Here is a 115,675-nt window from a genome sequence, read left to right as displayed (position 1 = left end):
TAATCTATAGAGAATGAAATGATAAAATATACAGACCACAAATTCCAAATTGGCTATACTCAAACTCTTTAACATCATCCTCAGTTCTGGCATCTTCCTCAATATTTGGAACCAAGGACTGATCACCCCAAACCACAAAAGTGGAAAAAAATTTGACCCCAATAACTACTGTGGGATATGCGTCCTCTGCATTATCATTAACCGCAGACTCGTACATTTCCTCAGCGAAAACAATGTACTGAGCAAATGTCAAATTGGCTTTTTACCAAATTACCGTACAACAGACCACGTATTCACCCTGCACACCTTAATTGACAAACAAACAAACCAAAACAAAAGCTTGTTGAAATGCTTTGTTGATTTCAAAAAAGCTTTTGACTCAATTTGGCACAAGGGCCTGCTATACAAATTGATGGAAAGTGGTGTTGAGAGAAAAACAAACAACATTATAAAATCCATGTACACAAACAACAAGTGTGCTGTTAAAAAGGGCAAAAAACACATACATTTCTTTCCACGGGGCCGGGGGGTGAGAAAGGGATGCAGCTTAAGCCCCACCCTATCAACTAATTGGCGAGGGCACTAGAACAGACTGCAGCACCCGGCCTCACCTTACTAGAATCTGAAATCAAATGTCTGTTTGCTGATGATATGGTGCTGCTGTCCCCAACCAAGGAGGGCCTACAACAGCACCTACATCTTCTGCACAGATTCTGTCAGACCTGAATCCTGACACTAAATCTCAGTAAGACATAAATAATGGTGTTCCAAAAAAGGTCCAGTTCCCAGGACCATGAATACAAATTTAATCTAGACACTTGCCCTAGAGCACACAAGAAACTATACATACCTTGGCCATAACATCAGCGCCACAGGTAACTTCCACAAAGCTGTGAACGATCTGAGAGAAAAGGTAAGAAGGGCCTTCTATATCATCAAAAGGAACATACAATTCGACATACCAATTAGGATCTGGTTAAAAATACTTGAATCAGTTACAGAACCCATTGCGGTTGTGAGGTCTGTTGTCTGCTCACCAACCAAGAATTCACCAAATGGGACAAACACCAAACTGAGACTCTGCATACAGTATTCTGCAAAAAATCCTCTGCGTACAACGTAAAACACCAAATAATACAGAATTAGGCCGACACCCGCTAATGATCAAAATCCAGAAAATAGCTGTTAAATTCTACAACCACCTAAAAGGAAGCAATTCCCAAACCTTCCATAACAAAGCCATCACCTACAGTGAAATAAACCTGGAGAAGAGCCCCCTAAGCAAGCTAGTCCTAGGGCTCTGTCCACAAACACAAACAGACCCTACAGAGCCTCAGGACAACAACACAATTAGACCCAATCAAATCATGAGAAAACAAAAAGATAATTACTTGACACATTGGAAAGAATTTACAGAAAAAAGACCAAACTAGAATACTATTTGGCCCTAAACAGAGAGTACACAATGGGAGAGGAAATCTTTGACTATGTAGAGACTCAGTGAGCATAGCCTTGCTATTGGGAAAGGCATCCGAAGGCAGACCTGGCTCTCAAGAGAAGAAAAGGCTATGTGCACACTTCCCACAAAATGAGATGGAAACTGAGCTGCACTTCCTAACCTTCTACCATTTTTATATTAGAGACACATATTTCCCTCAGATTACACAGTCCCAGAAAGAATTAGAAAACAAATCAAACTTTGATAAATTCCCTTATCTATTGGGTGAAATACCACGGTGTGTAATCACAGCAGCAAGATTTGTGACCTGTTGCCTCAAGAAAAAGGCAACCAGTGAAGAACAAACACCATTGTAAATTAAACTTATGTTTATATTTATTTATTATGCATTTTGTACTTTAACTATTTGCACATCATTACAACACTGTATATTTTCATAATATGACATTTGAAATGTCTTTATTCTTTTGGAACTTTTGTAAGTGTAATGTTTACAGTTATTTTTTTTAAATTGAAATTGAATTGATTTGCAACCAAATTTGCTACCATGTCTAAGAGACATAAACTATCAGGAAGCGAATATAAAAAACAAATGAGAAAAGAGGCATAATCTCTAAGCCAAAGAGATTCGCGGAGGAAATTTCTCAGCATACAGTAAGGACCATCAACCGGTGTGGAGAACAACAAGTCTCCGAGAACAGGCCATTCAATTGCAGAGACTGACGATCCCCCGTTCGCCGGTTCTAGCAGCGAAGAGGGTAAACCGGAGGAGTCCAGCCATCTACTTCCAACGATGATGACAGCTCTGGGGGCACAATAACAGGTGGCCGCACCAGGCCTAGCCACACTTCCAAACAATGCTAGCGGACCCGGAGACGCTACTATCTGGGACCCGGACTCAGATTCGTTGCTCCACGTCCTCGATAACAGTTGTGCTGCTGCTAAATCCAAATCCCAGAAAAAAATATAAAAGATCCCGGTGAGTGACCATAAGATATGAATGGATCTTTCCGGGATATGTTAGTGCCGGTTGGGCCATATCAACATAAGGAGGGGAATTTCCCAAGAGATGAGGTGGCCAACTACAATAGAAGCATGGCGAACAGAGAGAGGGTGGAGAGACCATAGCTCATCTATTCCAAGCAAAACGATGCAGCCTTCTGTTTTTGCTGCAAACTTTTTTCACACACGTGCAAACCTGCGCTGGTCAGGGATGGAACCAGGGACTGGAATAATCTGTGCCACCCCCTCAGCTCGCATGAGAAGTTGAGAAGCATGATAGTTTCCAGAGGTGGAAGGAGCTGGAGATCGGGCTGGTGTCCAAGCAAACTCAGATGCTTTGATTTCAGGACCATGGACAGCTACCGATTGCCCTAATACTCGTAATGGCCACCCAGAACATTGCTCCGTGTAGGGCCACCGACAGGCTGAACGAGCCAAATAATAGGAACTTCCGAAGTTCCCATAGGGCGGCGCGCAATTGGACCAGCGTCGTTCGGGTTTGGCCGAGGTAGGCCGTCATTGTAAATAGGACTTTGCTCTTAACTGACTTGCCTAGTTAAATAAAGGTTAAATTACAAAATGTATAATAATAATAATTACGTTTGTGGAAAACCTGGGTATCTTTGAAGGAATCATGAAGGAGCATGTAAGGAGAGTGTACTCCAAAGAAACACATGAGCACTGCCTCTGTAAAATAATCCAGAACAAAATCATTGCAATGCTGGCAGCAGACTGATATCCAGCAGACAGCATGCAGTGAGCTAAAAGCAGCCAAATATGTTTCTATAATTTTGGACTGCACACCAGACGAGCAAAACAGAGCAGAGGACCATGGTGGTGCGTTTTGTTTCAACTGAGAATGATGGGCCAGTGAGCAGGAGAGAGCACTTCATGGAATTTAGTGAACTGCTTGACGCAAGAGGGGCGGGCATCACCGAGTTGCTCATCTCAAAACTACAGGAACATGGCATTGCCAACGTGAGAGGGCAGGGGTATGACAACTGGGAGAATATGAGGGCAAAACTAGAGTTTTATACATGGGGTGGCCAAGGTTACTTCAGGCAGTCCATAAACCATGACAGAAAAATAGTGTTTAACCCTAACCTGGCATCTAAGGAGTATGAATGAATCCTATGATTGCTGATTAGAGGTAGAAGTGATAATTCACTTAACCTGGAGTTCTTCAATGTGGCAGATAGTGTGGTCCAAAAGGGTTACTTCACTAGAATTCTTTAACATACTATGAATAGTCAGTGTCTCTACCTCGGAACTGCAGCTCAATTTCTTTCTCTCTCTCTCACACACACACTGTACTGTGCTCACATACTGAAGAGACTTAGGTCACTCTGTTTTCATGAACATATAATCTGGGTCTATAAGTGTTGAACATCCAAAGTATTTTCAGAAAATACATCTCAAGCACCAAGGAGATAATATAGCATTTTTGTGTTGCATAAATTGCATAGTTTATTTACAAAAAAGTACATTTACAAAAAAACACACTGCAATTTGACATACCAGGTATCAAGCAGAAATGTGCTTCAAAAATATAATTAATTTTGGTGCCCATCAATATAGTATCAAATTATTCTCATATATATCATGTTAACTAATAGCAAAGAAACATTTTGGAATTGGCCAAATCAAGACCAAATTAAAACTGTGACATGATACCCTTTGGATTTATAATTTTAGAATGTCAGTGTACTAGCTAGTACACAGTGCAGGTTTTAATCATGATCAGAGGGACCGCCTTAGTGACAAATTATCCTAGGTAGATTTAAAACTGCATAAGTCTGCGGTTATGGTGACAACTGGCAAAATGTTTCACAAACTCATCCATGTTGAGGGAGTGTGCCCTCTTTGACTCAACACTGAGAATGCTGAGGTGACTTAACCCCTCATCAACCATAAGTACAGTAGTAAGTACAGTTTTCCTCCACTTTCTTTTTCCGGTCCTCATCTCTGACATCCAACATTGAGTTGCTGTCAATAGTCCATGTATGCTGATTCCAAGCATACATAGCATTGATATGATGCTCTGCCTTTGAATGGAACTTAAACCCAGAATCTTTAAACAGCACCTTTTTCCAGTTACAAAAACCTGACTGATGTGAAGGCAGATTCAGGTAGATTGGGCAGAGAAACATGCCTACAGGCAAAACAATAAGTCAAATGTTGACTTACAGAATATTCAAGCCATGGATTGTCCTTATACCAGGAGTTGTTGAAAGCCCTTTTCCTGGTACCATGCTGAGTTCTGGAAAATGTTTTAAAACACAGCTGTACAGGACCCTTGACTCTGGATCTTGAAATGTCTGACATACACGTTAAATAATATGTCACATCTCTATGGAAATGTATAATTAAAGGTCCCCAAAGCACACACGTCCCTGGGTCGCTCCTCTTTTCAATTCGCTGCAGGTAGCGACTGGAACGAGCTGCACTCAAACAACACATCTCTTCATTTCAAACACTAAATCATGGACACTCTTACTGACAGTTGTGGCTGCTTTGTGTGATGTATTGTTGTCTCTACCTTCTTGCCTTTGTGCTGTTGTCTGTGTCCAATAATGTTTGTACCATGTTTTGTGAGGCACCATGTTGTGCTGCTGTCATGTTGTGTTGCTACCATGTTGTTGTCATGTACTGTTGCTAACATGCTGTATTGTCATATGTTGCTGCCATACTGTGTTGTTGTCTTAGGTCTCTCTTTATGTAGTGTTGTGTTGTCTCTGTTGTAGCGATGTGTGTTTTGTCCAATATTTTTATTTTTAATGCAGGAGGCCTTTTGCCTTTTGGTAGGCTGTCATTGTAAATAAGAATAATTTGTTCTGAACTGACTTGCCTAGTTAAATAAAGGTTTTTTAAAAAGAAGGGGGAAAAGGTGTCTGTCTGGGTGGAAAGGTACATTTCGAAAGTGCCATGCTTAGATTCATAAAGATGTCTAGGATGTAATTATTTGCAAACAGTGTTGCAAACAAGACACTCTAGTTTGACATTGGAGAAATATGGTAAGAATGCTAATTTCTCTGTCCATTCTTACCTGAAACTTCTATTTTCATTATCCATCTGTCTTTTGAGACTGTTTCAGCCTGACATTTTCATTTGATTGCAAGCTGTTTTCCCCAATCAACACACACAGAAATATAAAAAATAATTTAATAGAAACATTGGTGATTTTATCAATATAATCAGATTGAAAATATTAGGCTATGTTATTAATATTGAACTGATTATATAGCCTACTAACCAGATGTGTTGAAAATTGTCCCAAGGCCAAAACTATTGCCAACCCTTGCTGTACATAGTTTAGCATTAGCAGGGATAGGAAGAGGCAGCAGTTTTTTGTCTTGCGTAGGGTGGAAGAACTTCCAGGACCAGGCCTAACTAGTGGGAAAGGTGTTTACCATTCTTGAGCTCCGACTTCTCCTACATGGTGACCTCTGACTTCATCTACGAACAAAATGACCTTGATAACAGCATTTTCGGCAATTAAATGCAATTACAAAACTTAATTTTAAAAATGTAGTCTATTCATATGGTTTTTGAACACTATAATTGGTGTACAGGCCTGATAGCTGCACTTTTAGTTGATGGTTTACACAGCTTGTTGTCCATTAGTCGATTAGGCGTTTCTCAACAAGTTCATATCACGTGAATGCATCCAACTGGTATTTATGACTGGTAAACTCCCACCTCCCACTTGGAGCTCAGGGATGAAAGACAAGTTTCCCACTAGTAATTACCAGTTGGAGGGCCGTTCAAATAGATATTTCCCAGTCATGTGGTAAACGTAGAGAATGAGATATATGTATTTTTTATACATGTCCCTTTACAGAATCTGTGAGTGCACAGGCAGCGCCATTAAGGCATCTCCATTTTGAAGTAGTACATTTTTTGCCCTTCTACTACTTCTATGAGTTGGCAAACAACCTGAATGGGAGCATACTGCCATCTAGAGTGTGTTGTTTGAACAGGTATAAAGCCAAGGATGGCAAATGACAGCCATCTACAGTTATGGAATGTTTGCTCGCGAGTATAATTCATTGGCTGATCCCTTCTGATTACCCGGCTGGAATCATGTGATCCTGCCTTCACCCATAGGAAGTCCCACCCAGTTGATTACTTTAAAATGGTGAAGCCCTCAATGGCAATGCCCATGGACATTAAAGAAGAAGAAAGGTGATGTCCATGTCAAAACAGGTTTTATCCATCTAGAACAGAGTTTCACAACTGGCAGCCCATGGGTGATTTTATTCCCCCCCATAAAGAATTCCCACGCACAATAAGAAAGATAACCAGTGATTTCAGAAAGTATTCAGACCTCTTGACTTTTCCACATTTTGTTATGTTACAGCCTTATTCTAAAATGTATTTCAAAAAATAATAATCCTCATCAATCTACACACAATACCCCATCTCTGTACTTTGCTCCGTTCACCTATCCCTCGATCCTGTCTAGTCGCCCAGTCCTTGTTGCTGAAAAAAATGCTGCCATCAACATGCTTCACCGTAGGGATGGTGCCAGGATTCCTCCAAACATGACGCTTGGCATTCAGGCCAAAGAGTTCAATCTTGGTTTCATCAGACCAGAGAATCTTGTTTGTCATGGTCTGAGAGTGCTTTAGGTGCCTTTTGGTGAGGAGTGGCTTCCGTCTGGCCATTCTACCATAAAGGCATGATTGGTGGAGTGCTGCAGAGCTGGTTGTCCTCCTGGAAGGTTCTCCCATCTCCACAGACGAACTGTGGAGCTCTGTCAAAGTGGCCATAGGGTTCTTGCTCACCTTCCTGACCAAAGCCCTTCTCCCCCGATTGCTCAGTTTGCCAGCTCTAGAAAGATCCTTGGTGGTTACAAACTTCTTCCATTTAAGAATGATGGCGCAATTAACTTGCCAATTTATGCATTGATATAATCTGGATACGTTTTATGTATTTATTTCAAAATATAAAGCAAACAATAGATATCCTTATTGCCTTTTTCTTTAACAAAGGGTATGTTGTACCCTCACTCAATTCGAGCCCTGTTTTTAGTCAAACACACCAAGCCCTTCCCAGACACGGAGGTATTTAATCAGTGCATGTGACCGTACTGGAGTATTTGGCTATACTGAAATCTATGGATAGGATAATTGTGTCTGTCAAACAGGTAGGCTTACCACTTACCAAGATGAAGAAATATGCTCCAATTATATATGTTTATGTCCATAAAAAAAATGTTGGTGCACACGTGCACATATAGGAGGTCCCTTACCAGGCAGAAAGCTATTTTACTTTAACCCCTGCATGGGAGAGTTACACTGTTGCTATCACTATGCAACCTACTACCTATAGTAGGAAAACGAGTTTCTTATTAATAATATCACACCTGTTATCACACATGGCACGACCACATAATTGTTACAATTATAATAAAAATAACACTTTTATATAACATATTTAACATATATTTTAATGTTCATGTACACTGTAAAACAGAGTAAGATCATTTGAGCTTTGGAAACAAGTGCTCTCATAAATGCATGGTGGGCCTCGTTTTGCTGGAGCAGTGTAAATGAAGCTTTATGCTAATTATCCTACCTTAACGATTTTCGTTAATTTACATATCGAATTTATTTATTTCGTCAACACCTAGAGTGGCATCTTTTCCTTGCTGTGGTGCTGCATTGCAGTCAGAGATGTTTTCTCTCGGGTAGCTGTCCATGGTCCTGAAATCAAATCATTTGAGTTTGCTTGGACCCCAGCCTGATCTCCAGCTCATTCAATCTCTGGAAACGATTTAGGGGGTCATGCGACTTCTCATGCGAGCTGAAGAGGTGGCACAGATTCTTCCAGTCCCTGATTCCATCCCTGTCCTCGTAGACTTGTAATTCCCCACATCGGCTGATGGAAATTGCTGCACGCTGAATTTCTTTGGTTTAGAGATTGTGCCTCTTTTGTTGTAGTTTTAAAAAATGTTATATTCGCTTTCTGATAGTTTTTTTCCCTCTTAGACATGGTAGCAAATTGTTTCAAATCTCTAAAGATTACTTATAGCTAAAATGATATTCACTAGTAGTAGCTAGCTGACGTTAACAGGCTAGGTTAGGCTACTGCCTTAATCACTAATCATCTTCCTCACACACAAAAATAAAAGAAAAACACAATCATTTAACTGGCAGATTCACTTTTATGAATGTTTCACAAATTGGATAATCCCATATAAACACACAACTTCGAGAGAAGCGGAAATTGGGTGGGGGCGGGAACTGCATCAACGTTATGAGCTGGTGGCTGGAATCCCGCGGGCGGTGTAGTAGTCGATCAAGGGCACCGAAGGGCGGCCGCCCCAAATTCAAGTGTCGCCACTAATCTAGCCTAATGGGAGGGCCGGGCTTGCAGGATGCACCTGAGCTCAATTTCGAGTCTCATAGCAAAGGGTCTGAATACTTATGTAAACAAGGTATTTCTGTTTGTTTTTAAAAATAAATTTGAAAACATTTTTAAAAACCTGTTTTCGCTTTGTCTTTATTGTGTGTAGATTGATGAGAAATAAAAACATATTTGAATACATTTTAGAATAAGGCTGTAACTTAACAAAATGTGGAAAAAGGGAAGAGGTCTGAATACTTTCCGAATGCACTGTATGTGATCGTATACAAACGTAAGCAAGGTTTGAAATGATTATGAATTAGTCTAATGTTATATCTGTTTGAGCTACTTGTTGTCAATTTTCAGTCTACAAATTATTTGTAATTATGTTCCGGGCCCTGACCATCCGCTCAAGAAAAAACCGTCCCACGGCTGAATCTAGTTGATGATCCCTGATCTAGAGTCCTCTGAAGCAATGGTCGTAAATGTCCACTTAATTACGAATGCAGCATTTACGGGACTTCTCAATGTATATATATGTTTTATCATGCAACACGTGCGATATAACTTATAACTTATAGCGATATAACTTGTGTCTAAATTAAATTAACCGACATGGATGGAAAAATTCAATATATACACACGCACGTGTTGCATGATATAACTTGTCTAAATTAATTTAACCTAGATGGATGGAAAAATTCGAGCCAGCCAGGAGTCGAACCTAGAATCTTCTGATCCGTAGTCAGACGCGTTATCCATTGCGCCACTGGCCCACAGCCATCCGGTATAACCCACGCCTATTTAAAGGGATATTTGACGTTATCACGTTAACCCCATTCATTCCATAGTTAGCAGCTTCTAGTTCCAACAATGCCGTAATATCTACCAAATTCACAACAACTACCTTATACACTCCAAATTAACAATAGTTTATTTCTTGAGAAGGTCGCCTGTCGAGCTCGCAAAACTTTGATGAGATGGAGACTGCTTCACTTGCTTTGGCAACGTTAACATATGTTTCCCATGCCAACAAAGCCCCTTGAATTGAAATTGAATTGACTGCGGATGGCTAGGTAGCTAGCTAGCTAGCTGACGTTAGTGCAACAGGTGGGCAGGTGTTGAACGGTTTCCTGCATCACCTCTTCCTATGAAGGGTTTGATCGAACTTCGTAGCTAGCAAGCGAGAAAACATTTTCCTATATCTTCTGCTAACGTTACCTTCCCTGCCACGGTCGGATAAATTATCCAGCTAACACAACATGGGAATATGCATATTTCACTAATATAACTAGCTACTCGTTGTATATTCGGGTTGCTAAATTTAGCTCTTAGTAAGTCGTCTGTTGCTTTTCACGAGAAAAAAAATGACATGCAGCACGTGCTGGGCGTTCCAAACATACACAGGGAGCCAATCACGGGCATGCAAACAATAACGACAGGAAAATATTTGCTGGTGGGAATTTCGTTGGTGACTCAAAATAACAACAAAAAGCATTGAGCTAAAGCTAGCTAGCTATCACACCAAACAAATGTGTGTAAGTTACTGTACATGGATCGTTCAAGACGATCCAGCTAACGCGGCGTGACTTAACGTTTTGACCCTCAACCTCTCTCTGCCACCAGTAGCAGCTATATTCATTTAGTAGCAAGTGACTCGAAACTTAGTATCAGCCTTATATAATAAAATAAAGACCAGTATACGGTTGGTTCAATCAATATCCGACCTTAAACAGTAAGACGGATAATCATTTCACTACATTAATTCATTTTTCTTAGTCGAGTATGGCCACCACTACACCTGCACCGCTGGGTGAGATCGAAGCTGGCAGTGTTAAGTGACACAAACACAGATAGGCAGGCACAACACTTCTGCCATTCCCTGCCTTGTATGGTATGGCTTTGTATACTGAACAAAAATAAGCACAGCATTTAACGATTTTACTGAGTTTTATATAAGGAAATCAGTCAATTGAAATAAATTCATTAGGCCTTAATCTATGGATTTCACATGACTGGGCAAGATCACAGCCATGGGTAGGCCTGGGAGGGCATAGGTCCACTCAGTGGGGAGCCAGGCCCAGGCAATCAGAATGAGTTTTCCCCCACAAAGGCTCTCAACTGACTCTACAGTGCTACTCCTACATCACCTGTGTGTAGGTATAGCCTCATGTTGACGTAATCTATGCAGCCATTGTCTGCCAACAGGTGGCATCGTTTGTTCCTAAACCTTCAACCTATGACACTATGGACAGATTAACTAAGTGTTTGCACTGTTTTTTCAGCAAATGCTTAGTAGATCTGGCCATAGGGCCTCTAGCGAAAACAACTTTTCTTGTTGACACTGTCCTCTCGTTAAGAGACCCTTTCATGTTGTTGTGACCTTTGACATGTGTTTTCCTGCAGTGTTGAGTTGGCTGGAGGAGGTGCAGATGACAAGAAGAAGATAAAGGAGGGGAGAGGCCACCACTACAGTGTCTGTACGGAGTTTCTGTTACACACATTTTATTTACAGTTACAAAGTAATGCCCACCCACTTCAACTGATATGTTGAGCCTTGGTCTAACTAAAACCACGTGTACTGTTCTCCCATTCTCAAGGCAAAACTCCTGTGTGAGACCAAGGCCATTCCCAACCTGATCTACAGTATAGAGCAGTATGAGAAATACCTCATCAACCTCTCCAAGAAATCAAAGTTATGTATGGGAGTGCTTTGGGATGGGAGATTGTCTCAAATTGAATGTAAGTGTCTACTTGTAACCAAACATAAAGCAAGATGAGGACACACAATAGAAGATAGAGCCTTGTGGGACATTTCAGTAAAAGAACATCTCCCAAACTAAACATACACTGCATTATTGTAACTACAAGATAAAACGGGTGTCTGTGTGTTGCGTAGGTGAATCTTATTCAGTACATGAAGCTGAGAGATTTCCACATCAACTGGAGGCAGTGCTGCAGGAACAGGACAAGTCAGCAGGTGAGCATCAACCATAACACTGACACACATGACAGCTATCCAAAACATTGGTTTAGTCTCCTATTCACTCAGCTCCATCATGACCTGTCACACCAAATTTACTTATGCTTTATTAGTCCTGCCCATACGCCCGCATTCCTCACATCGTCCTGTTCAATAGCACACATCACATATATAAGTTATAACTCCATGGATCCATTTTTCTTTTGGTTCTCCTATTTTTCCCCAGACCCAATGGTCTGAGCTAAAGTATCAGTGTCTGACACCACATATCCAATTGCGTGTAGAAGAGGATAAGTGCTGCTTTGGATCTTTTCCTTCTTTAGACCACAGCCTCTCAGGAGCCAGAGCAGAGCCAGGAGCCCAAGAGGAAGCAGTGATGGAAAACAATACATATTTTTCCCTCTAAACCGCTCAATAGACTCCTCTCTCAACCAGTCTGGAGCTGCCCCCATTCATTCGGATGATCCACTGAAATGGGTTGTGTTCATTTGGGCTAACTGTAGCAAAATAATTGCAGCCCAAAACAAATTAGCCCTTAAAAAATATACAAAAATAAAATGGGACAACTCTAGATAGTACAACTCCGCTGCTGACTGTTTTCTTCTGTTTGGTGCCTTATGAACGTGACCCTGCAGTTCCCATTGACGTCATTGGTTTGCCTGGGTTGGGGCAGCCCTGGAGGACCTTTATCCCATGATGCCTCTGTCTGCATGAGCTACACAGAGGACTGGTCTGTTCACCCTGTTATCTCCCTTTCCCCAGAGAGCCTTTGGTGATGTCTATGATTTGGTATATGTCCAGAGCCTCACCTGTGGAGATTCAATGTGTGGTTATTCTAGGTACATGCTGTACAGAGAAAGATACAAGAGGTTGAAGATGTTTTCTATTATCGGATCAGTTGTTTAAAGCTTTCACTTAGCATACTGAGAGCATGCAAACATTTCTGCTTATTCATTTACTGTGAAAATGTAACTATTTAAAACATGTTGTTTCTAAATTATATAATGTTTCTAAAATAATTTTTATAAAAAAAGGTCTATAAATAAGGTTGCAACACATGCACACTACAATCTGAAGACATTCTGGGGCTGTATGTATGAAGCACAGGTTTTAAGAGCAGCAGTTTAAAGAATGATGTACAGTGATGATATACTCACCCTGTGGGAGGCCGTATTTGCGCTCCAGCCCTGTGGGGTTGGAGGGAGTCACACAGTCCATGGTCACCTCCTTCCTCAGACAGCGGTCAATGTCCACGGCACTGAAGAAGGCCACTGACTGGGGCAGGTCCTGCATACCCAGTGCATGGGTAAACATACACCTGTAAAGTATGAAGGAACACAATATCTCAAGTCTGTTCAATAAGCTGTTTATGTAAAACAAGTAACACAGGCTATGAATAACAATTACATAATACTTTCAATTTTCATACATTTTTGTATATTATCCTGAAAGAATAAAAGTATTATGCAAGGGGAGATGTGGCAAGTCATCAGCAGGAGTGTATGAGTCAGGGCAGTACTTCTGACCTTGTGAGAAGGTTGGTGATCTGCAGGGCCAGTGCTGCCCGGTAGCGGTCTTCGCTGCGGACCAGGTAGCGTACCTCATCGTGGATGCTGACGCAGAAGCGTCCATCGATGTCGTGCTCCTCCATCAGCCAGCGCATGGCCACCAGCATCAGGTGGAGGTAGTCCACCGCCGAGCTCTGCACCACCCAGTTCACCCTGCTGGTGATGAACTGACACACACACGTTAAATCTCTTAATTTAAAATATGCGTTTGATTCTGTTCCTATGATTGTGTGTTTCTCCTGACCTCGTCCTTGACAGCCTGAGGCTCCAGGGCTCTGCTAATCCTGCAGCCCAGGACAGGGGTGGCTGGCTGGGCTGAGAGGGCGATGCTCTCCAGCTTGTTGAACATCTCTGACTCCGTACCACCAGCCCACAGACGCTGGCCCGCCACCTCCCACTTCCTCCTCCGAGAACTGCACGGCCAATCAGGAGAGAATGATATAGAAAGTAAGTGTGTCCCTAGCCAGATCTACAGTATCTGGGGGTGAGGGGGCCGGGGGTAGTGAAGAACTTCAGTTCATACAAGGCTGACATTAGTGCTAGGTTCAAAAGTATCTCTAACCACTATTTGCAGGACTGAAGGAACCTGATAGGTGTAAACAATGCCTCCACATGGCGATGACTCCACATAGCCTTCCAATGGGCTTAGGAGCACACGCACCCACACTGCTGCCTCACCTCTGGGAGGCCAGTCTTGTGATCCGGCGGAGATCCTGCGGGGAGATGCTCCCGTCTTCGTCCCTCTCCACCTCCACATCCAGCTCCTTCAGCAGCCACTCACCCTCCTCAGACAGACGGTACCTAGCATCAAACACAGCTCAGTGTGGCTCATCCTTTCTGTAATTTAATCCTCCAAACATCCAAGGAGTCCCTTGTTGTGCTTAGAATTACTATCTACTGCTCTGTGCACATATATATACATTTAAAGTGCTTAGATCCAAGCTTAAACCTCCAAAAGAGCAAGGATAGGCGAGTTTGATTTTCACAGTACAGCTCCAAACTCCCATCATGTTAGCCATACTGTACCCCTCAGCGAGGTGCTACACATTGGTAGTAGATGAGGGGAGTCCTCCCTTTTCACAATCTGAAGCGCTTTGATCACTAGATCTACATCTGAAATGGCATATTCTGTTGTCTATACAGCAAATAGGGTGTCATCACTACTTAAATCCAATCCATCACTATCCTTCCTGTACCTGCGTAGGCCCTTGGTGAGGGCATACATCTGCCGGGCCTTGCTGGCGGCCTCTGGCTGGCTGAGGCGGTGGTTGAACTGCATGAGCAGACGCTCGGCGAAAGGCTGCCCAGCGCCGTAGATGCGTCCGTAGTTGAAGACCTTGGCATGTTCGCGGCTGATGCCCACCGTGTCAGCCGTGCGGCTGTGCAAGTCAGTGCCCTGGCTCTTCTTGCCCTGCAGGGTCATCCAGCCGAACGCTGTGCAGCCTGGACACAGTAACAGATACATGATTAACAAGCCACGTTAATGACTGAATGGATTCCTCAAGTCCATAGATATGGGGCCCTGTTTAAAAACATGCTATATGTTGTAAAAAAAATATGAACAGACACTGAAATATTCTGACTGGGAATGAGTTCATTAGATTTCCATCTTTAATGGACATTGTCAGAACCTCAAATTTCTGACCATTCACATAGCAAACTGAATACAGCATCAATCAGAGTATCAGCGCTAGGGGTGAAGCCTCACCATGCATGCCACCGAAGTGGGCCTCTCCCAGAACGGCAGCGATCCAGAGCTCCTGGGAGTCCACGTCCGCCCCCACCAGGTGGTACCCAGGGGGCACCTGTACCATGGCCTTCAGCTCACTGCCCACTCGATCCCGCTGCACAGACCACATAAAACCTCTATATATGTGGCTCCCTTAAAAAAGCTGTGTTGCCCAATACACTCCCGCTATAGTTCTCTTTCTATTCTTACCCGAGCGTTGCTGGCAGTCAGCCACGTTGGCTCCACAGCCCTGCGGGTGACGGTTCCCGCGGTGATGACCTGGGGCAAGATGGCGCCGTACTGCCCCTCCTCATCATACTCTTCATGCCTGCTGACACTGCGAGGGAGCTCCCCTTTCCTCAGCCACACCACCTTCTGAGAGCTGTCAGGACACATCAGACATTATAACACAACTGTAATTTAACCCTCTAGGAATTGTCATTTCTTATTTCTCATTGTGTCTGGCCATGATGATTAGCAATGTAACTGCAGTACGTCTTCAGCTATTCTTTTCCAGAAATTCATTTAATTCCTATTTATTAAGTAATTCTTACATGTAACTGTCCACATGAAGTGGAGCCTGGGTGCCTACCTGATGCGTTTCTGGGCATTCCTCCAGAAAGAGATCATCTTGTTTATCTCCAGAGCCCGGGTGGCGTTGGTGGCCCCCCGCCCCGCTCTCAGGGTGCCGTCTTCCATCTTGGACAGGAAGTCCTTGGAGAAGGGGCTGCCCACGTTGTTGTCATTTCCATCCTGTAGCCAAAACAGTCTCTTAAGCATTTATGGGTGTGTTCAGGTGCACAAATTCTAGGATCATTCTATTAAATACTTGATACAGACAATATACCCATGCAAGATTAAGTGAACAATTTGAGTTAGGATTCGCCCCTATGAGAGGATTAGCATTTTGTTTTTTTGTAACACAAATTAGGTCAGCATCGCATAGATCAGTTGATGTACCTTGTGTGGGAGTTTGAAAAACCAGCAGCCCGGAAAGTTGACATCGTTGTAAGGTCCGTTTCCATGGTGATAGGGACAGTGACTCTCACCTGGTAGAGAATTAATATCCTGCATTTCCTGGTTACATAACATAGAACATGTCACCCAACGCATTCAAATCCTAAAGATCATTAAGGTAATAGGTGAAATGTGTAGGAGGGGACCATAGAGATGTATAGAGGGCACACTTGCCACAAGAATCAATGTCAAAGAGAGGTGTGCCCTCGTTCCATCTCTATGGAGGGGACAGTTCACCTTATTGCTCTTCCTCATCACCCTGCCACCGTTCTCCTCCTCTGACACACTTTCCAAGCGACCCAACTCTTCCACCTACAGGATAACACAAGATCGACACCCACCTGTTATACTTTGACAGGAGAGGATATTTGCTATTTGCACTGAATTCCTAGTTGATATGAAGATTCTCTGTGAGTAATTCTTTATTATTTATTATCATGTAATTTATATATTCCAGCTATTAAAATTATAATCAGCAGTTGAACGAACCCCCCTCCCCACGCTTTGGTAAAAAGCTGAAGGATGGGCCTGAAGAAATGTAACCACTCTCAAATTCATAGACAGAGCTATGGGTTCAAGGACTGACCATCCATGATATGAACTTTACAGTTGTATCATGTTGAGGCTATACAGTGTTTGTTTACATGTAAAACAAGTGTATATTTTGGGTTCTGATGGGGTATGACAGTTGAACTAAGCTCATGGCGCATTTATTTTATTTAACCTTTATTTAACTAGGCAAGTCAGTTAAGAACAAATTCTTATTTTACAATGACTGCCTACCACGGCCTAACCCGGACGGCGCTGTGCCAATTGTGCACCGCCCCTATGGGACTCCCGATCACGGCCGGTTGTGATCAGCCCGGGATCGAACCAGGGTCTGTAGTGATGCCTCTAGCACTGAGATGCAGTGCCTTAGACCACTGCGCCACTCGTTATATTCTTTATGAATCAATGGGTACATATAATTAAGTGCAAAATAGATGTAGCAACTGAGGATTTTAGCTTTAACGCTAATTCAGGTGTCATGAAGACAGACCCATCTTGTGTGTGTGTGTGTGTCAAGGTCTTACCGTCTGCCACAGTGTGCTGTCGGTTAGCATGAGGTCATCAGAGAGGCCGTTGTCCAGACACCTAGGCTGCTCTTTACCTTTCTGCTCACAGTATTCTCTGTACACACTTTCTATGGCCCTGTGAGTCACAACAACACACAGAGGTAATTATACACACACTACTTCTGGTGGATGCACTTAGAGTACACCCAGTGATGTGGTAACAAAAATAAATAATTACATTTGCTTGACTCATCCCTGTGCCTCCTTTGTCTTTGGTCTCGGTTTCCCCTGGTGCCCCTGACTGAGCTGTGTGTTGTGCTGTGACCTACCTGTGGGGACACACAGGCCCCATGGCGTCCTCCTCCCCCCCATGGGGTTCCATCAGGTTGTCCCTGCGGCCAGGCACCAGGTAGCCCCAGCCGTGCTGCTCCGTGTAGTGCAGGGGGAAGCCGTCCCACGTCAGCCCCATCAGCTTGGGAGTCACCCGCATAGCCAGACTGATCAGGCTGGCTCCCGGCGACCAGCTCTCCTCCTCCTCCGACATCTTCACACACAACTTACGATACCACCTGGTAAGGTAGGGAGGAATAGACTGGCTGTTTCTCAATGGGATTTCCTCGATTTCTCGCCTCCCTTTTCACTGTATAGGAGAAGGTCCTTCCCCTCCTACCTTCTTCTCCAGTGCATTTTGAGGCAAGGAGAGAGCATGCGAGGAATCAAGGAAAGATTGAGAAAGAGCTCAAATGAGAATTGACATTAGACATTAGTGAGTGTTGCCTGATGTATTTCACAGCCACAGTTATCTGTACCAGGGTGTTAGTGTTTTATATTAGTTAACAGTTAGCTACATGGAGCTCCACATGGGGCCCAGTACAGCCCAGCTCACCCAGGATGTCCAGGCAGGTGCTGTCTCCTCTTAGGCAGCCTGCTGACCATCTTCTTCAGCCTCTCCAGAGCCTCCCTACTTGGGCACGTTCCTGCTATCTCCTCCTCAGTGGGGGGACCTGGGTCTGACAGCACAACACTGCTAAGTCACCCGCTAGTTTTAATCCAAGTCAACACAGCAGCAGAGTCAATCATTTTACAGCTCCACAAGACACCTTTACCCCAATGGGATCCAATATAAGCACAAAACAACTTAGCAAGACAGAATAGTCCTGCAGTACTGGTATTGGTCCTGGAACCATAGACCAGTCTTAACTAGTTTTATGAAAGGCCCTTGGTCTATCTCTGTTCCAGGCACATATGTACTAAGAGTCAGAGTAGGAGTGCTTATATTGTGTCAGTTTTGCATTTATATCATAAGATTGTATGGACAGGGAATCTGATCCTAGATCAGCACTCCTTTTTAAATATGGGCCCTGGTATATAGTGTGAGCTCCTACCCTGATCCCAGTCTCTCAATGGTGTGCTGGGTGCTGGCTCAGCCTCAGCCTTTGAGCGTTTTCTCTTGCTGACGGTCACCTTCTTCTGCTTGAACTCCTGGACGTCCCATTCCACATCCCAAAGCCAGGCGTCCTCCTTATACCTTACAAAGAAACAGTCCGTTATTTTAAGGCCGCAGCCACAATCAGACGGATGAACGCATAAAAATCGCATGATGTACATCATTGTTAGCTTTTCTTCATCAAATGTATTACTCATCTCTTTTTTTCCCCAAACAAGTTTGGACAAGTTGCATACGAAAAAGACGGATCGTTTGAAAAGGCATTAGCTCCATCCGAAATTCTCAGACACAAAATCCCAATATGACCATAGTCTTAAACACATGCATATACAGTACGTATGCACACACCATAGAGTATTTACAATGTTATTATGTAAGCCTCATTGCTTCATAAAACAAGTACTGCATGCATTACGGTCCCTCACCTGTCATCCTGTAGCAGTTGACAAGCGTCATCCGCAAGACTCATCAGACTCTTCTTCATCTCTCTCTGCAACTCCTCAAACGTGTCTTGAGAGTCTTCCAGGTACCTCCCCCAGTTCTGATTGACAGGTAGGTAGCACCCGCCCATCTCCAGCATCCCTGCAAATGTTACTGGATGAGGGCACCTGTGTACAGACAAAGGAGGGACAGTGATTGGTTGAGAGACTACTGTCCAATGATTGGCAGGTGGTGAGGGAGATGGGTTAGCTTGGTCCTAGATCTGTTTGTGTTATCTTGCCAACTCCAATAAACATATCTGGGATCAAGCTAGAGATGCCCCTAAAAGTCAAACATATTGTGGCTTTGCCTCTAGGGCATTATTATATTATTATTATTAAATTAAGTTTTAAAATTAATTAAGCAAATGTGGTTGTCTGACCTCTCCATGAAGAGGGGCAGCTGCTCACAGAACACCTGATGAGTGGCCTGGACGTCCAGAGCGCAGTACTGCATCAGCTCCTGCAGGGGGCAGCAAAGAAATGACTCCGTTATGACTCAAGTACAGTGGGTGAATAATGATTTGGTTTGGGCATATACAGTACCAGTCAAAGGTTTGGACACATACTCGTTTAAAAATATATATTGTCTACATTGTAGAATAATAGTGAAGACATCAAAACTATGACATAACACGTGGAATCATGTAGTAACCAAAAAAAGTGCTAAATCAAAATATATTTTAGATTCTTCAAAGCAGCCACCCTTTGCCTTGACAGCTTTGCACACTCTTGGCATTCTCTCAAACAGCTTCATGATGTAGTCACCTGGAATACATTTCAATTAACAGGTGTGACTTGGTAAAAGTTAATTTCTTCTTAAATGCGTTTGAGCCAATCAGTTGTGTTGTGACAAGTGTGGGTGGTATACAGAAGATAGCCCTATTTGGTAAAAAAACAAGTCCATATTATGGCAAGAACAGCTCAAATAAGCAAAGAGAAATGACAGTCCATCATATAAAATATATTTAGATTTGTTTTAACACTTGTTTGGTTACTGCATGATTCCATGTGTTATTTCATAGTTTTGATGTCTTCACTATTACTCTACAATGTATAAAATAGTAAAAATAAAGAAAAACCCTTGAATGAGTAGGTGTGTCCAAACTTTTGACTGATACTGTATGTTCATTGAAAGCCTCTTATTTCCATCCTGACAACTACTTTGAGAGGAAGGGCAATCTAATCTACGATTGATATATCAATTATTTTACTTTTAAATGAATGAGCCATTTATTCTTGAAGAATATAACTCATGAATGCCTCGTGAGGTTAGTTCAACTGTCCAACCCAAAATCTAATCTTGTTTTACTCCGTTTGTAAACAATGTAATTGTAAACAAACACTGTATAGCTTCACAAAATAGTTTAAACTATAATTTTGATCTCATGGATGGTCAGTCCTTGCATCCATAGCGGCATCTAGCTGTTTTCCTAAAAAGGTGGCGGGGAGGCTGCATGTTGTTGTTTAAACTGCAGATTTCCCCTTTTAAGAAAAGCAAATCAATGAGGTTTGTAAACAACCAATCATTATTGTACACGAGAGGTTGGACCTCCATTGACCTCTGACCTGGAAGTTGTTCCTGACGTCAGCCATGCTGCCCTTCACAAAGATCTCTCTGGCCTCCTTCTGCAGTGGCTCCCCTCCCACATACAGAGCATGCACATCAGCCAGGTTGTTGATGCTGCTGATATTCACCCAGTCCCATGAGCCGATCTATACATACAACAACAAAACCAATTTATTAACCAATTAACTCCTTTTAAAACTTTGGATACCTGAAGGAAAGAGCCAATCCAGGAAAGGAAGGGCTGAGGAACGAGATTGTTGACCTGCGGATAGGCAACAACAACATTTCTACAGAACAATCGCAAATCAACAGTTTTCTGTGTCCCATAATCATTGACTAGAAGACAGAGAGCACTGACCATGGGCCCTTCCTTCCGCCCAGGTCGGCCCACTTTCTTCATATGCGCTTTGACCTCCAGGAGGCCACGCCTCTTGCCGTGCTTGTTGGCCATCCACAGCGTGCGCTGGAACCCAGTCAGACCAGAGATGGCCATGTGGAGACTCATGGTGTCCAGGAAACGAGCCTTGGACCCCTGTGGGAAAAGAACACACATAGGCTGTGTCTCAATCCAAAGGCAGCTGCCTACCTGCTTCCAATGCAAGCATCCATGTGAATTGGGAAACAGCCATAATAATAACAGAAAGCATGAGCCACTCCAAAGACCCTAATGCCTGAGTCACACTGTTGGGACAACCCCGAGCTGTTCTGGGCTAGCCTGAGGATAATAAAATATCATAGCCAGCACAGCACGGTGCCATTCGGTCCTATAGTGTGAATCCGGCATAAATTACTGTCAATCACACTAAATAGGGATGAATTATGCCTCAAAACGTGTCCCCGTAACCCTGTGAACTCTAACCTTCAGCAGGTACTGCTCCTTGATGTAAGACCGGTCAAAGCTGACATTGTGACCCACAATCAGTCTCTCCCTCCACTGGCCCCCTGGAGGGCGGCTGGAGTTGGTCGGGGTCTCCATGGGGATGAGGTCAGCAGGGGTCAGCTGGCTGGACCAGGAGTATCTCTCCTCTATCAGACGCTTGCTGCACCACGAGTACCTGGCAGGAAACAGAAAGACAGAATATTCAATGAAACTGCAATTCTGACCTGGCCTAAAATAAATAGTCCTTGATAAATAACTGTAATCATTCCAACACATTATACACCATCAACCGGTCACTAGAAAAGCCTTTCAATATTTCTATATTTACAGATCATTTTACATGAAAAATAAATAGGTACAAATACTAAGAAGAGAAACTGTCTGGTACTGAAATAAAGTTGTCAGTTCCTCCAGCTAATTGTAACAACTCCTCTCTCCCACAGTAGGGTCTTGGTCCTCTCTATTAGTCTCACCAGGCAGTAGGGGATACAGCCACAGCCAGCGTGGGACAGTGTCCCTCTGCCATGCACACCTCCACGTCAAACACCAGGCCTGCCTCGTCTGGGAAGTCAACCCGTCTGGCCTCCCCACCCGGCCCGTAGCGCATCCAGCCCACCTCCCACACCCAGTCCTGGGGCATGGGTGGCAGCGGGGCCTGCTGGAGCTTACTGGCAGCCTCCAGGTAGGGAAGGCTCTGCTTTTGGGCCAGCAGGCGGAAGTGGTCGTTTATGTTCTCCCCGTACATGTGGGGCAGCTGGAGCTCCACACCAGGCAGCAGGGAGGCTTCTTTTCCCCACAGCTGGTGCCTCTGTAGGTGCCTGATGCTCCGCTCCACCTTCTCATCCTCGTACTCCTGCTCTGCGCCGCGGAATATCTGTTCATGGAGGTTTTGGGACAGCATCTGGATATTGAGGGGGTTCAGGCGGGTCTCTGGGGGGAGGGAGCCCTGGAGGGAGTGGGGCTGCTGGGTGGAGTAGGAGGTACAACATAGTCTCCTCCGTAGGACAGAGGAGAGAGGCCCCCGGAAGGGACGAAGATGCAGAAGATGTTGCATTTTCTAACTAGTCCTTACAGTCACTTGTTCCTCCCCTTGGACTTGGTCAGGAACACAATGAAAAACTGAATGGAGAGAAAGCCAAGATGCAACTTTGTGACCATGCAACCATCCCATCAAAGCCATAAAATAATGAATACAAATCAAATGTAATAGCTATTTAGATCATCAACACGATCCCCTAGCACTCAATTCCTCACACCAAAAGCATGATTGCTTCGTAGGCCTACTTGAGAAACCTGCTGATATCTTCAAGCGACAATGCAGAGAATGGTCAGAATGCTGTGTTGACAACAGAATAAAATAGTGATTATTTACCAATCTCGCTGTGAGTCCTACCGCTTTGCAATTCACCGCTGGCCAATGTGACATAAACAATGTGTTTCCCGGTCGCCACTAGTTACCACAGTCACAAAGTCTTACTTAAGGTTAAACCCCGCCCATTTATACAATGTATGTTATTCAAATCTGATTTTAAACCTAACCTTAATCCAAACCACGTTGTTAACCTTATGCCTGACCATAACCTTAAATCAAGACAAAAAAAATTATGTTTGCGATACAGACAACTATGACTTTGTGGCTGTGGTAACTAGTGACAACCGGATTTCCCCGGCATGGAGGTTGAAACATTGTAGCAGACCAGCTATCTAGTGACATCCAGTGGTAGGGATGACCTCCCGTACGGAAGTGTAAGATAAGGTGAACCTTTTACAAAGTATCTGGCCAGTGTTTGATGAAAATATACTTTCCGTCACAACGGTCACTGGTTAAAATGTTCATTTAGTATAATATCATATTTTCATCAGATGATTGTAGGCCTCGTGGCCTAATGGATAAGGCGTCTGACTTCGAATCAGAAGATTGCAGGTTCGAGTCCTGCCGGGGTCAACCTTTTTAATCATGAACAATAACGAATGAAGGGACAATGACGTGAAGATTCCATCCTTGCTTGGTCAATCAGTGACCACATTTATATGCACACCAATATCCCGTTTTTATTCGGGATACTCAACTATTCTGTTTTTAAATTGTCGCATATGAACATCATATCCCGTTCACAATAACCCGAAAAAAACTCCCGATTATAAGCAGTGGTGTAAAGTACTTAGATAAAAATACTTTGAAGTACTACTTAAGACCTTAAAATGGATATGAACCACTATCCGGAATACTGTGCCCATGCAAACGTGGTCAATGTGATTATCATCGATACAATCATACATCAGATATCTGGTATTTTATGTGAATTAAGGATTATGGTCCTCTCTTACTTTTTCCTGAATAGAAAAATGCATCTCAAACTCTGTGCCGTGTGTCTTTTGGGTGTTTGGACTGCTAACCGAATTTTTAAACCCAGAAGCGCAACATCGCGAGGCTTCAGGGAATGCTTGCGAAACAGACCAAAGGCCGGGGTTTGGGGTTTGAGAAGTCCGTGAGAGAGGTTAAAAAGAGGGTAAATGGACTAGGGTGTGTCTTTTATGAGTTTGAACCGTAGCCCAAAATCTCAGAACTAATTAACCAACGATGTGTATAAACCCTGGATTGCTGCTTCAGTGTATTGTCCCGTGAGATGCTTTAAAGCCACCGGTCGGTCTTATTGGCATTCTCCAGAAGAAGCAATCCTCCATAGGAATGAAGGGAATTCTACAGTATTCCAATAAAAATTGGACAAAATGACATGTATTAAAAAAAAAGGTATGTTTAGCACACATAATATAATGTACACGTATGCATTAAGGTGTATGTAATAGAATAAACGTGGCAAAAACAAATGTTGACTATAATACATTTCTATAGCGTCCAATTTTTTTTACAATGGTGGGGGAGTGCCTAGATTTAGGTTGGGCTGCTTCAAAACAGCGCCCCCTGTCAGCCATCTAGTATATATAAAAATCATTGTAATTAACACAACTGAGCTTTCTTTGCTCAAATTAGATAGGGCTACATTTATTTTCTTTAGATAGGCCTACATCATAATTGGCTCATAATCTTTGTGAAATGTCCAATAAAAACAATGATCATAATCTTTGTGAAATGTCCAATAAAAAACAATGAGTAAAAATCTTGCCACTGTGGTGCAGAGGGAGTGGGATGGAAGGTATGGTCACCAGCAAGAACTTGACCCCTGCCCTATGTGCTTTGTTACAGGTTATATTAAGTGCTTGTTTTCAGTGAATCTTTCAATTTAGGTCACTTAAGGTTTATTCTGTTCAAACCTGTTAAAAACTTGTCAACTGGTAGCTTATTCTGGGATAATAAATGAGAACAATTATTTATTGTATTCTGTATTCCTGTGACAATACAGTATTAGATAGATTGTTCTTATTTCAGTTTAAGCATACGTTTGGGGTTTGTGTAGGTCTAGTGTCATGTGTGTAATAGATTATGTGAAGAACGGGAGTTTGCTGTGTGTATGTTGATATAGTAGCATTGAAATGAATGTCATTATCATATGGAGATTTAAACTGTTTTGTAGGCTCATTGATGTTGTGTCTTTTCAATTATATGTTTTTATTATTCATGGGAGGTTATCGTCTCATAGAGGAGAACAATGTAAAACAATATTGCACATCAAGCATAGCCTAAATAGTGAGATTATATTTTTGAAGGAGTCTATTTTGAAGGAAGTTTCTTAGCCTTTATCGCCTAGAAACTTGTCCTGAAATAATTGTTGAACTCCATGTGTGCACACATTCCTGGCACACACACACACACACACACACACACACACACACACACACACACACACACACACACACACACACACACACACACACACACACACACACACACACACACACACACACACACACACACACACACACACACACACACACACACACACAATGGTGCACTCTACAGATCGAGTTTCTGTTTACTTTATTTTGTTATATTGACAACTTTTGAACTCGGACCTGAAAATGAATATTACCTTAAGAACAAAATGGGTACTACACATTTGAAATTCTGTAAAACCTATAACTATTCCATGGAGTCCCAGGTGTACATCAGTTGGCTATAAAGTTAACCATGAAAGATAGCTTCCAGCTTTATTGTGAGATAGACCGTAATCTCCCATTTGCAAGGAAATGCATATCCAATCTCAAATGGGAAAATAAAGTCTGAGTTAAATTTCCATCAATTCAAGTAGCCTAATGCCTTAAAATGTCAGGGAATCGTGGCTGAATGAGGACATGGATAACATTCAGCTGGATATATGCTGCACCGGCTAGATAGAACAGCACAGTCCGGTAAAACGAGGGGGGACGGTCTGTGTATATTTGTTAAAAACAGCTGGTGCACGAAATCTAAGGAAGTCTCTAGATTTTGTTCACCTGAAGTAGAGTATCTCATGATAAGCTGTAGACCACACTATTTGCCAAGAGAGTTTTCATCTATATTTTTTGTGGATGTTTATTTACCACGACAGACGGATGCTGGCACTAAGGCCGCACTCAGTCAGCTGTATAAGGAAATAAGCAAACAGGAAAAAGCCCACTTGAGGTGGCACTCCTAGTGGCCGGGGACTTTAATGCACGAAAACTGAAATCAGTCTTACCTAATTTCTATCAGCATGTTAAATGTGCAGCCAGAGGGAGAAAAAAAACTCTAGACCACCTTTACACCACACACAGAGACGCATACAAAACTCTCCCTCTACCTCCATTTGGCAAAACTGACCACAATTCCATCCTCCTGATTCCTGTTTAAAAGCAGAAACTAAAGCAAGAAGCACAAGTGACTCTGGTCAGATGACGCAGATGCTAAGCTACAGGACTGTTTTGCTAGCACAGACAGGAATATGTTCCTCCAATGGCATTGAGGAGTACACCACATCAGTCACTGGCTTCATCAATAAGTGTATCGATGACGTTGTCCCCACAGAGACTGTATGTACACACCCCAACCAGAAACCATGGATTACGTGCAACATCCGCACTGAGCTAAAGGGTAGAGCTGCCACCTTCAAGGAGCAGGACTCTAACCCAGATGCTTATAAGAAGTCCTGCTATGCCCTCAGACGAACCAAACAGGCAAACTATTACAGACTACAAAGGGAAGCACAGCCGCGAGCTGCCCAGTGACACAAGCCTACCAGAGGAGTTAAATCACTTCTATGCTCGCTTCGAGGCAAGCAACAATGAAGCATGTATGAGAGCATCAGCTGTTCTGGACTGTGTGATCCCGCTCTCCGTAGCCGACGTGAGTAAGACCTTTAAATAGGTCAACATTCACAAGGCTGCTGGGCCAGACGGATTACCAGGACAGGTGCTCCGGGCATGTGCTGACCAACTGGCAGGTGTCTTCGCTGACATTTTCAACATGTCCCTGATTGAGTCTGTAATACCAACATGTTTCAAGCAGACCGCCATAGTCCCAGTGCCCAAGAACACTAAGGTAACCTGCCTAAATGACTACAGACCCGTAGCACTCACATCCGTAGCCATGAAGTGCTTTGAAAGGCTGGTCATGGCTCACACTAACAGCATTATCCCAGAAACCCTAGACCCACTCCAATTTGCATACCGCTCAAACAGATCCACAGATGATGCAATCTCTGTTGCACTTTACACTGCACTTTCCCACCTGGACAAAAGGACAAAAGCGTTTCCCACTTGGACAAAAACATGCAACACCATAGTACCCTTAAAGCTAATCACTAAGCTAACTGCAACTGGATCCTGGACTTCCTGACAGGCCGCCCCCAGGTGGTAAGGATAGGTAACAACACATCTGCCACGCTGATCCTCAACACTGGAGCCCCTCAGGGGTGCGTGCTCAGTCCCGTCCTGTACTCCCTGTTCACCCACGACTGCATGGCCAGGCACGACTCCAACACCATCGTTAAGTTTGCAGATGATCCAACAGTGGTAGGCCTGATCACTGACAACGACGAGACAGCCTATAGGGAGGAGGTCAGAGACCTGGCTGGGTGGTGCCAGAATAACAACCTCTCCCTCAACGTAATCAAGACAAAGGAGATGATTGTGGACTACAGGAAAATGAGGACTGAGCACGCCCCAATTCTCATCAACGGGGCTGTAGTGGAGCAGGTTGAGAGCTTCAAGTTCCTTGGTGTCCACAACACCAACAAACTAGAGTGGTCCAAACACACCAAGACAGTCGTGAAGAGGGCACGACAAAGCCTATGCCACCTCAGGTAACTTAAAAGATTTGTCATGGGTCCTCAGATCCTCAAAAGGTTCTACAGCTGCAACATTAAGAGCGTCCTGGTTGCAACACTGCCTGGTACGGCAGCTGCTCAGACTCCGACCGCAAGGCACTACAGAGGGTAGTGCATACGGCCCAGTACATCACTGAGGCTAAGCTGCCTGCCATCCAGGACCTCTATACCAGGCGGTGTCAAAGGAAGGCCCTAAAAATTGTCAAAGACTCCAGCCACCCCAGTCATAGACTGTTCTCTCTGCTACCGCATGGCAAGCGGTACCGGAGCGCCAAGTCTAGGACCAAAAGGCTTGTCAACCGCTTTACCCCCAAGCCATAAGACTCCTGAACAGCTAATCAAATGGCTACCCTATGCATTGTGTCCAGCCCCCCCCCCCCCCCCCCAACCCCTCTTTGAGGCAGCTGCTACTCTCTGTTTGTCATCCATGCATAGTCACTTTAACTAACCCTATATGTACATATTACCTCAAATAGCCCGACTAACCGGTGCACCTGCACATTGACTCTGTACCAGTACCACCTGTATATAGCCTCCTTACTGTTATTTTTTTACCGTTTTTTACATTTCTTTTTTTGCTTATCTATTGTTTACCTAAAACCTATTTTTTACTTAATAACTGCACCATTGGTTAAGGGCTTGTAAGTAAGCATTTCACTGTAAGGTCTACACCTGTTGTATTCGGAGCACGTGACAAATCACATTTGATTTGATTTGATTTGATTTGAAACAAATACAGACTCCCATGTAGGAATTGAGTTTCAGTCATTATTCAGACAAGTAGTTATATTTAATTTTATTAGGCTACTATGACATGATTCAAGAACCTACGTGTACGTTGCCATAATTAATGTGGCTGGATAAAGAGTCGCCTTTTACGCACCAATTAGGCCAATGCGTAAATTAGTAAAGGCTATCAAGTGAAACGTATACATTCCTCTCTAGTTTTGTTTCTGCGTAATAGCCTACATTTAACGAGTAAACATGAGCCATATTAGCCTACGTTAGTTGTATGCGGGCATAACTGGACATCACCAAATATAACTCATAGTTTGCATATGCATATGAAGAATAAGAATAACGCGTCAAAAACTGGCACATTTGGATTCCAAACTGTGTAGCAATTTGCACTGATTTGACAATGGAGATACTCAATGGTTGTTAATAAGACATTTACAGAACGACTCCCAACCCCATGCACCTTACCAACACATGCGCACATACAAAAACCTTCGTTTTCATCGGGTTCTGTGATTGGACATACAACAACCTGCCACTGGAATGGCGTCACGGTGTGCAAAAATTGTCACCAGAGGATGCGCGCACGAAGTGAGTAGGCTAGAGCTCGGAGGACTAGGGAAGGAGACGGACTAGGGGGAGAAGACGGTGCGTATTAATGCAATGATAGGTCGGACAGATGAGGAGCGAGAGCGCGAGTTAACTAGACATAGCATACGCACGTGGAGGTAAAGATAGAACTGAAGACTGAAAAATGGGGATTCAAAAAATATAGTTCTTAATCTAGGACTTAAACACAAGTAAGCTATAGCGGCATCACTGCAAACAGACAGGGTATCTTAGATAAGGATGGATTGCACCTTTCAAGGAATCTGTTCTCTCGTCATGTCCATGGTCTGCCTGCTGCCTTGGATGTGTCTGGTTTGCTGGTGGTCACCTTTTACTTACAATTATCGGATTTTTGTTGTGCATTGGTTATAAATAGGCGTGCGCTTCTGGCATCGGGTACATTATAATATATTGGGGACATATGTTATTTATTTACATCGAATAGAAAAGTAGCCGACATTCTTGTCGGAAGTGTTATAACAATGTACTGTGCAATTTTTAGTAGACTAATAGATTAGAATACTGTGATTTTCCTATCCAGGCTATAGCCTTGCTTTTGATGTGAATATAGCCCTTGATTCAAAACTAGGTCATTGGCAAGAACTCTCAATAAAAGTGACCAGGCCTAGGGGCACACAAAGGCAACTCGACAATCATATTACTAGCGTTTGAATTATGGTCTATTATATAGCATAGTCCTTCTTTTCTATCTTGTATGTTTGTAAACGGGTCGGTGGTTTGTAAATCGGAACGTGCTTGAACTGAAGACAGCATGAGGGCCGAGTCCTACACGATATATTCGCCATATCATGCGTTATAGCCGCGCTATCTCAAATTCAGTTTCACGTCCAAGTCATCCTCTAAATATGCTAAACTTCTAAACAGTGACATATAGACAAATCATTCAGTCTTTAGAAATACTTTTCACTAAGTCTAATAGTGTTGTTGTTCTTAAAATACAAAACAAACAATGGTTCGCATTGCGACTAGGAAGAACTTGTGAGCCTAGGTCTGCTTTTGATTGTCTTTATTCACATTTAGTTAGTTTGATTACAGACAAGTAACTCTTAAGTTTGGTTGTTGTTCAGTAAATTGTATATTAATGGATAGAAGGAAAATAACTGTCCAAATGCAAACAAAATCAGTAGGCCCACACAACTAATAAGTAATTTAGTAAATAAAATGTAAGCTATTCACATCTCTTTGAGTCATATTGCCAATTTTCAGTGGAAGTTTAATAGTTTATTTCTGTGTAAGCATTGTCCATTAATATTAGCCTAATGAAATGTAACAAAGCACCTGTTGGAGAGGTCCTGTTGGCGCTATCCTCTCATGCCAATTAATCAACACTCGTAACATCACATTTACTGAATTACTTACTAAGAATATAATGATCATTTTCAAGATATAACGCAGGCTACATTACTAGACTATGATTTGATACTAGACACACCAGGAAATGTTTTTTCTGTCTCTGAGATAAATTAAAAGCTTTGACAAGGAAACATCTCCAAAATCTCCACAATGCTGTGGCGATATCTTCTAAATTAACATAAAACACTTGATTAATTTAATTCAGGCGACAGATCATTTATATATAGGCCCAACATAACCAAGTCCCATGCGCACATTATACAAACTGTCTTGATCGTAGAACAATAAATTAGCCACTTTGTTCGAACGGAGTTTGTTTGGATATATTTTTCCCCCTTCAATTGAAGGCAATCACATTTTTTTACTCACATCGAGTGTAACCCTATACGTTTTCTAGCCTACCTGTTGATGAACTTCCTAATAATGATTAGAAAACGAAATATAATCGAATGATAGGCCTATGCCTATCAATGATAAGGCCAATAAGTGTCGGCCTTTTTGTTGCCATCGCCTGAAAGATGGTGCTATATATTGTAATAACAGGCCTAACTGTATAAACGCCACTCACTTATAGTTTATTCAGGTCTATCTTGTCCTTATTGGTCCTTTAAAAATGAATTTGATGACTCGCTGTCAGTGTCCTGTCCTCACGCCACATGAACATCTCCGAATAGAATATATGGACATCTCTAGAATATAATAGAATATTTTCCTTACTTATTTTCGGCTGTCATTGGTAAAAGGACATTTAATATGGTAATAACAAATTTAAATCATATCTATCATTCCTTCCTCTCTCAAGGTGTCGGATGAAGCACGTCATCACTACCGCTCACCAATCGGTCATGAGTACGAGGCAGCAAGACAAAGTAGTCTACGAAAATGCATGTAAACCGGAGGTCGGTTTCTGTCTTTGGTTATCTAGCTGTATGAGTATTAAATACCTGTCATAAAGCTAGATAACCGAAAGTAGAAATTACTTCCACATTTACGGTCAGGTAGGAAATAAGGCCTAGGGTATACCTACAACTAATTAGGCCTTCTAACAAGTTTCGCCAAGTTCCACCTCAAAGGTAAGCAACACGTCATGTGGTTAATTGTAAAAACAATAAACTTCTTTGTTGTCAGAATGCTTGCAATGTAATTTGTTAGACATTATTGTGTTTTTAATATTTATGGTTACAAATATAATCAAACAAAATCAACAATTTATTTGAAATGGCTGCCTTTTTAATTTCAGTAAACAAAATATGAGCAGAAGTAAGCTTACTTTTATCCGAACTCTGACATCGTGAACATTCCTTAATGTATGCCCGCCTCGACTGGCTTGAGGACATTTGTTCGTTTTTCTAGGCCTTTTTGGCTGTTTCCTTTGTGGTAAGGGTGTGCGCTACTCTTATGACCATGTTTGTAGCCAAATAAGGACTACAGGCCTCTCTTTACATTTAAAACTTTTCGAATAAGGTAATCTAAGTAAATACCACGTTTTTGCCTTTTTGATAATGGCTAAGGCTGCCATAAAAGCTATTACAACAAGCACATGACTCGATTATATTTGTGAATATAGGCCTATGCTTATAAGGGCCCGATGTTGGTTTGTGGCATTAGTCGCAGTCACTGACGAGGTATGAATCTGTTTCGATGTGTTTGGATTAGTTTGTGTTCTCGGGGCGATTATCCACCGAGTCTGCCTACGCGGGAGCTATCCATTCAGCCCGTTCTAGAACATGGTGCTGAATGCAAAACAACTCGCTCTCTCTGGCTGCGTATTAAGTTAAACCGCCACGTTCAACCACCACCCTGCCAGCACTTTGCCATGGCCACGATTCACACCTTCTAACTTAAATTAATCTCTTACATTTTGGCCAAAAAATATTACAGTGTGCCTATTCCTTATTCAAGCCATTAGGAAAACGAAAAATTAAAGGATGTTTGAAAGAATAGCCAAATAAGAGTGTAGGCTAAACCTGCCAGTAAAGCACTACGTGTTCTATTTGAATATGCAATACACTAGAAATGCAACTAAATGTGAATGGTATAGGTAAGCCTACTCTAAGAATACACCCATAAGTAAGAAAAGCACTTGCAGACTGCAGTTACAATTGAAGTGTCTGAGACCTTGGGCGTAATTCTACCAATACATTGTGTCCTCTCAATAACAAGGGCAGGGACATCCAGGATACAGGGCCTGCACTTCTTAACTTTCTACTTCACCTACTTTGTGTGCTTTGGCCAGAGAATTAAGCAACTGAGATTGTAAAGCCTAGAGAGCACTAAAGTGAGATGAGTTTTCATTCATCCCTTTTAACTACCTACTGCAGCAGGCTCACTGTCAGGCCGGGCTAATTGCTTTGATTCAGATAGGGAGATTGGATGTATGTCAAAGTCCTAGTTCTTTTCCCTTGCATGCCTGGAACGTGCTTTCACTCAGTGTGGTCTTTACGGTACAGTCAGGGCATTTTGAACGCCATCACAAAGTCTTGCAATAATATAGATTTCCTTTGATTTCGTTAATTGTGGTGTTGTTAGCTTGGGTGGATGATGTAATAAGGATGACTTGCAGGAGAGGCGTGCATGTGTTATCCGTACTAGCTTTAAATCCTTTTTGCATCAGTCATCATGCACAGGTAATGGGTTAAGATATTGACCAACAGCATGCTGGGTTCTGCACATGTCAGTCACACACTGTTACTGTACATCTCCAGCTGTTTCAATGTAATGCATGAGTCAGACAACTCCTCAGGCAGCCTACAAAAAAAAAGCACATCTGTGTAAGTAGAGTGTGTATAGATGTATGTCATAAAATAATTCGATTAAAGCAGAATGGGTTTCTGTAGTGCTTTCTCCACAGGTGACTTGTTCACAACTTGGTGTGATCAAGGAGCACAAAAAGGGGACAGAATCACCGCAAAAAGAGAAATAGGAGGATGAAACTATCTGGAAATTGCCAACCCCTATCCCAACACCCCACCCCCTTCACCCACCAGCCTCTAATGTCATCTGTACTGCCAACAGGGAGACAAGAGAGGGGACAAAGACTGTGCTTGATCCCCGCCGGATGGGTGCTGAAAGAGGAGAGAAAGGAGCCATCTTGGGAGACGTTGCCGCGGTACCTAAAATGGCTGGGCTGGCACACGAGGTGAGTTGCATCATGGTCCTCTGTTGGGTACCAGAGGTGGGAGTGGGAATGGGGGTGAAAAATTGTTAGGGGGTGGTGAAGAGAGAGAGGGGGGGTATTCCCTATTTCCTCCCACATCACACATGGCCTTCTACTATTAATTAAAAGAGAAGGGGTTGGGGCAAGGAGAAGGAGGCAGGGGGCTGGGTGGCAAACAAAATGAATGAGCTGGCACCGATTGGAGGATTGCAGGAAGCCTTCTCTTGGCGGCTTTTTACTCTTTACAGTAGAGGAAGGAAGGCCTATTCCTCCCTCTCAAATAGGATATGCTATTCTGAGAAGACCGTGATTATGTTATATAATATTTTAAAGGAGCAGTGCAGTCAAAAACGTGATTTCCTTAAAAAATAAAGATATTTCCACACTATGACGTTAAAATAACACTCTGAAATTGTGAAAATATGATCATGGAATTTCAGCCTGTTCAGGTGGGATGGAATTTTTGGCCCACAGCATGACATCACAATCTGATCAGATCTGACCAATAAATCAAATCAAATCAAATGTATTTATATAGCCCTTCGAACATCAGCTGATATCTCAAAGTGCTGTACAGAAACCCAGCCTAAAACCCCAAACAGCAAGCAATGCAGGTGTAGAAGCACGGTGGCCAGGAAAAACTCCCTAGAAAGGCCAATACCTAGGAAGAAACCTAGAGAGGAACCAGGCTATGTGGGGTGGCCAGTCCTCTTCTGGCTGTGCCGGGTGGAGATTATAACAGAACATGGCCAAGATGTTCAAATGTTCATAAATGACCAGCATGGTCGAATAATAATAAGGCAGAACAGTTGAAACTGGAGCAGCAGCACAGTCAGGTGGAAGTTGAAACTGGAGCAGCAGCATGGCCAGGTGGACTGGGGACAGCAAGGAGTCATCATGTCAGGTAGTCCTGGCAATAACCAGTCCAATAACCAGTCCATCTTTTATATGCATATGGCTCCTCATTCTTTGAAGGGGTAAGTGAGGTAAATTTTAAAAACTCAGTCGGGGTCTCAATGAGTTAGAATAGTAGAATATGCAAGGTGCAAATTCTAAATTTCATTGTGCATCAACAGTTTTTCTCTAGTTATATCAGTCATTGATAACCAATTAATTAGCCCATGTTAGCAAAAAATGTTTTTGATTGCTAAGTTAATTTAACTGCCAGCTATCAAAACTTGTTATCATGGTCAAATTATCAGCCGGGGGGGCTCCCTATTTATTTTGTTAATCAGTCCCACTCAGATATCATATTAAAATCAAACATTCCTCTCCACCTCATGTCAAAATAAGTAGAATTGGATGAAATGTGTTGTAAAATTGCAAAATATTCTCTACACCCCATGGCAAAATGTGTAGGATTGCATGAAATTAACTCTTAAACTTAAAACATTTCTCTTCGCTGTCAAGAGGGGGGCCACTCGTCTGTCGCCCACATGATCAGACTGAGCATTTCAATGGCAAAAGGAGGCTCAGGAAAATAAAGTAGAAGAAATAGTTTGAGTTATTTACATGAACTAAACAGACATAGTGATTTATTAGACATATAGTGATGATTAAAAAAATGATATGAAAAAGACTACGGGCAGGGACATTTTGTTCTGAAAGGCTTAGTGCGCTCGGGAAGTAGTCTAGTGTGGGTTGTGTTGATGGTTGTCTTGCTTGATGCAAATAGTTTGCAACAAGGGATTTTGAATGGGGTTTCAAATGTTTCATTGATAATCTACTACAGATACCTGCTAAATAGATTTTTCTATAAGATTCATTCTTAACCTTATTTGTTTTTTTCTCATGGCGTTTTTGTTCAGATGAAGACTAATATAGTGCTCCAAATTATACAGTACAGTTGTAGTATCTTACTACATCAAACTCACATGTACCTACTGTGTAATTAAATGATGAATGATATGGAATAATTATTCAGATATTGTGTGAGATTATCAAACAAATTTCAAGGACAATTTACAAAGTTATGCTCATACTTGGCTGTTACTTGCCATTCCCAAATGATTAATTGATTCATATTCATCTATATTCATCTTTTTTAGAATCAAGTTTATGTATGTGGGGTGTGTGTGTGTGTGCGTGCATCTGTGTGAGCATACTCTACTGCCAAATTACTACCTAATTTCTGTATACTCTACTCCCAAATATTGATGATGAGACATGTAAGGGAGCTATTATAATCACAAAAACTGTAGAAATAGCATTGCCTACATTGCGCAACTGGCTTGATTTATGATTGAAGTGCACAGACAGAGATGGTCAGACATGCAAAACACACGCACAAACACACACAAGCACACACCAAAATCAGACTTAAGTCTGGTATAAATGCCACCCTGTGCCCCTGGCGGTTCCTACATCAACCTGAAATGGGGCTAGAGAGAGAGCGAGAGAGCGAAAAGCAGAGAGGCCAAGAGAGAGAGTCTGCGTTAAGGGCCAATGTGTGCAGCTGCAGCCTGCGTTCGTGTGTTAATGAACAGAGGCCTGCGTTTTCACATTATTATTCATCCCCACTCTCTCTCCCCCTCAAAGGCTGTTCACCCCCCCCCCCCCCCCCCCCCCCCCCCCCAAAAAAAAACTATCCCCACTATTGTGAGGGCTGGTGGTGAGGTGAGGCCTGGGCCTGGAGGGCCGGGGGGCAGGGTGGGAAAGGCCCTCCAGACTAGACTATGAGCAGATGCCACAGACATTAGAATGTTTTAACCGATCAGGAGAGTCTTGTGAGCGACTGGGTTTAATGTGTGTGTGGTGTGTGTTTTAATATGTGCATTTGATATGTTGATTGGATGTGTGAGGAGTGGTGGGTGGGGTTAGGTTCACACACTAGAGTGCCACCTGACTGGGTTCATTAGTCTATTCAGTCTGCTCTGCATGACTGAGAGGGACATTGCTGTGGACTGGGAAATACTTTGACAAACGTATAGGAGATTTGACTGCCGTTATACAGTATGTACGCTAACAATGTACACAATATACACAAGCTGGCAAAGGGATATGATAGAAATATAAGTCGCATTACAGGTGAAATGTTACTCATCACTATTAGTATTTTATGTTCTGGATTGTTTTGTTGTTGCTTTAGTGGTAAAATAGATTTAAGTCTGAGTTTGTCTGAGATAAAAAAAAAGGCAGGGGGTGTTCCAGTGTTATCAGTGGATCTGACGTGTTTCCTCTCTGCCAAGCTCTCCTCCTCTACCTCATTTTTCTCTATTTATCTCTGGGGTGCATGGAGCAGGTTCCACAGAGGAACCAGGTATAGATAGAGAAAACGCACTGAGACCACTGGATGTATCAGAGGGAATCTAATGGTATAGTAGTTCATTTAGTTGAAGTAGATGAAAAGTGATGTATTGAATGACTGAGTACTTTCAGCGGACCTGCAAGGTGTGTTGAAACAGCTGACTCATCATCCATCTCCTTCATCATGCAGGTTTAATGAATGTCTAATTTATATTTACAAAGCTGGTTTCCCAGAACAGCATTATGACTAGTCCTGGACTAAAAGGAACTAGTAGAGATTCTCCATTGAGTATGATTTTCAGTCCAGGAATAGACGTAATCTAGGTCCAGGAAACAGGGCCCATAAAGTATTACCCTTCTTATTCAGATGAATGATGCGCACAGCTCTTTATATACTGTAACTGTGTTAGGCCTGTCTCTCTTATATACTGCATATGTGAAACTATGATAAAGGGGACAGAAAGAGTGAGAGAATTCACTCAGATGACACTTCATCGCTTTTCTATAAGACTGTGTTATAGCAAACAAAGAGAGGAAGAAAATATGTCTGACAGACAATCTGCTTTTGAACAGACTAAAAACAGCTATAGAACGCCACTTTGAAATGTCGACAGTTGCTCATCGAAAAGAGGTAAAAGACAGATTGGTGGAAAGGAGAGGAAAGAGAGGGGCAGGGAGAGGCTGAAGGATGCTAAGAGGGAGGAGGAGAGAGACACATGATAGTGTGTATAGTGGCCATGTTTCTTTCCCTCCGCCTCCCTGCGTGGACCAGAAGCTACTGTAAGCAGAGGAACAGCGAGGCGCAAGCTCAATCAAAAGACCTGTATGCGTTTAATTGCATGTCAGTAATGGAGAATTAGGGGGAGTTATTGAGGGTGTGTCTGTGTGTCTGTGTGTGTGGTGGGATGGGATGGGGTGGGGGGGGGGGGTCAGCTCTATGTGACAGATGCTACAGTCGTCGGCACAGTGGCCAAAGAGAGTCAGCGACCGAGGCAGATTTGTGAGGCAATCTAAATGTATTCATGGTCACTATACTAGCATTTAAAGGAGACAGGTTTTTCTTTCAAGTACTGGATGCATGCATTCAAAAGGTATTTAGACCCCCACCCAGCCTCAGTACTGTCCAGGCACATCTGTTCAGTGTTCACAGACAAACAATGTTCCCCTGTGTGTTTTCTTTAATGAGTCACTAAGCCATATTTGCATTTAGGAAAGAACACAGTTAGTTCATATAAAATACATTCTGTTCTACAGTTCCAGATCATGGGAATTTGGTATAGAAGTAAAACATAAACTTCTATCTGAACAGAAAATCGACTATAACAGAAAATACCAAAGTGATCCAAAACATGTCAAATGTGGTATAGTTTGAGAGTTGACCTATGAACTGTAGTGATTTCATTATAACACATCAGTATTGAGGTGTGTAAGGAGGAATACTTTAATTTTAAACCCCAGCTTTCAATCAAAATGGTGGCCATGTCCAATCAGTGATTGGTCAGAGAGGTCAGTGGCACTAAGACATGGTTTAAGAACAATTTGGGATCATAGTTTCCGCAAGATTACCCCTCCCGTGTATGGATACATCAGCCAAAGTTTTCCTTTAATCTCTGAACAAACGTAATTTACATATAGGGCCCTCAAACTCAACTCTGGACCTCGAAGCCAGTTCCACTACATTTTTTAATTAGAGACTGATTTAGACCTGGGACACCAAATGGGTGCAATTCATTATCAGGTAGAACCAAAAACCAGCTGGCTCCGGACCTCGTAGGGTAAGAGTTGAATGCTCCTGATATAGGGGAGCGACTGTATATGTTTTGGTGACCGCCACAGATGACTGTGTGTGTCCTGAAAAGGAAAGGAAGAAATGAGAGATATTGTAGCCTTGCATTAATTGAATCGTAGTACTGTTGTTTGAGCGTTTAGGATAAAGTATTATTTAATGTTTGGAGGTATTTCAGTGAGGGAGAGTCATACCATAAACTCATCTTGTGTGTTCCCACAGTTCCCATTCTGTACTTGAGTAATGTAGCCCACAAACAGTTAATGAAATAAGTACATCTCCCAAGTTACCTCTCTGGATTCACCTCTCGCTGTGTGGATAGTATTAATGTTTTAATGGCTCACTGTGATATATATTAAGCCTGGCTCACGTGTGTGTGTGTGTGTGTGTGTGTGTGTGTGTGTGTGTGTGTGTGTGTGTGTGTGTGTGTGTGTGTGGAGTCCAATGTGGGTCAGGCTGGCCTCATCAGGGCTCCCTAATACAACTCTGGCCGGTAGTAATCTAGCACAAAGCCTTGTCTTTAAGTATCTTATAGAGGAATACACAGGAGAAGTTTCCACATCCAGGGCTTTTCAGATTATGTCTGTCTGCCCCCAGAGTCCCGGAGCAGGGATCTTCTGTGCTCTAATGAAAGTAGAGGAGAATTAGGTGACTGAGCTTTTAATACAGTACTCATATTATAATCACACTAGGGGAAGATGGAGTTTGGAGGTGGGGTGGTGGGAGGTCTTGAGAGTGACCTGTTTCTTTCTTTGCATGTTCTTAATCTGATTGAAGATGTACAGCTACTGTATAGTACTATCTATAGTTCTGTAATGATTGTGTCGATCCCTCAGAAATACGGCAGATTTGCAAGTGAGGAACACTTACTTAGGAAGAGGAGTCTCAGTTTCAGTGTTAAGTATAGCACTGTATAGATGTGTAGCTCTCAGTCCTTGCTGATACTGCATACTGGTTCCTTCTCCATTTTGATCATTGTGCTACTGATTCTAGATTATTATCTGATTTGGATCATTATTTGACAGATCAAATATCCACGTCTGGTCAGGTGATGCAATGTGCATGCTTTTTTGTTTCAACGTATTCTTGTAGTATAGGTCAAGTTTGTCAAGCTCAAGTTCATGGCTGCCAAGCTGTCTGGTCTCTGGCCAGTGGGAGAGGTGGTCTTGGAGGTGGTGGGGTGGGGGGGTGCCCTTTGACCCCTGTGGAGGTTGCTAAGGAAGGGAAGGCAGCTGGCTCAGCAATGCACCCGTGAAAAGGCCAAGCTGTCAGAGCTGTCTAAATGGGTGGGAGTAGGCTGCACATCAGCCCCCCCCAATACACACACACACACAAACGCACACTCACAGAAGGCACAGGACCAGAGCTTTGGAATGTCAGCTCTGAGGGAAGGACTGCTTTATGTTCATCAGACACGTCCTTACCATAACTCCAGTCTACCCTCCCACCACTTCCACCCCAACTTCAGACACACAGTCTAGTCCCCCATAAGCACACAGTCTTCCCCCAAACCCCAAATACTCAGTCTACACTCCATAGCTCCAGTCTGGCCCCTCCCTCAGTCTACCCCTCTGTAGATCTGTGTAGGGTACCCCCCCACACATTTGATCCCTGTCTAGACTCAGCACCCTCACCCTATAGAAGAGAATTCATACATCCTCCACCCTGTAATCTAACTTTTCCCTCTGCCACTCACTGCATAATATTTGCCTACGTATATTTGAGGTAGTATGCTTCTGTTGTATTGTATTATATTGTTGTGTTGAATTGAGAAGTATTTGGATGGCATAAAACTCTAGTGTTACAGAACCACCTTATGGATGTGGTAATACCAGCCAGAGAGAATATTCACTTTTCAGTGTAAAATAACTGGTATGTCAGTCTATTTGTTTGAGTGTTTGTGTTTGTGAGTCTGTGTGTGTGTGTGTGTTTTTCTGTAAGTGCATGTACAGGCTTTTTGCGTATGTATTTCTACACCTCTCTCTGTTTGTATGCGAGTGTGTTCCCCTTCAGGGGAGGGGTCTGGCGAATAAAAGGGCCTCTATTTGCATATGCTGCATGCTGTCTGACGAGAGGGAGCAGTCAAAAAATATATCAGAGGTGGACAAAGAGAGCAAGGACAAACCCTGCATTGTGGGGTTGGAGACAGAAAGGGACTGTTTGAATGGGGGAGTGGGTGAACATTGACAGAGAAAGAGTCTGGGCCGGCTCCCTGAAGTGATTAAAGCCTACAGAGCTCCATGTATACAGAGTTAAAATGGAGAGGAACAACATGCAGTACAGTGCATGCAGGGCCTATTTGCAGAAAGGGGGGGAAATACTGTTTGCGTTTCAGTGCATTTCAGTTTGCATTTCAGATTTGAATAAATGTCTGGAAGTGTCTAAAAGGAATAAAAGATAAAGATAAATTATGTTTATGTAGCGTAAATAAGGAGGTTGCTATCATGTTGACCAAGGATCTGGTTTTGTTATGGGTTGTGTAAGTGTTTTGGGTAGGCAGTAAAATGCATTTAAAATACAATCCCGTAGGTTGTCTTTCTTCTTAATTAAGCATCTGAGCTTGCTATTAGCTTGCCAATATGGAATCTATTCCAGATATTGTTGTTCATAATGCTGTTTGTTTGTCAGATATGTGTGGGCTGCAGTTCTATTAAATGGGTTACAGTAGGCTGCAGTACTGTTAAATGGGTGAGAGTGGGCTGCAGTTCTGTTAAATGGGTGAGAGTGGGCTGCAGTACTGTTAAATGGGTGAGATTGGGCTGCAATTCTGTTAAATGGGTGAAAGTGGGCTGCAGTACTGTTAAATGGGTGAGAGTGGGCTGCAGTACTGTTAAATGGGTGAGAGTGGGCTGCAGTACTGTTAAATGGGTGAGAGTGGGCTGCAGTTCTGTTAAATGGGTTAGAATGTCCTGCAGTTCTGTTAAATGGGTGAGAGTGGGCTGCAGTACTGTTAAATGGGTGAGAGTGGGCTGCAGTTATGTTAAATGGGTGAGAGTGGGCTGCAGTTATGTTAAATGGGTGAGAGTGGGCTGCAGTTATGTTAAATGGGTGAGAGTGGGCTGCAGTACTGTTAAATTGGTGGGTTCAATGTCTGGTTTTGGAGGACAAGGTAGTCTGAAGAAGTGAGTGGAATCAAAAAAAGTTTTTGTTTTGGGTCTCTTTGTACTATTCTCCTTTTTTGTGAAAAATGTGTGCATTATATACACTACATGACCAAAAGTAAAAAATAAAAAAACTCATTCTAAACTTGTGGCCATTTATATGGAGCTGGTCCCCCCTTTTCTGCTATAAGAGCCTCCAGTCTTCTGGGAAGGCTTTCCACTAGATGTTGGAACATTGCTGCAGGGACTTGCTTTCACTTACCCACAAAAGCATTCATGAGCATGAATGATTTTGGGCAATTAGGCCTGGCTCACAGTCGGCATTCCAATTCAACCCAAAGGTGTTAAATGGAGTTGAGGTCAGGGCTCTGTGCAGGCCAGTCAAGTTCTTCTACACCGATCTTGACAAATCATTTCTGTATGGACCTCGCTTTCTGCACGGGGGCATTGTCATGCTGAAACAGGATAGGGCCATCTCCAAACTGTTCCACAAAGTTGAAGCACAGAATAGTCTAGAATGTCATTGTATGCTCTAGTATTAAGATTTCCCTTCACTGGAACTAAGGAGCCTAGCTGAACCATAAAAAACAGCCCCACACCATTATTCCTCCTCCACCAAACTTTACAGTTGGCACTATGCATTCGGGCAGATAGCGTTCTCCTGGCTACCACCAAACCCAGAGTCGTTCCTCGGACTGCCAGATGGTGAAGCGTGATTCATCACTCGAGAGAATGCGTTTCCACTGCCCCAGGGTCCAATGGTGGCACGCTTTACACCACCCCAGCTGCCGCTTGGCATTGCGCATGGTGATCTTAGGTTTGTGTGCGGCTGCTCAGCCTTGGAAACCCATTTCATGAAGCTCCCGACGAACAGTTATTGTACTGACTTTGCATCCAGAGGCAGTTTGGAACTCGGTAATGAGTGTTGCAACCAAGGACAAATTATTTTTACGCACTTCTTGCTTCAGCACTCGGCAGTCTCGTTGAGTGAGTTGTGTGGCCTACCACTTCACGGCTGAGCCTTTGTTGCTCCTAGACGTTTCCACTTCACAATAACAGCACTTACAGTTGACCGGGGCAGCTCTAGCAGGGCAGAAATTTGACAAACTGACTTGTTGGAAAGGTGGCATCTTATGACAGTGCCATGTTGAAAGTCACTGAGCTCTTCAGTAAGGCCATTCTACTGCCAATGTTTCTCTATGGGGATTGCATGGCTGTGTGCTCGATTTTATCCACCTGTCAGCAACTGGTGTAGCTTAAATAGCCAAATCATCTAATTTGAAGGGGTGTCCAAATACTTTTTTATACACAGTACCCGTCAAAAGTTTGGACACATCTACTCATTCAAGGGTTATTCTTTTTTTAAACTATTTTCTACATTGTAGAATAATAGTGCAGACATAACAACACGCAGTCAGTCAGGAAAGCTAAGGCCAGCTTCTTCAGGCAGAAGTTTGCATCCTGTAGCTCCAACTCCAAAAAGTTCTGGGACACTGTGAAGTCCATGGAGAACAAGAGCACCTCCTCCCAGCTGCCCACTGCACTGAGGCTAGGTAACACGGTCACCACTGATAAATCCATGATTATCGAAAACTTCAATAAGCATTTCTCAACGGCTGGCCATGCCTTCCGCCTGGCTACTTCAACCTCGGCCAACAGCTCCGCCCCCCCCGCAGCTCCTCACCCAAGCCTCTCCAGGTTCTCCTTTACCCAAATCCAGATAGCAGATGTTCTGAAAGAGCTGCAAAACCTGGACCCGTACAAATCAGCTGGGCTTGACAATCTGGACCCTCTATTTCTGAAACTATCTGCCACCATTGTCGCAACCCCTATTACCAGCCTGTTCAACCTCTCTTTCATATCGTCTGAGATCCCCAAGGATTGGAAAGCTGCCGCAGTCATCCCCCTCTTCAAAGGGGGAGACACCCTGGACCCAAACTGTTACAGACCTATATCCATCCTGCCCTGCCTATCTAAGGTCTTCGAAAGCCAAGTCAACAAACAGGTCACTGACCATCTCGAATCCCACCGTACCTTCTCCGCTGTGCAATCTGGTTTCCGAGCCGGTCATGGGTGCACCTCAGCCACACTCAAGGTACTAAACAATATCATAACCGCCATCGATAAAAGACAGTACTGTGCAGCCGTCTTCATCGACCTTGCCAAGGCTTTCGACTCTGTCAATCACCATATTCTTATCGGCAGACTCAGGAGCCTCGGTTTTTCGGATGACTGCCTAGCCTGGTTCACCAATTACTTTGCAGACAGAGTTCAGTGTGTCAAATCGGAGGGCATGCTGTCCGGTCCTCTGGCAGTCTCTATGGGGGTGCCACAGGGTTCAATTCTCGGGCCGACTCTTTTCTCTGTGTATATCAATGATGTTGCTCTTGCTGCGGGCGATTCCCTGATCCACCTCTACGCAGACGACACCATTCTATATACTTTCGGCCCGTCTTTGGACACTGTGCTATCTAACCTCCAAACAAGCTTCAATGCCATACAACACTCCTTCCGTGGCCTCCAACTGCTCTTAAACGCTAGTAAAACCAAATGCAAGCTTTTCAACCGGTCGCTGCCTGCACCCGCATGCCCGACTAGCATCACCACCCTGGATGGTTTCGACCTAGAATATGTGGACGTCTATAAGTACCTAGGTGTCTGGCTAGACTGCAAACTCTCCTTCCAGACTCATATCAAACATCTCCAATCGAAAAATCAAATCAAGAGTCGGCTTTCTATTCCGCAACAAAGCCTCCTTCACTCACGCCGCCAAGCTTACCCTAGTAAAACTGACTATCCTACCGATCCTCGACTTCGGCGATGTCATCTACAAAATGGCTTCCAACACTCTACTCAGCAAACTGGATGCAGTCTATCACAGTGCCATCCGTTTTGTCACTAAAGCACCTTATACCACCCACCACTGCGACTTGTATGCTCTAGTCGGCTGGCCCTCGCTACATATTCGTCGCCAGACCCACTGGCTCCAGGTCATCTACAAGTCCATGCTAGGTAAAGCTCCGCCTTATCTCAGCTCACTGGTCACGATGGCAACACCCATCCGTAGCACGCGCTCCAGCAGGTGTATCTCACTGATCATCCCTAAAGCCAACACCTCATTTGGCCGCCTTTCGTTCCAGTACTCTGCTGCCTGTGACTGGAACGAATTGCAAAAATCGCTGAAGTTGGAGACTCTTATCTCCCTCACCAACTTCAAACATCAGCTATCTGAGCAGCTAACCGATCGCTGCAGCTGTACATAGTCTATTGGTAAATAGCCCACCCTTTTTCACCTACCTCATCCCCATACTGTTTTTATTTATTTACTTTTCTGCTCTTTTGCACACCAATATCTCTACCTGTACATGACCATCTGATCATTCATCACTCCAGTGCTAATCTGCAAAATTTTAATTATTTGCCTACCTCCTCATGCCTTTTGCACACATTGTATATAGACTCCCCCTTTGTTTTCTACTGTGTTATTGACTTGTTAATTGTTTACTCCATGTGTAACTCTTTGTTGTCTGCTCACACTGCTATGCTTTATCTTGGCCAGGTCGCAGTTGCAAATGAGAACTTGTTCTCAACTAGCCTACCTGGTTAAATAAAGGTGAAATAAAATTTTAAAAAATGAAATAACACATATGGAATCATGTAGCAACCAAAAATGTTAAAGTGTTAAATGAAAATATATTTTAGATTTTAGATTCTTCAAAGTAGCCACCCTGTCCTTGATGACAGCTTTGCACACTCTTGGCATTCTCTCAACCAGCTTCATGAGGAATGCTTTTCCAACAGTCTTGAAGGGGTTCCCACATATACTGAGCACTTGTTGGCTGCTTTTCCTTCACTCATCCCAAACCATCTCAATTGGGTTGAGGTCAGGTGATTGTGGAGGCCAGGTCATCTGATGCAGCACTCCATCACTCTCTTTCTTGGTCCAATAGCCCTTACATCTTGGCCATGTTCTGTTATAATTTCCACCCGGCACAGCCAGAAGAGGACTGGCCACCCCACATATGCTCTCTTTAATTCTCTCTTTCTTTCTCTCTCTCGGAGGACCTGAGCCCTAGGACCATGCCCCAGACTACCTGACATGATGACTCCTTGCTGTCTCCAGTCCACCTGACCGTGCTGCTGCTCCAGTTTCAACTGTTCTGCCTTAATTATTATTCGACCATGCTGGTCATTTATGAACATTTGAACATCTTGGCCATGTTCTGTTTTAATCTCCACCCGGCACAGCCAGAAGAGGACTGGCCACCCCACATAGCCTGGTTCCTCTCTAGGTTTCTTCCTAGGTTTTGGCCTTTCTAGGGAGTTTTTCCTAGCCACCGTGCTTCTACACCTGCATTGCTTGCTGTTTGGGGTTTTAGGCTGGGTTTCTGTACAGCACTTTGCGATATCAGCTGATGTACGAAGGGCTATATAAATACATTTGATTTGATTTGATTTGATTTACACAGCCCGGTGGTGTGTTTTGGGTAATTGTCCTGTTGAAAAACAAATGATAGTCCCGCTAAGCCCAAACCAGATGGGATGGCGTATCGCTGCAGAATGCTGTGGTAGCTGGTTAAGTGTACCTTGAATTCTAAATAAATCACTGACAGTGTCACCAGCAAAGCACCCCACACCATCACACCTCCTCCTCCTCCTCCTCTTCCATGATTCACGGTGGGAACCACACATGCGGAGATCCATTTACCTACTTTGTGCCAAATTTGGACTCATCAGACTAAAGGACAGATTTCCACCGGTCTTATGTCCATTGCTCGTGTTTCTTGGCCCAAGCAAGTCTCTTCTTATTGGTGTCCTTTAGTAGGGGTTTCTTTGCAGCAATTTAACCATGAAGGCCTGATTCACGCAGTCTCCTCTGAACTGTTGATGTTGAGATGTGTCTGTTACTTGAACTCGGTGAAGCATTTATTTGGGCTGCAATCTAAGGTGCATTTAACTCTGCAGCAGAGGTATTTCTGGGTCATCCTTTCCTGTTCCTCATGAGAGCCAGTTTAATCATAGTGCTTGATGGTTTTTGCGACTGCACTTGATGAAACTTTCAAAGTTCTTGAAATGTTCTTAAAGTAATGATGGACTGATGGACTGTTGTTTCTCTTAGGCAGAGCAACCAAACGGTGGCAGGGTAGCCTAGTGGTTAGAGTGTTGGACTAGTAAGACTAGTAACCGAAAGGTTGCACGTTCAAATCCCCGAGCTGACAAGGTACAAATCTGTTGTTCTGCCCCTGAACAAGGCAGTTAACTGTTCCTGTTCCTAGGCCATCATTGAAAATAACAATTTGTTCTTAACTGACTTGCTTAGTTAAATAAAGATAAAATGAGCTTATTTGAGCTGTTCTTGCTATAATATGGACTTGATCTTTTACCAAATAGGGCTATTTTCTATATACCACCCCTACCTTGTAACAACACAACTGATTGGCTCAAACACATTAAGAAGGAAAGGAATTCCACAAGGTAACTTTTAACAAGGCGCACCTGCTAATTGAAATGTATTCCAGGTGACTACATCATGAAGCTGGTTGAGAGAATCCTAAAAGTGTGCAATGCTGTCATTAAGGCAAAGGATGGCTACTTTGAAGAATCTCAAATATAAAACATTTTTTGATTAGATTGACACTTTTTTGGTTACTACATGATTCCATATGTGTTATTTCATAGTTTTGATGTCTTCACTATTATTCTACAATGTAGAAAAATAGTAAAAATAGAGAAAAATCCTTGAATGAGTAGGTTTGTTCAAACTTTTGACTTTTACTGTATAGTGTATGTGCGTGTTCTTAATAATTATTTCTGTCATATTCTCAGGTCTGGATATGGAGTCGTCAGGATTCTGCATACCCTATTGGGGATCCTGGTATGGACCAAACAACCATTAGACAGTTAAAACCATCTCTGTCACTGTCATAGTCAGTTTATACATCTGGCATGAGGAGCTACAGTAGCCCACACTGTTCACAGAACCAGAGGACCACAACAAGCTAGAGGGAAGACTATGGAAGATTATGCAAGAGGATGCTTAAAATATACTTTGGCAAAAATCACAAGAGACTAGAAAATACTGTAGAAATCTGATATTTTTTCATGGAATACATTCACACATTCACTCTTCCTTGAATTTGTTGTTCTTTCACTGATTCAATTAAATAATATTAATGAAAAACATAAACACACTTATGTTCTCAAGTCACAAGTGACATTCAAACTGCTGTGTGTGTGTGTGTGTGTGTGTGTGTGTGTGTGTGTGTGTGTGTGTGTGTGTGTGTGTGTGTGTGTGTGTGTGTGTGTGTGTGTGTGTGTGTGTGTGTGTGTGTGTGTGTGTGCGTGCGTGCGTGCGCGTGCATGTGTGGCATTGCTCTTTACAAACCCTGAAGAAAGTGATTCCACATTGTTGTCAATTAAATGATGTACAATGATCATTTGTGTCTTGCTTCATGTTCATCAATTTTTTAAGGGATAGTAAATGTGGAGAACCAAAAGAACACTTTGGGTGGGGAGTGGGCCTAAGGACACCTGCCTCAAACTAGAATGAGAAAAGTAGCACAGGGGTATGGGTGATTAAAACCATTTTAATATAGGCTACCATGCTGAGAGAAACCCACCTCTTTGGAGCTGGCCATAGTGCAAAGCAAACTATTTATCATTTAATCCTCTTGTATCAGTACCTTGGACAGCACCATGGGTTGGGATACAGCTCCCACTTTTTCATATAACAAACTAATTTATGCAGGTGGGAGTGAGAAACAATGGTGGCCTCAGGAACATAAAATGTACGTCAATTAGTAAATATAATACAATCGAATATTCCCATATTTAACGCAGTTATTTCTGAAGTAGGTTAAATCTGAAGTTAGACTTGTTTTGATGGAGTTGTTTAAACTATTAGAGGCTATTCCTAATTCCAGACTTGACAGACTTGATTAGTGACTCCATTTTCTGACACCAAATCAGGTTTAGGATTATACAGTGTAGGTCTGATTTGATGGAACGAACATTGACTCCAATATCTCACCCTTGACCTCAATCAGTGTCCATCCTGATGACCAAAGTCAACAACAGATGGACAGAAGTAAGATCAAGAAGGGATTATTCAGTCTTTGTGTAGTTATAATCAAAACATGTTTGATGTGACAGACAAAAAGTAGTAAATATAACTAAATTAATGCTTATCATTGGTATTGATGCTAACACTTACAAAGTTGTCAAGGAAATTGTTTAATTCATGCTGGAAAACAGTCCTGTTTTGGTGGAGTGAAAAGACTGACACAATGAAATGTAATAGAATTACAGAACAGTAATACACTGTTATAAACTATTATTATTATTTATATTTTGCATTAACAAAAAATAAAATGTTTAAAATTGATAAATCATATGGTGTTTTCTTGCAACCCCAAAGACAGAATGTACACAATTGTGCAAGTAGTCTTACAAATTGTGCGTTGGCTGTGATATTTCACATGCATTTTACATTAAAATATTTCCTGAAATATAAGGCAGCAAGCTCTCTTCATCATGAATATTGTGGTTTATATTGTAGATCGCAAGTGGACGACAGTTGTCACCTTTGACTGGACAACAAAGGAAAACACTGAAGTAAAATGCTGTAGAAATTATTATAATTTCATTTGATTTTTATTGATTTATTGTAATGCAGGCCTACTATCCACCACCTTTGTTATTATTGAGTCTGTTAAATTAGCAGCTTGAGGTAGTAGAAGCATCCTCTTTGATGAGACCAAAGTGGGTCCGAGGCACATGGACCTGTTGGTAATGGCATTAAGGCGGTTGGAGTTTAGGGTCAAGAGGTCATGCTCTGGACAGTCGCCCAAAGGACAATCATGTGATACCAAGGTCAGGGGTCACAGCCAGAGGTCAAGTGCCAGTAATTAAGTGTCTATTTCTGGCTATTCCCCAGTGACCTCTTGGCTGAGATGGACAGGCAGAGGCTTGGGGAGGTCCTTGATGACCAGGCTTTAACAAACACTATATGGTGATTAACTAACTAAATTAACTAGTGGTTACAGCCTATTCACCACAATCAGGAGACTATTGGAGGGAACAATAATGGGTTGTTTTACAGGGTGGTTTTACTGGGATATTTACCACACAGTATTTCAGGCAGATTTCAGGCAAAATATGTAGTAATCTGTAGTAATACTGTAGTAACTACAAAAGAAGATTTCTGATTGCTTTTTGGCGACTGCACAATGTCATAATTACATTGTGTTCATATACAAAAAGCCAACTTTTTCCATATTTTTTAAGACCAAGATAAATGCAGTGTCAGAATATACTGCAACACATTTGCAAAATCATGTTCTTTTGTGAAAAGGAAATAAGTTTCTATTTTTTATATGGCAAGTAGTAAACAAAAAAATGGAAACACAACCAGAAGAGTCAGCCAGTAGGCTATTGCAGTTGTAGGCTAGTTTGAGGAGTGAAAGATAGAGGGAAACTCACTAACAAGTTGCTAGACATTCCAATTCAGCAGTCAGTGGGCGCTGGAGTAAGTTTCACAGTGAGCAGATAGGAATAGGAATAGTTTACGTCTTTCTAGCCAGTGAGCATTAAGTCTGTGTATATGAACTGTTAGCATGAGAATAGGGATGGGTCCTGTGAACTTCTCTGACCCATTGACCTCTCTCCTGGGATGTGAATAGTATCACTCAAGAGCTGCCCGCTCGCTATGTCAGACCTGAACCATGCCTAAAATTCTAATCAGGCTGATTTAATGTATCCTACAACCCCCTTCTAGACACCCCCACCCCCCATTTATTCAGACCGGGGGTACGGCAGTTTGTTTAAGGCATGCCTCCCCCCCCCCCCCAATCCGGGTACCCCTCATCCAATTTATGGGCCCCTGGACTTGGAAGTTGGAGGAGTCTGAGGAGCTGGTATAAGACAACAGGGGTCCCTTTCTCTTCCTAAAGAATTTGGGCCTCCACATAATCAATTGGTTCCCCAACCACTGAGCGGTTTATAGCTAATCCGAATTAGAATGGTAAAAGGATCAGACTGGTGTCACTCTGATCATAATCACACATCTCACATTCAATACTGAAGTGCAACTGAACTGAAACAGCTATTCAAAGATAGGTGTGAATTAGAATAAGGATAACATGCTGCAGAAAACCTGATGCAGAAAGCTGGTCTGAGAGGATAATATGTGTACCAGAGAGAGAGCTTCAGTGAAGTGTTCTCAGCAATGCAGTCTATCAGATGCAGGAATAATTGAGAGAAGGCTGGAAAGAGTGACACCTTCAGGCATGGAGAAGAAACATTTAATTGTGTAAAATCCACAGTCTCTGATGAATGTCAAGAATATAGCTCAAATGGTCTACCTTTCAAGGCAGAGAATTTGTATCTTGACCTATTTTATTACATCGTTTGAGAAAAGAGACGTCATTGAATCTTCCTTCCTTCACAATTTGTTCCTCATACCTTTAATTAAGGTACACCTCATTGTTTGCAATAAGTTTGAATTAAATATTGACACACAAATATTACTTAACCAGCAAAACCTTTATTGTAGCCTAGGCCTATCGGGAGAAAGAGGAGATTATTGGCAATACCATTGCATGTGTCAGTTTGACTCATTTAGCCTATGGATTCGAAGTGCTGAGAGGACAGCGCCACATGTTTCCAATGAATCTCTATAGTTTGCAATCGAGAACCAGACACAAAAAAGTGAATTTCCTATTTCGTCTCTATTTATGCACATTTTATGTTGTTCCAGTTTATGTATTTATATTTATTAAATAATTGCAAAACTGTTTTATTTAGGGCCTATGCGTTTTCATCAGTTTATAAATGAGAGATTGTGACACAACAACCAATTAAATAATCGAATAACTTGCATTAAGTGAAAGGTGCACGTAATCAATGGGTAAAACTGTGTCAAACATGGATCTCATTGCATTAGATTGTGTAAATGCTCCTGTGCCTGTGGCACTGCCATATTAACGTAGTAGGCTCAAGCTTACTCTCTGAATACTTACTGAACTGTCAGTAATATAGTTAATGGTATACCTGGGTAGTCTGATGTAGGCCTGCCGGAGGGGCGTCCTTAAGCGATGTCTGGCTCTCTTCCCAGAGCATAAGTGGGGCTCAAAACGAGGTGTGAATATAATGTATAGGCCTACAACATGGTTATACATCATTGTCTTAATCAATCATATTATTTCATACCTTACATTAGACCTGTAAAAGTGGTGTATAAAATGTAGCCCTATAATATGATTAGCCCATTGTCCTCATACGTTTTGCCATTTTTGGAATATAAATGATGTATATTACATTCTCACATTTGATTTAAAAAATACATGATATTATTCCAATTGAATTTCGCACTGTTAAACACGTTGATCCAAACAGGTTCAAAAATAGAGTTTCTCAAAACGATGTGCAACAAAATGGCAGACCAAATAAAAATTTGTTTCCATTTCATTTCTTGATTGAATCCTCACATAAGCAATTATAGGGCTAATTGTCATCAAACTTGTAATATGTCAACGAAAAGTCTTGAAAATGATTCATCTGCAAGTGAAAGTGAGTGTTCTGCTTCTTGGTCTCTTACACAATTGAGGAACTAAAACTTGGAGTGGGCTACATATATTTAACGATCATATAATTTATGTTAAATGTGCGATCATATTTCTGACTTTTTAATTCTGGCTAGTAACATAGCTCTCTTTTTGACTTATTATTTCTGGCTAGTAACATAGCTCTCTTTTTGACTTATTATTTCTGGCTAGTAACATAGCCTTGGCCTACATAATGTGTGAAATGTAAATGCTATAAAACGAGAACGAGAGGGAAAGAAGACAATAGAGAGATTCTGTTAACGTTTTCGTTAAATTGCCTCGAGTATAGTCTATACCAGAACATGTGTTCATCACGAATTTTGATATTATTTATATCTTCATATTGTAAATTGTAAAATTCATAATAAATAACTTTCACATTCTAACACATATATTAATTTGCCAAGCAATTTTCTAAAACTTAAATCTTATATTTTACCTTTTTTTAAACTAGGCGATGTTCAGGGGCAGAACGACTAAATCCTTAACTTGTCAGCTTGGGGATTTGATCTTTCAACCTTTCGGTTACCACTTGGCTACTTGCCGCCCCAAATACGCCTTAAATATGTCGAACTGGATTTAAAAAAATCTCGAACCCTTGATTACAGGGAAATCTAAAATGATTGTAGTCTTTATTAATTGAATCGTGTGAAATTGACAGAGAAAATAATGGAGAGAAGTGCTTGCTTTTTTTAACTGATCTCCCTTTTACTGTCACTCCCTGACACCCACGTCTATAATGCATATTATACCGTATATCTGTATATTACATTTCATTATATTTTTGTTAAGGTATAGGCTGTGTAATGCATCTGAAATATCCAGGAGTCATGGGAATCAAATATTATACTTACACATGTTACAGATCCTGTGAGGAAAAATGGAATAAAGACTTCTTTCTCGTTGCATTTTACAACCAGAGGGAAACGTAGGCAACATCAACATGGCCAAAGTGTGATCTGACTAAGAACTGCAGGCTGTTATACGATCCTCAGAGACTCCTCTCTGACAGCAGCATCTAGTAGAATATATAAGACCAGAATCCTATCTGCAGAGTCAGGGAACCACGCAACACATCATATGTACAGCAAAACACTTGTTACAACACGGCATAATACATTACTTTCAGAAACTATTCATGCACAATGACTTATTCCAAATTTTATTGTGTTACCACCTGAATTCAAAATTGATTCAATATGTTTTTTCTCACCCATCTACACACTGTACACCATAATGACAAAGTGAACACAAGTTTTTATACATGTAGGAAAATGTATTGAAAATGTCAAACTGAAATATCTAATTCACACTCCTTTGCTATCACACTCCAAATTGAGCTCAGGTGCATCAAATTGTCTTTGATCATCCTTGAGATGTCACGACAACTAGATTGGAGTCCAGCTATGGCCAATTGTTCAGATATGATTTAGAAAGAAATACACCCCTATCTATATAAGGTCCCACAGTTGACAGTACATGTCAGAGCAAAACTATACCATGAAGTCTAAGGAACTATCTGTAGCTCTCCAAAATTGTGATGAGGCATATACAATGCATTTGGAAAGCATTCAGACCCCTTCAGTTTTTATAGATAGCCTTATTCTAAAATGGATGAAGAAGAAAAAATCTCATAAATCTACACAACATAAACCATAATGACAAAGTGAAAACAGGCTTTTAATAATCTTTGCTAATATATTACAAATAAAAAACTAAAATTCATTATTTACTTAAGTATTCAGACCCTTTGCTATGAGACTCAAAATTGAGCTCAGGTGCATCCTGTTTCCATTGACCACCATTGAGATGTTTCTAAAACTTGATTGGAGTCCACTTGTGGTCAATTCAATTGATTAGACACACATCTGTCTACATAAGATCCCACAGCTGACAGTGCAAAAAAACAAGCCATGAGGTCGAAGGAATTGTCCATAGTCAGGATTGTGTCAAGGCACAGATCTGGGGAACCAAAACATCTCTGCAGTATTGAAGGTCCCCAAGAACACAGTGGCCTCTATCATTCTTAAATGGAAGATGTTTGGAACCACCAAGACTCTTCCTAGAGCTGGCCGCCCGGCCAAACTGCACAATCGGGGGGGAAGAACCTTGATCAGGGAAGTGACCAACCCGATGGTCACTTTGACAGAGCTCCAGAGTTCCTCTGTGGAGATGGCAGAACCTTCCAGAAGGACAATCATCTATGCAGCACTCGACCATTCAGGCCTTTATGGTAGAGTGGCCAGATGGAAGCCACTCCTCAGTAAAAGGACCATGACAGCCCGCTTGGAGTTTGCCAAAAGGCACCGTAAAAGACTGTCAGACAATGAGAAGCAAGATTTTCTGGTCTGATGAAACCAATATTGAACTCTTTGGCCTGAATGCCAAGTGTCATGTCTTGAAGAAACCAGGCACCGCTCATTACCTGGCCAATACCATCCCTATGGTGAAGCATGGTGGTGGCAGCATCATGCTGTGGGGATGTTTTTCAGCAGCAGAGACTGGGAGACTAGTCAGGATTGAGGGATAGATGAACGGAGCAGAGAGATCCTTGATGAAAACCTGCTCTCACAATGTCCTTGAGTGACCCAGCCAGAGCCTGGAGTTGAACCTGATCGAACATCTCTGGAGAGATCTGAAAATAGCTGTGCAGTGACAGCCCCCATCCAACCTGACAGCGCTTGAGAGGATCTGCAGAGAAGAATGGGAGAAACTTCCCAAATACAGGTGTGCCAAGCTTGTAGAGTCATACCCAAGCAGACTCAAGGTTGTAATCGCTGCCAAAGGTGGTTCAACAAAGTACTGTGTAAAGGGTCTGAATACTTATATAAATGTGATATTTCAGTAACAAACATTTCTAAAAACCAGTTTTTGTTTTGTCATTATGGGGTATTGTGTGTAGATTGATGACAATATATATATCTTTTTAATCAATTTTAGAATAAAGCTGTAACCTAACAAAATGTTGAAAACGTGAAGGGGTCTGAATACTTTCTGAATGCACGGTATCTGGCGAAGGGTCTAAAACCATTTCTAGAGTGTGGAACGTTTCTAAGAGCACAGTGGTCTCCATCATTGGGAAATGGAAAAGTATGAACTATCCAGACTCTGCATAGAGCTGGTCATCTGACCAAACTGAGCATCTGGGCAAGAAGGACCTTGGTCAGGGAGGTGACCAAGAACCCATTGACCACTCTTGAGAGAGCTACAGAGTTTCTTGGCTGAAATGGTAGAACTTGCCAGAAGGACAACAATCTCTATAGCACTTCACCAATCTGGGCTTTATGGGAGAGTGGTCAGACAGAGGCCACTTATGAGAAAAAGGCACATGACAGTACGCTTGGAGTTTGTAAAAAGGCTCTTGAAAGACTCTGAGAGCATAAAGCATAAGATTCTGTGGTCTGATGAAACAAAAAATGTAACTCTTTGTCCTGAATGTAAAACACTCGGTCTGGAGAAAACCAGGCACAGATCATCACCCATCTAACATCCTCCCTACCGTGAAGCATGGCGGTGGCAGCATCATGCTATGGGGATGCTTTTTGGCGGCAGGGGCTTGGAGACTGGTAAGGATAGAGGGAACAATGAATGGAGCCAAATACAGGCAAATCCTTGATGAGAACCTGCTTCAGAGTGCAAACAACCTTAGACTGGGTGAAGATTTATGTTCCAACAGGACAATGACCCCAAGCATACAGCCAAAGTAATGCTGGAATCGCTTCAGAACAAGAATTTGAAAGTCCTCGAGTGGCCCAGCCAAAGCCAAGACTTGACTCCCATTGAAGACCTGTGGAAAGACTTGAAGATTGCTGTTCACCGCCGCTATCCATTTAACTTAACAGATCTTGAGAAAATCTGCAAGGAAGAATGGGAGAAAATCCACAAATTCAGATGTACAACGCTGATAAAGACATACCCAGGACGACTCAAAGCTGTAATATCCGCCAAAGGTGCTTCTACAAAGTATTGACTCAGGGGTTTGAATACGTATGTAAATGAGATATTTCTGTATTTAATTTTCAATACATTTGCAAATATTTCAAAAACATGTTTTCACTTTGTCATTATGGGCTATTTCGTGGAGATAGGTGAATATATTATTTTAAACCATTTTGAATTCAAGCTGTAACACAACAAACGTGGAATAAGTCAAGCGGTATGAATACTTTATGAAGCCACTGTGTATACCAACATCCTAAATGAATCAACACAATATCATACACCTCCAGAAATGACACAACAACACAGCATCATCAGAGATTTTCTTCTAATGATGCTACGGGCTCTGACGTCATATATATGAATGTAAAAGAAAACTGTTTTATGCCATTCAGAGTCAGCATACAGGTGTGTGAAAATAAGTGTGGACAGCAAAGTACATAATGTTTCAATGGTTTAATCCTGAACGTGACAAGGCCTCCACTGCAGCAGTATGGAGGGAGTGTTTAGAGCACCGGTTCTGGGCGGGCACTATTTGGTAAGAACTCTTTGGCGGGCACCATTTGACAGGCACCATTGTGAATAGGCTTTTGTGGGTGGAGGACGTGGCATCTTTACGTGTGTGTGTGAGCGTGTGATTGTGTGTGTGGGAGAGATCTTGAATAACTTAATCTTACAAGCATGTTGACTGGAGGTGAAAAGAAAAAGTGCTGGTTTTGCTCTCAATATCTCTCTCATAGTAGTACAGTATTTTGGTCTCTTTTATTCAGGGTATACGATCTAGGGGCAGAATGTTAATCTTGATGTCCTGTGGTGGAGGAGAGGAATGTAGACTACACACAGCCTCTCTCCTTCTCACAGCAAGAGACAAACCAATAGCCTGTTACTGCTTGTAGGCTATGTGCTGATGATGTTGAATGAGAAAGGTGCAATTTCATTCCCTACTGTAGGAAACAATCCAACCAGTTTGAGTAACTCATTAGGGGTGTATTCAGAAAAGTGAAACGTTCCAAACATTGCGTAGAAATGTGCTAACATGACCCCTCCTATTCTACATGGCATACAATCAGGTTTGTTCTACACTATACATTTCTATCTGAACGTTTTGTAGCGTTGAACCCCTGATCAGAGCCCAGGATTCATTAGAGCTAGGAATCATCATCATTCAATAGTCAGCGAATAAGAGGTTGTTGTCTGTGTTTGCACCTGGCTTGAAATGTGTTTGGATCAGTGGTGTATCTCCCAATGTTATCTTAGTCTTAATGGAAGGGTTTCTCTTATTTTCTTATTCTTCCAGAGAAAAAGAGAGAGAGAGAGAGAGAGAGAGAGAGAGAGAGAGAGAGAGAGAGAGAGAGAGAGAAAGAAAGGGCCATGTATTGGCAGTCGCACTTATATGCATGCACATGCTTACAGTCAAGGGGAGAGAGAGCTATCTGCTACATGCTATGTGGATGGACTAGCTGCTCAGTGCAGAGAGGATGAAGCCCATCCTCTCTGTTATAGATCAGTTATAACAAAGAGGCAGGGACGAGCGTGTGGATTGGTTGAAACCAGTTTGAATCAACACAGTCAAAAGGTAAAGTTTGAGCTGTGAGCTGTGGGTACAGAAACAAAACAATGTTACCAAGAACAGTGGCTGAAACTGTGTATGTTTAATAGTAAAACCAATACTGATATTGAATAGCAAATTGTCTATCATATTGTACAGGTCTGAGGTCCCTTTAACAACAACAACATTGACAACTTAGCAATTAAAGCAATATGTCCTTTCATATGTTTAAACATAAGTGAATGCACATCTTCCTTTTAAAAGCCATTGGCCATATGATACGGATTGTTCATACGCTTTATAGTTATCAAATAAATAGTCAGGTCCATATACCACAACTTTCCCTATAAATCGTAGACTTTGAATCAAAATATAATCTCACAGAGGGTAGGAAGGCAAGGGGCCATTAACACAGTTCTAATTTGTCTTCACGGTCTACACATTTAGAATATCTAGAGTCATCCACTATGTTTGTCACAGACCCTTCTAAAAGGACCCAAAAGGTCTTTGGATCCATGTCTATAGGAATGCACCAGCAACATTCCAACAGGCTGACTCTCAATTTGATTACCATTATTCTCCATTCACATCAGTGGTCCATCAGGCATGGTCCATCAGCCGTGTCTGATGTGTGGCTGCTAGGCTAAACTTTAACCCCAGCCTGTCTGGAGGGCCACTGTGACAGGGGGTCAAGGGTAAAGGGGGAAGGGGGCTTATGGAACGCATTTGGGGGGGCTGTCTGGGAGAGAAGGGTCCAGACTGTCCCAGATGTCTGGTTGAGAGTACAGGGGAGGCTGTGTATCCTGCACCCCCTTTAGATCCTCACCCCACCCCACCGCTCTGTCTGTTTCCCTTAACCCCCTGGGCCTTAATGAACAGGTGGACTGCTGAGGGATTGTCTGGGGACTGGCGGGGTGCTGGTTCCCAGACAGGGGTGTGTAAAGTGGGTACACAGACAGACACAAAGAGGTCCTAACGTACACAAACACACAGAATCATTGCATAAACACATGATATACTGTATTATATGCATATAAAACACATAAAATCAGAATCCACACTATATCCCCACCATTAAAACAGGGCCTTCAGAAAGTATTCACACCCTTGACTTTCTCCACATTTTGTTGTGTTACAGCCTGAATTTAAAATGGATTACATTGAGATTTTGTGTCACTGTCTACAAGCAATAACCCATAAAGTCAGAGTGGAGTTATAGTTGTAGATACTTTCACAAACTAACAAGAAATGAAAAGCTAAAATGTCTTGAGTCAATAATGATTCAATCCCTTTGTTATGGCAAGTCTAAATAAGTTCAGGAGTAAAAATGCGTAACAAATCGTATAATAAATTGCATGGACTCATTCCGCGGTCAATAATAGTGGTTAACATGATTTTTGAATAACTACTCCATCTCTGTACCCCACACATACAATTGTCTGTAAGGTCCCTCAATTGAATAGGGAATTTCAAGCACAGATTAAACTACAAAGACCAGGTAGGATGCCTGGCAGGAGTTTTCGATGCCTGGCAAAGAAGGGCACCGATAGGGAAATGTTTACATAAAAAAAGTAGACACTGAATATCCCTTTGAGCATGGTGAAGTTATTAATTACACTTTGGATGGTGTATAAATACACCTAGTCACTACAAAGATACAGGCGTCCTTCCTAACTCAGTTGCTGGAGAGGAAGGAAACTGCTCAGGGATGTCACCCTGAGGCCAATGGTAATTGTAAAATAGTTACAGAGTTTGATGATTATGATATGAGAAAACTGAGAATGAATCAACAACATTGTAGTTACTCCACAACACAAATCTAAATGACAGAGTGAAAAGAAGGAAGTCTGTAAAGAATAAAAATGTTCCAAAACATGCATCCTGTTTGTGACAAGGCACTTAAAGGTGCAATTATGTAGAAATCGCTCTGCCATTTCGTGGTTGCTAAAATTCTAATAGATTGCCTAATTTCAGTTTATGTGACAAAACAAGCAAGTATAGTGTAGAGAATCATTGTACCATCTAAACCGCTGTGAAATATATTTTCATTATAACCAAAATATTGTATTTTCAGCTGTTTCAAACTGGTGTACAAAACCGAAAGTAAAAGAAGCTAAATTAATCTAAAGAACGGGAAGCAAAGAAATAAACCACATAGAACAGATCTACCGCTTCTTAGTTTTTCTTTCAATGAGAATGTCACCCAAAAAGTTACATATTTCAGCTTTAAGTAATACTGCTAAAAATGTTGCAAAGAAATGAACTTTTTGTTCTAAATATAATGTTTGGGGCAAATCCAACACAACACATCACTGAGTATCACTCTTCATATTTTCAAGCATGGTGGTGTCTGCATCATGTTATGTTATGCCAGGTGCATGGTGTTTCCTCTGACACATTGGTGTGGCTGGCTTCAGGGTTGGATGCGCGCTGTGTTAAGAAGCAGTGCGGCTTGGTTGGGTTGTGTATCGTAGGACGCATGACTTTCAACCTTCGTCTCTCCCGAGCCCGTATGGGAGTTGTAGCGATGAGACAAGATAGTAGCTACTAAAACAATTGGATACCATGAAATTGGGGAGAAAAAGGGGTACAAATTCACACAAAAAAAGAAAGAAATTGACAGAGCTTGAAGAGTAATCCAGGTGTGCAAAGCTCTTAGAGACTTACCATAAAAGACTCACAGCTGTATTCGCCGCCAAAGGTGCTTCTACAAAGTTTCGACTCAGTGGTGTGAATATTTATGTAAAATAGATGTTTCTGTATTTTGTTTTCAATAAATGTGTAAACATTTCTAAAAACATGTTTTCACTTTGTTATTATGGGGCATTGTTAGTAGATAGGTGAGATGATTTAAATGCCATTTAATCCATTTTGAAACCAGGCTTTAACACAACAAAATGGGGAATAAGTCAATACGTATGAATACCTTCTGAAGGCGCTGTGCTTCACTTTGCTGAGTGAAGAACTTTGCACACCATGTTGAAAGACATTCATAGTTAACACAACACATATCAGCAATCATTTACAGGCTGTTTACAAATTGCAACAGAAGCTATATTTTATACAGACTAAGAAAAGAAAACATCTGTTCAGGTAGGTTTGGAAGGAGACAGCCGTTTATACATCCGTCTGAGGGCCCTGGAAAACTAGTGTTGACTAGGGGGGTCAAAGAGCTGTGATGGATGTCCTGGTGGGGCCCAGGCAGGCATGCAGACAGCAGACATGTAGTGGCCCTTGACTTACTGAGTAGATGGACAGTACTGCCCCCTTCAGACCATAGTGAACAGGGCTGTTTGCTAAATATGCTAGAAAACCCCATCTTATGGACTTACAAAAAGTGCTTTCAGAGCTCCATCAATGCTACCTAATGCTAGCACATACAAATGCACTTCACAAACACGTGCAGGCAGGGTTGTCCATTAATTATAATCCACATAATAATTCACATTTCCTTTTGCTGCATACACAGGACCTAGGAAGGACAGACCTCCCTTGAGGTCGGCACTAGAGCATGTAGCCACCTGTCAATCACCAGATCCCTCCTGTCTTAAGAGAGATGTTTCGACTTCGCCCGTCCCTCCCCACACATTCTGCTTCCCCTGGCAGCCGTTGTCAGGCGACCACGGGGCATTTTCCCCTCACAACGGGGCCTCGCCATTGAACCCTGGGGTCCTTAGCAACTACAATTAGAAGGTGCCAAAAAGACCTATTTCTGTGGCTGAAAGGGCCTGTTCTTCTGCGCTGCATCTGGGATTCATACGCCAGGACCTGAATGGACGAACCTGTTCCTTTTAAACGGCAGTGTAATGGAGCGTATAAAGGGGCCGGCTACCAGTGGATAGGATAGATAAGATCATGGCTAATCTGCTGTTCCACTCCACTGTGGTTCGATAGGCACACTTAACCTGCCTCTGTGGCCAGTTAGTGTCCTTGGGCGGCCAGTGGTCAGTGGGCTGTGACAGGCTGTGTTTTGAGAAAACTATAGAGAGGCTGGGTATAATATGAGGAGAAGAGGTGGAGTTTATGAACACTTTTATGGACTTCTGAATGGTTTCACTGGATGTTTTTACAAGTGTCTTCATGAGAGACTGAACATAAGGCCCTGAATGCCTCCCTACACATTGAGGGTCTGAGACAGACAACTCTTTGGCAATCATAAAGTTAACTCTCTGGAGCTGACATTTAAATAAACCAATAAATAAAATCGGATCAAGAGTCTGATGGATAAAAAGGGAACTATAACTGCCATATTGTTTGTTTATCATCCAATTGAGAGATCGTCACCAACTGTGGTGGGTGGAGTTCATTGTCTAGATTGGCTTTAGCTCCCTGATCAAAAATCTAAATGAATGCTTTTTTATCCACAATATATAAAATAATCACGCAATAAATATTTTGTATTTATTAGGGTCCCCAGGAGCTACTCTTCCTGGGGTCCAAACAGGGTTAAAACAAGCACATCATAACAAAACACATCAGCTTAATAAAACAATACATCATACAAGACATTAGATTATTACTCTCTTTTTATACCCCTTTTCCTCCCCATTTTTCGTGGTATCCAATTGGTAGTTACAGTTTTGTCTCATCGCTGCAACTCCCTATGGACTTGGGAGAGGCAAAGGTCGAGAGCCATGCGTCCTCCGAAACACGACCCTGCCAAGCTACACTGCTTCTTGATACACTACTCGCTTAACCCGGCCGGCCACAAGTCGTCGCTAGAGCAGGATGAGACAAGGAAATCCCGGCCCGGCCAAACCCTCCCCTAACCCGGACGACGCGAGGCCAATTGTGCGCCGCCTCATTAGTCCCCTGGTCACAGCCGGCTGTGACATAGCCTGGGATCGAACCCGGGGAAGTAGCGATGCCTCAGACTGCTCCGCCACTCGGGAGGCAAATTTATTACTGTCTTATTACAAACTTAAAATATCAATTCCACAATACCACAATACCACAACATTACAATGTGTGTGTGTGTGTCTGTGTGTGTCTGTGTGTGTGTGTGTGTGTAGAGTATGTGTTATAGTGCATGCGTGTGTCTGTGTTTGTGTGTGTCTCTTCATCATTCAGCATTGTTCCGTGCCCTTCCCTGTACGCTTGCTGAAAGTCAGTTGTTAATTTGTTTGCTGTGAAATAGCATTGTATCTGGTCAAACAACATTTTTCTAAAATGTTTATAAATGCTCATAAAGTTTTATGGGCTTACTTCTAAGTGGTCTAATGTGTGTATTTTAAGGCTACTCACAGTTATGTTTTCAAGTACAGACTACAAACAGACTATAACTTTGTACCAACATTTTAGTAGAGATGATACAGTTCTTTATCATTAATGAGCGTCTGTGGCCCTTTGTGAGTGTGTGCTTTGTCTCTACTCCTTTCTTAACTCTCGTCCACAGCACACTTGCCCACCCTCTCAGTCAGCACACCTGTCAATCAACAGTCCTGATTGACCCTAGAAGGCAGGCCGTCAGGCATCAGCTCTGAAAAGGAGGAGCCTCTCTGTCCCTCCCTGCTCCCTCCTTCATGCCTTCTTCTCTCCCTCCCTCTCCCTTTCTGTCTTTCAATTACTTTTTCTTGTTCTCTCTCTCTCTATCTTTCTCCTTCACTCATTTTCCCCACCACCTCACCTCTTTCAGTCTCATCCATTACCAAGGTCAGTGTCTCTGTAAAAATGGTAGTATACTTGGCTCTCCTTCACCTTCCCCTTGCTTCTCTCTACTCAACTATGTTCCCCCTTCCCTCCTCAACTTGGTTCCCTGTTCCCTCTTCAACTCTTTGCCCCCAGGGTCATGTCCCTCTCAGCACTAACTTCTCTGACCCCTTGGGAAAGGACTAGGACCATAAAATGGGCCCCTGAATTAGTTTTAATGGGGTCTCTTATCCGCCCTTTAAGTGGTTGATTGATAAACGCGCTGAGTTTGGGATGGTGGGGGGGGGGGGGTCAGGGAAAATGTGTGTAGGGTTGTGTGTGTGAATGCGTGCGCGTACAGATGTAGGATCTTAATTTGAGCCAGTGTTTTACAGCAGGAAGATAATGTGAATGTGAATTATTATGTGGATTATAATTAATGGACATTATTTGTAGGGGTTGATACATTCTTTGTTCGGGAAAATGTGTGATGTGTGTGTGTGTGTGTGTGTGTGTGTGTGTGTGTGTGTGTGTGTGTGTGTGTGTGTGTGTGTGTGTGTGTGTGTGTGTGTGTGTGTGTGTGTGTGTGTGTGTGTGTGTGTGTGTGTGTGTGTGTGTGTGTGTGTGGAGGGGGCTGGGTGCAGTTGGTGTCTGAATAGGGGAGAGGCGCTCCCTTCCTTCCCAGCATCTCTTTTAATTGGAGCTTTTGTGGCACCATTACCTCCTTTACTTCAACACGTTACTGATGACAAAAGAAAACACCTCTAAGCCTGCCTTTGTAAGAGAGAGGAGAAGGATACCTCGCTGCTACTGATGTGGGAATCATCCACACTCATGAGCTACTCTCTAATACGGGGCAACAAAATATCACTGCAGAGGGAACTGTAAATGCATAGTGGCAGATCATATTGATGCATACAGTAGTAGTAGGCTAAATTAAAGAAAGAGTGGATGATTCTGTTTTTTGTAAGAAGGTAAAACACCATGCACAACAGAGCTCTTCTGTTAGAAGATACCCTTTTTCATTCAGGAAACCTCATTATCCCTCAGCTCAATTCAGAGGCTCTAAAGCAAGATCCTCTAGCAATAAAGGCCATAATCGTCTCACCTACTCTTTCTCTACTCAATGGGACATATTGTTTTTACAGATCCATGCTGAGTTAAGTGGGATTTAGATGAAAATCTCAATCCTGAAACCTCTGGTAAGTCATTCATGCGGCTCTACCTGTGGAGCCCTGGGTGTGACCTTGCACTAGGTCAAACCTTTGACCCTGGGGCATGTTTAGGCTGATGCTGCGGGCTGGGCTCTGATGTGTTCCTGTCCCTATGGTCATTCTAGTCTCCCAGGAGACTATATGGACATGATCTCTCCCTCCTGTGCATGCATGCGTGTGTGATCGCTCCTGTGGTCACTCTGGTGTAACAGGAGAGCATGGGAAATGACTTCATGACCCCTGTGTGATCTCTCTGCAGAGAGGACTATGGAGGGTCTGGGTCAGAGTGATGGTGCGTTACCAAACATTGGTTGTGTGAGGTGGCTGGAAATTGACACTAGGGTCAGAGCCCTCTAATTAGAGCTAAATGATGAGGACAAACCAGGACATCCTGGGATGTTGCATTTAGGTAGTGATTTTCAGATGTGCAATAAATTGTGATATATTGGGGCGTATTGTGCAATAATTACATGAATACATATATCGGATGAGGTGAAGTCTCAAGGGTTGGTATGAGTTGAGTTTGAGTGTAGGGAGATGGGGTGATACACCTACTGTGTAATACAATACATCGTCAATAATCAAACAGCTATTCCATTCTCACTGTAAACTAGTTTTAATGATTTAATTTCTCATCACAAAGGCAGTTGATTACATTAGTTACAATAGGAGTAAAAATATCCATATTTGTGGTAGGGCCTATATACTGTATCTTAAATTGTTTTAAACAAATATCACAGTTCTTTAAACATAAGGATAATTGAAAAACACAATTAAGTGACAGACAGTATATATTGCCTTGACATTCTCAATGTAAAGGTTCTTAATGTTTCTTTCTTTGTTATATTGATATATATTAAACAAAAACAACATCAACGAAGACAGAAACAATGATAACAATCAGAAACAAAATAGTGTAATAGAAAAAAAGTACAACAATAATAACAAACACATCAAAATGAAAATAAAAAATAAAAGATTTCCACATTTCCACACCTCTTTCCCAACTGTATTTAATTTTAATTTATTTATTTATTTTGCTCCTTTGCACCCCATTATTTTTTATTTCTACTTTGCACATTCTTCCATTGCAAAACTACCATTCCAGTATTTTACTTGCTATATTGTATTTACTTTGCCATCATGGCCTTTTTTGCCTTTACCTCCCTTCTCACCTCATTTGCTCACATTGTATATAGACTTGTTTATACTGCATTATTGACTGTATGTTTGTTTTTACTCCATGTGTAACTCTGTGTCGTTTTATCTGTCGAACTGCTTTGCTTTATCTTGGCCAGGTCGCAATTGTAAATGAGAACTTGTTCTCAACTTGCCTACCTGGTTAAATAAAGGTAAAATAAAAATAAATTTAAAAAAAAACATAGTTGCCCAACTTTCTGCTCAGATACACATCTCACATTTCACGATGCAATAAGTTTACGTATCGGCACAAACAGTATTGTATCCCCTTATTCCCTTTACACTGAGTTAAAGTGGACATTAAATCTTATTCAAATCTGTTCATATACACTCCCAGGAAGAATATGACCCTTCGTTTTTAACACTGACCGTTTTGCTCGCCCTAGCAGAGCTGGTTAGGCCGTTTTCATTTTATCTAGAGCGTTGGTGACTAACTGCGCTGCTGGCAACAATTACTTTTTTTTGCCGCCATTTACTGACACCAGTCATATTCAGAGGGTGTTGAAAGTCGGTAAATTCATCAGTTATTCTGCGCTCTGGTACACTCAGACAAGAGTGCTCTGAAATCGGAGTAGTTAGCCAGAGTGAATTTATGAACGCAAGAGATATGCTAACTGGTTAACAGTTGTTCAAGTTCAGCATAGCTAGCTAGCTAGCAAAGCGATTCACAATTCTTGCTAACTAACCAAATTACGCCTGCATCTCTAGCTGCAGCCACCGGCAAATTATATGAGGGGGAAAAGTCGGTCACTCACCCACTCATCCAATGATATGACATCCTCCTAGTATAAATGTTTTAATTTCATTTTAGTGCTAAGTCTTTCCATAGGCAAGACCTTAAAAATCTATGTTCAGAACCTTTAATTGTGCCTTAATTGGGGATTCACACTTTCACCCGTGTCATTCATGCAAAATCAAATTTTTCCCATGAAATTCCATGAGCACATTTTGTTTAATCACCAACACATCAGATAATGATTTTAAAGTTTATTTATTTAACTAGGCAAGTCAGAAGCACAAACAACAAATCCTTATTTACAATGACGGCCAAACCCTAACGACACTGGGCCAGTTGTCCGCCACCCTATGGGACTCTCAATCACGGCCGGTTGTGATACAGCCTGGAATCGAACCAGGGCCTGTAGTGACACCTCTAGCACCAAAATGCAGTGCCTTAGAACGCTGCACCACTCGGGAGCCCAATGATAGGCTCACCATTTTGTAATTGTAACTACCATTTATTGCATTAGCAAAAAATACAAGATAAACATTTCAAAATTGTTCTTTTTGAAGCACTTCCTGCAACGTTTTGAGTTGACATCCTCTATCATTTACCTAAATCACTTCTCATCTCAGCATATCAGACAACGCCATCCTCGAAAAAGTTTCCTTCAACATCAAACAAGGTAAACCGATCAGTTGGGCAGAAGTAAACCAGTCTACCTGTTCCGGCTACCATCTATCCTCAGCCCTCACAAACCACTCACCTACTGTCTACAACCCAGACAAGCTCAACATGCCTCTCCATCTGATCCACTATTCATCACCAAATCTGGCTACATCACCTCGCCAATGGTTCCATTCCCATCTGAGACAAGCTATCCCTATCTGACCAATTCTCCAGACACTACTTCCACATCAGAGCTGCATCCATGGCATCTCGACACGGCATCCCAAACACTCCTTGGATGCTGGTCCCCTCAAGCCTATCATTCCTACATCCTCTCTGACAACAGCCCACAACATGCTCATCTCTTAGAACCTGCATTAACTCAAGCAGTTCTCCAGTTCCTGCCTCAGTTTACAGACACCATCCACCTCACACACAGAATCCTACCTAATCAGCCAAAAGAGGATTGGCTCCTCAGCTAAACCTGCTTCCTCTTAAGGTTTTCTTCCTCCAAGGGAGTTCTTTTCCTTGCCACCGTCACTTCTGCTAGCTCTCCTGGGGTTTAAGGTTGGGTAACTCCATGGGCATCTCATCCATATGCCTGTACTACCTCAACTATATCGCCAACCATTCAGCACCTGCAGTCCAGAACAGCTCAATTCCTCGCCAGAGTCAGACTAACTTGGAGTTTTCTTTTTAGGGATTGCCATCACCACAGCAGCATAACTACCATGGCCTGACCATGTCTACCTAAGACTCCAATCTCTAGATTCCACCCCCTGGATCCTTCATCTGCAGCCCTCTGCTTCATCTGGTCCATTCTCATCCTCATTCTCACGTCCAATTCCATATCCTCAATAAAAATTTGAAACCCATTTCAATGTCTGGTCCTTAACTCGTGAAATTCCAGTTTTGACCAATGAAACCTTGTACAATATGACTTTTTCTACAAGACTTGTCAACTGATACAGTATTGCCCATCTCTCTGCTTGGAATTAATCAGCTTAGTGTATCAATTAAATATATGGATTATATGGTTATATACAAATCAGGTATTTCAGCAATGGTAGTGCAGGGTGACTTTCCACTTTTGTCCTATTGAAGCACACCGCCAGATGGAGAATGATGTACTATTTACAGACATATGATTTAGTTTTACCTTCCAACATTTATAAACTGATACATTTGAGGTAAAAATATAGTGTTCAGCAGTTGTCAAACTACACACGTTAACTAGGCACTACATAACTTTGGTTCAGTAGTTTTCAGATTTGAGTGGTTAGATGAAGTTAATTGTACTAACAAATTAAAAGAAAATAATAATTAAAGTGAATATCGCATTTTGAAAAGCAGATTAAGAGTTAAGAGTGATTTGGTGTAGTTGGGTCCACCACTGGTAGCTACATACACCCGAGAAATGATACAATCAAGAATTTTGGACCTGGACCCTCTCAGGTAGTCGAGTTTGGGGGACCTGTGAAGACCTGCTACAGTAGACCTACTCCACTACAATAGTCTCAAACACTTCGTGACGAGGTTGCACAAATGGGTAGCTAGATTGAATAAAATGCTTCATAACGTACAGATTAGAATGAACAATAAATTAAATATGTGAAACAGGTTATAAGTGAAGACATCCAAACACAGCAGTTTTCATTTGCCTTGATTTAGTTTAATCAAATTCACATCTCACTATAAACACCGGTAATGTACCCCCTTTCTCTACAGTCATAAATATACTTTACACTTCTTGAATGCAGCGATGCAAATTTAATCAGGTTCTATGACTAAACGATGAAAGCTTGAGCTGAAATTCCATAGAGCCATTTGGATAAACCATAAAACCAACTGGACCTAAAAAACATCAACCTAAACTATAAACAAAACATGACATACAGTAGAAGATTGAAGATGGCGCTGCAGTGGATAGCTGCCGTGTTAGGGTTCCTGACCATTTCTGATTCTGCATTTTTGGGAAGGGGCCCGTAAGGAAGCGTTTCACTGTTAGTCTACACCTGTTGTTTACAAAGCATGTGACAATTGTATTTGATTATACCTGTCACAAAGGACAGAATCTCCACAAATTCCGATTAATGCAATAATTCCTCTCACACCAGCATCACCGGTGGTTTGGCCTGTGGTCTTTATTTGGTAAGGTGACACAATGACAATGTGGAAAATAAAGTGTACAGTCACCTATCTTACTGTTAATATTAATGATGTAGGGTTACCTGCTTAGGATTCGACTTAGGCCTGACTGGTGATAGAAACATGGCACCATTATTTTTGTCTGGTTATTCTATCATTTGCCAAAACTATTTCATTAAACAAAGATAATTGTCACTGTTTCTCAGGGAGTTCTTGTTGTGATTCCAATGTAAAGTAGTAAAGATTGACTAAATTCCATGAACAGAACAGGAGGATAGGAGTGTTTTCTGTCCAGCATGAGTCAGTGTAGGATAGAACCATCAGTTTTTGTAGGGGGGAGATGACATCAGGCTCTAGCGTCAGTTCTGACTCTGTTCCATAGAGAAATGCGATTCTGTACTGTGAATGACAAAAGGTTACGTTAAGATTACAACCCTTGCGTGAAACTGGTACAGCCCAGGACTACACATAGGCTTCAGACCGTTTATTCATACTTTCTGACCAGTACACTCTTTCTATTTTCACGTTGCTTTTCTTAAAGGGAATTGAGAGAAAGTTGGTTCCTGTTCTTTTTCTATATTGTTCTACATCAAATAGACAGATTCCACCTAATTAGACAAAATCCTCCTCTCACACAGAGTAAATGTTTTTTTTAATCCCCAGACACTGCCCTGAAAATGACCTATTCTAAAAGCAGTACCATTGTCATTTTCAGGCCAAGCACAACAGCTACGGGATAACTTCAAGGTCACTTTCAGAAAGCACCCGTCCAGGGCTATGGAACACCCCTACCAACACACAGAACAGATGAGCAACACACAGAACAGATTGCCACACACACACGTAGAGCACAAAGACCAATTCAGCTTTTCAAAAAGTCTGAAACAACATGTTGTCAACTAATTTGTGGCAATTTTTCACAGTATTGTGTGGGCTATTGTGTGGGCCCAAACAAGGATTGTATGCACTAGGGGTGGGCATACACTTCATATAGCACAGTGGTCTGCTGCCATCTTGAGGATATTTGACATAACACATTTTATGAGGACAAAGGCATTTTAGGGCCCTGTGTTTTGGTTAATCATGTCACATGACCTGGATTTGAATCTTTATTTCCAGAAAAAAGAATTAGACGTAAATTAAAGCAATTCTCTGAGGATGGGACCATCTGACAAAAATTAAAGGGGACGTTTGATGAAAAAGGTTCAAATCCAGGTCAAGTAACATGACTGAACTATTGTCGGATCATAAGGCATAATGAACAAAAGCCTTACAATCCAACCTCCATAATCCTATTGTTGCACAAATCTGTTACTTACACATCCCTGTTCCGCATGTGGTTGTTGTCCTCCAGTATAGGTGGAATGCTCTCTTCATCCTCGGGTAACTGAGGGCAGAAATCAACATTTGATTCGAACTTACAAAAGCATGTAAAAAAGAGGTAAATAGTTTCCACTGCTATATCCTTCCTTAGCCTCTACAAACCAAAGACCATTTAGTCATAATAAGCAAACCTCCTCGGTCTGGAAACAAGCTAATAGCTAAATATTGGTATTAACCATTCCATGAAGGACGTGACAGTATTAGGGAAACAGTTTAGGGAAGAAAAATAATACTGCCCTGACACATTGTTTTGATTCAAATTCTCAACGACAAAAAAATGCTCAGAAATCACCTTCAGAAAGATCGGTCGAAAATGACTTCAGTCTTCACGCTATGAATGCATTTGGACTTTAATGGTTTAGGACAGTATCTCACCTCCCAGTAGAGTTCATCGTCAAAGCAGTTGTCATCAGGAGCATCCCCCCAGATAGGCATCCTCAGGATACAGCCTAGGGACAAACACCATCCTCACCACGGAGTACATACAGCAGTTATTCAAATACACCACCCCAGCCGCACAATACTACATGAACTTGTCAGCTCCCTCACAACCTGTCCTCACTAAAACACTCATGAATGTGTCACATGTTGTCTCCCTTATATTTAACCCAAAATGGAGACCATACTTTTTTTGTATGAATGTACCATTTATTTTGAGTGGGCAGTGACCTTTCTTTATTTAATATACTTTGTGAGCCTTATTCAAATGTTGCATGATTTCTATTGTTTGCTGTGTTTCTCCTTCCTTTAGTGTTTCCTAATTGATTTATTGTAGACTCCCCTTGGAGACAGGAGTTGGGCCTGATTGACTTAATGAGCTACCACACAACTGAAAAAGGAGCTTTCAGCTGATGGAGGGAGATGGCCATCACTGCTGCTGCCTCCGCCACCACCACTGAACCCTTCATGGGGACCAGCGTCGGCAACGCTCACTACCACGCAGGTAACGAACGGTAGACCCCTAAATGTGTGGGTGAGGTGGAATACTTCTGTTCAGAATAGATGTTTCCTCTCTCCATCTGTGCTGCCGTCACTGTTCTGTGGGCTGGGTGCCGCGAGCAGATGATGACCGAAGGGTGGTGGGGGCAGCCAATCGTGAGGACATCCAGCAGTATGTGCTGCATCTCTGGGACTGAGCGTGTGACCCAGATTTTTGTACATTTTTAAATCTTTGACCTTGCAGTATATTAGCCTTGTTTGTGTGGTGGCCTGGGATCTCAGAACCTGTTTTGATCAGCGCACACAACCTAATATAGAGACGGTTACATTGTGTCCAACTCACCAACAATGATTCCTCCTCCGACTCCAAAGCAGAGGGCAACACAGAGCCCTGCTGCCTGGTGTCCTCCCTGCCGGCTCGGCACCATGTCTTTCCATTTCCCCGTGAAGTCAAATGTGTTTATCAACCTATTAAACAAAACATTTACTATATCTAAGATGGGGGAAAAAAACTATTGGAAGCAGACAAACTGAGCAGACTTCATTGTTTCAGCATTGGATGTGCATAATGATATGACATAACTCACCCCGCCTTGCCATACACCCCTTCACTGGCGGCTGCTGCAGTGACGGCGCCCACAATGCCCCCTATGACCCCAGGCATGGCGTGGAGGTTGTGAATGCCACACGTGTCCTGGATCTTCAGATACTTCTCCATGAATGGCTGAGGGAAGAGACACATACATGCCCATTAATCAAATAGGAGTACCCCAGTCAGTAGTCACTACTATACTAGCCTCTAACTAGCAATTACACTCCTTCACTGCATTCGGTAGGCACATTTCATGGAAAGTTGCAAATAAATCTGATGAACAAAGCTGATGTGACTCCATATTCTACATTACCGTGATATAGATGTAGCCCAGGGTGGAGATGATGCCACAGCAGAACCCTATGATCAGAGACCCATAAGGCATTAGCATGAACTCTGCTGCCGTACCCACGGCAACACCCCCTGCCAGCGTGGAGTTCTGGATGTGAACCTGGAACACAGGAACAGAACGGTTGGCCAATAGTTTGAGTGGAGATGTATGATAAAAAGGAAACGGGTATGGCCATTACTCCAATGACCATAGGAGTTGGCAAGACAGCCCAAACAGATCTGGAACCAGGACAATGTATGTAAGGCACACCATATGGCCAATTACCATGTCCAGCTTGCCAGTCTTCTGGGAGAGACTGGAGATGGCTACGGTGGTGAGGACAGTGGAGGCCAGGGCCAGGTAGGTGTTGATGGCCGCTCGATGTTGCCCATCCCCGTGGTCCGTGATGGCTGAGTTAAAACTAGGCCAGAACATCCACAGGAACAGGGTTCCTACGGGACAGGGGTGGATCCATGGTAGTACAGTTGCATATATACCAGTATGGAAAATGTGCAAAGCGTCAACTATTGTGAATCCGACTCACCGATCATGGCAAAGACGTCTGAGTGGTAGACAGAGCCATTCAGACGCTTGCTCTGGTCCAGGTTGGGCCGGTACAGCATCCACGAGATGGACAGACCATAATAAGCCCCGAATGTGTGGATCACCATGGAGCCGCCAGCATCCCTGGCCTGTAAGGGAGAATGATATACAGTAAACCAGCCACCTTATTCGTATATGTGGATATCAACATCTATTCCACAAAACCCTATTGTAACAGTAAATGTATTCAGAAAATCAATCAAGCACAGACCTTGATACAGCATCACTGTGGGCCATTTGTGAGAACCATGTATGCAGGACTTAATATTAAAGCCTTCATTTACTAAAGACTTACATGTATGAGGTTGAGGATGATGAACTCATCCACAGCATACAGAGTGATTCCAAACAGTGTCATCACCATCAGCTGGACTGGGCTCAACTTGCCTAGCACCGCCCCATACGCTATTAGGCAGCTGGCTACACAGAAATCTGCATTGATCAGACTGAGAAGGAAGGAACCAGAGCAGGATTACAATGTATAGTGGGTCGGTGTCAGCCTGGTACCATATCCTTTTTTGCTGACTTGCCAACTGATTTGGTCATTGTTACACAGCAAAAACAGATCTGGGACCAGGCTAGGTTAGTACAGTGCATTCAGAAAGTATTCAGACCCCTTGACATTTTGTTACGTTACAACTTTATTCTAAAATTGATTTTTCCTCAATCTACACACAATCCAATATAATTTATTATTTTCTACATTGTAGAACAATAGTGAAGACAGCAAACATATGAAATAACACATGGAATAATGTAGTAACCAAAGTGTTAAGCAAATCAAAATATATTTTATATTTGCAATTATTTAAAGTAGCCAACCTTTGCCTTGACGACAGCTTTACACACTTTTGGGAATGTTAATGTTGTATAGTTTTGGAAAGGTCTGGAACTTACCTTTCTGGTATTTTTTTTAAATAAATTGCTGAGGTGTACTCACGTTTGAGGACACAAGCTCAAGTACGTAGTACAAATACTATGAAAATATGACAAGTCTAATATTTTTTTCCTATTCAACATAAGTGGGGCAATAGGGCTTGAAATTACTGAAATGCTTTCTAAATATAGTAACAATAATAAACATAAACAACTTACTATAAGATTTCACATTTCTTATAACTGTAAAATAAATATGATCATACTTCCAAGGTGCTTGAGTACAGAGCCAAAACAACAAAAAATGTGTCACTGTCCCAATATTTTTGGAGCTTACTGTGACTCTGTACACCTCACAACACAGAGTACACCTTTCTTGCAGTCAAATTACCTAGTGGTCTCATGAGTGGAATGTTAGATTTCTCTTAATTCCATAATTAATACTCTTTTATTTTCTTTATGCCGAAAATACAGTGTTTCTATGTCAAACAGTTTTGTTATATTTCAGTCTTATGTGATGTATATAAAGTGTAATATTGGCATGCAAACTCAAAATTGAATACATTTAAACTCAATATCTGACATGGTGCAGGTGTCTTCTTTTTTTAAAGCCGAAAACCATGTGTGTGAGGTGAATACTTCAATTTCAAAGTAGATTTGTTTAAGACTACCAAGAAACATTGTGTGACCCTTATTTAGCCCACTGCTGTAAAAGGTTTTAAGGGCTCGATTCAATCCGTAGCACTGAAGTTTGGCTTTACAGCATGATAAAAATGTAAAGGCAATGCATTCCCGCAAACTGCATTAACACTAAATGCTTTAGTGTTGGCTCAATTGTAAATTACCTTTAAATTTCAACTCTTCAGCACTGCGGATTGAATAGAGCCCTTAATTTGCATCTTACTTTATAACAATTTGTTCTGCTAGGATACGAAACGGCTCTTATGGCATTAGCGTTATGGCATTAGCGTTAAGGCATTAGCGTTAAGGCATTAGCGTTATGCATTAGCGTGGGAATTATTATGGCATTAGCGTTAAGGCATTAGAGTTATAGAATTAGCGTTATGGCATTAGCGTTAAGGCATTAGCGTTATGGCATTAGCGTTATGGCATTGGCGTGGGAATTATTATGGCATTAGAGTGCTCAGTGAAAAGGGCACCCTACCTCCCGAAACCACAGTTGACATAAAATTCTTACATTCATAGTTCATTATCTAATGTTCCTGTAATCAAATTTCAACAGCATAGGCCTTTATTTTCTGTCAAATCACACTCATCCCTGCAAGTTTACAGCCTACTGCTCAAAGAGAGGGCAAAGAGGGGCGGGCTATCAGCTGATCATAGCGGATGTAGATTATGTAAATCAGCTAGTTAGTTAGACAGCTAGTTAGCTATGCTGTTGAAACAATCTAACTGGTCATTAACTGTGATTGTTTTTTGTTCTGCTTCTCTATTCCTAACCGTGAGAAGACACATGCAACTCAAAAGGTTGCCCCTACTACACTACCTTTCAGCGCCTGTAGCTTCTGCCTGAAGGACAAGTGCAGTCGGGGTGGACTCGAGTGGGGGAGGAGGATCGGGAATATTCCAAGATTCAATCATGAGAAATTAGCTAGTTTGATGGGCAATTCATTTAAATAACAAGAGTGAAAATAGACTAAAAGTTCAATAAAAATTTGGCCACTTTTCTCATAGGAGGGCAAAAGGGCGGGTGCTCAGGCACCCTTAGACATTTATCTGTTCACGTGCACAGGCACAGAGGCATACACGGGTACACAGGGGTACATGTTTGATTACACACACACGTCACACAGACATGCACCCACACATACACAAGATTGGAGAAACTTCAGCAGAATCATAAATGCATGATTAGCACCAATATGTCTTTTGTTTGCCCTCCCATTACTGTGTACAGACTGTACATCTCACAAGTCAAGAGGATCAACAGTAGCAGGTGATACATACAGTGCCTGCAGAAATTACTCACACCACTTTACTTTTTCCACATTTTGATGTTACAGCCTGAATTAAAAATGCATTCAATAGATTGTATTTCCCACTGGTCTACACACAATACCCCATATGGTCAAAGGTGAATACTGTGTTCAGACATTTTTACAAATGTATTAAAAATGAAAACCTGAAATGTCTTGAGTCAATAATTATGTTATGGCAAGTCTAAATTAATTCAGGAGAAACATTTTTCTTAACAAGTCACATAATAGGTTGCATGGACTCACTCATGTTTACCATGATTTTTTGAATGACTACCTCATCTCTGTACCCCATACAGACCTCTGTAAGGTCCCTCGGTCGAGCAGTGAATTTCAAACACAGATTCAACCACAAAGACAAGTAAGGTTTTCCAATGCCTGGCAAAGAAGGGTACCTATTGGTAGATGGGTAAAAAATAAAAGAGGCAGACAACTGCTGAACACAAGTACTCAGACTGCGTAAAAGCGCTGCTTTCGACAGTCTGGGCGGTCAAACACTTCACCAGTCATGTCGGCGGACAAAAGGTGATCATAGAAACATGTCACCAGCCTGTGACTTTTCTGAAAAGCCAACTAATCAGTGAGGGTGCTGTACACAACAGCATAATAGCGACTTGACTGATGACGCTGCAGAGCCATGATGTAGTAGTCAACTACGCAAAAGGGTCAAAGTGTCAAACGAAGGGTCAAACCTGCCTTTGGGTGGGGCTTTGGCGGTGTGTCAAAGGTGTGGTGATGATGAAACTGACTTCACACCACCCCCGGTGACGTAGCTCCGCCATTGCCTTCGAACCATCACTACTTCGAAGAGAACGTGGGTCTTGGCATGCCGATAGCATTTGCGGATGGCTGTTCTTACCGCCATCTAGACCATTTGCAAGCTGGTGTGGGATTGGTATGGCACAATGACATTCCGTGCAAACCACTTCAATTTCAGCTAGGCAACAAGACCAGCCAGTTCTCAGAAGTGGTGGGCGTGCTTATCACACTGCAAATGGCGGTGAAACACGACTTGTCAAAACTTGCAATCTGCACCGACTCAGACTATGCCAGACTCACCTTCTTATGCCACTTACTGTTTTGGAAACAAAAACACATGACCACTTCAAGTGGCAAAGAAGTGAAAAACAAAGATCTCATTCTAGCTTGCGATGACCTCATCACCAAACACGACATACTGGAAGATTAGAAGAAAGTCAAGGGACACTCCAAATCACCTTGTCATGAACAAACTTGGCAACGACCATACCGACAGCAGGGCGAAATCTGGTGCAATTCACGTCACCCCTTGGGTGTTCGATGCCCGAGACGCAAAACCACCGAGGCGGCCATGGTATCTGCAGTAACACACAGCCATGTAGCATCGCGGGAAACGTCTTCGCACTAACATAATGTGTTGCCAACTCATTCATTCCTGAATGGTGACCTGGTAGCAATGCAAAACCAAGATGGGTCCCTCAGACTTTGAACGCTTTCCTGTCTGATCCTGTCAATCACCCAGTGTCCGAATTGGTTTTGGCAGGTTCACACGACTTGCGTTCGCAGTATGCAACTAAACATAAACTCTCACTCACACTTGACCTACTGGTTTACGTTTCAGAAACCGACGCCACATGAAGATGGATGGTTCCTAAAACACAGAGGGGGATAATGCCTACCCATGTCAGAGACGCAAACTCGGTCTCAACCTTTAAGTCTTTACTGAAGACTCATCTCTTCAGTGGGTCATATGATTGAGTGTAGTCTGGCCCAGGAGTGGGAAGGTGAACGGAAAGGCTCTGGAGCAACGAACCGCCCTTGCTGTCTCTGCCTGGCCGGTTCCCCTCTTTCCACTGGGATTCTCTGCCTCTAACCCTATTACAGGGGCTGAGTCACTGGCTTACTGGGGCTCTCTCATGCCGTCCCTGGAAGGGGTGCGTCACCTGAGTGGGTTGATTCACTGATGTGGTCATCCTGTCTGGGTTGGCGCCCCCCCTTGGGTTGTGCCATGGCGGAGATCTTTGTGGGCTATACTCGGCCCTGTCTCAGGATGGTAAGTTGGTGGTTGAAGATATCCCTCTAGTGGTGTGGGGGCTGTGCTTTGGCAAAGTGGGTGGGGTTATATCCTTCCTGTTTGGCCCTGTCCGGGGGTGTCCTCGGATGGGTCCACAGTGTCTCCTGACCCCTCCTGTCTCAGCCTCCAGTATTTATGCTGCAGTAGTTTATGTGTCGGGGGCTAGGGTCAGTTTGTTATATCTGGAGTACTGTGTGAATCTAAGTGTGCGTTCTCTAATTCTCTCTTTCTTTCTCTCTCTCGGAGGACCTGAGCCCTAGGACCATGCCCCAGGATTACCTGACATGATGACTCCTTGCTGTCCCCAGTCCACCTGGCCGTGCTGCTGCTCCAGTTTCAACTGTTCTGCCTTATTATTATACGACCATGCTGGTCATTTATGAACATTTGAACATCTTGGCCATGTTCTGTTATAATCTCCACCCGGCACAGCCAGAAGAGGACTGGCCACCCCACATAGCCTGGTTCCTCTCTAGGTTTCTTCCTAGGTTTTGGCCTTTCTAGTGAGTTTTTCCTAGCCACCGTGCTTCTACACCTGCATTGCTTGCTGTTTGGGGTTTTAGGCTGGGTTTCTGTACAGCACTTTGAGATATAAGCTGATGTACGAAGGGCTATATAAATCAATTTGATTTGATTTGATTTGATTTGGATAATGATAGCTCATGCCCACAACGAGTCAATGTGGAAGCCATAGGGGGGTCAAGGCTACATGTGAAACATTGCGACTGATGGCCCAATGGCCTCACGTGGAACAAGAAGTGGCACAATACGTGAGGGGGTGTCTAGTTTGCTGCCAGTTTCAACCCTCTAAGCCACTTCACAGAGCACCCCTGCAACGCAAGTATGTGTCTTACCCCTGGAGCTCGATCCACAACGACTGGATTGGCCCAGTTACCAGGTCGGCCAGAGGCAACAAGTATTTCCACACAGTGACTTGCGCATTCACAAGTGGGTGGAGTGCCTGCCCGCAACCAATGACACAGCGGAAACCAAGGCCATTCTTTTGCTCAACCACGTTTTCAGTCATTTCGGCCTGCCAGGAGTACCCATGGACAGCGACAGAGGAACCCACTTTTCGGCAGCTTTAATGACCAAACTATGGCGGCTCCTGGGAGTCGAAGCTAAACTCCACATCGTGTACCACCCTAGGAGCTCCGGCAGGGTGATCGGACAATCGTCAGAATCCTGAGGAAATATGTGGTAGGCAACCACAAAGATTGGGACCTCAAACCTCCACTGGTACTGATGGCGAGAAGAGCCTCACGCAACAGGTCTATGGGAATAACACAATTCAAGATGATGACAGGCCGGCAAATGACACTTCCACTGCATCTCCCGTACAAATCGGGAGATGTCGCCACAGACATGGCATACACGGCTCATCAATATGTGACGGACTTGCGAAACCACCTCCAGACTACCTTTGCGTATACTCAAAGAAAGTTGGAGAGAAGTACAGAAGGTGACAAGACCTATTATGACAAAAAGGCCTCACACCGGGTGTTCGAGGACAAGGTGTGGTACTACATATACATCAAACCCGCGGGCGTTGCGACAAAGTTCCTGCCCCACTGGACGGGGCCACACGAGATTGTGGTGAAGCTGTCACCTGTAGCTTATCAAATCAGAACCAGCAAAGGTTGACAAAACACAATGTTCAAGTTGTACACTCGCCCCATGGGAATAGAAGGGGTGCTAGCAGCACCGAATAGACAGAAACCTAGCAAGTCGAAGAAACTAAGAAAATTCTTAAGTACAGTGTCTTGCAAAAGTATTCATCCCCCTTGGCATTTTTCCTATTTTTTTGCATTGCAACCTGTAATTTAAATTGATTTTTATTTGAATTTCATGTAATGGACATAGTCCAAATTGGTGAAGTGAAATGAAAAAAATTACTTGTTAAAAAAATGTAAAAAAATATATGTATGGAAAAGTGGTGCGAGCATGTGTATTCACCCCCTTTGCTATGAAGCCCCTAAATAAGATCTGGTGCAACCAATTACATTCATAAGTCGCATAATTAGTTAAATAAAGTCCATCTGTTTGCAATCTAAGTGTCACATGATCTGTCACATGATCTCAGTATACATACACATGTTCTGAAAGGCTCCAGAGTCTGCAACACCACTAAGCAAGGGGCAACACCAAGCAAGCGGCACCATGAAGACCAAGGAGCTCTCCAAACAGGTCAGGGACAAAGTTGTGGAGAAGTACAGATCAGGCTTGGGTTAGAAAAAAATATCCGAAACTTTGAACATCCCACAGAGCACCATTAAATCTATTATAAAAAAAATGGAAAGAATATGGCACCACAACAAACCTGCTAAGAGAGCCCATCAAAACTCACGGACCAGGCATGGAGGGCATTAATCAGAGGCAGCAAAGAGACCAAAGATAACCCTGAAGTAGCTGCAAAGCTCCACAGCGGAGGTTGGAGTATCTGTCCACAGAACCACTTTAAGCCATACACTCCACAGAGCTGGGCTTTACGGAAGAGTGTTCAGAAAAAAAGCTGTTGCTTAAAGAAAAGAATAAGCAAACATGCATATGGGAGACTCCCCAAACATATGGATGAAGGTACTCTGGTCAGATGAGACTAAAATTGAGCTTTTTGGCCATCAAGGAAAATTCTATGTCTGGCGCAAACCCAACACCTCTCATCACCCCGAGAATACCATCCCCACAGTGAAGCATGGTGGTGGCAGCATCATGCTGGGAGGGATGTTTTTCATTGGCAGGGACTGGGAAACTGGTCAGAATTGAAGGAATGATGGATGGCGCTAAATACAGGGTAATTCTTGAAGGAAACCTGTTTCAGTCTTCCAGAGATTTGAGACTGGGACGGAGGTTCACCTCCTAACAGGACAATGACCCTAAGCTTACTGCTAAAGGGGAAACATTTAAATGTCTTGGAATGGCCTAGTCAAATCCCAGACCTCAATGCAATTGAGAATATGTCGTATGACTTAAAGATTGCTGTACACCAGTGGAACCCATCCAACTTGAAGGAGCAGGAGCAGTTTTGCCTTGAAGAATGGGAAAAAAATCCCGGTGGCTAGATGTGCCAAGCTTATAGAGACATACCCCAAGTGACTTGCAGCTGCAATTGCTGCAAAAGGTGGCTCTACAAAGTATTGACTTTGGGGGGGTTAATAGTTATGCACGCTCAAGTTTTCTGTTTTTTTGTCTTATTTCTTGTTTGTTTCACAATAAAAAATATTTTGCATCTTCAAAGTGGTAGGCATGTAGTGTAAATCAAATGATTCAAACCCCCCAAAAAACTAATTTAATTCCAGGTAGTAAGGCAACAAAATAGAAAAAATGCTACGGGGGGTGAATACTTTCGCAAGTCACTGTACCCTCAGCTGATCCCTTCCAGGAGATCAGTGTATTGCACCTAACATCTTTTCTTCTCCTCCCAGCTACAAGATATACGTGTTGTCACTATTGATATTGTCCTGCGCTGTGCTGTCCAAAATAGGAAAATCAGAAAAACAGTTGTCAAAGCATTTTCATTTACGAAAGGAAATAACTGAAATAATCAAACAATATCTCTGATTATGCTTTTCTGTAGGATGGAGTTCCTTTGGCTGATCCTGACACTCTGCGCCCTTGTCAAAACCAACCCAGCAGATGTAATCACGAGCGGACCCCGTACGGGAATCGTTCACCACGATGATCCAGGACTCCTTATAACTAACTGCAGAGTATACACACAGAGGGTGTATGTCCACCTAGATGCAAAGAACATGTACCGCCAACACATTTCACCTGCAGCTTATTTGAGTTGGCCCGGGATTGGACCGTCCAGGCAGTTAAGCATGCCCAGCTAGACACTGCCCATATGTTGGCCCAACTCCAATAGTTCACAGTCACCCAGTCAGAACTAGCAGAGCCCAGGCGAGAAAAAACTATTAGTCCGGGCGCTACTCTCGATAGGTGCAGCCGTAGGGTCACTATTTGCCCTAGGTACCACAAAAGTCAACGCAGTCAGTATAGCCACAGTCAAGCGAAATGTTAGGGAGATTACTGAAGAGATGCCACTTATCCAGCAACAGATGAAAGCACAGGCACTCAGGTTGCAACATGTGGGAAAGTCTCTCCATGACACTATTCTGGTGGTAAACACACATGCCACTCTCCTGAACAAAACCCTCCAATATTTAGGAAAGCTAGTAGAGGTCAGGAACCATGACTTTGCCCATGTCCAATTGGTTCGATTGTTATTGGAGGATTTTCTCTGTGAAGTTTAGCAGTTCTACGGACCACTTGGCCATGAATAGAATCCCCTTGTATCTAGTGCCCCTCTCAATGGTATACGACATATTGACCTCAGCTACTACAACCATGGTAAGGCTGTTACAGTCACATTTGGCCTATAGTCTGGGGATGTGATCGTAATGAAGTGGGATTTTTACTGACGCTGCCGGTTGTTGAATTGGAGAATATCTATAGATTGGAAACGATTCTAAATGTAGGATTTTGCCGTGACAGAACCCACATGAAAATTGCCACACCCCCAGACATAGCTTATCAGGAAAACAATACAGATTTCTATCTCACCCCTAACCTGTTAATGTGTACATTGGATGGTCATTCTTATGGTTGATTGCAACATGCAGAATCCTTCTAAGTTTAACCCACCAGAGGGGGACTGTCATGACTGGCTTGTTCAGGTCAGGTTACCATGGACCACACTCCTACAGATTATATATCTCACACCCACCAGAGGAGGAGAGATAGAAAGGTATGGAGGTGGGGGGGGTTTATGACACCTCACGCCCATTGTAAATCTTAATAAAGGCAGCAGACAAAATCCCTTTGTCCTCTCACTGTGGAGGAATGTAATGTATGATGGGCCTATGGAGAACCTACCTCAGAACAGTAACGTGCAGTAGATGGACTTTGGGACAATATGTTTCGTCAGCCAAAATGGTGGTGATGACGATAGATGGAATATTAAAATGAATGTCGTTTTTGTTATGTTGTTAAAAGTTAAATGACGACGTTATAATGAAAACATTGTAACTTGAAAACTTTTCACAATATGTACCTGATGTTTTCATACTGTACGTTGTGTGGAAAATGTCCAGATCAAATTGAATGTTTTTGTAAAGATAAAATGTGAAGTTAGTTGTCTAAATTGGATCTGAGTAAAATCCAGCACTTGCCTCGTAACTAGCGATGCCCAAAGAACTTGCCATAAATACGGAAACGCCACTTTCTGACCCGAGGGTATAAAACATATGAGTTAAGAAGTAACATAGTAGACTAGGTGACCACGAGCTGCAGCCAAGGTCAGAGGTAGTCACAAACCCAAAACGCAACACGGGGTTGAAGAAGACAAAGGAACCTTTGAACAATCTATGCTACGGATGAGTAGCTGTGTCTAAGAGGGTGAACTCAAGCAGGACCACCCGGTTACCACTTTCCAAGGAATCGTGTTTCTACACTGCTTTCATTCATACACTGGATCCCTGAGCTACACGGCTGACCGTACTCAGAAGACCCCCTTTCAGAACAAGGGCGAGGAAACAGACCACAACAGAGATGGTTAGTGTCAGCCATGTAGCTCAGGGATCCAGTGTATGAATGAAAGCAGTGGAAAGGACACTGACATCATGTGGACAATCAGAGAGTTATACCCAGTGACAACAGAGGTGCCGCCATCAGAGGAGAAGGAGGAACTCGGTCCTCGAGGAGATACCCCATCAGAGACCTTCGACACGTAATTACCTCATTATATTCTGACACATGAGAGCGGCAGTTCGGGGCAAGGTTGGGGTTAAACTAAGAATAGTTTACAAATGTACCTAAGTGTGTTCTTCTCTCGCGCACTCTCTGTCTTTCTCTCTCATTTTAAATCCCCATTTTGTGTAACACGCGTCATATTGTGTTGGCCCGCTTGGGACCTGTTTCATTGTACTAAATTCTAGTCAATAGCCAAGACTGTGTGTTTGTGTATGTGTATCATATATCATCATTTTAGCTTGTTAGTAAATAAATAATCAACTCAATTGGTGTGGTATGGACTTATTTAGTGTGACTCGGGTTTGTGCAGATTCCTAGATTATGCGACGTTCAGGATGAGACTGTAGGGGAAGTTAATTAATTAGTGACTGTTGTAAAATCGATATTCTGATATTCTTTGAGTTAATTTGGGAAATAGGAACTCAAGAAAACCAAATAATTTTCCCATGGTGCCCCAGGTTACTGAGTTAATAATTACTTGATTAATTTAATCACGTAATTATAAACAGTTAATGTTTGATGAACAGCAGTTGTCACATTAATCAATACAACGTCACGACAGTGCGTCTACAAAGTATTTACTCGGGGGTGTGAATGCTTATGTCAATGAGATATTTCTGCATTTCATTTTCAATCATTTGTAAACATTTCTGAAAAACATGTTTTCACTTTGTCATTGTGGGGTATTGTGTATAGATTGGTGAGAATTGAATTCAGGCTGTAACACAACAAAATGTGGAATAAGTCAATGGGTATGAATACTTTCTGAAGACACTGTATGATAGATTTTCACACACAGACTGGTCCCACCACTTCTCCTCTGTCTTTAGGACAGCTGTTTTTAGTCAAGACTTTCGTGTTTTTAAGGTAAAATGTTTTTGTTGCACTGTATGTGTGTTTATAGTTTTGTTTAATGTTGTGTTAGTGTATGTAAGTTGTTCTGTCTGAAACGTTGTTCCCAATGCTGCTATTGGATCAGGTCTCTCTTGGAAAAGAGATGCTATCTCAAGGAGAAAAACCTGTATAAATAAAGGTCAAATATATATATATATATTTTTTTTTAAATATGCTCTTTCTGGCACTCACACTCACATGATCCTTTTCCATTAACCTATGTTATTCTATGGATTGATTTCAATGACGTAGGTCTAAATTCTGAATGACTGACTCATTCACATATGACTCATTCATGCTAAAGTTATACATACTACAGTCAGTAAATGGTCAGCCAGAAGAGCTCTATACATTGATATTGAATGGGGTGAGTTTGTTTTTAAAAAATTATATCAATCCATACAATATTGTATGGATTAATATAATTAATTGCGCTGAAAAAAGGGATGCTTTAACTAGTTCAATATAATTATTTTTAAACCCACATCACTTTCACCTATCAAATCCGATACTAATATTCACTGATCTCAATAGACCAAGAAAACGAATTTAACACTGTTAGACCAAAGCCGTCAAACTTTAACCTCTCCATGCTGATCTTGATCTTTCCGTCCATGGGGTCCAGAGATTGGAACCAGCCCTGCATCAGCAGCGCCCACTGAAGGCCGAAGGCAGCGATTAGGAAATTGAAGCCCACGGCGCTAAAGCTGTAGCGCTTCAGGAAGGTCATGAGGAAACCGAAGCCCACAAAGATCATCACATGGACGTCCTGGAAACCTGAGAGAGATAGGGTGTGTGTGTGTGTGTGTGGGGGGGGGGGGGGGGGGGGGGGGTCAGTTCCATATCAATCAAAGTTCAACCAAGGCGATAAATGGGTCTTTGATCAAACATATCCATACTCTAATTAAATCAGACTATATTGACAAAATGTCTGATGAATACATTTACACTGTCTGGAACTATTTCAGAAAAAAATGCACAACCTGCCTATTATCTGACCCACAGCCATAATCTGGTGGTGATGTAGGTACATGGTTATCCTCTTATATCACAATACCGAGCAGAAGACAGGACCTTTTTGCATGTGTATCTCAATTGCAAACACTGAAGTTGAAGTAGTTAAAGTAGTGCAGGTGATTGTGATTGCGATCCCGCCAGTCTGGGCCAACACAACAGTCTGTCTGGGCCCCTAAGTGTTTTTTACATGGCAACAAATAGTCCTGCCAGTACATTCATGGCTCACGTCCGCAAACAAGTTTAATTGATCAGGGTATTGGATGTAAAACATGTAAAAGACACATCCTTATAGTCCTAATGTCTGTCAAGTGCTGAAGGTACATACTGGTAAAAAACACTATTTTCATTTTTTTTATGGAGTAGATCAGCTTTAATATTGCAGATAGATTGCTTCATATAAGGAATTTGATGTATATTTACTTTAACTTTTACTCAAGTATGTTAATTGAGTACTTTTTCCACCACTATACTTAAGTATATTTAAAACATGATACTTTTAGCCTTTTACTCAAGTAGTATTTTACTGGGGGGATAACTCAATATACTTTAAAGTGACTCAAACCAAATCGAAACTGTAAAATGGACCTACATTCACACAGTTGCTGGACCATGTCCAGACAATCAAGGGGATTGTACAACTTGAAGTCCTTTACTGAAATGTGTTTTCCGCATTTAACCCAACTACTCAAAGAGGTGCAGGGGGATGCCTTAATCGACATCCATGTCTTCGGCAACCGGGGAACACTGGGCTAACTGCCTTTCTGGTTCAGGCAGTTAATGAAAGCTTTTTTCCTTGTCAATTCAGGGATTCTCTCCAGCAACCTTTCGGTTACTGGTCCAACAATCTAACCTCTAGGCTACCTGCCGCTCAGAGGCTGGTGCTCTTGCGTTAGATTCAACATTTAAAATGTATCAGTTTAATTCCGATTTTTATAATTAACCACATGGCAGTGATTTTGAGAAACGAAAAAGGTATTATTGAAATGAAACTGTTCCACAAAAATGTACATATAAAAAACATAACTGACATGCAGACGGTAGGATAACTTGGGAACTTCCCCAAACTTGAAACTCACGTGCCGCCTTTACTATAACATATATTTAAAAAATATGTGCAACATAGGAGGTTCATTGAAAAAAAAGTGCCCCCCTATGGAAATCAAATACCCATCCAACTGATTCGTTCTGACGCCAACCCTGAAAAGTAGGTGTGATCACCTTAACATGACATGTTATTTCTGAACAAATTATTACATGTAGATTTTAATTTAATAACTGCTCAACTATTTAATTGTACATTCAAACTCAGGTCATTGTAGTGGAGATTTGGAATTGGGCAGCATGAGGCTGGCTATATCACAACCGGCTGTGGTTGGGAGTCCCATAGGACAGCGCACAATTGACCCAACGTCGTTAGGGTTTGGCAGGGGTAGACCGGCATTGTAAATAAGAATTTGTTCTTAAATCACTTGCCTGGTTAAATAAAATACTACGCTATGCGTTGTCATTTTTTTTACTAACACGACAATAAAAAGTGATCCTTTTGTAGAAGAAAAGGACTACCCTAATGACCAACGTTTCTGAATAAAACGATCAAATTGGCAAAGATTTGGTTGGAATATATATTACTATTTTGTTTCACAACTGGTTGGTGATGAAATAGAATGTAAATATAAAAAAACTATTTAAAAAGAAAACACCGTTTACGGAAATGTAAAAGCAACCGAGCATATCATTGTGGGTCACTTACTTGGGTATCTGAAATAGAAGTCGTTCTCAATGTCACTGGAAATGTTTTGAAATGTTCTATACTCTGCCCAATGTGCGTCGGATTCTTGGTCATAACGGATAAAAATGCCGAATAAGATGATCATGACAATTTGCCATACGAAACACACTGCTGGAAGACTAATTCGGACATTGGTATTTTTCGGCCGGTCACAGCATTGCCTAAAGCTTTGTCTACAACCCATTCTGGTATCGCCACAATGGTCCAGTTGCCTTGGTGCCTTGTGGATAAAGACGGGCAAATATGTTGTACAGTAGTAGCCTAGTGTGTAAGCGATAATGGCAGCAGTTCTAGGGGGCCCTCATAATCTCAGATGTGTGAGCAGGGAGGAGGGCGCATAGGGTGTTGGCGGAGGTGTGTCCGCTTGGAATCTTCTGAGTCCACATCTCCGCGCCTCACGAAGCAAACATGAACTTGATTTTTTTCTCACGTAGCTTCTTTTCAGGACACCCCAAAATACTGCAGGAAATGTATACATACTAAGATTCCTGTCACAGTCTCCTCTCCTACATAATCACGAAGAAAAAGATTAGACAGTTATGTAGAATATAATAAAATAAGATAGGGTCCACTGCAAACCTTGTGTTTCCCCCTTGCCCCTGGATGACCAGGTAATATTTGTTTGCTGTCATTGAACTTACGGGGAAGGTGGAGGCAATGACAGCGGGGCAGTCAGACAGTCAATTTTGTATTTACATTTGGTTGAGTTGTTAACTAACGTGAATTCAACCTGAAATCAACAAAACATTTCACCATTTCATTGGATTTCCGTTCAAATTTCCGTGAAAAAAAAAAATCCCAATTGTCCACATTGATTCATTGATTCATCACATTGAATGTTTTGGTTGAAATGAAGTGGAAACAATGTTGATTTAACCAGTTTTGGGCAAAAACAACTTCTTCCAATTGGCTCATTCATCCCCCCTCTCCCCTGTAACTATTCCGCAGGTCATTGCTGTAAATGAGAATGTGTTCTCATTTAACTGGAGTGGCAAAATAAGGTTACGAAAGAAATATAAAATAAAGTGGAACCTATGTGTAAAATACATTGGATTTCCAAAGAGTCATCAATGTAGACTGTTGTTTTGTGGTTGAAATCTCAACCACAGGATTATGTCATCATGGTAACTCAATTTCAAAATAGGCCAACCTTGTATAAAATATGTGTTTGTACATTTTTTCAATGTTAAATCATCTATCAAAAAACAAACAATAGGCTGTGCAGCACCTCCTACTGGAGGTGTATATGTTAAAAATGTATAGGTTGGATTCAAGTCTCCATCTCAACCAAAAATACAAGTTAAAGAATAAGACTAAATCTGATCAAACTTTATTTAAAGTGGAATTTAGTTTTGCTTTGATTGAAATCATATTGATAACACAATGGAAAATCAACAAACTTTTGGCTGTCTTTTTGAGTGGGTGAATATAGGTTGTAATCACATTGAGCAATGTCTCAACCAAATATTACCTCATCATCCACATTGAAATGACGTAGTCAGACAGTCCTGAACTCCCTGAGTATAATCTTTGATTTTAAGTCTTACCAATTACATTAGACAGCTTTAACATTGTCCACTGTGTTCAACTCATTCTTAGAAACATTTCCTTGAAACAAAGAGGTATGTGTAAACTGAGAGTAAACCTCACACGTTGATGAAGTGTTGAAGGACACTGAAATGGGAGAAACGTGATCTTCACGTGGACATACATTAGACTCTGTAATCATATGGTAGCACAGTGCTCATAGTTTAAAGAAATATATCCTTTGTTTCAAGCATCATTGAGCAAGCTGTAAGATTCCTCTATATGTCAAAGCCTGTCAAATATTATTGTGTCTTATATTGTATACATAGGCCTATAGGTGTTTGAAGTTGTTTGAGATTTAGGTTACATCGAGTAAATAGAGATTTTAATGTCACCTCCAACAAACAATCAACTGCACCCTTGACATGCAATCTACAGTTGAAATAGAAAGTTTAAATGCACTTAGGTTGGAGTCATTAAAACTTGCTTTTCAACCACTCCACAAATGTTTTGTTAACAAACTAGAGTTTTGGCAAGTCGGTTAGGACATCTAATTTGTGCATGACACAACAATTGTTTACAGACAGATTATTTCACTTATAATTCACTGTATCACAATTCCAGTGGGTCAGAGGTTTACATACACTAAGTCGACTGTGCCTTTAAACAGCTTGGAAAATTCCTGAAAATCATGTCATGGCTTTAGAAGCTTCTGATAGACTAATTGACATCATTTGAGTTAATTGGAGGTGTACCTGTGGATGTATTTCAAGACCTACCTTAAAACTCAGTGCCTCTTTGCTTGACATCATGGGAAAATCAAAAGAAATCAGCCAAGACCTCAGAAAACAAATTGCAGACCTCAACACGTCTGGTTTATCCTTGGGAGCAATTTCCAAACACCTGAAGGTACCACGTTCATCTGTTCAAACAATAGAACGCAAGTATAAACCCCATGTGACCACGCAGCCGTCATACCGCTCAGGAAGGAGACGAGTTCTGTCTCCTAGACATGAACGTACTTTGGTGCGAAAAGTGAAAATCAATCCCAGGACAACAGCAAAGGATCTTGTGAAGATGCTGGAGGTATCTATATCTACAGTAAAACAAGTTCTATATCGACAAAGCCTGAAAGGCCACTCAGCAAGGAAGGAGCCACTGCTCCAAAACCGCCATAAAAAAAGCAAGACTACAGTTTGCAACTGCACATGATGACAAATATCGTACTTTTTGGAGAAATGTCCTCTGGTCTGATGAAACAAAAATAGAACTGTTTGGCCATAATTACCATCATTATGTTTGGAGGGAAAAGGGGGAGGCTTGCAAGCCGAGGAACACCATCCCAACCGTGAAGCACAGGGGTGGCAGCATCATACTGTGGGGGTGCTTTTGCTGCAGGAGGGATGGCTGCACTATACAAAACAGATGGCATCATGAGGACGGAAAATTATGTGGATATATTGAAGCAACATTTCAAGACATCAGTCAGGAAGTTAAAGATTGGTTGCAAATGGGTCTTCCAAATGGACAATGACCCCAAGTATACTTCCAAAGTTGTTGCGAAATGGATTAAGGACAACAAAGTCAAGGTATTGGAGTGGCCATCACAAAGCCCTGACCTCAATCCCATAGAACATTTGTGGGGAGAACTGAAAAAGTGTGTGCGAGCATGGAGGCCTACAAACCTGACTCAGTTACACCAGCTCTGTCAGTAGGAATGGGCCAAAATTCACCCAACGTATTGTGGGAAGCTTGTGGAAGGCTACCCGAAACGTTTGACCCAAGTTAAACAATTTAAAGGCAATGCTACCAAATACTAATTGAGTGTATGTAATCTTCTGACCTACGGGGAATGTGATGAAAGAAATACAAGCTGAAATAAATCATTCTCTCTACTAATATTCTGACATTTCACATTCTTAAAATGAAGTGGTGATCCTAACTGACCTAAGACAGGGAATTTGTACTAGGATTGAATGCCAGGAATTGTGAAAAACTGAGTTTAAATGTATTTTGCTAAGGTGTATGTAAACCCCCAACTTCAACTGTACTGTACTTTATGTAAGAAGAACACCTAAACAGTGCATTCGGAAAGTATTCAGACCCCTTGACTTTTTCCACATCTTGTTACGTTACAGCCTTATTCTAAAATGGATTAAATACATTTTCCCTCATCTATGTATACATAATGACAAAGCAAAAACAGGTTTTTAGACATTTATGTAAATTTATAAGAAATAAAAAACAGAAAAACCTTATTTACTTAATTATTCAGACCCTTTGATATGAGACCCGAAATTGAGCTCAAGTGCATCCTGTTTCCATTGATCATCCCTGAGATGTTTCTACAACTTGATTGGAGTCCACCTGTGGTAAATTTAATTGATTGGACATGATTTGGAAAGGCAAACACCTGTCTATATAAGGTCCCACAGTTGACAGTGCATGTCAAAGCAAAAACCAAGCTATGAGGTAGAAGGAACTGTCTGTAGAGCAGGATAGTGTCGAGACACAGATCTGAGGAAGGGTACCAAATAATTTCTGCAGCATTGAAGGTCCCCAAGAACACAGTGGCTTCAATCATTCTTAAATGGAAAAAGTTTGGAACCTCCAAGACTCTTCCTAGAGCTGGCCACCCGGCCAAACTGAGCAATTGGGGGAGAAGGGCCTTGGTCAGGGAGGTGACCAAGAACCGTATGGTCACTTTGACAAAGCTCCGGAGTTCGTCTGTGGTGTCATGATGTTGCTCTGTTGGTGAGATTTATGACCCCCCATAAATACGTTTCCCCCCTTTCTCTCTCTACTCTTCAGAATGGACTCTTGGAAAGCCCTTTGTTAACATAGAGAGAGTATGGTAACATCAAAAGGTTTGGAATGGAACAATCTTTATGTAATCCAACCAGTTGAAAATATCCGTTGGTATTTAAAGAATATGGTGACAGATCAGTTGGTGTCTAGGACATGATATCTGATGATAGGATGACATAAATTGTATCTTGGAAAGTCTACACATTGTAGTTATCAGATTCACATGGAATTGTTGTGCAATTTAATTATTTAAATGTTTAAATATGAAACTATTTGTGAAAAGATTACATTTAATTTTAGCTTCTATATGAGATAATTGTTTTCATAAGTAAACTATGCTCGCTCAGTGGCCATGCCCAAATGAATAGACATTGGTTGAGAACTATGAAACGCCCTTCTCTCCCACGTGATAAAAGCTCATTGACGAAAGTCTACCTTGTGTTCCCGATGATGTGAGGACTAATGTCCATACGTTTAAAAGGGCTAATATCAACTACAACCTAACAAAATGAACTTGTGTTCCCGATGATGTGAGGACTAATGTCCATACGTTTAAAAGGGCTAATATCAACTACAACCTAACAAAATGAACTTGTGTTCCCGATGATGTGAAGACTGGTGTCCATGCATTTAAAAGGGCTAATTTCAATGTGGAGGTCACGATCGACAAGCTGGAAGGATGAATTTCGACTATAGCACGAGCTTAGTATGGCAACTTGGTATGAACTTTGAACTCTTATTCACTAAAGAAGTGATACATCCTAGACTTCGAGTTATCAGCAGCAGCTGTAAACGTACGTGGTCTAGGAAAGGAGAGACAATTTCTTCAGAACCACAGGGTACTACAAAATATATGTTCTACCACAGAAACCTTCTTCAAAGGACAAGGGCGATCTCGGCTAGGCAAACCAGCCTTCCATCTTCGACCAATCTACCGAAGCGCAGCTCAGAGTAAATATGTTTCTTGCATTTTCCTTTTCCAAATGGCCGGTTATTTAGAATGCATAAGATTCTGTTTTTACGATAGCATAGCTTCTCAAGGTCCAATAATGACCCAATCCTTTTGTTCCTCAGTCTTCCCGCTCTTTCATTCAAACCCAACCCCCTTTCTATGTGTTTTCTTTTATGACATAATTAGTAATCAATGTCTGAACCATCCTGTGTACATGTAATTCTGTGTGATTATTTTGGTATTTAGTAAATAAATAATTAAATAAAATGTTGTATTGCTGATTCAACTTATTAGCCAGGGTTCGTGAAGATAATCAAGAATTTTACGACGTTCAGATGAGACTGAATAAGGTCCCGATTAAAAATTGACTGCTATTGATAACAAATATTATCATATCTTTAAGAGTTTATTCGGAAGACAACAGCTCTATAAACATTATTCCGTGGTGCCCCAAATCCCTAGTTAATTACATTTACATGATTAGTTTAAATAGGTCATATTAATTACAGAGAATTGATTTGATAAAATAGCATGTCATAAATCATTTATTCCATAGTGAAGACACTACAGTGGAGATGGGAGAACCTTCCAGAAGGACAACCATCTCTGCAGCACTCCACGAATCAGGCCTTTGTGGTAGAGTAGTCACTCATCAGTAAAAGGCACATGACAGCCCATTTGGAGTTTGCCAACAGGCACCTAAAGGACTTTCAAACCATGAGAAACAAGATTCTCTGATCTGATTAAACCAAGATGGCCTGAAATCAAGCATCACGTCTGGAGGAAATATGGCATCATCACTACGGTGAAGCATGGTGGTGGCAGCATCGTGCAGTGGGGATGTTTTTCAACAGCAGGACCTGAGAGACTAGTCAGGATCGAGGGAAAGCTGAACGGAGCAAAGTACAGAGAGATTGTTGATGAAAACCTGCTCCAGAGCACTCAGGACCTCAGACTGGGGCGAAGGTTCACCTTCCAACAGGACAATGACCCTAAGCACACAGTCAAGACAATGCAGGAGTGGCTTCGGAACAAGTAGCTTGTAGCGTCATACCCAAGAAGACTCAAGGCTGTAAATGCTGCCAAAGGTGCTTCAACAAAGTACTGTGTAAAAGGGTCTGAATACATATGTAAATGTGAAAAAATATATAAAAATCAGTTTTTGCTTTGTCATTATGGATGTAGATTGATGTCGGAAAAAAACTATTTGATCAATTTTAGAATAAGGCTGTAACCTAACAAAATGTGGAAAAAGGCAAGGTGTCTGAATACTTTCTGTTTGCACTGTAGTATAAAGGAACAAAGATAAATCTATATACAGCATATGTACCTAAGCACAGTACATATAAATACACACTCTTCTATTTGCGATGGGAGATGACACATCTCTCTCTCCCAGGTCTACAGTGCCTTTAGAAAGCATTCACTGTCCTTGACTTTTTCACATTGTGTTGTCTTACAACCTGTATTCAAAATGGATTAAATTGAGATTTTGTGTCACTTGATCTATACACAATACCCCATAATGTTGCAGTGGAATTTTGTTTATGGAACATTTTCTAAATGAATAAAAAATGAAAAGCTGAAATGTCTTGAGTCAATAATTATTCAACCCCTTTGTTATGGCAAGCCTAAATAAGTTCAGAAGTAAAAATGTGCTTAACAAATCACATAATAAGTTGCATGGACTCATTATGTGTTCAATAATAGTGGTAAAGAGTATTTTTGAATGACTACCCCATCTCTGTACCCCACACAGATAGTTATCTGTAATGGTCCCTCAAACTAGTAATGTCAAGCACAGATTCAACCACAAAGACCAGGGAGGTTTTTCACTGCCTCGCAAAAGAAGGGCACCGATTGGGAGATGTGTAAAAAAATACATTTAAAAAAGATGCCTAATATCCCTTTGAGCATGGTGAAGCTATTAATTAGGCTTTGGATGGTGTATCAATACACCAAGTCACTACAAAGATACAGGCTTCCTTTCTAACTCAGTTTCCGGAGAGGAAGGACTGCTCAGGGATTTTACCATGAGGCCTATGGGGATTGTAAAACAGTTACAGAGTTTAATGGTTGTGATATAAGAAAACTGAGAATGGATCAACAACATTGTAGTTACTCCACAATACGTACAAAATAAAAAATATTCCAAAACATGCATCCTGTTTGCAACAAGGCACTTAAGTAATACTGCAAAAAATGTGGCAAAGAAATTCACTTTTTATCCTGAATACATATTTTTAAGCATGGTGGTGGCTGTATCATGTTATTGGTATGCTTGTCATTGGCAAGGACCAGTTTTTTTAACCTAAAACACAAGGTCAAATCTACACTGGAGTTGCTTATCAACATGACATTGAATGTTCCTGAGTGGCCTAGTTACAGTTTTGACTTAACCCTCCTGTTGTGTTTGTTTCATGTTAATGAATTCTGTGTTCCCAAGACAAAATGACCGCCCCATTATAGCTGATTATAAATCCATAATAATACATATATTTTCACCTAATGTTGTGTTATATATTTTTAATAACTTAAGATCTTGTGAACATTACAGGTTTTGAACTTCTATTTGCTATTTATGTCATGTAGGCCTCATTGACCTGAGCTCAAACTAATTTGAGTAAAAAAAGCATGATGTATGTTAGTTAAGAACAAATTCTTATTTTCAATGACAGCCTAGGAACAGTGGGTTAAGCCCCTTGTTCAGGGGCAACATTTTTACCTTGTCAGTTCAGGGATTTGAACTTGCAACCTTTCATTTACAAGTCCAACACTCTAACCACTAGTATACCTGCCACCCCAAATACTCAAGGACATTTGTTTTTAAACCATTTCACATTTTTTAAATAGTGGCACAAAATAACATCTGTTGTGTTCCCAGTCAAAACTGACCGGTATGATTTTATTAGTAAAGAAAGGCCCATAACTACACATGAAAACCATATTGGGGAGGTTGCCCTCCTTTCCCCCGCCCGCCCTTCGCCAGAGCGAGAGGCCACAGTTCACAAACAAAGGTTTAAGGTTAGGGGGGCCTCCGGGTGCTCCGCCACCGCCGTCGCCGAAGCGTCGGTAGGGCTGGGGAGACATTAAACCCCCGCCTGCACCGGGGAGCAGAGCGGTTGACTGGGTTCCCAGTGCTGCGTGAGGATACTGGGCGATACTCATTTTGTATTATTTACCATATTACAAAATTAATGTCTGAACACATTAAAGAACAACAGTAACAATAACAGTATTACTAACAATAACAAAAACCTAAAATGTTCACAATCTGTCATTCAGTGGTGGTTAGGGTTACATTTTGGTTACATTTTGTGTTTTCTCATGCACATGTTGGACAATACGTGGTGGTTGCTGCATGTGCCTTGCAAATGTATGCACTGCATTTATGGCACATAATGCTCGTTTTGACATCTCTTGGTGCACACAGATTGCACCTTTTCCTTTTGTCTCTTCTGTCTCTGGCGGCCGTAGATCTTGCTTCTGGCCCTTGTATATCTCTCACCAATCCAGCAGAGGATGGGGTTCGAGGAAGGTGTTGGCGCCTTTGAATGAGAGGTGCCACCATGGCTTTCCCCAACTCTTCTTAGAAGAATCTCCTCTTGAAGAATTTCCCCTGCTTCCAGCCTGGATTCACCTCCATCCACACCACAAACGCTTTGAAGGCCGACATATCTAGGATGTTGAAGAACACCACCACGGGCCAACGTGCCTTCAACCTGTTACAAGAGTATGTGCCAGCAACCTGCAAAAGTGCATCAGTAAATAAAATAATGAGTACACACAAGTAATTCTTCACGTCTTGCATTGTAACGTGAAAAATTCAAAGCGTTGTTTTCATTTATCACATTTAAAACATATTTACTTATTCAAATTAATAGAATTGACAACATATTGACACCATAACCTTTTCAAGGTTGTCAACTCCCCCTTTGTTCGTGTTGTAATCAAGGACAGCGTTGGGCTTCTTGTCCTCCCTGGTACTCACAGCGGCATCCCTGTGCAGAGTTGTCATCAGGAGCACATTCTTCTTTCTTTCGGGCAGTAGGACACAAGAGAGTGTGTATCGGTGAAGGCAAATTTAAAGGAAAAACGATCCATGTCCTTGGTAGTGAGTAAGGCAGGAGGCACCTCAGGCTTGTTCCTTCTGACCGTCCCCACCAAGGTCATTTTTTTCGGAGCAGCTCCTGGCCAAGAGCATACGAGGTGAATAAATTGTCACATGTTATGTTGTGCTCCTGGAGACCTACAGTTATTTCCAGGACCACCCGCTTCCCGTGGTTTCTTTCAGGAACACCGTCAGCAGGTTTCCCAGTGTAAACCTGCAAGTTCAAGGCATAACTTGTCATGGCATCACATGCTGCTCATATCTTTATTCCATATTTAGACGGTTTGCTTGGCATGTACTGTTTGAATGGGCAGTGTCCCCTAAAAGCATCCTCTGTGACGTCTGGACTTGGGCCAAACCTCTCTGATCGCTGCCAGCTTGTCTTTTTTACGGCGGCCTGGTCTTGTATCACGGTTGTCAAAGCGAATCACCCGTGACAACACATGAAATGTCTGGAGTGACATAGTGGCACGAAAAATTGCCCTACCAGACTCTGCATCCCATACACTGGTGGTAGATTCTTTCTGGATCTATACACACCAGCCAAAATCAAGAGACCCACATATGCTTGGACGTCTGTCCGGTCTACCTCCTTCCAGTTGTCTTTGTAAATGTGTCTCCCCTCCAAGTTGGTCATGTTTATCACTATAGTTTCGATTGACTCTGTCAGGAACAGTTCGAAGCCGGATTTTATATCGTCAACCCGGGATATGGCGTATCTCGTTGGCCCTGGGGTCATCCTGATAACATTTTCAGTCGACAGCCAACCTCTCCTCTCAGGTGGGGATGAAGACAAGGACAAATGGGCAAATCCTGGTGTGGAAAGCTCTTAGAGACTAACCCAAAAATATTCCCAGCTGTAATCGCAGACAAAGGTAATTCTAACATGTAATGTCTCAGGGGCGTGAATACTTATCTAATCAAGACAGTATATTCATTTTTTATTTTCTCATAAACGTTTGAATTTTTCTTCCACTTTGACATTACAGAGTATTTTAATGAGGATTAAATCCATTTTAATCCTACTTAACACAACAGAATGTGGACAAGGTGAAAGGGTGTGAATACTTTCTGAGTGCACTGTATGCTCTGTTTATCCTGTCATGCATTAAATATAAATCTGCTTACAGGCCCCCTGAGATATTAGAAAGATGCAAGACAGGTTTTACTTAGTCAACCGTCCTGGAGGCACAGTATATTACATGGTCACAGTCATAACCACATACACAGAAGCACTGTGGGAGGAATACTATAACTTCCCTTTGTAAACATCAGCCCATGTGACAAATTACTTTGTTTTGAGGATTGTGTGGATGTTTTTTGGGCACAGGGGAGGGTAGTGTGTTTTTTCCCTAGTTTACATTCGCTATTTTGTAGGTTTTCCCATTTAATTATTCCATCATAGCCAACTTTCCCCATCTGCTTTCATGTTCCTTGGCTATCAAAAGGTTTTCGTTCTTTCTTTATACACTAGCCTACGCCGTCGGTGTTCAGGTTAAACATTTTCTGCATCAAGCCTCTGTCTGGGGTGAAAAGTCACTTTTTAAAAGTAGGCTCCAATGCTTAGAACCATATGACGTCTCAGATGTAATTATTTCTAAACAGCGACAGTTTTGTTGCAAACAAGACACACTTTTTTGCCATCGGAGAAAGGTGGTGAGGTGAATGCAAGTGAGCTGATTGTTTTGAGCTAATAAAAAGTAGGGTAGGCTAACCGTTTTTATTTACATAACCGTTTTTCCCCAATCAACGCATAGAGAAATAAGACGTAAGCTACAAAACTAATTTACTAATTTAGAGACATTGGTGATTTTATCTAAATGATTATGTTATTGTCATTGAAAGTATTATGTACTAAACAGATGTGTTAAAATGGCTGTTTAAAACAGTGTAGGTCTATGAATTTGGCTGCTAAGATATTATGTACTGGCCAGAAAAACTAATGTATTCAGTCATGTGAAATTACTAGAATTGCATTAAATAGATTTATTAAAGGCTTTTTTTCCCCGGAACCCGCAAATACTATGATAGATGCATGCAGATGATAATTCTTTCAATAATGGTGATTTTCTTTCACCCTCTGATCGTAGTACTGAGGTAGGCATACTTTGTCACTCATTATTTTCAGTTCATTCAATGAATGGGGACAGTATGTCATTTATTTCAAGCAGAAAGGGAGGGTAATGTGAAGAAAAAAAATCACATTGGGAAGGTGCATTTTGTTTCATAAATAGTCCCGTTAGAATAGGGCTTAACCTTAAAAATGTCCAGCCTAACCAGGCTTAGATAGTCTTTTATATATGGACAACAAAACTGAACACAACCTGTCAACCTGTCATCTAGTTAGTGCACAAAGAGTGAGTGGAAGGGTACCTTTTAAATTGGCCCTCCAGTTCCTCCAAATCTGGCCCCAGGTAAGGGAGGGTCTACAGAGAACAGTGCCCCTGCACCTCAACACTGAAATCCCTGTGCATCATCCCTCTCACAGCCCCATGCAGGGCAGTCCGGTTGTGCCAGCTTTCAGCACAACCAGCTAGGGGAGTGTACAGTATCAATACTGTACATGGGTCGTTCCATGAAATTAGTGCCTTTTGCATTCCTTTGATATTTTAAGGGGGAAGAGGTGTGGTTGTGCCCTTTTCACAACTGTGTTGGTGTATGTGGACCATGGTAGATCCTTAGTGATGTGGACACTTGCCAGCGAAGACACTTGCCAGCTGGTTGGAGAGCGGCTATGGAGAGCGTGATAACACGTGATAACACATTCATTCAGAACAGCTGATGCTCTCATGCATGGTTCAGTGCTGCTTGCCTCAAAGCGAGCATTGAAGGCATTTAGCTCATCTTGTAGGCTCAAGTCACTGAGCAGCTCGTAGCGGGGTTTCCCTTTGTAATCTGTGATAGTTTTCAAGCCCTGCCACATCCGACGAGAGTCAGAGCCGGTGTAGTAAGATTTGGTCTTAGTCCTCTATTGACATATTGCCTCTATGATGGTTCGTCTGAGGGCGTAGCGGGATTTCTTATAAGCGTCCGGATTAGTGTCCCTCTCCTTGAAAGCAGCAACTCTAACCTTTAGCTCGATGAGGATGTTGCCTGTAATCCACAGCTTCTGCTTGGGATATGTACGGACACTGTGGGGACGACATTGTCGATGCACTTATTGATGAAGCCGATGACTGAGGTGGTATACTCCTCAATGCCATTGGATGAATTCCAAAACATATTCCAATCTGTGCTCGCAAAATAGTCCTGTAGCGTAGCATTTCCGTCATCTGACTACTTCCGTATTGAACGAGTCACTGGTACTTCCTGCTTTCGTTTTTGCTTGTAAGCAGGAATCAGGAGGGTAGAATTATTGTTACATTGTTCAACTGAAATTGTTACTCTGGCAACATGTTTGCCGCAAATAGAAGCCTTGTTGAACTCGCCTCAGATGTATGTCCTTGAACCGATTATTTGAAATGAGCACACAGAAGAAGTTACAAGGATAACTAAACAATTGCTAATGGCAGCTTGCAGTACTCCGGTCGGCCTTCATCTAGAGTTACTCACTGAGCTAGCCTGCAACGTCACTTCCTCTGAATGTCATGTCTCATTGAGATATCACCTTAATTCACTTCATTGGACTTCAATGCGCTATTGAGTCTTCACATAGAATTGAATGGTGTCACGTGAACGATGGCGTCTGCTAAATGACTCAAATTAAGATTCTAAATATTAGCCAAAAACATCACATCCCGGTTGTATCACAACCAGCCATGTTTGGGATTCCCATAGGGCGGCGTACAATTGGCCCAGCGTCGTCCGGGTTTGGTGATTTTATCTAAATAATTATGTTATTGTCATTGAAATGATTATGTACTAACCAGATGTGTTCAAAATTGTGTACAAAATAGTAATTGGTCTATGAATTGAGCTGCTATTATATTATGTTCTGGCCCGCCGACTATTAGCTCAGAAAAACTGTGGTATAAAAAAATATATTCTGCTAATGTCTTTAGACATGTAAAATGACTGGAATTGCATGAAATATGTTTACAAAGGGCCTTTTTTCCGGGACCCGCAAATACGATGATAGATGAATGCAATGTAGTAATAAGGTAGGCCTACTTTGTCACTGTTACTGTAGTCATAGTCATTATTTTGAGTTAATTCAATAAAGGGGAAAGGTGTTGTAATATTTTTCAAGTACAAGGGGATGGTGATGTGAAAATATTTTGATCGTTGGGGAGGGGGGTGCATTTTCTTTATGACATCTCAAGTTGTGTTATTTCATAGTTTTGATGTCTTCACTATTATCTACAATGTAGAAAATAGTAATAAACCCTGGAATGAGTACATTTTTTTATTAGTTAGTTTGCATTCAATTGCTACTCCCTGTGGCACACAACCAACTTCCATTCCCCCTGTCACACTGGGAATTTTGGCTGATTTTAGAAGAAATCGTCAACCCTGTTATTGTCAACCCTGTTACGGTCAACTTTATTTGGCACTTTATAGGCACTTATTATATATTTTTTTAAATGTACACTTTCAGATGGAATAACATGTATTTTGTGATGTTGAACATGTGTTCTTTATGACAGAATGTAAAAATGTAGTGAAATCAAATTGTTGTTATTTTTACCAAGTTACACTTCTCAAAAGCCACCAAATTGGTGGAACGACCCACAGTCATTCACTTTATGTTTAACTTCTATCAAATTATTTGTCCAAAAATGGCCGAGTAAAATTCACCACCCAAACCACTCCCACCAAACAATGTCTCACTAATAGGTGTCAACTGCAGGTCTCTATGGGTAAGACAGCATGCTGAATTACCATATTATTATGGGAGTGATCTTACGCTGCCATTCAAGGCTGTGGCAAGTTCGCTCCATTTGTGAGGGCAGGCCCAGTTTGATCACCCATACAGACAGTAATCTCGTTGGTCCAGCGTGGGGACCAGTGGTAGGGCTTAGCATAGCCTCACAGCACTGCCTCCTGGCTGGCTGAGTGGGGGAGGGAGAGCCCCCCGAACAGGGGCTATAGGTGGCCTGAATTACCAGCTAGGCCCAGAGGAGGGGAAGCCAGCACTGGCTTCTGATGTGATGGGACAGCTTTCTGACCAGAGATTCCTTGAGGAAAAGCACAATACGGTCATTTTGTTGATATTTTTATCAAATCAAATGTATTTATATAGCCCTTCTTACATCAGCTGATATCTCAAAGTGCTGTACAGAAACCCAGCCTAAAACCCAAACAGCAAGCAATGCAGGTGTAGAAGCACAGTCCAAAGTGACTTACAGTTCAGACATATATTCAATCATATGTGGATTTGATAACTAATTCTACCTGCATTCCATGTATTGACTTCCTACGCAGATTTTGTATTTTTTTTATTGAACCTTTATTTAACTAGGCAGATAACAGAAAGTAAAATCTGATCAGAACTCAAATCAATACACTCAGGTTTGAATCACAGTCGGCACTGACATACAGTACATACCTCTCCATGGCGGTGGGGGAAAGGGACCCTTTTGAGCCCGCTGTTGCTGTGGGTGACGAGGGGCTGCACAAAGCTGTAGACCAGTGCAGCTCCACCATTTCCCTGGCAACCACTTGCTCCCACCCAGCTCCTCCTTCATGTGCATCTCCTTCAGCATCTTCCTGAGAGACAGACTGACATTAGAGTACAAATAGTTTATGTTTCAATATGCTTTGTGTTGTAGTCAAGACAGACAAAGATACAGTTGAAGCCGGAAGTTTACATACACCTTAGCCAAATAACACTTAAACTCAGTTTTTCACAATTCCTGACATTTAATCCTAGTAAAAATTCCCTGTTTTAGGTCAGTTATGATAACCAATTTATTTTAGGAATGTGACATGTCAGAATAATAGTAAAGAGATGATGATTTATTTCAGCTTTTATTTATTTCATCACATTCCAAGTGGGTCAGAAGTTTACATACATTCAACTAGTATTTGGTAGCATTGCCTTTAATTTAATTATTGCCTTTAATTAATTAGCCAATAATTTGGGTGAATTTTGGACCATTCCTCCTGGTGTAACTGAGTCAGGTTTGTAGTCCTCCATGCTCACACACGCGTTTTCAGTTCTGCCCACAACTTTTCTATGGGATTGAGATCAGGGCTTTGTGATGGCCACTCCAATACCTTGGCTGTGTTGTCCTTAAGCCATTTTGCCACAACTTTGGAAGTATGCTTGGGATCATTGTCCATTTGGAAGACCGATTTGCAACCAAGCTTTAACTTCCTGACTGATGTCTTGAGATTTTGCTTCTATATATCCACATAATTTTCCAGCCTCATGATGCCATCTATTTTGTGAAGTGCACCAGTCCCTCCTGCAGCAAAGCACCCCCACAACACAATGCTTCCACCCCCATGCTTCACGGTTGGGATGGTATTCTTCGGCTTGCAAGCCTCCCCCTTTTTCCTCAGAAGCTTCCATGACATCATTTTCTGGAATTTTCCAAGCTGTTTAAAGGCACAGTCCACTTAGTGTATGTAAACTTCTGACCCACTGGAATTGTGGTACAGTGAATTATAATTGAAATAATCTGTCTGCAAAACAATTGTTGGAAAAATTACTTGTGTCATGCACAAAGTAGATGTCCTAACCAACTTGCCAAAACTATAGTTTGTTAACAAGACATTTGTGGAGTGGCTGAAAAACTTGTTTTAATGACTCCAACCTAAGTGTATGTAAACTTCAGACTTCAACTGCATATAGTTAAGCAAACTTTACTATGCATGTTGTTAACCTGCACATCAACTACATGAAGACGGTAAGCAGCAATTGGTTTCCGTTTCCCAATTGGTTTCCGTTTCCTGGGTAACATCAACATGAGTAACATCAATATTGCTAAATGTTCTCTTTTTTTTACAACAGAGGCAGACTCCACATAACTTTGGCTTGTAATCCATGTCTGCAATAAACCTGAATGTGAACTGAATGTTTGTTTAATGTCTCTGACTGTCCATACCATCATTCTTTTAAAAAATGTACATTCACACAAAGTCTTTCATATGTATAAGTCTTTCGGGTGGCCCTACCAGGCCTTGTGTGGGGAGTGTTACATCTGCTTGTGCCTGAGATGTTTGGATCTTTTTGTTGAGGTGCAGCGTCCACCTCTGGGTTGTGTTCTGCACCCTGCTGGGTGTCAGCTAGGGGCTCTGTTTACTGGCTATGTGCTAGGCTCCTCAACAGTGGGGAAATCCCCTACTTCTCCACTTTTCCTCAGCTGTTCCTCCTGAACACTTGTCCCTGTTCTGTCTTCACCTCGTAGGACCTTTGCTCCACAGGTCTGACTGCTGTGGCCCACTGCCACCACTGTTTCTGTCCTGTGATTGGCTGAAATTTCACCCTGTCATTTTGTTTCAGCTTTGTGAGATCCTTAGCAGAGGTATCATAGTATTTTGTCTATCTCTCCTGTATTTCTTTCAGATTTTCCTTCTGACAGTTTGTCATCACCGGTGTCAGCAGATTGTTACTCATTAATAGTAGTGTCTTTGTACGTCTTCCCATGAGCGCCATTGCAGGGCTGCTGTCTGTTCCTTGTGATGGTGTACTTCTGTGAACCAGCATGGCCAGGTATGGGTCAGCACCAGTGGAGTCTCCTCAGGGGAGGAAGGGGAGGACCGTCCTCCTCAGTGAATTTCATAAAAATGTGTAAAACATTAAAAACGTTATCCTATTTAGATAAAACTATACTAAATATGTTCACATTTCACCAAATAATTTATTAAAACACACTTTTTTGCAACGAACTGCACTCTGTGTGGTAGCACCATGGTTTAGCTCGAAGGACAGCTAGCTTCCATCCTCATCTTGGTACATTGACTTCAATACATAACCCTGGAGGCTCTTGGTTCTCACCACCGTACATAGACTTACACAGTAATTATGACAACTTCCAGAGGACGTCCTCCAACCTATCAGAGCTCTTGCAGCATGAACTGACATGTTGTCCACCCAATCGAAGGATCAGATAATGACTCTAGTACTGAAAGCATAAGCTACAGCTAGCTAGCACTGCAGTGTATAAAATGTGGTGAGTAATTGTCTCAAGGAGAGAGAAAGACAACAGTTGAACAGTTTTCAACAAATTAATTTCTTAAAAAACGAGGCAAGCAAATGCAGCTGGCTAGTTTAGCCTATTCAAACACCCGGCTCAAACAGAGGGATGCTATGTTAGCTAGCTGGCTATGACTATCCAACACAACACTGGAACTCGTCCAAGTCTAGGTAAGCTTTTGGTTTTATTACTTTATTGCAACCTGGGGCATCTGTAGGCCTAGGCATCTGTCTGATGGCTATCACTTTTCCTGGGTCCACTTTCAACCCATCGGATGTTAGCAGGTGGCCAATGTAGGGCACTTCCTTCAGCCTGAGCTGCAGCATCTCCAGATTCATCTTGATATTGAGCTTCCTGCATCTGTCCAGGAGCATTCTCAGGTTATTGTCATGGTCCAGAGTCACTGCTTTATGGTTGTCTCCTTCTCCCACAATCAGGATGTCATCTGCAATAATTTCAACTCCTGGAAGACCTTCCATATCCTGGTTCAACATCCTCTGAAAGATCTCTGGGGGCTGGACTGATTCCCATTGGCATTCGCAGCCACCTGTAGCATCCCATGGGAGTAGAGAACATGGTGAGACTCCTCATCTAGTTCCACATGCCAAAATCAGTTTTTTACATCAAAAACAGAGATCACGCATGCTCTGTTCAGGTTTGGCAGCACCTCTTCAATAGTGGATAGTGGGTAATGGCTCATCTTGAGCGCCTTGTTGAGAGGTTTTGGATCAATACACAATCATAGTTTTCCAGATGGTTTCTGCACTATGATCAGGCTGCTAATCCAATCTGTGCTTTTTCAACTAATTTTATCGTCCTTCTTTTCTCTAGATCCCCAAGCTCCTCTTTGAGTGGTTTATATCCTGGCACGCTTTTCTTTGGCAGCTGGACAGGGTCCACTTGCTCATCCACTTCCAGCCTCAGTTTGCCGGGTCAGCATCCGTCTCCCTGGAAGTTATCAGCATATTTGCTCTTTAGTCCAGGATCCTGTTATTTTCACGATGGCCAGGATGTTGTGATGCTGCACAGTAATCAACTCCATTGCCTGGAAAAGCATTACTGCCTAGAATGGGCCTGTGCACATTCTTGTTGACTACGATGAACTCAACTCTGTAGGTTTTCTTATTGCGTAGATTGATCACTTTATAAGTATGCACTTCCCCAGTGGCGTCAGTGTACTCTTGTTATACATCACCAATGGGCTCTAGGTGACTGTCTTTTGTGAGGTTTTCAGCGATAACATTGGCTCTCCGAGTGGCGAAGCAGTCTAAGGCACTGCATCTCAGACTGCAGTCCCTGGTTTGAATCTAGGCTGTATCACATCCAGCCGTGATTGTATAGGGCGGTGCACAATTGGCCCAGTGTTGTCCGAGTTTGGCCAGGGTAGGCCGTCATTGTAAAATAATCATTTGTTCTTTAACTGACTTGCCTAGTTAAATAAAGGTTCAATTATAACCAGCGCTAGTTGACCAGCAAGGTTGCAAAGAGAACTGCATTGGGGTCTGTGATTTTCTCCTGTTGATGCAGGAGAACTTTGGCCCTAATGTGATGCAGAGAACATCCTCACCACTCTCTGAGTCTGCAGCTCTTCCAATCTGTATGCATTTCTCTAAACTGAGATCAGTCTCTCTGAGTAAGAGCTCTCTTAATGGGTCACATGTGCCACACACAATCCTGTCCCTGATATGAGAGTCTGTGATTACTCCAAAGTTGCAGGTTTCCACTAGAGTCCTCAATTTAGTGAGATATTTGTCTAAGCTCTCATCTTGGCAGTGACTGCGTATGAAAAAATTATATCTCTCAATTGTTTAATTTTTCTTGTGATCACAAAATGTATCCAGTGCTGCATTTACTTCATCAACAAAGAGATTGTATTTTGTACTGCCCGCACAGAGGGTCTTACAAATCTCTACCTTTTCCCCAAATGAGATAATACAGTAGCTTAACTTTGTAGTGATCAGGTTTCTTCCATTGTAAGAGCCATGTACAAATTGAATTCCTCTTTCCATCTTTTCCAGGTAAGTGCTAAATTACAATCATCAAAGGCAATTTTTCTCCGAGGTTTCAGTGCGTTTTCCATGGCCATTTATTTGTAGAATGGAACGTTAGCTACTAATCTGCTTGTGTCCAATAGCCAGTTAGCTTTTAGCACAGAGTCACTCACAATAGCCAGGCAGCGTTGACGTTCGGTGCGATGACTAGCTTGTAAACGCGGCACTTTTCCAAACTGCCATCTGGGATGTATTGTTCATTTACCGCTGCTACCATGTTTCAATATGCCTCGTGTTGTAGTCACGACAGACAAACATATGTAGTTAAGCAAACTTTATTGTGCATGTTGTTAACCAATACGTGAAGACGGTAAGTAACAATTTCCATGTGTAACATCAACATGAGTACCATCAATATTGCTACGGCCTAGGTGTCTTTCTACTTCTCAAAGAAGTTGGCCACAGAGAAAAGATATGGAAATAATCAGGCTAAAGAATAAAACTTAACACAAAAAAGAAACCGAGGGTGCATTAGGAGAGAGTCATCATGTGTTTATTTTCTTTACTGTCTTTGTTCACTCCAAGAATACCAGTACAATGCCTACAGGGAAAGGCGACCGGAAACATGACCGAATACAAACAGTATCCCTCCAAAATTGTTATGTTAGATTACTCACTGGTTATTACTGCATTGTTGGAACTAGAAGCACAAGCATTTCGCTACACTCGCATTAACATCTGTTAACCATGTGTATGTGACAAATACAATTTGATTTGATGGCAATCAAACAAACTAAGCGTTAGAATAGAGACAAAGTAGAGTTGCAATTCAACAGCTCAGACACTAGAGGAATTTCGCAGGCTCTACAGTCAATCACGAACTACAAAAAGAAAACCAGCCCCGTCGCGGACCCCGATGTCTTGCTCCCAGACAAACTAAACAACTTCTTTGCTCGCTTTGAGGACTATACAGTGCCACCGACATGGCCCGCTACCAAAACCTGCGGGCTCTCCTTCACCGCAGCCAACTTTAAACGTGTTAACCTTCGCAAGGCTTCCAGCCCAGACAGCATCCCTAGCCGCATCCTCAGAGCATGTGCAGACCAGCTGGCTGGTGTGTTTACGGACATATTCAATCAATCTCTATCCCAGTCTGCTGTTCCCACATGCTTCAAGAGGGCCACCATTGTTCCTGTTCCCAAGAAAGCTAAGGTAACTGAGATAATGACTATCGCCTCATAGCACTCACTTCTGTCATCATGAAGTGCTTTGAGAGACTAGTCAAGGATCATATCACCTCCACCCTACCTGACACCCTAGACCCACTCCAATTTGCTTACTGCCCCAATAGGTCCACAGACGATGCAATCACAATCACACTGCCCTAACCCATCTGGACAAGAGGAATACCTATGATAGAATGCTGTTCATCGACTACAGCTCAGCATTTAACACCATAGTACCCTCCAAACTCGTCATTAAGCTCGAGACCCTGGGTCTCGACCCCGCCCTGTGCAGCTAGGTCCTGGACTTTCTGACTGGATGCCCCCAGGTGGTGAGTGTAGGAAACAACATCTCCACCCCGCTGATCCTCAACACTGGGGCCCCACAAGGGTGCGTTCTCAGCCCTCTCCTGTACTCCCTATTCACCCATGACTGCGTGGCCATGCACGCCTCCAACTCAATCATCAAATTTGCAGACGACACCACAGTGGTAGTCTTGATTACCAAAAACGACGAGACGGCCTACAGGGAGGAGGTGAGGGCCCTCGGAGTGTGGTGTCAGGAAAATAACCTCTCACTCAACGTCAACAAAACAAAGGAGATGATCGTGGACTTCAGGAAACAGCAGAGGGATCACCCCCTATCCACATCGACGGGACAATAGTGGAGAAGGTGGAAAGTTTTAAGTTCCTCACATCACGGACAAACTGAAATGTTCCACCCACACAAACAGCGTGGTGAAGAAGGCGCAACTGTGCCTCAGGAGGCTGAAGAAATTTGGCTTGTCACCAAAAACACTTACCAACTTTTACAGATGCACAATCGAGAGAATCCTGTCGGGCTGTATCACCGCCTAATACGGCAACTGCTCCGCCCACCACCGTCAGGCTCTCCAGAGGGTAGTGAGGTCTGCACAACGCATCACCGGGGGCAAACTACCTGCCCTCCAGGACACCTACACCACCCGATGTCACAGGAAGCTCATACAGATCATCAAGAACAACAACCACCCGAGCCACTGCCTGTTCACCCCGCTATCATCCAGAAGGCGAAGTCAGTACAGGTGCATCAAAGGTGGGACCGAGAGACTGAAAAACAGCTTCTATCTCAAGGCCATCAGACTGTTAAACAGCCATCACTAACATTGAGTGGCTGCTGCCAACATACTGACTCAAATCTCTAGCCACTTTAATAATAAAAAATTGGATGTAATAAATGTGTCACTAGTCACTTTAAACAATGCCACTTTACATGTTTACATACCCTACAGTACTCATCTCATATGTATATACTATACTCTATACCATCTACTGCATCTTGCCTATGCCGTTTGGCCATTGCTCATCCATATATTTATATGTATATATTCTTATTAATTTCTTTACACTTGTGAGTACAAGGTAGTTGTTGTGGAATTGTTGGATTACTTGTTAGATATTACTGCACTGTTGGAACTAGAAGCACAAGCATTTTGCTACACTCGCATTAACATCTGCGAACCATGTGTATGTGACCAATAACATTTGATTTGAATTTGATTTGATACATTTTGATGTGTACTTGCTCTCTCTAAGTTGGTGTGTCTGATCCAGGCTCTGCATGCCAAGACCAATCAAATTCACAAGTCGTGCAGTCCAGGCACAAAGCGCAAGGCTCGCTCTCCACTTTCCTCAGATATTTATTTTGCAAGCCTGATAACACATCACTCCCGACAGACACAAGCAAAATCTCTTACATAAATGTAGCAGCCTATACACCTAAACATTAGCAATCACAATTTGTGGACTAGTTTACATGCTGCTGTGAGGTTTGTTGCTAACGTTACTTTGCTACCTGCCAACTTGACATTTTTTACTTTCTAAATTCTTAACTCTGCACACTCTGCTAACCCTGATGTCCTTGCTGTGTCTGAATCCTGGCTCAGGAAGGCCACCAAAAATTCAGAGATTTCCATACCCAACTATAACATCTTCCGTCAAGATAGAACTGCCAAAGGGGGAGGAGTTGCAGTTTACTGCAGAGATAGCCTGCAAAGTAATGTCATACTTTCCAGGTCCATACCCAAACAGTTCGAACTACTAATTTTGAAAATTACTCTCTCCAGAAATAAGTCTCTCACGGTTGCCGCCTGCTACCGACCACCCTCAGCTCCCAGCTGTGCCCTGGACACCATTTGTGAATTGATCGCCCCCCATCTAGCTTCAGAGTTTGTTCTGTTAGGTGACCTAAACTGGGATATGCTTAACACCCCGCCAGTCCTACAATCTAAGCTAGATGCCCTCAATCTCACACAAATCATCAAGGAACCCACCAGGTACAACCCTAACTCTGTAAACAAGGGCACCCTCATAGACGTCATCCTGACCAACTGGCCCTCCAAATACACCTCCGCTGTCTTCAACCAGGATCTCAGCGATCACTGCCTCATTGCCTGTATCCGCTACGGAGCCGCAGTCAAACGACCACCCCTCATCACTGTCAAACACTCCCTAAAACACTTCTGTGAGCAGGCCTTTCTAATCGACCTGGCCCGGGTATCCTGGAAGGACATTGACCTCATCCCGTCAGTTGAGGATGCCTGGTCATTCTTTAAAAGTAACTTCCTCACCATTTTAGATAAGCATACTCCGTTCAAAAAATGCAGAACTAAGAACAGATACAGCCCTTGGTTCACCCCAGACCTGACTGCCCTCGACCAGCACAAAAACATCCTGTGGCGGACTGCAATAGCATCGAATAGTCCCCGTGATATGCAACTGTTCAGGGAAGTCCGGAACCAATACACGCAGTCAGTCAGGAAAGCTAAGGCCAGCTTCTTCAGGCAGAAGTTTGCATCCTGTAGCTCCAACTCCAAAAAGTTCTGGGACACCGTGAAGTCCATGGAGAACAAGAGCACCTCCTCCCAGCTGCCCACTGCACTGAGGCTAGGTAACACGGTCACCACTGATAAATCCATGATTATCGAAAACTTCAATAAGCATTTCTCAACGGCTGGCCATGCCTTCCGCCTGGCTACTTCAACCTCGGCCAACAGCTCCGCCCCCCCCGCAGCTCCTCGCCCAAGCCTCTCCAGGTTCTCCTTTAACCAAATCCAGATAGCAGATGTTCTGAAAGAGCTGCAAAACCTGGACCCGTACAAATCAGCTGGGCTTGACAATCTGAACCCTCTATTTCTGAAACTATCTGCCACCATTGTCGCAACCCCTATTACCAGCCTGTTCAACCTCTCTTTCATATCATCTGAGATCCCCAAGGATTGGAAAGCTGCCGCAGTCATCCCCCTCTTCAAAGGGGGAGACACCCTGGACCCAAACTGTTACAGACCTATATCCATCCTGCCCTGCCTATCTAAGGTCTTCGAAAGCCAAGTCAACAAACAGGTCACTGACCATCTCGAATCCCACCGTACCTTCTCCGCTGTGCAATCTGGTTTCCGAGCCGGTCATGGGTGCACCTCAGCCACACTCAAGGTACTAAACGATATCATAACCGCCATCGATAAAAGACAGTACTGTGCAGCCGTCTTCATCGACCTTGCCAAGGCTTTCGACTCTGTCAATCACCATATTCTTATCGGCAGACTCAGGAGCCTCGGTTTTTCGGATGACTGCCTTGCCTGGTTCACCAATTACTTTGCAGACAGAGTTCAGTGCGTCAAATCGGAGGGCATGCTGTCTGGTCCTCTGGCAGTCTATGGGGGTGCCACAGGGTTCAATTCTCGGGCCGACTCTTTTCTCTGTGTATATCAATGATGTTGCTCTTGCTGCGGGCGATTCCCTGATCCACCTCTACGCAGACGACACCATTCTATATACTTTCGGCCCGTCTTTGGACACTGTGCTATCTAACCTCCAAACAAGCTTCAATGCCATACAACACTCCTTCCGTGGCCTCCAACTGCTCTTAAACGCTAGTAAAACCAAATGCATGCTTTTCAACCGGTCGCTGCCTGCACCCGCATGCCCGACTAGCATCACCACCCTGGATGGTTCCGACCTAGAATATGTGGACGTCTATAAGTACCTAGGTGTCTGGCTAGACTGCAAACTCTCCTTCCAGACTCATATCAAACATCTCCAATCGAAAATCAAATCAAGAGTCGGCTTTCTATTCCGCAACAAAGACTCCTTCACTCACGCCGCCAAGCTTACCCTAGTAAAACTGACTATCCTACCGATCCTCGACTTCGGCGATGTCATCTACAAAATGGCTTCCAACACTCTACTCAGCAAACTGGATGCAGTTTATCACAGTGCCATCCGTTTTGTCACTAAAGCACCTTATACCACCCACCACTGCGACTTGTATGCTCTAGTCGGCTGGCCCTCGCTACATATTCGTCGCCAGACCCACTGGCTCCAGGTCATCTACAAGTCCATGCTAGGTAAAGCTCCGCCTTATCTCAGCTCACTGGTCACGATGGCAACACCCATCCGTAGCATGCGCTCCAGCAGGTGTATCTCACTGATCATCCCTAAAGCCAACACCTCATTTGGCCGCCTTTCGTTCCAGTACTCTGCTGCCTGTGACTGGAACGAATTGCAAAAATCGCTGAAGTTGGAGACTTTTATCTCCCTCACCAACTTCAAACATCAGCTATCTGAGCTGCTAACCGATCGCTGCAGCTGTACATAGTCTATTGGTAAATAGCCCACCCTTTTTCACCTACCTCATCCCCATACTGTTTTTATTTATTTACTTTTCTGCTCTTTTGCACACCAATATCTCTACCTGTACATGACCATCTGATCATTCATCACTCCAGTGTTAATCTGCAAAATTGTAATTATTTGCCTACCTCCTCATGCCTTTTGCACACATTGTATATAGACTCCCCCTTTGTTTTCTACTGTGTTATTGACTTGTTAATTGTTTACTCCATGTGTAACTCTTTGTTGTCTGCTCACACTGCTATGCTTTATCTTGGCCAGGTCGCAGTTGCAAATGAGAACTTGTTCTCAACTAGCCTACCTGGTTAAATAAAGGTGAAATAAAAATATAAAAAATATTTAAAAATAACCGTTTTATATTTTTATTTTTCCTTCGGTATACTTTTTTCATTCAACTTTTTTCACCTCGGACGCTTTATCTGGACATGGTTCTACACGACCTCCACCAGATGAAGCTAAGTAGTAACATTAACATTATGCCTTCTAATTTCAGTCCCTGTATTCATAATATACAAGAGAACTAGCCATGCTGCAAGCCCAGCTACAGACAATCGTTAGGCAAGGGTAATTTAACTGTAGGAAAGGATGAAACAGCATCTGTGCCACCAATAAGTACAGATAGTAGTATATATCCCCTCGCAGAGTTCCCGCAGCCGGACAATTTTCTCATGGCTTCTGGAAGGAAATTCTGTTGGTAATGCTCAAGCGGTGTCACTCATTCAGCCGACAGAAACTTTCAGCCGGTTCTCCCCATTAACCAACGAGTCGGAGTCAGAGGCCGAGCCTTCTCTGGTCTCTCCTCTAAACGTTACAGGGTCTGAGCCGCGAAAGCCTCCCACCATTAGCTCTGACAAATTTAAAACCCTAGTCATTGGCAACTCCATTACCCACAATATTAGAATTAAAAAGAATCATCAGCAATCATATACTGTTTACCAGGAGGCAGGGCTACCGACGTAAAGGCTAATCTGAAGATGGTGCTGGCTAAGGCTAAAACTGGCGAGTGTGGACAGTATAGGGATATTGTTATCCATGTTGGCACCAACAATGTTAGGATGAAACAGTCAGAAGTCACCAAGCGCAACATAGCTTCAGTGTGTAAATCAGCTAAAATTCCAGTTAGGGGGAGTGATGATCTCTAAAGCAGAGCCTCACAACTCAATCGCTGGTTGAAAACTGTTCTGCCCCTCCCAAAAGATAGAATTTGTAGATAATTGGCCCTTCTGGGACTCACCCACGAACAGAACCAAGCCTGACCTGCTGAGGATTGATGGACTCCCTCCTAGCTAGAGGGTTGCTCTCATATTATCTATGAACATAGACATGGCTCTTCCAGAAAATTGGAACGCAAGGGAGAGACTCAAGTTTTTAATCCAATATCTCTTGACACATTCATGATAATAATAATGGCCTCTAAACAATCATGCTGAAAACTGGACCCTATTCCAACTAAACTACTGAAAGAGCTGCTTCCTGTGCTTGGCCGTCCTATGTTGAACATAATAAGCAGCTCCCTATCCACCTGATGTGTACCAAACTCACTAAAAATGGCAGTAATAAAGCCTCTCTTGAAAAAGCCAAACCTTGACCCAGAAAATATAAAAAAAACTATTGGCCTGTATCGAATCTTCCATTCCTTTTAAAAATATATTTTTTAATCTGTTGCGCAGCAACTCACTGCCTTCCTGAAGACAAACAATTAATCTGAAATGCTTCAGTCTGGTTTTAGACCCCATCATAGGACTGAGACTGCACTTGTAAATTACCTTTTAATGGCGTCAGACCAAGGCTTTGCATCTGTCCTCGTGCTCCTAGACCTTAGTGCTGCTTTTGACACCATCGATCATGACATACTTTTGGGGAGATTGGAAACCTAAATTGGTCTATACGGACCAAGTTCTGGCCTGGTTTAGACCTTATCTGTTGGAAATATATCCGTTTGTCTCTGTGGATGGTTTGTCCTCTGACATCAACTGTAAGTTTCGGTGTTCCTCAAGGTTCTGTTTTAGGACCAATATTGTTTTCACTATATATTTTACTTCTTGGTGACGTCATTCGGAAACATAATGTTAACTTTCACTACTATGTGGGCAATACACAGCTGTACATTTCGATGAAACATGGTGAAGCCCCAAAATTGCCCTCCCTGGAATCCTATGTTTCAGACATAAGGAATTGGATGGCGGCAAATGTTTTACTTTTAAACTCGGACAAAACATAGATGCTAGTTCTAGGTCCCAAGAAACAAAGAGATCTTCCTTTGACATCGGGTGGTGTAGGTGTCCTGGAGGGCAGGTAGTTTGCCCCCGTGGATGCGTGGGGCAGACCGCAGCAGATTTCTGGAGAGCCCTGCGGTTGCGGACGGTACAATTGCCGTACCAGACGGTGATACAGCCCGACAGGATGCTCTCGATTGTGCATCTGTAAAAGTTTGTGAGGGTTTTAGGGGCCAAGCCAAATGTATTCAGCCTCCTGAGGTTAAAGAGGTGCTGTTGCACCTTTTTCACCACACTGTCTGTGTGGGTGGAACATTTCAGATCGTCAGTGATGTGTACGCCGAGGAACTTGAAGATTTCCACCTTCTCCATGGCGGTCCCGTCGATGTGGATAGGGGTGTA

At 42.3% G+C, this 115,675-nt stretch overlaps 2 protein-coding genes, 1 long non-coding RNA gene and 2 other non-coding genes across 7 annotated transcripts; 2 read left to right on the top strand and 3 right to left on the bottom strand.

Annotated features, from left to right (window-relative positions):
* Nucleotides 1-9,515: 9,515 nt before the first annotated feature.
* trnar-acg (transfer RNA arginine (anticodon ACG)) lies at nt 9,516-9,588 on the bottom strand. The gene has a single exon. It is a non-coding gene; the product is annotated as a tRNA-Arg (tRNA).
* Nucleotides 9,589-11,287: 1,699 nt separating this feature from the next.
* polg (polymerase (DNA directed), gamma) lies at nt 11,288-23,019 on the bottom strand. Of its 2 annotated transcripts, none has more exons than XR_002255293.2 (22): nt 22,913-23,019; nt 22,014-22,659; nt 21,520-21,715; nt 21,019-21,192; nt 20,660-20,806; nt 19,474-19,553; nt 19,037-19,219; nt 18,550-18,692; nt 18,051-18,174; nt 17,494-17,733; nt 17,183-17,300; nt 16,347-16,421; nt 16,053-16,169; nt 15,685-15,845; nt 15,303-15,474; nt 15,072-15,207; nt 14,560-14,806; nt 14,042-14,164; nt 13,608-13,776; nt 13,396-13,530; nt 12,953-13,113; nt 11,288-12,604 (listed from the first exon to the last, which is right to left on the bottom strand). XR_002255293.2 is itself a non-coding variant. In XM_020480976.2 (22 exons), exons 2-22 carry the CDS (start codon nt 22,592-22,594, stop codon nt 12,540-12,542), a joined length of 3,621 nt encoding a protein of 1,206 aa, XP_020336565.1. In that variant the 5' UTR covers nt 22,595-22,659; nt 22,913-23,019; the 3' UTR covers nt 11,288-12,539. The 2 variants fall into 2 exon arrangements, 1 of the variants encoding a protein (XP_020336565.1); XM_020480976.2 differs by having other exon boundaries at nt 13,322-13,530.
* A 393-nt stretch (nt 23,020-23,412) lies between these two features.
* Nucleotides 23,413-23,485, top strand: trnar-ucg (transfer RNA arginine (anticodon UCG)). Its single transcript has one exon. It is a non-coding gene; the product is annotated as a tRNA-Arg (tRNA).
* A 5,612-nt stretch (nt 23,486-29,097) lies between these two features.
* LOC109889509 (uncharacterized) lies at nt 29,098-48,227 on the top strand. 2 transcript variants are annotated; one of them, XR_002255291.2, is made up of 3 exons: nt 29,098-29,168; nt 33,519-33,642; nt 47,620-48,227. It is a non-coding gene; the product is annotated as an uncharacterized LOC109889509 (long non-coding RNA). The 2 variants fall into 2 exon arrangements; XR_002255292.2 differs by lacking the exon at nt 29,098-29,168 and adding an exon at nt 31,322-31,576.
* A 21,232-nt stretch (nt 48,228-69,459) lies between these two features.
* On the bottom strand, nt 69,460-87,874 carry LOC109888689 (ammonium transporter Rh type C 1). Its single transcript, XM_020479857.2, has 11 exons — nt 87,652-87,874; nt 85,469-85,661; nt 73,609-73,759; nt 73,255-73,402; nt 72,996-73,162; nt 72,693-72,830; nt 72,375-72,511; nt 72,131-72,255; nt 71,224-71,297; nt 70,785-70,852; nt 69,460-69,864 (listed from the first exon to the last, which is right to left on the bottom strand). Exons 1-11 carry the CDS (start codon nt 87,872-87,874, stop codon nt 69,825-69,827), a joined length of 1,464 nt encoding a protein of 487 aa, XP_020335446.1. The 3' UTR covers nt 69,460-69,824.
* Nucleotides 87,875-115,675: the final 27,801 nt, after the last annotated feature.

This window comes from Oncorhynchus kisutch, linkage group LG4 (assembly GCF_002021735.2).
Source record: "Oncorhynchus kisutch isolate 150728-3 linkage group LG4, Okis_V2, whole genome shotgun sequence".
Taxonomy (NCBI): Eukaryota; Metazoa; Chordata; class Actinopteri; order Salmoniformes; family Salmonidae; genus Oncorhynchus; species Oncorhynchus kisutch.
The sequence above is the reverse complement of the archived record's forward strand: the minus strand, read 5'-3'. Positions and strand labels throughout refer to the sequence as shown.

Excerpts from the sequence above, each read along its gene's own strand:
- LOC109888689 (XM_020479857.2), bottom strand. The coding sequence starts at position 87,874 with ATGGGTTGTAGACAAAGCTTTAGGCAATGCTGTGACCGGCCGAAAAAT. Across the intron at positions 71,298-72,130 it reads CGGAGGAGGAATCATTGTTG|GCTGTATCCTGAGGATGCCT; the intron begins GTGAGTTGGACA and ends GTTTGTCCCTAG. Across the intron at positions 70,853-71,223 it reads ACGATGAACTCTACTGGGAG|TTACCCGAGGATGAAGAGAG; the intron begins GTGAGATACTGT and ends TTCTGCCCTCAG.
- polg (XM_020480976.2), bottom strand. The coding sequence starts at position 22,594 with ATGCAACATCTTCTGCATCTTCGTCCCTTCCGGGGGCCTCTCTCCTCT. Across the intron at positions 13,114-13,321 it reads ATCACCAACCTTCTCACAAG|GTGTATGTTTACCCATGCAC; the intron begins GTCAGAAGTACT and ends CATACTTTACAG. Across the intron at positions 12,605-12,952 it reads CAAATACGGCCTCCCACAGG|GTGAGGCTCTGGACATATAC; the intron begins GTGAGTATATCA and ends GAATCTCCACAG.